At 37.6% G+C, this 144,179-nt stretch overlaps 3 protein-coding genes and 5 non-coding genes across 9 annotated transcripts; 6 read left to right on the top strand and 2 right to left on the bottom strand.

The window, feature by feature from the left end:
- The first annotated feature begins 20,403 nt into the window (after nucleotides 1–20,403).
- On the top strand, nucleotides 20,404–20,475 carry TRNAP-AGG (transfer RNA proline (anticodon AGG)). The gene has a single exon. It is a non-coding gene; the product is annotated as a tRNA-Pro (tRNA).
- Nucleotides 20,476–22,560: 2,085 nt separating this feature from the next.
- On the top strand, nucleotides 22,561–22,684 carry TRNAL-CAA (transfer RNA leucine (anticodon CAA)). Its single transcript has 2 exons — nucleotides 22,561–22,598; nucleotides 22,640–22,684. It is a non-coding gene; the product is annotated as a tRNA-Leu (tRNA).
- A 258-nt stretch (nucleotides 22,685–22,942) lies between these two features.
- TRNAL-CAA (transfer RNA leucine (anticodon CAA)) lies at nucleotides 22,943–23,069 on the top strand. Its single transcript has 2 exons — nucleotides 22,943–22,980; nucleotides 23,025–23,069. It is a non-coding gene; the product is annotated as a tRNA-Leu (tRNA).
- Nucleotides 23,070–23,353: 284 nt separating this feature from the next.
- Nucleotides 23,354–23,485, top strand: TRNAL-CAA (transfer RNA leucine (anticodon CAA)). The gene is made up of 2 exons: nucleotides 23,354–23,391; nucleotides 23,441–23,485. It is a non-coding gene; the product is annotated as a tRNA-Leu (tRNA).
- An 18,221-nt stretch (nucleotides 23,486–41,706) lies between these two features.
- On the top strand, nucleotides 41,707–113,929 carry caps (capricious). The gene is given in 6 exon segments (XM_089468059.1): nucleotides 41,707–42,303; nucleotides 52,695–52,902; nucleotides 59,303–59,350; nucleotides 71,086–71,162; nucleotides 84,519–84,592; nucleotides 107,988–113,929. A coding segment is annotated over 1 exon segment (2,505 nt). The 5' UTR covers nucleotides 41,707–42,303; nucleotides 52,695–52,902; nucleotides 59,303–59,350; nucleotides 71,086–71,162; nucleotides 84,519–84,592; nucleotides 107,988–108,326; the 3' UTR covers nucleotides 110,832–113,929.
- Nucleotides 69,331–69,402, top strand: TRNAD-GUC (transfer RNA aspartic acid (anticodon GUC)). The gene has a single exon. It is a non-coding gene; the product is annotated as a tRNA-Asp (tRNA).
- Nucleotides 113,930–114,559: 630 nt separating the features above from the next.
- LOC149269326 (uncharacterized) lies at nucleotides 114,560–115,341 on the bottom strand. The gene is made up of 2 exons (XM_089467065.1): nucleotides 115,264–115,341; nucleotides 114,560–115,008 (listed from the first exon to the last, which is right to left on the bottom strand). Exons 1-2 carry the CDS (start codon nucleotides 115,339–115,341, stop codon nucleotides 114,700–114,702), a joined length of 387 nt encoding a protein of 128 aa, XP_089323191.1. The 3' UTR covers nucleotides 114,560–114,699.
- A 3,383-nt stretch (nucleotides 115,342–118,724) lies between these two features.
- On the bottom strand, nucleotides 118,725–123,831 carry LOC108614139 (venom allergen 5-like). Of its 2 annotated transcripts, none has more exons than XM_089468060.1 (3): nucleotides 123,713–123,831; nucleotides 119,474–119,651; nucleotides 118,725–119,416 (listed from the first exon to the last, which is right to left on the bottom strand). In XM_089468060.1, exons 2-3 carry the CDS (start codon nucleotides 119,636–119,638, stop codon nucleotides 118,910–118,912), a joined length of 672 nt encoding a protein of 223 aa, XP_089324186.1. In that variant the 5' UTR covers nucleotides 119,639–119,651; nucleotides 123,713–123,831; the 3' UTR covers nucleotides 118,725–118,909. The 2 variants fall into 2 exon arrangements, with proteins under 2 accessions (XP_089324186.1, XP_089324187.1); XM_089468061.1 differs by having other exon boundaries at nucleotides 119,474–119,675; nucleotides 123,713–123,827.
- Between the last annotated feature and the right edge of the window lie 20,348 nt (nucleotides 123,832–144,179).

Below are 144,179 nucleotides of genomic sequence, written 5' to 3'. Positions count from 1 at the left end.
TTATTATATTTTAACATTATTATTATATTGTATAAAGAGGAATAATTGTTTGCTTGTTTATATTGAATATGATTTATTTTGTTTTTCTTTTTTTTTTCAATCTATTTATAATCATTTATCATCAAAACCTGTTCAAGTTCATTAAGCCACAAACTTACCTTTAATAGTTCAATCGACAAAAAAATTGGGCCTTTGTTATTTAACCACATTTAATTAATAGACTCATTTTCTTAATAGCTCAACTAGTCTAAAAATATCAACTCCTTTCAGCACCATCTATTTGAAGCTTCTACTTTCCTTCCGCGACTGACCAGAAAACTTTTTAAATTACAAAGTTTTGGCTACGTCTTTTTTTTTTCCACCCACCCCCCTCAGCCTTTGATCAGCCTTAACAATTGACCTCAGCGAGAATGTGTTTGCCACAAAGTTCAGCCAAGTCGCACTTAATTTTTGTTCTATACACCTACTTTTCGTCAGTTAGCTATTCATAAACATCATTACAAAGTTGCCTCCCCAGCGATTAAGGCGACTCCAAAGTTTGCCCAGCCCTGCCCTGCGCTGTTCACATAACTTGGCTCATATCACAAAAGAGCACACACACACACACACACACACAGCAGGCAGCTTTCGTCTCACACCAGGACCGGCCAATCAAATTAACTACTTATAAAGTAATTTGAAGGAACTTTGACTGCGACCCGAACAATGCCAATGCGTCGCCGAAGCTCATGAAAAATTCTATTAACGGCAACATGGTGCAGGCCAAGCCAAACCAAGCCAAGCCAAGCAAAGCTGAGCCACCTGCTTTTTGGGCCCTGCAGCTGTCATTTGCTACGAGTATATGCATTTTTGAGCCAATCAGGCGATGCCGTTGTTTACTTAAGCAGCTCTGCTACAGGCCTCCCCTTCAGCCCCTTCAGCCCCTTCAGCCCCTTTGCCAGCTTTGCAAGCAGGGCGCCCATTTGGTAGCTGGCAAGTTTACATTTGACACACCTGCTTTCATTTGAAACTTGCCACGGGGCAATAATTGCAACAACGAGCCGCTGCCGCCGCCGCTGCTGCCCCCGCACACCCGCACACAACACCAACAACATCAACAACAACAGCAACAATAAACAGCTAAATGAGTGCAGTCTGTGGGCTCCGGCATTGTGCAAAAGTTTGTGCCAAAGAAAGCCGTCGGAAATGCTGTTGTGGAGTTGAATCGCGCTGCTTTGGCCTGGGCCTGGGCTGGCGCTCCTCCTGCCACGCTCGTCATGCTGACGGCTTGATTGAGGCCGGGCTGCTGATGGTGCTGCCAACACGCCTGCGAGCTGTTTGTGCTGGATTGGACGGTTCGAGCGTGCGCCTTAAATAAACAATTCACATTTAATTACGTCTAAATTTGGTTTTGAGAACAAACAGCGCGACGACAGCCGCGAATGCAGCCAGAAACAGGAACAGGACAGCTACAGGAACTGGTACAGGAACAGTAGCAGAACGTTCACACACACACACATACACAGTCGCCCACGGACGTCGTCAATGAATGTCGAACAAATTGGCAACACACGCGATGAGAGCTAAATATTGCAGGAAGCGTGGCCATTGAATGGTGAATGGCGAATGGTGAATGGCGAAAGGCGAATGACGGCGGCTAGGCTAGGAATAATAAACGGACCTATTTCCCTGCATTCCTAGGGGATAGAATTATGGGTTCCTTAAATTACTTTATGTGCTCATTCCACATCCGCATACAGTCAGTCCTTTGGTGCTTTGGCACTTTGGAGGCGAGCCAGTGCTGATTGCATGCAATTCAATGAAAACTTTTTGCCAAGATTCCCCAGCCGCTGCCCCGACCATATGGCTGGTCCAGTAGGTAATGCACCCTCAAATCGATAGTAATGGCGGTTTGGGGATGTCAGGAGAGACTGAGACTGAGACTGAGAGAGAGTGAATAAGTGAATGAATGAATGTATGTGCGCATATACATATGTATGCGTGCGAAGCAAATTCCCAGTCTCAGTTGTGCCAAAGCACTAAATAATTGCCCATATGTGGCTCGGGGAGCGCAACCATCGAACCACTGACTGAAGGGCGAACCACCCTTTTCAGCACACTCTGGGGTTGCAGTTGCCCGATTTCGTCGTTGTTGTTTCGTCGATATTTCTTCTTTTTTCAATTTATGCTCATTTATTCTATCAATTTAACGAAACACACGCTCGCACACACACATACACACGCACACTTTGACATACACTGTGAAAAATCTATGGCTGACAGCAAAAAAAGACAAAATAGATAAGGCAAGTGAGTGAGAACGAGATAGCCAGCAGATAAAGAGAACTAGAACGAGAGAGAGAGAGAAAGAGAGAGAGTGAATGTTCGAATATTGAGGAACAGATTGCAACTCGTGCGTAAAGTCGGTCCCACTGTGCCCACAGAAAGCGAGCGAAGGGTCGAGCGACCCAGAGCGGGCCTTGTATTTTGAAAGCAAATATTTTCTGACAAGTGGAAGTCAGATGTCATATATGTATTTACTGCGAATACGCATACCCGAGCCAAATGCCGCTCGTCTCAATTGCTACTTGACATGCACACACAGTCACATGCACAAACATAACGGGCCAGGGGTTTTCCCACACCCAGCCGAGTGAAGTTGTCAAAAAAGTGGAAAAGAAACAAGAGAATATGATTATGCTTAGCAGATCGAAGGTTTGATGCTCTTTGGTACTTACTTCCGAGGGGACTACTTCTATTGTAGTGATTAGTAATGGTATTATGACCGAGAAGTAGATGTCTGAGTTGAGGTCCAGTAGAATCAGGATTAGGAATGGAGGTAGGACTAGCTAGGACTAGAAATAATTGCAGCTAACTAGGAAGAGGACTAAGGCTAGATGGGATGAAGATTACGACTACCTAGGACTAGCAAAGGCTTGGACTAGGACTAGGAACTGGCTTACTCTGGTCTTAGAGTAGCTGGCATAGGATTTAGATAGGATAAGGAGTTGAACTAGCTAGCACTAAGGCAAAAAGAATAACTAGCTTTAGGATTAGCTATAATAAGAACCTCGATTAGGACTAGAAATTGGTTTAGGACCAAGAACTCCGACTAGTTAGGATTTAACTAGAATTTGAAGAATTTCTTTAAGTGAAAGAAAAAATGTAAATATTTAAATGTAAAATATTTTAATATATTTAATATTTTATTTTATTAAAATACTTTATATAATAGCAAAAAGCTTCTATGCCTTATGATAGTCCCCTAAGTCCCTTAAGCGTTACCAAATGCATGACACAGCTAACACAACCCAGGGTAGTGTACGTAAGGAGCGCAGCCGAAATTCGAAAATAAATCGTGAAGCCCAAGCAAAATGCCAGAGGAAGTGTTTGGCAAAAAAGGAGGCAAAACTCAAGCATTAGAGCTATAACAAAGCTGACAATTATTGTTTGACGGCTGACAAGTTTATGGCGTTTACCATTTCATGATCTGGCAAATCGTGAATTGCCCTAAGAGCATCAAGAACGAATTCTTCAAGTCACACATACGCATAAACGGGGCTAAGAATTGATGCAATTGTTCCGCCAACTTGTCTAAATTAGCAGGCGTATTATATTTCATAGTCTCCTCGGATTTCTAGTAACTTCTGTCACATAAACCCGCCAGGAAGCAGCTTCATTAGCAACGGCTCTCCGCCCACCCAGAAGGACGTGCAGCGCAATATTTTGTATTATGAGACGTTTAATAATTTATGTATTTCCGATTTATGTCCGCGCATTTTTGCGTTTACTTTCCTTACTCTACCTTCCATAGAAACGAGAAGAAGAAGAGGAAAAAATAAATAAAAATGGGTCCTCACGCTCAACCCTACGAATTTGTTGTTCGGTTCGGCCTGCTCTTCGCTCATTTGTATGCGTTCAGTGTTGCGCAGCGCACTTATTGCGAGACGGGGACACTTGGGTATTAAAAAAAAAATGAAGAAAATGCCAAAGTACTGAGCACTGTCGAACCACCCAAACACCGTGGGGATAGCCAAGCGAACAGCCACCCCTCCCAGCCAGTCAACGAACCATTACTATTTTATTCTCAGTCTCAGTCTGAGTAAGAGTCTGAGTCGCTGTCTCAGTCTCTGTCAAAAATTGTATTATGCACAAGTTGTTGGAAGGTTTGGTTCCTCATTATGTGTAACTCCCCCCACCCAACCCCATCCCCACCCACGACAATTGTGAAGCGGCTTTTTATTAAGAAATCATCGTTGATTGTGTGGAAGGAAATGATGTTGATTTTACATTTTACAAGATGGCAAGCGAGACGACATATAGGAACTAACCGGGGGTTGCCTTTCACTGTGGTAAGTTTATTAACATAATAGATGGCACACGCTCTCTTGGGCCGGTACTTTGGGGAGTTGAGCTTTTATTTCGAGGGAGTGGGAGCTGCAATTACATTGACGCTATTTGAACAGGTTTAATGAATGAATGGGGGTGAGAGCCGGAACCAAGTACCTGTCTAGCATAACTATGATGATAATGGTTATGTTTTATCAAATATATATTTGAACACAAAGCAATATATGCAAATATTATGTAAAATATGTAGAGCTTGGCTGAACAAATATATAAATTTTTACAAATAATAAAAAAGAGCTTGTTAGCCAGTTTAGCTCATATATAAGGCCTATGTTTCAGCAAGTTTTTCACTTACGTCTTGCTATGCCTTCTTCTGTTTCTCCTTCTGCTTCTTCTTTCATGCAAAGAAAACTGACCTCAGCTCTACTTAAAGTCACTCAGTTTTGATGATTCCGCTTGAAACTATATTTCGTCATGGCTGCCTTTCGCCTTTCGCCAAACTTCTTGATGGCACTTCAAGCTTTGGGCTCTTAACTCCGCCTCTTACCCTTTTGAACCCGGCTCCATTCGACATGCCCTGGCCCAGAGACCAACAACTTGCGCCACAGACTAGCCACAGACAGAAGGTTCAGTCAACTGCCTCTGCCTCTCGTACAAGCACTACATGCGATATCTACGTATGAGTGATGACTCTTTGCAAAAATCTATAAATCTTGTCAAGCAGATTTCACCCCTCCCACTACCCACCCCATTCGCTAGCCCGGCTATTTCCACATATATTTCGTTTGGACATTTGCAACAAAATTAACACAAATTTTCACACTAATCGCACGTGGCAAAGCCCCGTTTCTGTGGCAAGCTGATGTTCGTTTGCCTTTTGGGTGTCGTGCATAATCGTTAATGAATTATGGAGCTGCATGCGAGTGAGCCGAGGACTGTTTCTAATATGCGTGCAGCACATGTTTTTCGGCTGGCCTACTTTGAGAGCGTGCCTCTGTTATGTTAGTCTCTAATGAAATTTAGCCCAGCGCCTTTTGTTTTAATGCATGCCACACACACATACACACACACACACACCCAAATGAGCCCTGGGTGATTGTTTTTAGTTGCCTGCACTCAAGCTAAGGGCACTTTGTACCAATTTCCACCCTCTGCCATTCACTGACATTAGTCACGGCCTTATCGAGGCGCTGCCATCTCTGCTCCATAGGCCTAATGTTTTGTTCTTGCCAAATGGCGCCACACCTCGCAGCCACATTAATTGCTGTTCATAACACAATATTTAATTTCTTCAATAAATTTACTTTGCCTTTGTCGACTTCTCGAAGCTAAGTGCATCGTTCACACTTTGTTTGCCCGGACAGCCTCAGCAGCTTTTGCTGCATGCATAAAATATTTGGCTTCTCTTTATTTTCAATTTCTTTTTTTTTTAACTCATTTGAATTGAAAAGCTTCTTGCAGCGATTTGTTATGCAAGTTTAGAAAACAAACAGCAAAAAAACAATTTTTTTATATATATAAACGAAAATGAAAAGGAAAAGCATTCATAACGAAAACTGACGCTCAAAATTTGCTGAATGCTCCGCTTGCATCTCATCTCAGCCAGCTTCCGTTTACTTTCCACTCTCTTTTTTATTTCATACGCATACATATGTATTTTTTGTGCACTTTTTGTTTGTTATCAACTTTGTTGCTGCTGTAAAATGTAATTGCATATGCAGCCACGCTTCAAAGCGCCCATAAAAGGAGCCGCAGCAGCTGGCTTCGAGACTCGCTAGCCGGTTGCCAGCTGGCAAGTCGCAAATGCCTCAACAGACACTTTTTTCAGTGCTGTCATGCAGATGCGCAGAGAGTGGAGCAAGTGCAAAGGGGTATCTCAAATTATACATGCTTGCTGCGTATTAAAAGCTCAGAAATAGGTTTTAATATTGAGTATATACAAATTCTACAGGAAAGTATTTATCCTCTTGGCAATATTAAATACATTTTTAGTATATTCAATATTGAACATATACAGTAGAATCCAGCTATAACGACACTCAAGGGACCGTCCTTATACCCGGAGGTCGCTATACCGTATAAGTTTTCTCATAAAAGTTTGACTGGGGACCAGAATTTTCGTCGCTATAGCCGTACAGACGCTATGAGTGGAGTCGCTATAACCGGATTCTACTGTACTTATATAGTAAATCTAAATATTTGTCTATCAATCTGTCAATCAACCTATCTATCTATTTATCTATCTATCGATCTATCTATCTATCTATCCATATATCTGTTTATCTATCTATCTATCTATCTATCTATCTATCTATCTATCTATCTATCTATCTATCTATCTATCTATCTAACTATCTATCTATCTAACTATCTATCTAACTATCTATCTATCTAACTATCTAACTATCTATCTATCAATCTATCATTTATTTATCTATCTATCTTTCCATCCATCCTTCTCTCTTTCTCTCTATCTAATTTACTTTCTTCTAATATAAATATTTTTATATTTTATATATTTACTTCAGCTTTAAGCATCTTCTAGCATATCATTGCAAATCCTATTAAATATTTTCATTTTCTATATGCATAGCTTAAAGTATCTTCTAGCTGAAGTAACCAAAACCTATTGATATGATTTTAATTAAAATTATATTTCTTTCTTATTTCCACTTCTATTATACAACCCATAGACATGTAATAACTTTTGAAAACTAACAACCAATTTCTAATATATTTTATTGTACCACCTATATCCATAATCTACGTCTCTTAATATATTATACTGTATGCAGCTGATACTATCTGCGTATCAACAGCCGCCCAACCCCACAGTCCAACCCACATCGAACCACTTGCAACTTCTAAGCCCCGCATTTTAATTTTTTTGTTGCCCCAATTTGTTGTTGTTTGCCATTCGAAGGGCGGATTTTCTCTACATGTGAATGTGAGTGGCTGTGTGTGTGTGTGAGTCAAAACTATTTTCGAAATGTTTTAAGCGATTTCACCAAAGTATTTAATCCTTTGAATGTTTTATTGCTTAGATAGTGTTTGCACCCCCAACGAACATCGCAGCGTAGCCATATAAATGTTTACAAATCTGTGTGCATTGGATACTCGTAATACCCGCGCGCATAGTTTCAACTGAAAATATTTGTTAGCAAAAAAAAAAAAAATATGTATAAAAGAAGAGAACTTAAAACAAACAACACAACTGAAATCTCTAAATAATAAATATATAACGAGAAAAACGAATTTCAACGTTGCATTTAAAAAGTTGTTCATTGTCATGTTGTTTGGCTTACAGACAGAACAAATTTTGCATGGGCTTTTGTAGATAGTCCCATTGAGTAAAAACTGGACGAATACTTTTTGTACCAATATGAGATATACATATACATTTATGTACATATACAAATATGTATATTTGCAGCAACTTTTCAGCGTCTACTCAAATATATTGAGCATTGATTTTTGATGATTTTTGACCATGGATTACGCATATTCAATTTTTTTACTGGTCTTATATGGGTACTCATATATTTTTAGCTATGTCGATGCAATTCAAAGCTTCCGGAATATAAAGTTAATTTTTGACAGCTGTATTACTTTTAAATTTTTTTTTGTTTTTTGCTTATCCTGGAGTTTTTGTCTACTTCTTGCTGCTGTAATTTTATTGCCAAAGGCAACATAATAATTATGCCGCATACACCTGCCCCCTTTCACTTTTCGTTGTTCCTGCAACTGAAGAGGGCCTTGTATGAACAAAGTTACGCTATAATTGAGCAGATAAATACGCCTACGAAGGAGGATGAGCTGAATGAGACTACAAAACAGGATATTTTAAAGCGCTTGGTAAAGTTACGATACAAGTGCGTCTCATAGTATATAATGAGCCTATACATATATATAATGAGAACTGCTAGGATATTACTTTGAAGTGGTGAAAGTAGAAAAATCATGCGTATTTTTGTTTTTTATCAATTTTCAACTGCTTTTCTCACTTTTTCTTCTCTAATTTTTCCTTTACTTATTACATAAATATAAAATTAAAATCATGCCAAATTATTATTATTATTTCAAATTGTTCTCACATGTTTACAATTACACTAGACTTCTATCTTAAACCTCTCTATCTCTTCTTTACTCTCTGCTCATAAAAACATACTATATGCTATCTATTATACTCTACTTTCTCAATATCACTAATTTCAATAGCCTTTAACAGTGCATTAATAGTAATCAACAAGTGTTCTACAGCATCTCTACCATCACTACCCACACAATTTAAGTACAATATTTATTTATATATATTTTTAAAATGCTCTCTACGAATAGCTTGTTAAACACAGCTGCAACAACGCACACTATTCGATATATATAAATAAATAGATCCGTATTTACGGCAACAACTGTTTCAGGCATAAATTCAGTGTCCGGAGGCAGAAGTCAGGCGTACCCAAGGCACCCCCTCTTCATAATTGAGCTTAAAATGTACTCGTACTTGTCTCTGGGATTATGTTTTAATATTGTGCGGTATTCAATATGTGCGCATAAAAATAAATGACTCGATTACTTTGTTTTGTTTCTCGCATTTTAAATAACTTCAGCAGGCATTCAGTTTTATGAGCACACAAATTGATGGCGCACTGTTGATTTATTGAAATGCTTTTTACCGCTGCACTCGACGTGTCAAAATATGAAAATTAAAATATCAACGGACAGCGCAACGTCGGAAAATCCAGCGCTTTTTCATGAGATCTCTTAATGCAGCGCATTTATTCAATGCCGCATTCCGTCAGCTTAATGCAACCAGATTTTTTGATCTATTTATTTCTCTTTACACCAGTTGATTTTTTCCCTTTCCTCTCCCTTCACTTAATCCTTTGATGCATTTACAAGTGATGGCAATAATTACAACAGAAGAGATTTTTTTTTTTTTTGTCAATGATTGTGACATCGATTTATGGATGTGGACTGTCGCCGTCCATCCAGCTGTCCTGAGCACATCGTAGGAAGCCTAACTCAAGAGAAGCCTACCCAACTCATGAGCACAAACTCGCGGACTAATTAAATTCCATGACAGCAAAAACTCGAACAGCGACTTTGAAGTTAAGGTCAGCCAGATTTCTGTATGTATATATGTATACAGATCTTTCGGGGAGCCACTTGAGAAGTTGAAAGTCGACGGTGTTGACATTGTTTGCCTGCCAGGCATTTCATCTAATTGTATCTGCTGAAAATATGTATATAAATATTTGAAATATTTCTTTTTAATTGCACAAAGTCGAAAAGTTTGCTTTAAGCCTTTTCGGCATAATTACCGTAGAGCAGCGCCCATTGATGCGACGCGTTGCTGTTGCCTCGGCTCCTGCTGCTGCTACTGCATCATCGAGTAGCTGTTGGACTTGGTTGGGGCAGGAGCACTGGAGTCTGTTGTCTGTCCTCTGTAGTCTGTCCTCTAGCCTCTCTTCTCTGTCCTCGCTTGGCTGTTGCATATTCAACAACCGAGCTCCGTCAGGCAAAAATATTACATAATTATACAAAGTAAGGCAAACACAAGGCACAAGGAGGCGAGCATCTGAAGGACTGACTGACTGGCGTTTTGGTGTTTGATGACCCTGTTTATGAATACGTTAGCATTAATTAACTTTGATTTAATTAAACGTACCACGGCCCAGAACCAGAACCAGAACCAGAGCCAAGACCAAGACCCAGCCACGGTCACTTGGCAGGCTCAACACCGAGTCTCACTCCAGCCAGCCTCAACTTATCAGCTCTACTTGGCTGCTGCTTCTACTCCTGCTAGCTGCTGGTTAATCTTTTAACCAGTTGCTGTGCGCGTTGCGCCTTTTGCGGTTTGGCACCAAACGCTGGCAGCCAACGCAGCCAACTGGAAGAGCAGCAGCAACACGAGTAGGCGAGAGTCAAAGAGACCAAGCGGATTCTACCTCCTTCCGTCTTCCTCTTTTTTTCACTTCTTTTTTTTTTTTGCTCTTGTCTTGGCACTCTTCAAGTGGAAAATCCTTTTGCCTATTTACGTGGCCTTAACAAGTCAACGCCAAAGGCGTCGCTGGCGCCGCATTTGGTTGTCTTTTGGCTAAGCCCTAATGTATTTTACATAGGGTTTTTGCTCTGACGGGTTATGTTTGAGTCAAATAATGATACGATTACAAGGAGCAACGCGAGAGTGAAAGGTGTTGTCTCTTAATGGCATGAAAATGAGGTTCATTTCGTGGAATGTGGAACATGTTCTATATTATGAAATCATAGCGAGCCTATCCGAATGGCCATCTCGCTCTCACTCACTCGCTCTCGGCAACAGCCAAGCCTATATTGAGCAGCGGCTTTTTGTGCATCTGTCTCTCTCTCTCTCTCTCCCTGTCAATTACGGCGTCGGACTTAAAGGGCATTACATATAAAATCGAAGCTCATAGTGAAGACATTAAATCACTCGGATAATATTTTACATACATTTTATACTCAACTCTATCTGATCTCGCACACTAATACAATTGCACCTGTAAGAGTCAATCATTAATTAGGAAACTAAGACAATATTCTTAGCTATTCTGTTGGGAATATCACATTGTATTATATTTATTTATTTATTGTTTAGCAAGAATTGATTCTAAATAACAATTTTTGTTAAGCCAGAGCGACAAAGGCCTTCAGGCATTATTTATGTATATAAAAATATTATTTAAAATCATTTAAAAATATTTATGGAATATTATTTGGTTTCATATATTATTTAAAAATTTAATTTGATGCACATTCTGAATATTATTAAATATATAATTAAAAAAAAAAAAATTAAATAATAATAATAAAAAATAAATAAATAAATTAATATATTTTTTTTAATTTAAGATATGATAAGAAATATGTAAAAAAAAGATTTTATATAGATATCTCTGAATATATGTGTATATTCTATATATACCAACAATAGCAACAAGCAAGTGAAATTTTAATATATAAGTAAGTAAAACAGATGTTAATAAATAATATATCAAATGAATTTAGGCGCTATATATAAGTAATACTAACTGAAACAAGTCCCTAAATTGGAAATCCTTTAAAAATTATTTTTTAAAATTTTATTTCTTTTAATTTTAGCTCTAGCTAACATCAACAACTCTGCTGCACCTGTTAGCCCGTGCTTTACATAAAACTAACTGCGTCTCACTTTCATTGACATGTTCTGCTGTGGGAAATGTCAATTTCTATCCCGGCTTTGTTTACACATCCAATACACTAGATCTAATTACATATGCGCTTTGATTGTGCGGCCCAGTCGCTGCCCTCTCACTCTGTTTCGTTTATAAACGTGTGTCTGTGTGTGTGTGTGAGTGTTTGTGTATATTTTGTTGGCTGCTTTCATAAATTAATTAATTGGCCTGCGGCTGGTCAACAACGGCAACAGGCAAATAAATAAGCAAAAATATTTGCTTTAATTTATGTGGCAAGTGAGAAACGAGAAGTGGAAAGAGAAGTGAGAAGGCAGGCAGACAGAGAGAGAGCAACTGAGACTGAGACCCTTTGGCCTAGTTACACACCACACACACACACACACACACACACACACACACACACACACACACACACACACACACACACACACACACACACTCTACTTATCCACCTCCCTCTCTTTTTCTCTTTGTCTGTCTCTGTGTGCTTAGATTAGATTAGATTAAAGCGCGATAAAACGCGGGACGCGTTCACTTGGCATGATTTCGACTTATTTGCACTTACAAAAAGGCCAACTAGCAAGGCGGCAGGAGGAGGAGGGGAGCCGGCCCAGCTCAGCCAGCGAGCGAGCTGTGGCGGCCCGGTAATATTTCCACGCCTTGCACATTTTATAAAAAGCCAGTGCTCTTCGAATGGGGCATGTAGAACATGGTTAATTAGCAATTAATGAAGCGATAATGAAGCCAAGATAAACGACAACACACTGACGACGACGATGATGATGATGATGATGATGATGTTAATTATGATAATGATGACGACGAGGCTGTTGATGTGGCATCAAGGGGCCCCGACGCTGAAGACTTTGGCAGGCCGAGACCCAACATGGTCTGTATGTGTGTGTGTGTGTGTGTTCAATGGATCCAACGGCCTTGACGAGGACTCCGCGCTTTGAGGATGCTGTTGCGGCTGCGGCTGCGGCTGTTGCGGATGCGGATAAGCGGTAGCTGCCTGTTGGCTTGGCTTATTTTGTTTTTATTTTTTAGCCAGCTGCTGGGCATAAGCTGCTTCGCTTCTTTATTTTTATTTTTTACTTTGCTTATTTTTTAGCCAGCCGTAAAATAAAATGTGCTTTTTAAGGGTCTTATTCGTTGTGTATATGTGTGTGTGTGTGTGGCTTGAGCGCACGAAATTGTATCATTTCCTTGGAAAAAAGCAAAATTTTTGTTTTCAGGTTAATTAGTTTCCCGGCACTGGGCCTGAATGTTTCCTGTCACTTGCAGTGGCAAAAGGCGTTGCCAATTAGATTCGCCACGAAGGTTAGAAACTTAACACTGGCCCCCAGATGGACCAATGGACCGATGGACAGAGAACTGGCCTTGGCCAACAATATTTTGTTTAGATTAAATAAATCTTTGAATTATATTCGAATTGAATGGGCATACTGTATATAGAAATTCATATAGTATATCATAATGCCCAATGCCAATGCCCAGTGAATAGAAGCAATATATATTTTACTTTGCCTAACTAGTTTTTCAGCTTTAATACGGTAAATTAAATACAAGACATTTGATACTTTTTGACCATAAATATTTAAATTGATATACTTTTCTAAGAAAATATTTATGCATGAAAATGATTTATAGTTTTTTTTTTTTTTGTTTAAGACAAACAAAACATTTAATTAAATTTCTCAGACCCCAAAAGTCTTTAAATATTTATACTAAATTTGGGAATTAGTTGAAAGAGATTAAATAAATTTTGGAATGGTTTTGTATTATGTTATTATTTTTTGCAAATATTTAAACAAAATTTGGGAATTAGTTGAACGAGATTAAATAAATTTTGGAATGGTTTCGTCTTATGTTATTATTTTTTCCAATTTTCAAAAATATTTTAATTAATATAAAATTTTTTAGAAAATAAATATATTGCATTGAGTTCATATTAATTATTTCTTCTTTATTGTTACAAAATGTATTACTAAAAAAAATTGGAGTAATATTCTAATTATTAATAAAATATATAAGAAAGAGTTGGAGCTAAGGTTGTGTATTTAAATACATTTTTATACCCTAAACCCAATTTCAATGGGAAATCAGGGTATAATGGTTTTGTTGAAATGTATGTATTTTAAATTTAATTTATTCGATAATCGGTAGGAAATTTATAAACAAAACTGACCAAATGTTCACTTAACATAATTATTACAAATTTTATATATTTGGATTATTATTTATTATTATATTTCTAAATTATTTGTCATCCGAATTTAAGACTAATTAATAAATTGTTTCCAAGGACTTTTATTTAATTTAAATAAAGCTTTTAATATAAGAAAAGAATATAAAATGTTTTATATATTATGTTTTATATAAAATGTTTCATCATTTTATCACTTAAAACTAATTAATAAATAGTTTCCATGCCGTTTTATTTTATTTAAATAAAGCTTTTAATATAAGAAAATATTTAATAAAATGTTTTATCATTTTGTGTCTTAAGAAAATGTTTTTTTATATATTTTATTTATTTATATTATTTATTTTATTTATATTATATTATTTATTTTTATTCATGTCATTTTGTATATTAATAAAAATTTTATTTATTTTTTATAAATTTCTTTATTTATATTTTATGGTTGTTTCTTACACATTATTTAGTTTTATTGTTGAGGAAAATATTCTCGAGAATTCCCAGTTCAAGAAGTCATTTAAATAAATATTATAAAGCACCTACAAGTTCTTTCTCTCTTCCTGCTCAATTCGCACTTATCAAAGCCGCTAGAGACATGCAGTTGGTATCCAATTTTTCAATGTATTTATTATCGTGCCATCACATTAGCTACCAATGCTTTCTGCACAATCTGGCTGCCACACTCAGAGCAGCGAAGACAGCGCTGGCCAAGCTGCTGGCTGCCTCCTGCTTATGACAGCAGCAGCAGCAGCAGCAGCAATTGCAATCCCAAAATGCGATCTAATTTTCATGTTATTTGATAGAAAAGTCTTGTAGAAATCCGTTTGTTGTTGCTCGGCGTTGTTCGGTGTGCCCAGTCAAGCCAAGAATTTATCACACAGCCCCCCAAAGTTTTTGAGTTGCATCAGTCGCTGCAGCTGGTAGAAAGAATAAAGGGGGGCCTGTGGTCCATGTAACATGGATTGGATGCAGTGTCTAGCGACTGCAACCACTTCAGCCACCTCCACCACCAGCACCACCAGCACCACCAGCACCACCAGCACCACCGTCACCTCTTTGTATATTATCAAAAATGGTGTATCTGTAGCTGAAGCTTCCTGAATCTCATATCGGGCATGGCAAACATGTTGCAAGTTGTTGCTGGATGCTTCACTGGCGATCGTAACAACAGCAACTGTTGCTGTTGCAGTTGTTGTTGCTGCTGCTGCTGCTGTTGCTGGCGCTGTACGAGATTAAACAATGATTGCATTTTCATTTGCATTTTAAGTCACGGTGCAAGCAAAACCAAAGCAGAAGAAGTCGAGGGTCGGGATCTCACTTGGCAAGTGTTGTTGCTGCTGCTGCTGCTGCTGCTGTTCACTAGAGATGCGCAATTCCGGTACACAATAATAATATAAAGTCATGGTTGGTCGTGTCACGGCACCAGCTCTAGCCGCAATTGCAGCTGCCTTTTTACAGCTCGACTTCCAGTTGGGGGCCGAGAAACAGGTTTGCCAAAACTAAACACATGCCGCCAGCATCGCTTGGCTAAGATTGAAATGCAAATCAGTTAATGGTGTTTCTCTGATGCTGTTGCTGTCCAGTTGCACTACAGCAAGGGCAAACACCATTCATTGGAGCTGATGTACGTGTTTGTCTGTCAGGCCAGGCCTGCCTGCTGCTGTTGTTTTTTCTATATACATATATATAATTGACTTGGCCCTGGCCAACTTGCACGGCAAGCATCCTGTCGCAATCCGTATGACCCATAACTCAAATGGCCAAATGTTTGGCTTTAATGCTGCCTTCATGCTCATAAAAATGAAAATTTGTGCGACAGCGACCAAAAGCTCCGAGCGGCGCTAATCTTTGTCATGTAGCAGCTGCTGCTGCTGCTCCTTTCATTCTTTTTTTTTTCGCTCGTCCTTTGAGTGGGCGGAACACTCATCTCGATTACGAGGTGTAAATTTACTGAGGCACATAAAGCCATTTGGCGCGACTGTCCGGTCTCTAAGCCCACCCGAGACCCTCGGACTCGGACCCCGACCCGGACCCAGGGCCCAGCTCAAAAGCCAATTCATATATTTACCGTTTTGCCGGGCGACTTTAGGGGCGCATTATGCACTAAGCTTTTTGGACATTCAATGCGAAGGGCCCCTACTTTCAACATCATCATGTTAATGATCATCATCAGTGGCAGCATGTGAGTGGGGTAGAGCTTTATAAATTCTGATGATATGCGGATTGTTGACTCATTTCAGCTGCTAGCAGCGCTTGATTGAACTACTCTGAACACTTGGCTTTGATTAAGTGAGCTCAATGCTTGACGAGCAAGAAATGCATTAATGCAGCTCAGGTGTATATTATATGAAGATGGAGTTCAAAGGTAATAAGCTACTCTTGCTTGGGGTCATCAAATAAGAGGAATGGGAGAAAAAATTGAACAGACTAGATATAGATTGGCCTTCAACTAGATGGCAAGCCTTACTAAATATTTAAAAAATAATATACTAGTAATAACTATAAGAGCTACTGAAATATGATTATTAAAAATAATATCAGTCGTATTTCGCAAAAAAAAATAAAAAATAAAATACAAAAATAAATAAAAATAAAAAAAAATTAAAAAAAATATAAACAGGAATTTACTTCCCACTTTATCAAAGAACCACTCTCCTATATATTATATAAAAAATTCAACAAATATTACATCTATTAAAACTCAATTCTCAAGCAAATGTGAGAAGAAAATTCCATATATGCCATCCAGTTCCGGCCATGATCTTGATAAGCTCATATTGTCTATAGCGAAAAATTTATTGCTATTACTCCTGAGCGAATATAATTTCACATTGCCTGACTTATTTATTGTATACACTTCACAGCACTTTCAATTTTTCATGCAATACGCTGCATCTGGATTGTGGTCCACACATTTCTCATAGTGCGCCACCAAAGTCGCTTCTTCTTCTGCTGCCTCCCTCTGCAAAAGGTAAACATGCTCGGCACGTTGCGCAGGAACAACAGCAACTGCGTCTAGTCTTTGTTAAACAATCTATAAAATACAATCACTTTCAACAGGAAAATCAACAAACTCTGGCACAGAGCTGGCCGTCTGCCCTTTAAATCATGCTCAGATCGTAGGGAGAAGCTGGAGAAGCAAAAACAAAAACGTGCCTAGATGCCAGACGTTGCTCAGAGTAATTTTATATATGTATGTACATATATATATTTATATATTTCACACAAAGATCGTAATTATGGGTTCGTAAGATCTTTGCCAGCATCGCTGGCATGATCGACATCGCGAGCTGCAAAATATATGACCGAAAACCTGATGAAAGGGCAGTTCAGCACGGCTTCAGCTAGAGCTGGAGCTGGCGTCGGAGTTGGTGTGGTTGGAGTGCTGCATATGGGAGCGCTTTATATGGTCGTGCATTAAACTTAGCACAGTGTTTCCCTTCATGTTGGCCACGCCCACTAAAGTGGCATGCGGCCATGGTTATGTAAACAGCAAGGAGTTGATGCAGTTGCAGCAGCAGCAGCAGGCGAGCTGTTAAAGGCCACCAAATCGCATGGGCTTTGAAGATGACGATGATGACGAAGATGATGATGATGCAGACAACCGACAGCCATTCTGCATTCTGTGCTATGTGTTGGCCAGAGGGCAAAGGTTACCACACAGTCCGCCCACCCGAAGACACAAAACACAGTGTGCATTAAGTGTTAATGTTGCATAAGTTGGCTGCACTTCAAACTGAGCCGCGCTGAGTGCAACATTGGCCAGCTGGGTGGCGCAGGAAGTGGCTAAGACATGAGCTGAACTAGATTAGCTGAATGCATGATTTATGTTAGGAAGGTATACAATATATTGGATATATATATATGTGAAAATGGTAGTAAAACATTGTTATACATTTAACTTGCCTATAAATAGCTTTTAGTCTAGCTTTACTTTTATCGCTCGGCAATAACCAAAATTATTAAATTAAATTAAAATTTGTAAATAATTATCATTATGAAATAATTTGTATTTTTATATATTTTTATTTTTATTTATATTCTTTTTATTTGTTTTACCATTCTTTAATGAAAAGAATATTTAAAAATTCACTTAAATTATGTTGTTTTATTATTATTTATTTCTCAATTAGAAAAAAACAAATATTAAAAAAATTAATTTATTGTTTTTTTTTTATTTTTATCTATTTTTTTTTAAGTTTTTTTAATAATATCTTCAAGTCTAGCGCATATTTTATCTTACAGCATGAACAAAAAATATATATATTTTATCATTATTATAAAATTACTTAATTTATTTATTTTATTTTATTTATTTTATTTTATTTATTTATTTTATTTTATGTTATTTTATTTTATTTATTTATTTTTATTTATTTTTAATATTAATTTGTTCACTACTCTGTTTAACCATTTAGCCATTCAACCAACATTCCTCTGCCCTTAACCTGCCTAAAAATATCATTAAATCAAGCTATGCTTTTATCTTTCGGCTTTAAGCCCCGTTCCTCTGCTTAACCATTTAACTATTTATATAATTATGCTAGACATTATTATGCTCCATCAAGCTCAGAAATCCAAATCCCCAGCGCCATTAGCCAAAGCAACAGAGCTGTCAACTACAGTGTGCTGTTGCACACGAAACTGAAGCTACCCCTAAAACAGAAAAAAGAAAACCCCCTCTATATACACTCGCTGCGCAATTAAAATGAGTAATACTAGAAAGAATTCCCGAAAACATGGAAAATTCATTGAAGAGCAAATTTACGCACTATGAGAGCTTGTGTGGGCTAATGAATTCAAATGAGACGCCAACTTAATGCTAACCTTCGCCTAGATTGAGTGGCTACATTTTAATTACACGAACGCTTACGAGCCGCCAAAAAACAACAAGCCTAAATGGAAATGTGAAAGGAAGTAAGCAAGCTGGAAAAAAAAATCATAACATCTGTGACGTAACAAATGAGCGCTACAGGGGGCGATTGCCCGCAGCTCGCTCAGCACTGGTGAAGCAACCACTTCAAATCGACATGCAACTTTTTGGCTGAATTAAGACATAAAAAACCGCTTGCAACCCCTAAAGCCCTAATGAAGCTATCAGGCAATGGCATGGCGCGTACCTTAGAGCCGAAACAGTTGCAAAGAAATTTTAAGTGTGTTTACCGAGCACATCAATTGAAAAACTGACCATATGAGAGAGTTCGGTAACTTCTAACTGGGCCAACTTTGATGTGCGCCCCCTAAGCATTTGCTCAAATATTTGCAAGAGGCCCACACAGTGGATAAAAAGAGAGACCCTTTAAACAAGAGGGTGAGGGTCTCTCTAAAGCAGATTGAAAACTACGCACAGTGGGCAAAATAAACATACATATTAACACAAATTATGTATAGCAAGTTTAATTAAAACAATTTATATATATTTCATTTGAGTTTTGAAAAAATGTTATTAAAAATATTTTATTTTATTTATTACCATATTCAATGATTCAAAAATAAACGTATTAAAATATTAAAAAAAAAAAGTATTCACTATCTATCTAACTTAATTTTTTAGAATTATTTTGGTTTAGTAAATTTTAGAATTTTAAAGAAATGTTAAAATATTATTTTTTTTACTTTTTTTCAATTATAGGAATAAAGATATAAAAATGTATTGTTTTAGTAATAATTATTAATTAATTTTTTGCTTTTATTATTAAAATGCAAATTTTTTAAATAATTTCAATTAATTGTCTTTTGTTATAAATTAACTATTGTTTTATAATATATGATTTCATTTATATTTTTCCATCAATACTATCAAGCATCTGAATGTGGTCATAAATATTATTTATTAAATAACGAGATTCTTACCCACTGTGCAACAGATCGCGTCGTCCGTCTGCCAAATGGCAGCAGCAGGGTAATCACAGCGAATCAAGTGAGTTTATGCGGGTCACCCTCCACTTGGCATATGATTTGTTACAATACGAAGAGCAACAGCTAGCCAAAAACAACAAAAAAACGCAGAGAATAAAAAATAAATAAAAAGAGCAATGCATTATCAAGGCGGCCGCACAATAATGTTAACGAGCAGCGCTTTCAGAGATTACAATCAGTGACAAAAGGCGCAGCAGAGAATCAAAAGGATGTGTGTGCCGCTGTGCTGCTGCTCCTGGCTACGGGCTGGACTCGACCCGTTCGCCACTTTGGCAAATGGACTCTCACTGCTGGCGCATAATTTTTTGGATTCTGTGCAACACACACAGCTGCTGCCGCTGCTGCTGCCATAGCCGAAACTCAGATTTATCGCGGCCAGCATATGGGACGGATTTCCAATCAATATTTGGCGGATGTAGCAGATGTTAGGTCAGAAAATTCAGCTTGATTAGCCATGGGAACGACCAGTTGAAAGTCTCAAAATAGCTATTTAGCAGCTAATAACCACTTAAGCAATGCGACAGTGTGACAAAGTGATCTTCAAAGTTCAGCAAGGTCTCCACCGCTGATAATACCAGTCTGCGCCGAGCTCCATAAAATAGCACAATTTGTTGCTTTATTATTGTAAACGGGTTTTTCGCTGAATAAACCATTTGCATACATAATTTATTTAACAGCAACAAAATCACAACAGAAACCACTTGAGCGCCAACGAGGTAGCATTGATTTAATGACTTAGCCACTCCACTCTCAACTGGCTCGTTGGTCTAGGGGTATGATTTCCGCTTAGGGTGCGGGAGGTCCCGGGTTCAAATCCCGGACGAGCCCAAGTCAAAGAAATTTTTTTTTATTTTTTTTTTTAATAAATAATATATATAATTTGAATTCTTAAGATAAGTAAATTCCCGTTTGTGTTTGGTCTGATAAACAAATAAAAGATTAAATTTAATTATTATTAACAGCTTTTTGACACACGCAGCTACTCTACAGAAATCTGATAGCTTCTTCAACTTGAACTTTACAGTTCAAACACTTATAATTAGTTAGACTTTATATGGCCTCCTAAATGATAAGAACAATTAAAGGCATACAATTACCTGAACCCCCATTTTCCATTGTGGAAAAATGCTATTTGGGCGACAAAGGCGAGGGCTTCGATTACCAGACGAAGTTGACAGGTTGAGCGACGGCTAAAAGCCAGCAATGGACACACTCTCTCTCTCTCTCTCTCTCTGCTGGAGTATTTAAAGTGCATGCGTCTGGCCCAGCGACCGACCTGACACTCACTGGCGGCCAGGCGCTGTGCTCCGCCGGTCTGGCTTTGTGGCTATTTGAAAACCGACGCCCCACAACGCGCACTCGAGACACGGAGACAGAGACACAGACGCAGACACAGACTGATCCCCTGTCTGGGAGCATCCCAATGAATTTATATGCATTGAAAATTAACACAACAAACTTTTTGGCTTGGCTGACCAGAGCAGAGTGTGAGCAAGTGTGAGAGAGAGCGGGAGGGGAGAGAGGAGGTGCCTCGGGAGCTTATGTCTGTCTTTACTGTTTAAAATGCAGAGACCAAAATCCATTTGCCCAGCCAGTGGCTGCTGGTGCACATGTATCCCATTTGGGCTGATGTATCCGATTGCATCCATAACAGCTGGAAGCACGTAAATCCCATTGTTTCATGCGTTTTGCATGAGGAGTTTCCAAGTCTGTCCGTAAGTGTGTGTGAGCTGGGCTGTCGATTTCAATGCCAAAGCCCCAGGCGATTCGGACGGCTGCCGGAGCTGCATTTGATAGGCCGTAATGTGCGAGTATTGAATATACTCTTTTCTTTTCTCTCCACTCCACTCCTCTTTTTTTTTATAGCTGACAAATGCAGCCAGAGAAGGGGCGCTCTTCCCGCAGCCAGCAGCCTGTGGTTAACTCTTCGCTCAGCTTGGGCTGAAGCACGCGTCTCTGTCGCCTGCGGACTCTGCAATTGACTTGAACCCGTGGCGCATCAATTGTTGGCTGCGGTTTGTGTGATTTTTATGATGAGGCCCGAGGGCATCAGCATCAGCATCAGCAACAGCAGCAGCAAATGCGAGAGCTCAATTTGATTGCCCTGCCGGAAGCGGCGCTCAGGTTACATTTTAGCAACGTTTAAGCCAAGCATAAAATGGCCACTGAAATAGGAGAAGTAGCATGTGCAGCTACAGTGGTAATTGGCAGCGAACAAATAGGCAACGGCAGACATATCATGAAATAAAAGATAATTCTAAAAACCGTGAATTTAAAAAGAAAAAGAATAGATTGATAATAATATTAATAAATTTAATTAAATTATTAATAAATTTACATTTAAAAAATTATAACTATAAAAATAAATAAATAAAAGATTTATAATAACAATATCACTAAAAATCATTTATATTAATTTTTAAATTTAATTTTACACACACATGTATTTATTTATTTATTTTTCATTTCTATATTATATTTCTCTTCTGTACTTCAAATTAGAGAAAAGAACTTATGAATTTTCATATCTATACTTAATAATTTTCTTCTTTTATATCTCATTGCAATGCATTTTATTTTATATTTAATTGCATACGCATTATGTGTCCCTCTCTACTTTGCTCATACTTGTATGAGCTACTGTACATGTGAATTAAATATGTTATCTTAAAAGAGGTGTTGCTAGGCCGCAAGCTTTTAACTCATGCGCACACATAAACACACGTTCCCTCACGCGGTGTCTCTCCCCTTCACACAATCAAACATAGCCTCGCACAGTTGTTGAATAAACTTTTCTATGTTGCGTGCTCAATTGTGTGTTATCTAATATTACTTGCTCTATAAATAGCTTGCGTTTGCTGTTTTGTAGAGGCAAAAGCAACAACTCAGCTGCTAGCTCGTCGCTCGCAACATGTCAGGATGGCCGAGCGGTCTAAGGCGCCAGACTCAAGAGCTAAACTCTTGCCTTCGTTACGAAGGTTGTGTATGAGCGTTCTGGTCCTCTCTGAGGGCGTGGGTTCGAATCCCACTTCTGACAAGAACTTTTTTATTTTTTTTTTTTTTTTTTTATTGTTATTATTATTATTTTTTTTTTAATAAAATGCTGATTAACATTTTTGAGTTTCTATAAACGACAAGAATTACTTTATACGCCAGAGCACGAATTTAAATTTAAGAGCTAACTCATTTATGAAAATGTTTCATAATAAATATTTCAACAATTAATGTTTAGATTTTAAAGGATGATCCTTACTACTGATTTCATATTTATACATTTGCCAACCCTCGCCAACGTGTCAGGATGGCCGAGCGGTCTAAGGCGCCAGACTCAAGAGCTGTAAACTCTTGCCTTTGATATAAAGGTGAAAATGTGAGCGTTCTGGTCCTCTCCGAGGGCGTGGGTTCGAATCCCACTTCTGACAAATTTCTTTTTACAAACTTAAATATTCTCTATATTATTTTTAATTTATTTAGAAAGTAATTTGTCAATAATTATTATTTTGTTTGCAACAGAAAGTTGATTAAAATGCAATACAAATAATATTATAAATATACTGCTTAGCAAAAATGTTCTTTGTGAACACATATTTAAAAGAATGCGGTTGCTTTTATTATATATTTATTTATTTATGTAGAGATATAAATAATAGATAACAAAGTTTATGCCACTGTTGTGACGTTAATTTTTAGCCAGCTAGTCATATATGTCAGGATGGCCGAGCGGTCTAAGGCGCCAGACTCAAGAGCTTTACGTCTCTTACCTTTCATAGAAAGGTGTGTGTATAGATGAGTTTTCTGGTCCTCTCTGAGGGCGTGGGTTCGAATCACACTTCTGACAAAGTCTTTTTTACGTTTTCAAGTACTATTATTATATATTTTAAGGATGTTTAATCCCTCTTTATGTCGCCTAAGCCGTAGCAAATTAGTTTTTCCCCAACTGAAGCATATTAAATATTTATAACATCTCATTGCAGTACTTCTACTCATACCTTATTTCTATATATATGTAGCAGTTGTTTTCCCTATGTCGAACTACCCAGACTTTAATCCCACTTCGCATAAACAAATTACCCGCTGTGCCTCCTTAAAACCCAGCACGCCTGCAACTAATTAGTTTGGTTTTATATTCATTTTTTCTCTCATTACTTTTTTGTCATGTTGCAAGACTAGCTCAACAACACGAGTGTGTGAGTGTGTGTGTGCCTCTGCTGCTTCCTTACCTTAGTCAATAGGGGAATTTTTCATTCTGTCGACTGCACTTGAGTGCACTTGTTAAGGTTCTGGGCTGCCACCTACGCTCGGTAAGCCACCGACAATAACAGCAACAACAACAACAGGAAGAACTACAACAAAGGTCGAAGACGCACGTGGCACAATGGGCACGCAATCAAACACCCTCCCGCTCCCCATTCCCCCTTGGCTTGTCTGTGCAATGGCCAACTCGAAACTCAATTTAAATCCAGTGCATATGCAAAGTGTCACGTAATTTCAATTACACAGAATGGAAAACGCAGCAGAGAAAACTGCACAAGAGGCGAGAGTAAAAAAAGAAAAAAAAAAACGAACTCTCGCCCAGTTTACAAACTAAGCCAAGAGCGACGGCGACGGCGACGCCGACGACGGCGATGCTGGTGCGTGGCATGCCCCAAAAGTGGGCGCCCCAGCGCGTGTTGCATGTCAATCATGACTGCACCGGCTGCCCTTCAGACGCCTCCGCATTGTGGCAGGAAAAGTGTGTGAGAGAAGTCTATTGACTTTGGACAACAATAGAGACGCGGCTTACTGACCCATAATGCGTTTGCCAACAAGTCGTTTCGCTCTTTCTCCACTCTCTCTCTCACTCTTTCTTCTCCCTCCCCACGACCTGTAATCCACAGCCCACGTACAGACCAGGCCAGCGTCAATATTGCATTGGACGCATTAGCTGGCTGCTTATAGAGAGTGTATATCAGAGTCGATTAGCAATGGAAATCATTGAGTAGGTTATCTCTATTCTGATTTTTTTGATAGAATTTTATATAGTATATTTCAGTTATATTAAATTATATGAAAGAGGATTTTACAGGTAAATGGGCTATGGAATTTATTTAAAAATCATTTGAACTGGGTTTCATCTTATTAACTTAAACTATTATTATTATTAGGCTAATTTTTATGAAGAAATATTATTATTTATTAAATTATTTTGTATTGCGAGTGTTTATAAATAACGTATGAATTTAATATTTTTATAAATATATACACATCTAGCATTCAAAAATAAAATAATTATAATAATATTAAAATATATATAATATGTATTTATACTTTATAAATTAATAATATTTTGAAATACAATTTGTTTTTTAATTTAATATTTTTTTGTTATATCTATAAAATATTTAGAACATATAAATATGAATGGGTATTTAATTAATTAATTTTATATGATTAACTTTATTATTTATTTTATTATTTCATTTTTATTTATTTAATTTTATATTATTAAATATTATTAAATCTTTGTATGTTAGACATTTTTAATTAGTTTTTTCTGATTTAATTCAATTTATTTATTTCAATTGTTGCTGAAATATAAGCTTTAATAAATGCCTTTCTGAAGCTCTTATTGGAATGTAAGAAACATTTGAAACGTATTCCCCACAATTCAGAAATAGAAATCAATTTTATACTCAAACCATTATAATACGTTTCTGTTAAATATAAGTTTAAATTATGTTATCTATGCCTTCTGCTAAGACTAAAAACTGTCATTTCACTTTTCAGTTTTCCATTTCTAGATACTATTATTATCACATTGCAGTAGGAAATGCATTTCTTGTAGTGCATTGCATATTCAGGTAGTGGAATATATATATAAATTTTGTTCAGCCATTAAATTGTTTCCATCTTTTGTCAGGCATTTCCGCTCTTTTATTGAGCCATCCCTAAGGTAGTTGTTGCAAGTGCACTTGTCCGGTTCGTTAAAAGTTACGGAAATAATGCTGATTCACATCGGGCCACGGCGTGGTTCGTGCGACTGCGCAGCTGCAGCTTTGGCGTAACTAATTTGTTGGCGTTGCAAATCCGTTTTAAATGCTGCTTGTTGTTGCTGCACACAGAAAATTGATTTTCCCTTCTTGTTGTAGCTGTTGTTATTGCTCTTGTTGTTGTTGCTGTTAACTCGCTTGACATATGGACTTTCTGTTGGCGGACAATAACAACAGGTAGCTCTGGCCTCGAATGGCTAACCACAAGCCTTTTGTTCCGCACAAAATGTTTCAGTGGCGGGCGTCAACGTTACACGTTACACGTTACACGTTATACGTAACACGTGTGCCACATGCAACGTGCCACATCTGCCGCTGCTCCCTTGCTCTATCTAGACAGCTATATCAGTGCTGGCCCTGTTGCATTTCGGGGGTATTTAGCGGCTTTCATTGCATCATTAATTTTGATGTGCTCGCTGTCCCGAAATCAACCTGACCAAGCCACGATAAGCTAGACAGTTTGTTGAACCTGATGAGCTCGGCTCGGGGCAGTCATAAAACATGAGTGGATGCATGGCACACAGGCATGAGCTGACCAAGCTGGAGTGATGCGATTTGCGTGAATTTTAGCTCAGCTGCTGTTTGAGGTATTAATATGATTTAAATTGTGGAATACTTATTAAGATTTTGCCTTTTATGTTAATTTTTTGTATATCTGTGTAATGTGTGAGTGTATTTTTTATACTACTCAAACTGTGGCATGACTGTATATTAATAACTTGTTATATTATAATATATTTAATTCCAACTTTACATATATTTAAAAAAAAAAAAAAATTAATATTATAATATATAATTTAAATTTAAGAAAATAAAATTATAAAATATATTATTATGAACAAAATATATATAATCATTATACGTGAATACGTGAAAGTATTCGAAAAGTATTCTTAAATCGTATATAAATTCAATAAAATTATAATTAACAAAAAAAAAAAAAAACAAAAAAAAAACTTTAATATTAAAATATTTAATTTAAATTTAAGATAATAAAATTATTAAATATATTATTATTAAAACATTTTATATTTAATCATTTTATTTATTTTTTATTTTTTATAATAATTGAATATGTGTAAGTATTCTAATTCAAATACATTTTTAATAAAAATTGTATTTTAATTTTCCTAGATGTGTCGAAATAATTGCAGGTAAATTGTGTAGTAAAGTAATATGTAAGAAAATTTATAATAAATTTTAATATTTAAAAATTTTATTTTCTTAAAATTACTGAAAATGTGCAAGTCTTCTAAAAGTAATTACCATATTGAGAAATATTTCTATACAATTATATCTGTATATTGAAAAGTATTTCTATATATAGTATATATAGATATATTGTTTACTGTTGGTAATCTACAGCTCTCTCAGCAAACAGTATACAAGAAAATTTGGATGCAACATTTGAGTTGCTTTTCACTGAATAAGTAACATTTGAATAAAATCTTAAAAATAGATTCCTATACTTATATGTTTTCCTTACTCTTACTCATACCTAATGGCATTGTTATATCTGCAATATAAATCAATAAACAACTCAATATCTCTCTGCGCGTGCAGCTTTCGTTGCATTTTCAATTGCTGCTGCTCTTATTTGGTCAGCCTACATACGGAAGGTATAAATGGACCCATTCTTATTCCACCTACTTCTCAGCTGACCTTTGTTCGACAGTGTGGAGCAAAATGTGCGGCACTTTTTCAATAGCCAAAAGAAATAGAATGTGCATAGAAAAATATTTGTGAAAAATTTTATGCCACTCGGTGCATGCCACACGCTCTCAAATAGACTGCGAATATATATATATGCTATATATGTGAATAAGTGTGTGTGTGAGTGTGTGTGCATGGCAAAAGAAATACTGGAAAAAATCTTAGGCCGGCTGACACTGACAAGTCGTGTGAAGCACACCTGCAAGAGTCAAGCGCCGACCGCAAAAGCAGAAACCAAACTGGAACGTGGCTTTTTGGGCGGGGGCCTGGGCCGTGGGGGGAGGGGGGGAGGTGAGCATGTTGCAAAATGTAGTCGTCGTTCAAGCCCGTCAGCTGCGTCGTTCTGGCCTTAAAATGAGTGCAACATTGGCTCTCTGGCTGTCCGTTCGTCCGTTCGTCCGTTCGTCCGTCTGTGTGTCTGCCACAGGCTGGCGCTGTGCCAAACTAGCAAACTTGAAGTAGCAACAACAACAACAGCAACAACAACAGCAACAAAAATGAATAGAAAAACAAATGCCAGCAGCTTGTTGCAAGCCTCAAGCCTAAGGCCTTTCGCTACTTGAGCACACGCACACACACACACACACACACACAGAGGGAGGCACGCATGGGCGTGAGTCTAGGTAGCGGGTGTTGCAAGGCATTGTCCTTTGGCACACCGCAGGCGCTGCGCGTGCACAACAACCACGAGCCGTGTGGCAGCATCACACGGCTAGCCGTAACAATGTTGCACACTCAAGACGCGACCGGCATTCAAGCTAAGGCGATAATGTGACAAGGATAACGAGACAGAGACAGAGACAGAGAGAGGGAGTGTGGGAGCGTGAGAAAGAGAGAGAGAGACAGAGAGACAGCTTGTTATTATCACTGGCTACGCGGCTGCTCTGCGTAATGCGCTCATTACGTGACGGCAGCGCAAGGCAAGTGGCAAGTGGCAAGTGGCAAGTGGTGCTAAGTGGCAAGTGGCTTAGTCTCTGCCGTTTGCCGTCTGCCGTTTGTCGTCTGGACTCTGTCGCTATTTTTAACCATTTTTTTCGGCTTCGATTGGAGATCCAAAAACTGAACACGACATTTTCATTCCAATGTGCATGCCTCACCTATCGATTTCCCAGCGCAGTTGCAGTTGCAGTTGCAGTTGCCACAGCTAATTAGACAATTGTCTGCGGCCGATAAGGCAAATGGATCTACGCATTGGATTTTCTTGTTTTTGCGCGGAATGTGAATTTATTGTAAATTGATGAAATTGTTTTGCATGGCTGGAGGCCATTTGAGGTGAGCAAAGGAGATTGGTCAGCCGAGGAATGCCGCAGGAATACCCTATAGCTATGGGGTATAGGGAATTCTAGTGGACATAGAGAATGCCAATTGGAATGCACTTAGCTTAAGTAGTTGTAACTGAAGAAGGTCTAAGCAACTATGTTTAAGGCAAAAATAATGCTATATTTATATGGCCTCTCTACGTGATTCTCACGCATAAATATTTAAAAAAGGCCAAAGGCATTTAAGTTGACTAAACTCATTTAAAATATGGTTTAAATTTTAGTTTTAGTATGTTCGATAAACAACAACAATTTGCTTTGCGTCGTTTCTCTTTATCCCTTTTACTTATTCAATCCCTCTCTCACTCTGCTTTCTTCTTCTTTTCTAATCAAGTTTACTGTCTGCTAACATCTCTTCTAATCTCTCACTATATCTCATTCTCTTGCAATCCCACGCACTCTCTGTCTCTCCCTCTCCCTCTCTCACCGTTTCCTCGCTCTTTGTATTGCTCTAAATCTCTTTCGCTAGTCTCTCTGCTTCGTTTTTCCTCTTCTCTTCCCTCTCTCTCTCACTTTCTTTCTCTACAGCTGTTTTTATCGTTCCCCTCAACTCGCCTCGCTTACTCACTGTCTCTTTCTCTCGCTCTCTCACTCTCTTGTCTGTCTCGCCCTTTGACTCGCCTCGCTAACTTTCTGCTTAGCGCTCTCTTGATCTCACTCCTCCTCTCCCTCTCTCTTTCTCTTCCTCTCTCTTCCTCTCTCTCTCTCTCTCTCTCTCTCTCTCTCTCTCTCACTCTGTCGCTATTCACACATGTTGATCAGTTCCGTTTGTTTGTCCTATGTCAGCCCATTACAAGTGCATTGACCATTATCCATTCACCTTAACTGTCTTTTCACACATCAAAGCTGAAGGTCTATGCCCCCATGGTCTTGGCCAAATTACCATACGGCCAGACTGTGGCAAGCAGAAGCCAATTAACTAAACTGCGCCTAATTAAAACTTAATCGAGCTTGAAAGGCAACTGCAACGGCGACGGCAGAGTTAAGCAAGTCGCAGTCGCAGTTGCAGTTGCATTTGCAGTTGAGGCAGCAGCTGCACTAATTAGCTTAGCTCTCACAAACAGATTCGAAGACAACCAGATTGAAGTGCGGACTGACGACTGCGGACTGTCACAAGCCATAAATTTTCATAATTTGACAAAAATTGCACATAATTTCAAATAGTCGTCGGTAGGCTTACGGCGATAAAAATCGCCTCGTTGCACAATCCTCGAGTGGGGCAAGGAGCTTCCTGACGGCCTGGATGGATGAGACTGATTGTGAGAGTTGCGGTCTATTAATTTGAAATGTCTTGAGATAAATTACTAAATGACTACCGCTTACGTGTGATCCATCCATCAATGCCATCATTAAGCCAAACATTTGACAGAAAACGAAACGAAACGAAACGAAGCGACGTCGAGTCGATGTCGAGGCAGACGATGATGGAGCTGCGGGACGACGGGATTGGGTTTTGGGGCAGCTAGCTGGGAATCAAAGTGTACCCAGCCCAAGCAGAGCTTGCTCAGAGAAAGAGAGAGAGAGCGACAGAGAGGGAAGAGAAGAGAATAAGAGTGAGAGAGGCAGAGTGAGTGAGCGAGACCCCACAGTGTGTGTGTGCGCGACGTCGTCTTCGTCTTCGTCTTGTTCGCGGATTCCTAGCGATTCGTAGGGTGCTGTCGATAGCTCTGTAGCGCTATGCCCCTGCCCCACTCCCTCGCAGCGCACCGTCCCTGTGCACAAAGAGCCGCCGCAGCCGACTGATGGCTCGTTGCAAAAGTATTTGTATGCCTTGTCCCTTGACGGCGCTGACTGCACTCAGGCGTGTCCAGGTATTTCAACTTGATTATGTTGATAAGTGCCCGCCACATATTTCTCGATTGCACTTGTAATAATTTGTTTGCCACTCATGTTTTGGCCTTTTTGCTGCTGCCGCCGGAGCAGCTCCTGGTCGGGCTGTAATCAATGCCGTTGTGAAGTGAGGCAAGTTGAGCTGCGGACACACATTCCACAACAAGCGCGAGCTGTGGGAGCTGAGAGCTGAGCGCTGAGACCCAAGTTCCAGGAACTCGAACCAGCTCCACTCAACGCTTCCGATTGCGTGCGGTCTTATCTTTGATTTTATTTATATATATAAATACATATACATACACATATATATAAGTAAACATCTTTTCTTCTTTTTTTGGTATTTTAATGAGTTTGGCTTGAAATTTAGCGATAAGAAATTCTGTTTCATTTTTGCTGGCTGGCAAAAGTTTTTTTTAATTTTTTATTTTTGGCTGTTTAGCTTTGATCTTAGCTGAAGATTTCTTAGAGATTTCTAGCTAATTTTTCTAGTCAACTCAATTAAGCTCAAGTAAATATCTTTAAAAAAAATAAATAAATACAAAACATCTTAAATAACCTATACTCTTATATTATTTTAAGCTTACTATGCACAATATACTTTTAAAAATATTATAAAATCCTAAATATATTCTAATCACATTTTTTGTTTGGCTTTGTGACGTTGGCTGCATTCAAGTTGAAAATTTTGCATTTCCTGTGGCGCCCACCAGCCGTTGCACTTACCTGTAAGCCTTAACTCAACTGACCACAGGGCGAGTGCCCGGCTAAAGTTGCAGCATCCTGCAGGCTGCAGGCTGCCTCCGTTCGGCTGCTGCCTAAGTAAATTTTATGTTTTATTATATTTGGGTCAAAAGTTTTTAATAGTTTTTGCTGCTTTACAACAACAAAATTTGCCAGAGTTGAGCTAGAAGAGAGAGAGAGAGAGAGAGAGAGAGAGAGAGAGAAAGCGAGAGCGAGAAGCGAGATGGATAGGTAGATATATGTATACCTATGCATGAAAGTGAAATGAGTATATTAGTTTTGTGCAATTACCTCTTGGCTTGAGTGGTATAGACTTGAAATCAGGAACATATATTCGTATACATTGTCGTTTAACGCCCAATAGAGGCGTGGCAAATCGGAAGGTGAGTCATCTAATATATATATCAGCGAATGTATATTCGGGTGGATAAAACAAGTTCAAGAAGATATACTAGATTCATATATATATTTATCTGCAGCTCAATCTTCTCTTCAGCGAGTATTCTACAGTTAGTAAAACCCGCCTACAATATTCTTGGTTATTTCGTTATAGATTTACTTATAGAGAATTTAAGCGTTTGCTATTCGAGACTCCTGCACTTGATTAAATGCTCTGTAAATTTCATTTATTCCATACTCTGTTAGCAAATCAATTACAAGAGCCTGGCCCACTTTCGGTTGCATTTGAACGTATTCGATTGCAGCTTGCAACGTTGCAACGTTGCTGCACGAAATGTCAACGGACTGGCCCGAAATATATACATACACATGCCTGTGCAGAGGCCTTCTTTTTGGCCAGGTCTGCAGGTGCCTTTACTTCACTTCACTTCAATTCACTTTACTTCACTTTACTCTGCTCTGCGGCTAACCTAGAGAAAAGGCTAAAAATCCGTCTTTTTTTTTTGAAGTTTTGATTCGGGTTTTTTCGTGTTGTTTTGTGCCCGCATTTAGTGAAAGGCACAAAAAGCACGTTGACGTCGTTGCTATCGTCGCTGCTGCGAGATTAGCTACACTTGTGCTCCATTTAAATGGCCTGGCAGCTAAATTATGCCAAGTTCTCTGCAAATATACCCTGTAATCAAATTGGAAGGGAGTAGAGGTGGTTTAGAGAAATTTATGCTGATGAGGGCAGATTGTTGTATGAGAGCTCTTAACGTCTTTTCATTTGAGACTTACTTAGGTCTCTATTCCTTGACATTTTCAGAGATGCTTAGCCTGGGTACAGCTGGAAATCCAATTTTAATTACTATTAAATAATTTAGGTCTACTTCATATTTATATTTATAGTCTGTAATTTAGTTAACTAGTTATAAATTATAAAAAAAAAAATAAAAAAATTATAAAAAAAAAAATATTTTGTAGCTTATCTAGGGTATCTGCTAGTTGAGCAATTTCAATGCTCATAACATATACCCAATATATATTTTATTAAAATCAATCAAATTAAGCATTTCCTATCATTCAATTTATAGGGTATCTTGTGAGCTGTCACACTTTTTTCTAAGACCATTCTAACAGTATTTTTTGGTTTCTGGTGCATGCAGCCGTTGCTGCAGTTAACTGAAAAGTTTTTCTGCAACGGCTCTAAAGAAAAATAGAAAGTGAAAGACGCCGACAAACCAAATCGCAAAAAAAAATTATAAAAAGAAAAGCAAAGAAAATGGCAATCAAAGTGTTTTTCCAGTTAATGTCGACAACGCCCTTTCCCTGAGCGAATGTCGCTCGATCTAGAAACCTATCTGGGAAACTTTCGCCAGGAATTTTTGCGCCAGGCGGGTCAATTGAATTACTATTTGAACAGAGCAGAGAGTAGAGCGAGAGTTCTCAGAACTAAAGCTGTTTACATTGCTGAAAGTCTAAAATACTTAAATATTGAAACTCTAAAAGAAATATTTCAATACTTTTCATAAAATAATAAAAGGTACAAAAATGATATAAGAAAAGAAAATAATCAAAAAAAAAAAAAAAATTAAAAAAAAAATAAATAAATAAGTAAAATAAAAAAATATATAAATACAAATAAATAAAAAAAAATTAAATTAAAGTAAATAAAAATGTCGCTTAAAATAATTAAAAATTTTAGAGACAAAAACTTACAGAATATTGTTCTGTTAGAAGGACTATGGAATAAATCCTTTTATTGAAACTCTACAAAAAATATATAGATAATTTAAATAAATTTATGAAAGATACAAAAATGATATATCAAAGAAAATAATCAAAAAATAAAATAAAATAAAAAAATTAATAAATAAATAAGTAAAAAAAATAAATAAAAAATTTAGAGACAAGAACTTACAGAATATTGTTCTTTTAGAAGGACTATGGAATAAATCCTATTTACTCTGCTAAAAGTTTCAATTAATTAAGTATGAGTTTTATAAGAAAAAAGAAAAAAGTATCCTTTAATTTTAGTGTTATTTCTAACACTATTTTTTATTAAATACATTTCATGTATTGAAGCTTTATAAAATATATCTTAAAAGTTATTTTATTCTTTCAAAAATATTTACAAAAGACCAATTATGCCATATGCAAATTTTAGTATTATTTCCAGCACTAATTTTGAATCAAAAATATTTTGCACAACCTAAGAAAAAATTGACTTAGGCTAAAACTTGGTGTAATTCCTAACCTAATGCGTTGCATTAGAAAATATTTTGCTTGCCATTTCTGGCATTGTTCAACACTTAACGGTTAACACTAGCTACAAGCCGGCTACAAACTAACTGCAAACTAAGCAGCCAGAGCAGAATGTCTGCAACGAGTATAACCTAAAAAACTGGAGCAAAAATAAAAGTTATGATACAGAAATTAAAGTTTTCGAAGCTGTAAAGTTCAGTATAAGCGTGTGTGTGTGCGTGAGTGTGTGTGTGTGTGGCTATGCATATATGGCTAAAAGTTGCAGTGCAAAGGAAAGAGTTGGCAGCTGAATACCATAAAAAATAGCTAATGACAAAAGTGTAAGAAGTCGACGTTGTCGTAACTGATCCATATGGAAAAATATGGAAAGTTAAGAGCAAAGTTTTGGAGTCAGGCAGCAGGAGCAGAAAGAGCAGCAGCAGCAGCAGCAGGAGGAGCAGCAGTTGATGATGTTCTGGAAAGTAAGACAAGTGGGTCAATTACAATGTACGAAATGAGGTGCAACTGAAGTTGTGCAGTGTTGTTAAACGTCACACAAACACATGATTTACAGCACTGTGTGGGCCAAGGCTTTTTAAGATATTCCAATAATGGATTGTAAGTGTATTGGTTCGACATGTATATTGTGTGTGGCAGGACAGGCATTTAGTGCAGTTGCCCAGTGTTGGTAAATGCCACAAAGCAACCGCATGGCTTACATAAAACAATTGCACCTGCATTTAACTTCAACTCAATGCCAAAATTAATATGCTACCATAAACTAGCCCCAACAACCGAGTTCACTCTATATACATACATATACATATATATGTATATAGATATACATACATGCATGTGTACATACTATATAGAGCAGAGCACTGCACACAACATACCTCTGTCCATTCTGGCCATGTTCATAGCCAGGTGGCGGCGGAGCAGCCAGAGCAACCACAACTATGCACATGGCCAGGAATATTCCCTAGGTGAAAGTATGTGAAAGCATGCCATAAATCGTTTGCCTGCTGCTCCGATGCTGTGGGTGGCTCTATACAACACAGATAAACCTCGCTCGTACTCTCTGTCTGTGTGCGTGTGTGTGTGTGTGTGTGGTGTTGGTGTTGGCTAAAGCTACAGGCGATTAGAATTGATGTGGGTTACTAAGCAAACATGAAAGGCTATTACGTTAAGCGTTACGTTATGTTACGTTGCGTTGCGGCATTTTATGAGCTGCCCTGAAACTCAGCATTGAAAGCGAAATAGTTTCGACTCTCGTTTAACGTCCGTGCGATCCACCGAGTTTGGCCATAAATTTCACAGATTGAATTATTGGCAGTTCTCGCTGTCTTCTCTTTCAATTATTATTCACTCGTAGTTTATGCGCTGAGCTTTTGCTAATTGGCTTAGAAGTTGTTGGCTCCAATTGGAATGACGCTTATTGGAGTATGTGTAGAGCAGATAAGAGATCTTTGATGAGCAGTTGGTATTAGGATTCTAGGTGATTTATGTAGATGGTAGATGGATAAGTTTAATATATTTAAGTCTGAATGATTTTAGGTTGCAAAGATTAAAATTATTTTTTATTTATTTTTACTTATTTTACTATTTATTATATTACAATAAAATGAGAATAGTAACTGAAAAATAGATGACAAGTGGAATGAGCTAAATCAATTCTCCCATTAGTTCAGATCAAGAACAACTATGTATATGGGCTTGCCTATACCATAAACACATTTATCCTAAATTCCCCTTCTCAATATATTCATTGCATACCTATCTAAAAATCCAATTCCAATATCTCACTCGACTCCATTTCTCAAGCCTTGCAGGCACGTCTTAATCAATTCAATTCTTTCAAGTCAACTTCAAATGCAAACCGATCAGAAGTGTCATGACCCATTAAAGAGACTGCATAATTGAGCAGTGTTGTGCAACGCCTTGGAACACCTGTTGGCAACGAACAAAATACCTTAAAAATAGTACACAAAAAATAAACATAAATATATATACACATATATGGATATACATATGTATATACACCCATAAAAACACGCCAATTTGTCGTACATGTCGGTCTACAAGAATTTGGTAAACTGTCAAACGGCAAGCAACAAAAAATAAACCTCAAACATATTTTCATATTTCTATGCACATATAAAAAAAACTGCTACAACAACTACGACTTCACTTCACTTACAAGTGTTATACACTGTTGTTGTTGTTGCTGCGTTTTTTTTCCTCTCTTCTTTGACGCTTTTTGTCCCCTTCGCGCCTATGACAGTTCTTTGACATCCAACTGTGATTTTTGGACAGCAGCAGCAACAACAACAGCAACAGGAAAGCTCACGCTGTTGCTGTTGTTATAGCTTTGGCATATGTAAGTGTGTATGTTAATTTGATTTCGGTGTCAAATGCTTTGTTATTGCGTTTGTATTTTTCGCCTCTCCCTCTCCCGCTCACTCGCACTCACACTCAACTTTTATGGGCTGCACTTTGCTTTGCGCTTTTATAGCGAGCGCAGTTAGTACGTCGAGTGCGGACGCTCTCTCTCTCTCTCCCTCCTTCCTGACACTCACTGTTCTTGTTTGTCTGTCTCTGTCGCTCTTTCGGCTCTGTGCCTATGTCAATCTGTCTGATTTGCTTTTGATTGTGCGCACTTATGTCTTTATTGACAACGGCGTATGGCTATGTTACATAAATAATTTATTTCATACCAGCATTGAGCAATTTGTAATTGAACACACACGCATACACACATACATACATATATGAGCTTTTGAATAATTTTGATTTGGCATCGAGTGCAATTGAAGAAATTGGCATAAACAAAAGCAAATCACAAAAATGTTCATCGACTGTTTGTTGTCTGTAATTGATGCACTTGTCACACATGAATATTTCAAATTGAACAACAACAGCAACAACAAAAACATGAAGCGGAGGCACAACAAACTCGCAAATTGCATTTTAATTTGGCAAACAACAAAAGTGACCCAGAGACAAAGCATTTTCAATTAAGAACAGGTACACACACACACACATACACAGCTGCAAGGTGAGTGCTTAATGCATATTGATTATTATGCAAATATCACAGCCAAAAGTGTTAAGTCATAAAAAATTATCGTACATATGTATATGTATGTATTTATGTATGTTAAATCCTTCAGCATTTAAATGAAATCAAGTATTTAATACTTAAATATTTATTTAGTTTTTAATCCGTATTTTTGGTACACAATAATTGATTGATTTATTGATTATATTATTTATTTATTTAGTATGTATGTCGCTACTTATTTTTTTTTTTTAAAATTAATTTTGATTATATATACTATATAATTTTGAATTCATTTTTTATTTATTTTGAATTTTTTTTTATAGTTTTATTTATTTATTTTTTATTTTATTTTATTTATTTATTTATTTTTTTTTATCGATTTTTATATAAACATTTTATATAATATAATTTCTTTATTTGATGGAGTGTATAAATATTTATAATTAATTATAAATAACTTATCTTTTTTAATATGTATTTATATTATATTAATATACATATATTTTATAATATTTTTATTTGCAAATATTGTCCCATTTATATTCACATTAAATTTTATAGAAATTAAATTTAGATATGCCTTTGCTTCAAATAGAATCTAATTTTTCGCTTCCATAATTTAGATAAACGATCTTTGACTTTGCGAATTTTCATCAGTTTTTCTTTGTTTATGCTTTTCGCCTGCTCTTTAGACACTGATTTTCGCAAACGGCGAATAATAAATTATGTTGCGAACAGCGAACAAAACAAACTCATTTATAATGCCGCAAATTATTTGTCACTATTTCTGTGCACTTGCTATGAGAGCAGGGGAATTCGATTGATGGGGTATATTGATTGTGTGGGTGTTTAGGTAACAGGCAGTGGAAAAGCTCATTCGAGTCTTACACAGATTTGTTATTCTCTTGATCGGGCGACTGAATGTGATCTAGCTAGCTATTTATACATCTTAAGTCGAATCGAGGCTACCCCAGTAGAACCTGAACTTAAGATATATTTATGTAAATTTATCGATCTTATCTTTGCCTTACTTTAATTTCCAATCAATACCATTTTCGCAGCTTTGTTCTCTAGAATTATTTTGTATACAAATATTATTCAGTTTGTAAAATAAAATCCATAAAATCCTTAAAAAACTTTCTCAACTTTCTTTTAAGTTTATTTATAATCCAAAAAGTGAATTTATGGGAATCGTGGTATAAAGTGAAGAGTAGAATTATCACACTCAAGCTTATAAAAGTTTACTACGCGGTATCTGCTAGTCGATCACAGTCGATTATATTACTTTCACTTGTTGTTTTTTCGTTTGGCACAACTTTTTTTGTTGTTTATTGGGCTGAAACGCGTGCCACACACACACACGACACACACACACACACACACACACACTCGCACACATTCGAGCTGTGGTAGCCATAATTAATTTGGCCACAAAGACATCCACAGCCAGCACAACTACCGTGTGGCCCGCCCCCAAACAATGGCAAACAAATTGATTAATGACAGCGTATTAAACAATAATCGAGATAGGCCGCCGACGCCGACGCCGACGTTGACGTCGCTCCCGCATCGCACCTTGGAGGGGCAAAAGCGAGGAGGGCAAAAAAAAAAAATTAATATGATTCGCCCACGCGCAAATTTTTTGTGTTTGCGCTTCGTGAAAAGGTTTTTATCAGCTGGCCAAAAATTTGTTGTTGTTATAGTTGTTGTTGTTGTTATTCGCTCAAAACAATTCATTTAAATAATAGCTGGGCCACTTGGCCCGCCCCGTTAAAGGGAAACGAATAATTTTTCATATGAAACGCAAATTAATAGCGTGTAATTAATATTTCGGTTTAACGGTATTATCTATATCAATACAAATATATGTATGTATGCAGAATTGTCAATCAGATGTGGGAATATAGAATTAGAGTTGGAAATGTTCGTTTAAGCTGCACTAGTTCCAGAGTGAACTGCTTATATTGTTCAGTTAAGGAACTAGTTCGGTTAGCTAAGTAATTTGTACAGGTACTGGGCAAACTTTTATGTGAGTTGATTCAAAGAGACGGCTTAATAACTTGTTTAGGATTATTTTAATAGAGAGTACAATAATTACTTATATAAGCGCAAAATAGCTTAAAATAATATATATATGTATAAAAAAAAATATAATAATAATAATAATAAATTGAACTAAAAAATAATGAAAAGTATAACATTAATTTCATAATAATTTAACAAATATTTAAAAAAAATATAAAAATTTTAATATATTTTAATATAATATACAAAGTATATACATATGTAAATATTAATTTATAAAAAGCAATTATGTATATTTACCTGTGTTTATTCGCTAAAGTAAATTTTATAACAAATTTATTAATGAAACAATATTTATCATACATATTTTTGTTTGTTTTAATATTTAATTATATAATAATTTAAGTACTTTAACGCATTGAAATATTTTTATTTCTATGGATTTTAATTAAACATTTTATTTATTTTAATTTTTTATGTACAAAAAAAAAAAAAATATTTTGTAGCATTTTATATATTAAATTTATTCATATATTAATTTAAATACTTTAATTAATGCAATAATTAGTATTATTAATTAATATTATTATTATTATTATCTCATCTGTTTAAAAAAAAACCATTCAGTTTGCTTTTATAAATTTTACAATCTAATTTCTTAACTTAAGCTGAAATGAATTTTTTGTTTTGTTTTATTTTATTTTATTTTTAAATTTTTTCTCAAATATTACAGTTAATTAAGAACTTGAGAATATTTGCAAATATTAGCAAATCCTTTATTATGCCACCGCTCACTTTAATCACACATTTTCAGCGCCTCTCAAACTGTAATTAGTGCCACTTGAGGTTTAAGAAGCACTCGAGCTGAAAGAGTTGCAATTGCAGCAAAAGCATCTTTAATTTCAGCCATATTTCAGACATAATTCATATGTATATGGGTATGTGTGTGTGTGTGTGTGTGTGTGTCAGTGTGTGTGTACTCCCTGAAGGCAAACTTTATTTATGCAGGCGCACACACACACACAATGCAACCACCCCCAAAAGGCTGCTGCAAGCAACCCCAAGGCATTTTCCCTCACACCTCTCCCACCTATACCTCTCCCTCTCCGTCTCCCACTCCCTCTGCCACTCCACACACATGCACTTCACGGCTTGCACTCTCTCAATTATGACTTAATTCATATCTAATGGATATTTTCTGTGAAAATTTCGTGATTAATCGCTGCCTGGAGGCCAAGTCAGGAGGACATCTCATTTGGGGGTTGCTCGCAGCAGCAGAAGGAGTCTGCGACGGCAACGGCAACGGCGACGCAGACTGCGACGGCGACTGCAGTTGTTCACACATGTTCACAAAAAAAATATGAGAAAAATGAAAACTGTGTTTGAGGCAACTGTCGAACAATGGCGCACCACTCGAACCACTCGAACCACCCGCACTACCTTCTGCCGTAACTCTGAAACTTTTCAAGTTCTTTTAACATTTTCAAAAATTTTTTGCCAGCATAACGTTGCTCCCACAGCGCCCTCAATTGTGAAGGCGTGGCAGGCAACATATGCAACGGGAAGTTCCGTGTCGCTAAAACTGATGACGTCGCATATGACTTTAATGCCTTAAAAAACAACAACAACAACAACAAACTGCATTTGCACGCTGCTTTTCTTATCTATGGCACAGTAGCGCCATCTGTGTGCGTTTAGCGGAACTAGCGTGCTGAGGAAAAACTGGCTATGAATGCATTTTTATCTAAGCGAGCAGCGAGAGAGCCAACTTACGAGAGAGCGAACGTTATTTGAGTGACTCTGAATGCCGGCAAAACAGAGCACAAATAAGTTGTTTTACGCTCTCTCGCTCTCTCACCCTTTCTCTCACTGCCACTCGCTCTCCCACTCAACACGCGGCTCTCTGTTTATCTTTGGCAATGCATTCTATTTGCCTTGCTTCCCGTTGTTGCTTTTGTTGTTGTTGACCGCTCCCAAAAAATCTGATTTGCATATTTCGTGTGCACTTCAAGCCGCATTCAATTTCTATTGATATTTGCTGATAAGCTGATAAGAATTTAGAGTTATTAACCTATTGGAATTTAAAGTGGAATTCTTTGTGCTAAGCGGGTGCCAATTGGAAATTGGGCTATTGAGTGAAACAGAGGCGGAAATTAATAGAATTTGGAAATTTACGAGAAATAATAAATATAAAAATTAAGAATATATTTTGAATATGATTTATCTTGACTAATCAAAAAGATGTACTAATTCACTAAATAAAATTAATCTACCAATTATTCTACCCTTTTCCAATTAGACCAATTTGCGTGCCTGACAACTTCATTGAATCAGCAAATTATTTGTCTCACCTGGCGGCTTAGCACACCTGTATGTAGTCCAATTGGACAGGCCCACACACAAACACTCACACACCACATTGACACCCACAAATGTTGTCCAAAAAAATAAAATAAAATCAAGTCACAGCAGTTCAGCGTTTAGCCAAGTTTCAAACCCTGCACACCATGCGTTTATCTGACTCAATGGGAATCCAATTTGAGTCCAACTCACGCGCTCTCTCACTCATTGCTTATCAGCTGCTCTCAGATAATTTGTGCACTATCCAATTCGCTGGCTGTGCTTCGTGTGCCTCGTATTTCGTGGCTTCGTGCGCTCATCGCCCGACGAAGAGCGAGAGCGAGCGTGTGAGCGTGGTGGGCTGCTGGCAGATAATTTTAGTTCATAAACAAGTTTCGTTGCGTGCGATACCCGTCGCGCTCTCAGATACTTTTTGCCAGTTGAGCCGAGTACGTGAACGTGTCTGGACGTTGTTTTTATGGGCAAGCGTTGTGGAGAGCTAGCGAAATTGAAACCAAAACCAAAACCGAAACCGAAACACAAAACCGTTACCGAAATCACAACCAAAAACAAAAAAAAACTCAAAACTGCAACCGTTAGCCGTTAACTAATACAGTTTGCATTTAATAGCTGTGCGTTTAGCGAGTGCAACGCGCGCGTGCAAAAATTCTGCTCCAGTTTCCCCTCCCCCTCGCACACACACACTCACACACATACGCTCAGGCCTCTCTGCCCGCTGCAGCTGCTGCTGTGCCTAGTGATGAGCGTTAACCCGTTTGCTCTGCGGCGTGCGTGCGTCTTGTTATTGTTGTTCTTTTTTTAGGCAATTGCCGAAAATAACCGTTTTGCCATTCATCAGCACAAAACAAAAACAAAAACAAAACCAAAAACAAAATCGAGCAAATTTTCGCGTGTTACTTTTGTGCGACGTTTCTTATTTTATTGCAAAGTGCTTTGCCGCAATTTTCCAAGCGTAAGTTTTAATTAAGTTAGCTTTAAGCTTTATTGATGTTCAGCTAAAATTCTAGCTTATTGTATTTTTTTTTTATTTAGTCAGTGAGCTGCTTGCATGTAATTTATATCTTTAACTTTCTTGTCCAGCCATCGATAAGGTTTCATTCTTCTTCCTGCTCCTCTGTCTTTTTGTTTTGGTGAAAATTCCACAATCATTAATTATGTCATTCGTCCCTAAAGACAAAAAACGGGTTTGAGTTTCGTTAGAAGATCTTAAAGCTCGTGCAATTCCAGGAACTTTTCAGTTAGGTGTTTGTTCGCTCTGCGTGTTTGTTCTTCGCACTCAGATGTGAATCTCTATGAATGAAGCTCGATCGGGGGCTCGGACCTGGGCTTGGGCTGCTGTTAGGCGTGGACACAGATTACATGTGTTTGCGTCTGTGTGTTGGCTTCGTCTTTATGTGGAAATGCTTGACACTTCTGCAGAACAGTTACCATTTCGACTTGACTTGTTCTGTTGACTGCTGCTGCTGCTGCTGATGTGTGTGTGTGTGTGTGTGTGTGTGTGTGTGCTGGGCGTGTTTCTCTTTCAGTTTGTGCCCAGAACCGTTGCTTAATGGCCCAAACGTGAGCTGGCATAAAGTTGGCCTAGGCCAGAAGTTGTGTAACAATCGCAATGGGGAAGCCGAAAATTCCGGCACTTTTGTCTAAAGTAAAGAAGTCGACGATGGGCTTTAACAGATCTTTAATTGGTATTACAAATTTTAAATTTAATTTATAGATGTGTAAAAAACAAAAACAATTAAATTTGTATATACAATATAAATATACAAAATATTTCATATAAATATATATTTATAAATATTTAATTATAAATAAACTTTACAATTATGTGTTTGCATTTTTAATATTAATATATAATTTTTTTTTTCGTTAATTCACTGCGAATTTATTAAATATGTAAATAGATTTAGTTGACAGATAAAATTTAGATATTTTGAAATTAATTTATATATTAAACATATAATATAACATTTACATCGACTTTAACTTATATAATATATATATTTATATCATTTTTGTATAATTTTCTAAAATTTTAATAAATATTTTTGATTTTAATAAAATGTAGAGTTAAGCAAAACAAAGTTCTTTTATTTAAATTTTAATTTAATTAGCATTCAAATTTCCTTTCATTTTCATACACATTCTATTCAAACGGCTTCATATTCAGCTATCGATAACTCCGATAACTACTCAAACATAGTTATCGCAATGCATTTTTACTCCTTTTTGGCATTTGCTCTGATTCGATTCCAATTGGATTTAAGCTCCTGCGCTTCGCTAGCCTCGCCGCTGTTTGCTCATTGATTAGCCCAAATTGAGCGCACATTTGAGCATTACACAACACTGGGCAGCGCTTGCAACACTTGCCACACGCGGTGAACTTTTGTAATCGCATTAGCAAATCCAGCCAGTTCGCACTTTTCCCCGCCGTATGAAAAATCGTATTGGAAAATGGAAATTGATGTTTCGAGCGAGACGCGGGCCAAACAAACGCGAGCTAATTATGCGCTGCAGCTGTGGATCTCAAATGCGGTGCTCATGAAAATAGTAGCATTATTTGTTTATTTGTTGTTGCCCTCCCCCCCCCTCTTTCTCTCTCTTTCTGTGTGGGTGTGTGTGTATTTTCATGCCACTTGAGCTTGTATTGCATAAGCGAGACACAAACAAATTTTCCGGCATGCCGCATGCTTTTTTTCTCTTCTTTAACCTTGATTAAGTTGACGCTCTAATGATGCTGCTAATGCTGCTGATAATGCTCTCGCTGATTACAATGATGATGATGATGTTGATGACGATGATGATGCTGCTGCTGTTGATGCTGCTGTTGAGTGAGGGGCGGGGGGACAGCTATAGCATCATTAGCCGCCGCTCGCCCACATTTCTAAGGCCGGTGCGCGGCGCTCTCTCAGCGTCTCGTATTTTTAATTGCCGCCCAGCACTTAGCTAATGTAATTTATATGACTTCTTATGCTCTAAAAGCTTTAAAGGTAGCCAAAAAAGAAGTGAAATAAAAAACAACAACAAAATAGAAATAAAAAACAACAACAAGCAGCAGCAGGAGCAGCAAAGTGCAGCAGCAGCGGCAGCCGGCGAGAGGTGGAAAAAAAAACTTTTGTTTATATTTACCTAACATTGTACTTGAAAGATATTTTCGTTACTTTTTTTTCTTGCGCCTCGGCGCCCCGCCCCCCGTTTAGCCTGTTTACGGCTCTTTGTGTTTGTTTATCTAATGGCTAAAAAATATTTAAGCTGTAAAATTGTTACCGGGCTAAAAGCAGGAAAAAAGTTGAGTTTTTTTTCTCCGTTGGTATTTACAGAAGTCATAAATACCTTTCCAGACTGTAGGGCAAGAAGAAGAAGAAGCAGAGGCAGCAAGCAGCAGCAGAACAACAACAAAAAAATTGTAAAGGTTTAGATTTTGGCCAGAAATCGAGACTCGGACTCGACCTGGCCGCAGCGTCAGCCTCGTCTCGTCTCGTCTCGTCTCTTGATAAACTCGCACATAAAACTTTGTATAAAACACAATTTTCCTCTCGCTATATTTGAAATTTATGTAAATGTTTTAGCTGCCTCAGCCTCAGCCTCAGCCTCTGCCTCTGCCTCTGTCTCTGCCTCTGCCTCTGTCTCAGCCTCTGCATCTCTCGCTTATCTTGACTGCTTTTCCTGTTGGTAATTAAAAAGTTTTTGCTGCTCGTCTGCTCAGATTAGCTAATGCAGGTTGATGTATATATACATAAATATGTATATATATATGTGTGTGTGTGTGTTTGGCCTTGAAATTGTTATATAAATCTTGTTAGTATTTAGTTTTTTTTTTGGGCCGTTTGAATGGCACGGAGGCCAGTGATAAGCCAGAGTATGGCAAACATTTTGTAGAGCTGGGAGCTGGGAGCTGGAAGTGGGCCTTGAGTAGCGGTACCTTTGTCTTGATATTAGGTAATGTTTTAATTAGATAATTTAGTTGGAAGTGTGGGCGACAGAGAGCGAGAGGGAGAGAAAGAAGAAACAGAGAAAAGTAAGTATGAGAAGAGTAGAAAAAGGTTGAAGAGAAAAGAAGGAAGGTAAAGAGAATGGAGATACAACACAAGAGAAGAGAAATGACAGTAAAGTGTAGAAAGAAGAGACAAGATTGGATATAGAACGTATATATAGTGGGAGAGAATGAAAAAAGAAGAGAAGAGAAGAATGAGAAGAAATGAAAAAACAAATGGAATGAGAAGAAGAGAGAAGAAAGAGGTGAAATTATTAAAGCAAAGGGTAGAGAAGAGAGTAACAAAGGGAAAACCGATTGAGATGAACCATAGCGAGAATAGGATTGGAGAATAAGGAAGATAATTGAAACTGGAATGAAGTAAGCGGTAGGAGGAATAAAAAAGAGAAATGAAAAGTAATGAAAATAGTAGAGAAGAGAGTAACATGAGAAGAAATGAGGAAGAAAAAAAGAAATACGGGAGAATTCAGTACTGATAAAAAAAGAGAACAAAGAGGCAATTTTAGGGAGTAGACTGAAGAGTTGAGAGCAGTAAAACAGGAGATATGAAAAAATAAAGAAAAGTGTAGAGAAAAGAGTTAAAAGAGAAGAGGAGTGTAGAAAGCAGAAAAGTATTAGAAGAGCAAAGATGATAGAAAGAGTTGCAAATATTTAACCCGGCAGAATGAGAAGGAAATTGAATCACAGCCAAAGCCCAGCAGCAATTGCTCTGTAGCCAGAGAGCCAAATTCTTTCTCTAGCTCTTTCTCTAAAAAGAGGTGATTTTTGCTTACATTTGTATATGTAGATATATATTTATATATATATTTTGTAGATACATATATATGTCTTGTCATAGCAACGTTCTGTTTACTTTTTGGGCAACATTTTAAATGATTTTCTATTTATTGTTAAATTTCTAATATTCAACTTTTATTGAAGCTTAAAAATAAGAGTTAAGCAAACTAGATAAAAGACAAAGTAAATACTATAAATTATAAACATCTATCATTATATTGTATTATATACACTGACATATATCACTGCTCACATCCGCCTCATTCCACACATCTATTCCATTCATCAATCCCATGGCAAATCATGTAACTAATAGCATAGACAGCGCGCTGCTTAGCGAATGGTAACAAGTTGCTCGATGGCATCTATTTTGTGTTATTTTCTGCCTTTTTGTGTTCTGCCAGCTCGACTTGACGTAATTAGAACCGAGCTCAGCCTGCGCTCAGCGACGGCGACGGCGACGGCGGCAGCTTGTGTTTAGCATAGAATTTGTCTATGCCCTCAATCCATATTTCGCGGCACTTCCAGTTCTCGAGCTAACACATTCCAGAACCATATCATTTGCTCAATCAATTAGGCATTCCGATCTTGGACTTGGACTTGGACTTGGCTAATCAGATGTTTTCTCTGTGTGTGTGTGTGTGTGTGTCTGTGTGTGTGTGGCTGCTGCAATTAATAAAGGCCAGAAGCGAAGCTATTGAATTTCAGTCTTAAAACAAAGACTTGACCTTGCCGCAGAACGCAGCTGAAACTGTGTTGGGAACAAAAGATCATTAGTTGGAGCGTCTAATAAAAACGTTTGATTGCCCATAATTATGGCCAAGTTAAAATGACAGAGGAGACGCCGCCGGGTCTCAAGTTTGTTTGGCCCTTGTGCCAAAATGAGTTTAAACGTCTTCAGACGACGCCGCCGCAGCGACAGAGGCGGGGAGAGAGGCGGGGAGTGAGGCGCGGAAAACTAGCTGGCAAACTTTCATGTGGCATGCATTTTATGGCTTAATTAGAAAGGGAGGGTGGGAGCAAGAGAAAGACAGAGAAAGAGAGAGGGAGAGCTAGAGGAGAGCTACGTCTGTCTACAAAATAATCTAGATAAAGTGATGTAAGCAGCTGAATACACACACAGAGCACTCACACACATACACACACACACACAAACAGAGACACTCTCACACACACACACTTGGCTAATTGTGCCTTTGCTTGGCACAACGCGTCGTATACATAATATAATTAATAACCATAAATGTTAATTGCGCATACGCCACGTAAGACAACTATTTGCAAGTTTTACGCTCTGCTCGATGGCCGTAGTTGTGCTTCCTCCTTTGCTCTGCCTCTTCCTCTTCTTGCTCTTTTTTCTGTTGTTGTTGTTGTTTGTGTTTCGTGCCAGCTGTCAATAGCTTTTCGTCCGACTATTTATAGACACGTGTCCTGCGCCCTGCGCCCAAATATGTTTGCCTAGGTGAAAAGTGTGCGTTATGAAAACATTTTCACGGCCCCATTTTCGTACCCTTTTGGGGCGGCTCTCTGCGCTTTGTGCCCAAAGTTTTTGTCAGTTAATTAAGCAAATATTTTTTTGTTTACCGAGTTAATTTGCTTTGTGGACCCAACCTGAGCGGGACCCGAGCACAGAACACAACACAACAGAACGGAACGGAACGGAACGGAACGGAACGGGACATAACCCATTCCATTCCACAAATATTGTTGACATGTGCGGGTGGCTTAGAGAGGTTGTTGCTGCTGTTGTTTTGGAAATTAACTTGGCTTAATTTGCGAGTGGCTTTTTGGGGCCAGCTAAGCAAAGTTTTGTACCTAAGATAGTTTTGGGCCATTTAATCGCTTGGTTGGGCTTAGTGGCTAAGCCCGAAAGCATTTAATTTTAACTTGAATATAAAGACATGCTACGTTTCTCTCCATCTCTCTCTCACTCTCTGTTGCTTTTTCTCTCTCTTTTTGTGACATTTGGAAATTGCTTTGTATTTATTTTGTGAAACTTGACTGCTGATAAAGCAGAAATTTAACTTTTGCCACAAGTATCAATAAACCCATAAATTTAAAAAGCACAACTGAAACACTCCACAAAATAAATAGCAAAGAAATTGCTGTTGTTGTTGTTGTTGTTGTCAGCCCACAGATTTATTATATATATACATATATTATATACATTCGTATTTGTATAATGTTTTATTTGGTCTGCGCTTGTTTTCCGGGGGCGTCAACTATGTGGCCACAGCAAAACTTCGCCCTCTCCCTCTACCTCTATCTGCCCCTCTCTCCCTCTCGCTCTGTCTCTTTCAACTTATCTATTTTGTCAAGTTCGAGTGTAACAAATTTTTGCATATTTTGTCATAAATTTTCTGGTCCCATTTTATGATCATGTTTTTGCCCATGTCTTGCTCTTACTCATCTCTAAAGTTTCTATTTTTTTTTCTATTTTCTGCTTTCTGTTTTATGTATTCTGTGGGCCATGTTTCAAACAATGTTCAACTATTAAATGCCTCGACAAATTTTAAAAATGTATTTTCATTGTTTTTATGGACAGCTGAAATATATTTAGAAATGTTTATAGTTTTTTCTTTTTTTTTGGCTTTGTGCAAACAGATGGTTTGAGCGGCAGCAGCTGACAACGCATGGCCATGACATGGGCGTAGGGGGCGTGGCAAACGATAATTCATTTGCTCTAAGCTAGAAGATTAAAGACTAAATGGAGTATGCAATGGTTAATGAGGCGACTAGCAATTGTTGGCAAAAATGCGCAGCAGCTAAATAATGTATATGTATAGGAAATAAATATATAATATATATGCAATATATGTGTATAAATACACTATGACTCACTCCATCTAAAATGTATCAAAACAGTGATATATATAAATAATAAATAAATAAATAAATATGTAATTGAAATAATCCTCTCAAGCGGTGTCTGAACCTGATTGAGCTATAAATAAACTAATAATGGATTTGGTTCAAAATATATAAAAAAAATTAAATGCAATTTCTCTATACCTTTTTTCACTTATAGTATTTTTATGAGCAATTAAGTTTTATTTGATTATTTTTTTTCCATACTCTGAATTTAAAAAGCACTAAAAAATAATAATCAATTAAGGTTTACTTATCTTGAACAAGTGAGGCAAATTTGCTGTAATTTTCAGAGAGCTTACGCAATTCTATTTAATATAATATATGAGAGCTGTAGAGTTCTAAAGACTTCATGATGATTATAGCTTCTTTTCGAATCTTTTTCTGTTCGGTCAATTATTCGCTCATAAGCTAAAGCTAATACATACTAAATATCATATATATGTATGCCTCACATCCAGAACTCTATTACTCTTCAATTTCTCTTATTTCCATAAACAGTTTACAGTGACAATTATTGTCAATAAATTCTTCTCATATCTGCATATATTTAATTATTTCATTAAATTTATTTTAATTTTTAATTTAAATTATTTTTATTATATTTTTATTTTCTGTTATTTCATTTTAATATTAATATTAAATATTATTTTTATTTAAATTATTTAATTTTTTTTATTTTAATTATTTTATTTTATTAAAATTTATACTATTTTATTTCATTTTATTTAATTTTTTTCATTCATTATTTTTATTTATTTGCTTTGATTTTATTTACTTACTTAATTTATTTTTTCCTGTTCTATTTATTTGATAGTATTTCACGAACCACCTCTATACTAACTGCTCTCAATTAGACTTAATTTTTGTAATTTTAGTAATCCGAGCATTGACCTTTCCAACACATTCATTTGCCTTCATCGGGAATTCTCTTTATTTGCCCATTTGCTGTTCAATCAATTATCTACTTTCCTTCTGCTAGCCAACATTATATCTGATTTCTATATTTATTCTAAGCTAATACCAGACTAAGCCCTACGATACATATATTTTCTATGGCAGCTCTGTTTCTTTGACCTTTCTTTGCTGTCGCCTGTCAATCGCCGCCATCAAAGTCTATCTTATCTAGAAATTATTTCTACATTATATTCTGGTTTGCAGCTAGCTGCCTGGGCTCTGGCAAATATTGACCAACAATAAGCGGCTATAAATAAGTAAATAGGATTTCGTTCCTTACGCCGTCGATATTTCCTCAAATGCGCTTGCACAACAATTGCAGTCGCCGTTCATAGAAATCACAACTAAATGAGAGCAAAGACAGAGAGAGAGAGAGAAAGGGAGAGGGAGGGTGAGGGTGAGGCGGCGTATAAGGTAGGGCTGCCTAGTTATCACACCTTCGGGGGCTAGTCACCTACTCAGCTACGCTTGGGCTGTGCTTTTTATCTTATCGAAACTCTTATCAGCAAAAATGGTAAAGGTAAACAAAAGATAAGGCCGAGCTGACTTTTGCTGACGACTCATTTGCCTGCCTGCACTATACTATAAATGAATATATATTGTATATATTGTGCTATAAATATATATATATTTTCGTGTATGACGCATCACATTTTGATTTGATGTTCGCTAGCCAAAAGTCAAATCATTTAGAAAACTTTTAAATGCGCATCAAATCAATTTAATAGCTCACAACATTCATCAAAACGCCATCAAATTTCAGCACAATTTAATTATGAACCTATATATTTGTCTCTATATGTATGTATATATGATATATATCGTTTCAGTTTCCAATAACTTTGAATGTTTCTCGCTCACTTTGCCTTTCTTTTTCACTCTTTCTTTCCTGCCTACAATGCCTCGATCGGTGTGAATGGCACGTTCCCAGCATTTTGGCTGCCAAGAATTTTGCTTATTAATGCAATGGACAGAGCCTAGAGGGCAAATACATATATATCCATATATCTATATAGATATATTTATTTATATATATTTATGTGTATTTGCTTCCATATTCATGTCGCTTTCTGCTTTCGCTTTTATGCTCATTTCTTGGGGGCATATTGGTTTTATTTATCAGCTTGAAAGTTCTGATTTAAATATTCATTTAAATGTATAAATACAGTCGAGTCTCGATAATTTGTACCCCGCTAAATCGATAAAATTGCGATCCCTTTGAAAGAAATTCGTTCTCAATAATTTTCGATAGTTTGAATTTCTGTGAAAAAAAAAAAAAAAAAACATATCCCTTTGCCGTTTCAAATTATCGAGATTCTACTGTATAAAAATATAAATAAATATATAAATATAAATAAAATGCAAATATGTTATTAACTGCTTAATTAATCGCAATTATTTTATTATTAAATTATTTTTATTTTTTATTTTATTTTTTTTTGTTTATTTATTTTTTTTTTGTAAAAACATTTATTTATTTTAGCTTAAGGCCTTAAATAGTGAATTTATATAATAACTGCTTAATTAATCGCAATTATTTTATTATTAAATTATTTTTTTTTTATTTTTTATTTATTTATTTATTTTAGCTTAAGGCCTTAGATAGTGAATTTAAGCCCAACGTTTCATAAGCAGAATCACAAAGTTGACCTCCTCTATAGATAGATTCCATCTTATCTCAAAAAATAATAATATCTAAAACCCACACAGCACTATAAGACTTCATTCTATATATAAATTTTAATAAATTTAGCTGTTCTCCTTCACAATTACAAGCGAGCATTATGCAGTCAGTGCCACCCCATTGCAGCTTGTTAAATTACCTATACATATTTAAAATATTACGTGAGTGCAATTTCGAGCGAGCAGCTGGGCCAGTGAATTGTTTTAATTACATTCTGTGATTATTTGAACTGCTAACCGAAAAATAATAGAGCCATAGATTGGGTAATTAATATGGCTCAGGTAGAGCTTGTTGTCGATTTCAGTGTGTGTTGTAAAAATTAATTACAAAATATGTACTTTTAATAGAGCCGGCGACTGAGACGCCGTTAGCCTGGTTATTAGTGATTAGTGGAGCGAGCAGACAGAAAACTAGAAAATTGTTTTGACTTTGATGTGAGCCAAGTGGAAGTTGCTACTGTTGTTGTTGTTGTTGTTGTTGAGAGCTAACAGCTGATAATTGCATAAGAAAATGATGTGATTAAAAGTCAAGGCTAGGATAAAGAGCTGCTTGCCTATAAAACTAATTGAACTGAGGCAGATTTAGTCAGATCTGAATCGCAGTCAAGTCTTGCGAGTCGTTTGCTGCGATTACGTCATAGCAATTTGAATAGCAACAAATATATATGACATTTTCTCATGCATGTATATAATTTATAGATGTATATACTATATATATATTTGCATTTACAGCTTTCAGCTTTTGCCTTTGCTTTGGCTCTGCTGTGCATTAATATTCGTATTTATTTCCCATGCATGCGAAACGTGTTTTGCAATGCCAAAAGTGACATTCACACAGCCATTTGACACAGCACCCGAAAAAGTGTTTTAACCTGGTCTAAAGTCGACAAATGACTTCATTTGTTGTTGTTGCTGTTGTTGTTGTTGGCTCGTTAGCTGTGGCCGAACCATCAAGGTGATTCAAGTCATTTGTATTTAAATTGTTTTTTTTTTTTTAGAGTCGCTTTCAGCAGCTGCGAGAACTTTGCATAGTTAATTAATAATTTGTTATTTCATTGTTCGAACAGGTGGCCGACCACGCCCCTTGCCCCTCCGCTGCACCTACTCAACTGAAATGTGCGCGCTCATCTTTCAATATTGAAATGAACTAGATTTTCATACGCTCTCTCCCTCGCTCTGTCTGCGGCGCCCTCTATCGGCCGGCTAAAATTGACTTTGTGCATTTGATAAACAGCGCTACGACCCAATAATTAGTTCCACTTAGGCACACATTAGGTAAGTCTGTGAGGCGCAAATGTGTGTGGACATTTCCTCAACTAGAAATTGATTAAAAGTCAATATTTTCCATAAGACTTTTAAAGCTTTGTCTGCCTCTGTCTCCCGCTATCTCTCTCTCACACTCTCTCTTTCTCCGTATATTTCAGCCTTTTTGTTGTTCATCCACTAATTATATACTAACCTATTCAAATTGTGCGCTTACATTATTGTTTAGGGGAGTTACCAAAAACTAAAAAAAAATAGTAAAACTTATTGATTTTTCTATGCGATTTGTTGTTTGTCCGCCGCGTTGCCTGTTTGCTTGTTTGTTTGTTTATTTAATGTTTGCTTGACTCGAAAATTATTTGGGCTAAGTCAACAGAAATGTAATCAATGAATAGACGAAAGCGCCGAACAACGCTGGACACAAATCCACAGAAAGAGCGAGAGAGCGAGCGAGGGACAAAAAGAAAGGGAGAGGGCGAGTGACGAAAGCCAAAGAGTGAAATTGAAATCGAAATTCGAAAATCAAAATAAAAATATTTTAGTTGGCTGCGTAATTGCTTCCTGGTTTCATATTGTAGTTGTTGTAGTTGTTGTTGTTGTTATTATTGTTGTTGTTGCTCAATTTGTTTATCAATTTTTGGTTTCTAAATTATGGTCTTTATGCGTTTGTGCTTGCGTTCCTATGTAGGTCGGCATTTGATCAAAGTTTGTTTTGGTTTCATTTTGGTTAGGATATGTTTAGTAGAAATTGGCCTAGGTAAGGGAGAGATGGAAAATAGAAATGGAGTGAGATAGAGCTAAGATAGGCATAAGTGACAGTGAGAGAGAAAGGCAGAGGGCGGAGAGGGAGAGAGAGCGAGCGAGAGAGAGTAGGAGAGAGAGAGCTGAAATGAGCAAGAAAGAGATAGGGAAAGAAACGGAGTTAGATATAGCGAGAGATCAGGGGGAGAGAGAGAGAATGGAGTTATGGCGTCTTAAGATGGTATTTTAAATTGTTAGATCAATGAAACATAAGAACTTCAGATAGCAAAAATATGTTGTTGTCATTAATATAAAATGATATTAAATCTAAAGATTAAGCTACTTAACTAGTCTTCTTATAGCTGTTAGTGCAGCAACGACTCATTGTCCAGTAAATTTCTTGAGACTTTCTATGCTTTCTTTGAAGAATGCGACATTCTTTGGTTTCTTTGCAGACAAAGTTTTTGGCACATGCCTAATTTGAAATTCTCTTTGAATTTCCTACTCATTATTTGAAGGCCAAGCTCTCTTTTATGATATTATTATGGCTCTGTGTAGAATGTCATTTTTTTTACCTACTTAACTTTTTTTTTTTTTTATTATTTGCTACCTTTCAAGACTTTTACTTCTTTATAAATTAGTTCTGGGCTAGCTCCTAAACTTAGAAAAGAGTTTTTTTCTTTACTTGGACATGCTCTTGAACACCTCCTAGCCCTTATTTTGCTTATTAGAAAACTTTATTCGAGCTCTGCTCTTTCCTTTGTATTCTTAAATCGAATATTTAAATCTTCTTGACTTTTCTTGAAGATCTCTACCAATTCTCTTTAGGCTTTCTTCTTCTTTGAAAACTCTCCTTCTGTTAAACTCTATGACGAATAAGCTTTTATTTTCCTGTAAATCTCAATCAGGTCTTGCTTCTCTTATCTTAAAGAATTTCTTTAAATTCTCTCATTACTTTCTTCTCTCTTTTTAATCAGCAAATTGTGAATAATGCTAGTCTTCGATTAACTCTTGCAGCAATTAAACCTTGTTACTTGCCTAGATTTTATGCTCACTCTATAGAAGTTTTGGCTTCGCCTTTAAAGGCAATCTCTCCCTCTCTCTCTTTCGCTCACTCTTTCTGAACATGTCTCAACCCCATCTTGCTCTAAATGCGTACAATATTCCTGCATTTTCTATTCAAATGCGAACACAACTTAAATTTGTGAAGCTGTGCAGCTGGGAGGCTCGTGTCTTATCATTCATTGGCCTCAAGCTGGAGCGCTCACAGTTCGGTTGTCACAGCCTGAGCGGAAGTTCTGTGCTGCCGAGGCGGGCCTTCGGGCGCTCCTAGCGAGCTGTGAGCCAATTAAAGGCAAGAGTGAAGCGAGGGTTGCCAAAGATGTAGTTAAAGAGCCGCCAACTCGAACTAATAAGGAGCTTAGGGAAACAGGCAAATGTGCTAAAAGGTCTACACACCGTCGCGACGTCGAGCTCTATGTTGACAAAACAGCCATAAAATGTCAGGCTCTGAAACCAGAAAAGGCTATGGGTGAGGGAGAGAGAGAGGGGGGCCACAAGAGTTGGCCCACAGTCGTAGACACGTAGACAAGGGACGCACATTGTGCTGGCAGAAATAAAATGCTAAAATTATTCATTTTGCAAATAAGCAGCGTAAATATTTAATTAACAACTCAGCAAGCAACTTGAGTGAGTGAGTGAGAGGGGGGCAGAGAGAGCGGGGGGGCTTGCTTGGGTGACGAGCATAAATGTGTCTCATATGTGCGTCGTCTTCTAAGGTTTCCTCTCTGTGTGAGCAATGCATGTGTGTGTGTGTTGGTGGTAATATAATATTTATTTATGTGTCGCTGGCAGTCGAACTCAAGCAACGCCAGCTCGTGACGTCACAACTTGGCATTGCTTGCCATTGCTTTGAGGAATATCTATAGATATTGCTTTAAGAGCGCAGCGGGTCGCTGACACGATAACTCTTATCAGTTTGGGCAATCAGTGAGCAGCTGGCTGAGCTACTAGTAAAAAGCTGATTTAGCTACGGATACTTCAGAGAGAAAATGCTTCAGGGAATGAGTTAGATATAAGGTAAAGCGTTAGGTTTATTTTCATAACTCAGCGCAAAATTAGCTAATATTGCTGCTCAAGATTCCATAGGAGTTTGATCTATGATGTAACTCTAATCGATAACTCAGCTGTGATTTTGGAATTTGGAATGCAGGTGGGCTAAGATATGTAACACCTAGTTTCAGGTACAACTCGAAATTTACTAGGAAAAAATCAGCTTGAAAATCATATACGGTATAGCATATCATTCCTATTAACAGTTCTGTTAGCTTAAGGCAAAGTCTCTACTTCGAATACTTTCAAAAATAGCTAAAATAATAATGCGCAATATCCTCTATATGTCATAATTTGAGTCATAATCTTAGTCACGTTTGTAATTCAAAGTAAACGAACAATTTCTGGTGTGCTGTCTATATATATTTAATTGGCGTAGATTTCATTTTAGGTAAATTATTTCTAGCTAAAATTAAAATAATATTATTAATATATATTCGTCTATAAATAAATTGTGTTATTAACATTTAAATCAAATAATTTTGGTGTATTGCTTTTGATATAAGTCTTAAACAATTTATTAATAAATTTTTGATAAAGCTTTAAGTAGCAAAATATTACAATTAATATGTATTCAATAATTAACAATTTTATTTATTTATTTATTTATTTTATTTATTTTTTTTTTTCGTGTTTTATATATACTTATATAGACATATATATAAACATTTTTCAAAAAGATTTTTTTGTTTGTTTTTTTTTTTTTTTTTTTAAGAATATATTTTAATAAGTATTTTTATTCAATTAATATTTTAAAATAATATTTTTTTATTATTTTTCGTTAAATAATATTTTTTTATAGATGTTTCTAAATATTGGCTTTATGGATATTCTTCTCCTGTTTTTTGCTGGTACTTCTTAAAGTTGTTAGCTCAATTTATACACCTTTAAGCGCCCATTTGATTTCTTGCAGCTGCTGGTCTCTGTTACCCTTCTCTGATTACATTTAGAGCAATTGGCGAGCCAGATCGACGCACAGAGTCTTTAGCCTGGAAACAAACGCCTGACTGACCCCAAACGGCCCTAAGTAACTTGCCCCAATCCCTTCAACCCACAATTCCGAGCGCAACTCTGCTCTGACTAATTAAATTAGTGCAGAAATTTGCCGTTATTATTGTAGTAGCAGTTGTTGTTGTTGTTGTGGTTGCTGATGTTGCTGTTGCTTGGCTTTAATTGCTTCTGTGTTATTTTAGTTGGACTGCAGAAATGACTTAATAGATTGAATGGCAGAGAGCTCCGGGCCAAGCTCTTTGCGAAAATTTCATTATTTTTGGGCTGGCAAGGCGAGGGCGAACTTAAAGCAGCGTTTGCGAAAAATCGATGGGGCTACTACTGCTGCCAACTAACAAATTCGTAGCAAAACAAAGCAATTAATAACAAATATGTTTATACATTTTATAAGCCATCAAAAAAGGCATCGAGCTCAGCACGTGCCTGACCCGGGGATATAATGTGCAGGTGCTTAGATATTCCATTAAATGCGCGTTAGACTAGAGCCCTGCCGACCGAAAGAGCTCAGCTCTAAAAAGGAATCAAAAACAAAAATGTGATGGAAGAAAATGAGTGAAGAGTAAAGTGTTTGGTTTATTTCATTGTTTCAACTCGTAAAAGTCAGCAAATATTATTGCCTGGGCTTTTATTTTTTTTGTTTGGGGTCGGGCTATTAAAATGTCATCATGTGGAAGGGGGCGTGGCAAGGGGTTGCTGGTCGTCGTGGCATAGCCGCTGAACTGTGAATGATAAGTCAAGACACGCAACTTGAAATCGAGCGCCCGCTTTTATTGGCAGTCCAATTCCCAGTACGCCCGCTTGACGTATTTATTATTTAACACCTTCCAGAGTCAAGACTCTCCAAGTCTAAGCCGAAAAAAAACTAAGCGCCGCCAAATAGCATTCCCATAAAATGTTGACCTTTTTGCACACACGCACGCGCACCCACACAACCCAAGAGGAGGCCCACACACTCTATGCCTGCCACCTGGGTGGTCTTGCTTGCCTTTTATGAGGTACTCTAGTTTTTACGAGTCGGCCTCAACATAGGTTAGAATATTTAAAAGTGTGCTTAATTATGCTGTGAAAATAAAAGAAAGAAGCAAAAAAAAAAAAAAAACAAAAAAAAAAAAACGAAGCAAAACAAAAGAGAGAGAAGCGAATAAAGAAATTCTCATGACTCGACGACAGCAGCAGCTCATAAAGTGTTTTTGTTTGCTATCAAAACTCATTTCTCTGGCGTGACGAAAGCTCTTTTCGCAGAAGCGAGTAGCACAATTAATTTGCAGCTTAATTACATAACGGCATAATGGTCGCATTCAATGCGCTTAAGTTCAAAGGGTTTTGCGAATTCACCTGTGCAACATCTCTCAATTTTATAAGAAAACCAAATTGCACTCAAAAAATTTTTATGCATGAGTATTGCTGGGCTTTTTGCTGGAAAAAGCTTTTGAATTCCCTTATAAAAGTAATATATTCAAGACAATTAAGATTATACTAAAGATTCGGACGGAATTTGCATATGAAATGAAATAAATGTGAAAATTGAGTTTGTTTTTAATTTAAAGAAGAATTGTACTATACGATACTTAGAGTTGTGTAATACAGCCGAGTCTCGCTAATTCATAGTCCGCTAAATCAAAAATCTCGATAAATAAATAAATAAAAAAAAAATTATAAATTAATTCGTTCCCAATTCTCGATAATTTTAATTTCTGGGTAATTCAAAAAAAAAAAAAAAAAAAAAAAAAAAAAAAAAACCTATCCCTTTGCCATTTCGAATAATCGGGATTCCACTGAATAATATGTATATTAGTATTTATAGTAGTATTCAAATACTAAACTTAAAATGATCAGAAATTTATAATTGAAGCTAATGTTCTTTAACTTGTTGACCATTTATTTATTTTATTTATATAAATATATCTTATTTAATATAAAAACAATTATTTATTGTACATTTCTCAAATTCTTCAGATTTATTGCTAATTTCACATATTTTATATAGAAACATATTTTGTCTTAAAGCACTTTAGAGAATCTAGCTTAGTTATAGCTTAGTTAAATATGCTTGAATTTGACTCGAGCCGTTTATAGCTCTATATACACAAAAATACATTTATCATACATAATTTGAGTATGTATAAAAATAAATAAATTTATAAATAAATACATTTTTTTTTAATTTAAAGAATTTGAGTATGTATAAAAATAAAAAAATTTATAAATAAATACATTTTTAAAAAATTTAAAGAATTTGAGTATGTATAAAAATAAACAAATTTATAAATAAATAAATTTTTAAACAATTTAATAGATTTATAGAATCTCATCAGAGAGCTTCAAGCTCAACTATGTTTATAATTGTATTAAAGAGAAAATGGGTTCATCTTATATAGAAAATATTTTCGAAGCTCTTTAGCTATTCATAATAATTAATTAATACTATTTATTATTATATAATATTTATATTAGTCTTTAAATACCTTTAACTGTTATTTAATTCTTCCACACTCTGTCTCAAAATCCACTTTTCTAACTGTTGTTTACAATTTTCCTCTACTTGCAGAGCGCACGAATTTGATTAGCCAAAGCCACAGCTGCTAACTTTTTAGGGGTAAGTTTTCTCAGCCACTTGCATATATCGATCTGAGTGCTCAACTGGCCAAAAAGACTGAATGTGTGTGTGTGTGTGTGTGTGCTCCGTGTCCGAAATGTCCAGCAATGTGTCCAGTTCGCTCTGTTCACGTGTTGTTTAACACGCTCTGGCGGCTGCCTGTTACCAAAGTCAACCCCCGCCGCCTCCCCCTCGGCTCTGCTATCGCCTCGACTCGGCGCAATCAAACTGTAACCCAAACCTAGACCCCCAAGCAGCAAGTCGCTTGCTATTCATGTACGCTATCATAGAGAGAGACTCAAATTGAATTACAACAACAAACTGGGAACTGACAGCCGAATGGATTTGCTATGAGATGCTCGACCGTCTGTCCGTCCGTCCGTCCGTTCGCTCGCATAAAATATGCAATTGCAAGTGCGGACATTTGGCAGGAAACTATGCAGACGACGCGACGGTGCTCAGGTGATATATCGCCAAACTAGTTTACGCAACATGTGGCATGTGCAGTTTGCATGCCACAAAACAGAAAAGCAAGAAAGAAAGAAAAAAGAAAGACAAACAAGACAAAAAAATGGACATTTTGACATGTGGCGTTGCCTCAAGATTTGCCACAGATAAACTACAAATGGTCAAAGCGACTGGTTTGCAAAGTGTCTTTTAAATACAAATGTTATCTGCCCGACAAATATCACATGTGTGTGAGTGTGCGAGTGTGCGAGTATGTGTGTGTGTTTGTACGTGCCACATTTTGTGGCTGCTACAATTTTTAATGGATTGACGGCAGACAGCGAATGCGCATTAGAAACCGGGCGGTGGCCCAAAACACAGAACGCATAACGTCGAATGTCTAACGTATATCGTATGCCGTATATCGTTTGCCGTATATCGTATATCGTTTGTGCCGAGTCATGCCTAGACATGAGCATCAGTTGAACCTTGTCGACATGCAGCAGATGCTGCTGCTGCTCTTGCTGCTCCTCCTCCTCCTCCTGCTGCTGCTCCTGCTGCTCCTCCTCTTGCTGCTGGTGTTGTTGCTACTCCTGCTGCTGCTGCTGCTGTTGCTGCCGCTTCTGCTACTCTTGCTCCTCCTCCTCCTGCTGCTGCTGCCCCTCCTCCTTCTTCTCCTGCTACTGCTGCTGCTGCTGCTGCTACTCCTGCTCCTCCTCCTGCTGCTACAGCCCCTCCTCCTTCTTCTCCTGCTGCTGCTGCTGCTGCAGTTGCAATCGCTGGCGTCAACTGCCTTTGCATGCCAAATTTCGCATGGCTACTGCAATTTTCTTTCAATAACTGGCTCTGGCACGTACTGGCTTAGAGTATCTCTTGGCTACTTGAGCTACCGCTAGCCAACAGCTCTACTCCTCTACCTCTCCCACCTCTCTCTCACACTATCTCCATCTCTATTGATACTGCATACATTTATTTTAATTGCATTTGTTGTTCGCAGCGCATCGAGTGTCTTCACTGAGGTGTTGTGCGTCCGATAAACAATTTCGGATTGCTTTCGGGCCATGGGTTCGGACTTGTTTTCTGTTACTTGTTTGCAGTTTTTGGCTAATTGGCCAATTGAATGTTAGTTTTGAGTGTTCGATTTTCAGATTTTTGTTGTAGTTGTTGGTATTTTAAAAAAGAGTGAAGACTTTGGCAATTTATGGCCTGCTGAGCTTTAAATAATATCATTAAGCTTTACAGGTGTGCAGAATGCTGCATTCCAATTGGAATGCTTCACGTATTGTTATTTCATTGTTAAGTGTTCACTTGCAGTTGGCCTAGATAATGCTAAAAATAAACGTAGATTTTAGGAATGTGGCTTGTATATGAGTTACTTAGCTGAGTATTTAGATTGCTGAGCTTAACTGATTCGTTTTGAGTGTAGCTCAATTAGGCTGTATCTAAAGTGACTTTTAACATCATAGATTTTTTAAGCTAAACAAAAACAGTTAAATTAGTTTTGCCTTCTTCTATTTAAAGCTCTTATAAAAAATTTAAAAAAAAAATTGAAATAAATAATTAAATAAAATAAAAAGCTTTTCACAATGTCGCTTAAAATATTTATATTATTTTCTAAATTTCATCAACAATTTGCTAATGCTGCTTGCATGTTTTATGCAAAGCAAATAAACACAAATTTATTTATATATATGTATATTTATTTGGCTAAAAGCATTCATTCGTTTAGACCGTTTAGCCCGGCCCTGCGACTTGCTGCCTGCCCAGCTCCATTCTTGATGGCTTCGATAAAGATAAAACAATATGCGAGTGAGTCAATAGAAAGAGAGAGAGAGACAGGGAGTGACTGGGAGAGCGAGAGGTCTCATAATTGATATTCATATGTGGATTTTGTGTGTTGTCGTTCGACTGCATCTCATTAGCATCGCACATCCTTATAAGAGCTGGGGAATGTGTCGCGTTACCTGCGCTTATAAATAAGCACATAATCAGGCGACAAAAGCGTCGAAAGCGTCGACAGCAGCAGCAACAGCAGAAGCAGCAGCAGCAACAGCATGCATAAATAAATAAATAATTTGCAACAATTACCATAAGTTGGGCTTGACATCTTCTTCTTCTGCTGCTTCAGCTTCAGCTTCAGCTTCCTCCACTTTGGCATTCAAGTTATGACTAACTTAGCGTGAAGGCAGCTCTCTCAGCGCTCGGCCAGATGATGATGCCAGCTACCAGTCGATAAACATAAATAGCTGACACGAGCAGCTATCATAGAGAGATAGAGCGCGAGAGAGAGGTGGATAGGGGGAGTGCGAGGCAGAGTGAGAGTGAGATAGCTGCCCCAAAATAACAGACGTAAAGTGTTTGACTTTATGGCCAAATGGGCGACAGACGCGGCTTTTGCATGGAGTCGGCTTTAATTAGCGCTCGCCTCACAATTAAATAATATTTTTCTTTCTTATTTTTCGCCCATCTCTATCTGCCGTAATCTCTCGACCGCTCTCCCTCCCTCTCTCACTCTCTCTTGGCTTTTGTGTGATGCTGCCGACTTGTTAACTCGCTGCCTGACAGTCTGCCAACAAGTTTTAATTACCAGTCACAAAAAAAAAAAGAAAAAAAAAAACAGAAGTAAAATAAAAAGTAAAAATTGTCTCCCGGGCAGTTAGTTTTTGATAGTCGTTGGCTTTTTAATGACACTCGACTGCTGCCTGTATTTATCCAGCTTTTTCTTGATTTTTTTTTTTTTTTTTTTTTTTACAATTTTATTTGTTGTTTTATGACGGTTTTTTATATGAATGTTTGCAAATACTTGCATTTTGAGTGTATTTAACGATCCATGATTCTTATCCACACGTCGTTTATTTAGCTGTCACTTTTGTGGAAGATTGCAGCGATATGGATAAAGGTTACTTTATATACTTGATATACTCTCTATTTAGTTATTTAGTGGAAGCTTAGTTTTTTGTTTTTGTTTTTATTTTGATTTATTTATTTTTTATATGACAGACATTTGTTAAAGATATGGAGATATAGAGAGAGTCATATATGTTCTATATACTGTATGCATTCTATTGTAATTTTTGTAATGTAATTTTTGATTTAGAATTTTTATTTACTTTTTTATGTTTTATTGGTTTTATTTATTGAGTTTTTTTTTTTTTTTAAATTTCAGTATTATTTTATATTTTAATTACGTTATGTTTTATTTTTATTTTAATTATTTTTTATTTAATTAATTTTTTTTATAAATCTTTTGATTGTTATAAATTTTTTATTTATTTATTTAATTTTTTTATTTACCTAATTTATTTATTCTTTCTTTTCTGTCTGGTCAGACTTCTTCATTTTGATTATGACAGGCTACTGCGGCTAGGCCTTGCTGTTGATTGTCTCTATTGACACATTGACATGCATTTTGTCAATGAAACCAACAGCAGCAGCCGTAGTTTGTCATTCAATTTTGATGAAGGTCGTTTCGGTTAGCGTTGTAAGTGTGACGACAACTTGGCTGCCAGCCAAGTCTAATAAAAAATGCAATAAATTATATAAAATATATTGAAATGGCATCAATTCATGCTCCAGATTTCTTACTCGATTGCTTGTAAGATATTTAATTGAGTTAAATTTCATTTAGTTCAAGTCTAAAAGCAGGAAAAAATAAATAAATGAAATATTAAATAAATTAATATCACTGATGGATATATTACTTAATTATATTTAGCATATTAAACTGAGCTTAATTAAATTGAAGTTCGACCACAACTTAAAGAGCTTTCTCCACTTTCCCACTGTCACTTGTAGGCAGCGGCTTCAACTACTCGCTGCCACGGCCAGTTGGACCACGCCCTCTGCAGTGTTGGCCACGCCCACCGCCATGCGAATAGCTGCTTCGTCTTATTTACAACTTGACATTTCACTTGCCAGAATCGCGGCACTTCAATGCGCTCCAATTGCATTTTATGACAGACCGCACTGACCTACTTAACGGCACTTTTCCACCCACCCACACACACACACACACACACACACATACATTTACATTGGTTGTCTCGTCCTTTTCAATCGCATTATAAATTTAATGTGTTGACCTTTTTTTCCTGCTTTTATTCGGAGCCCCCGTTCGACCGCAATTTCAATAGATTGGCTGCAGAAATCAGCGCTAAAGCGTAGCGAAAAGGACTCTTACGACCCTCGTAAAATTTAACTAAAATGTCCATAAGTAGCTGACGGGGTCGAGCTACAAGTGAGCCGCAGTTCCAGCTCCATTGCCAGTTCCAGTTTCAGTTCCAGTTCCAGCCAGGGTTGTCGCATTTCACGCTGACTGCACGCCGCCTCGCCCCCATTTTTGGCCAATATCCTGAGCCATTTCCTGCTTTGTTTTTGCTTTTTTTTTTGCCATTCTGTTTCGCTTTCGCTTCTGTTGCGTCTTTTGTTATATGGAAGGTCGCACACACACACACACACACACACACACACACACACATTTTATTCTTGGCACATGCTCAACTCAGGGCTAACAATTTTCGTCACAAAAGCTGCGTACCGGGCTTAAAAAAAATAGCTAAAAAAAAAAGCTAAAGCAAAGGCAAAAAATAAATAAACTTTGTAAAGAGTTCGTCGTTTGTTCTTGTCGCTTGGCATTGAATAAAACGTCTTCAACTAGAAAGCAAAACATTGTAAATTGTTTTTCTTTGGCACACACACACAGACACACAGTTGATAGGGACTACCCCTAACATCCCATGTTATTTTTTTGTTACTGTCATCTTTTGTTTCTTACTTCAAAAGCAGCCTGGCTAAGAAAACTTTTCTTGTTCCAATGTTGTTTCCATTGCAAGGACCACACACACACATACACACACACACACACACACACACAGTCACACACGTTTTTAAGCACTGTCTTTCGGCCATCTATCGTTTCGGTTCTTTTTTTCACATTTACAAGGCCCAAGTCCTGCGTCCTGCTGCGCTTGAGCGCATATATTTTATTGACTATTATTTTAGCCATTGTCCCACGTCGCTTTGGGGCTCGGGCTTTTATTTAAAGCTTGTATTTATTGTTTATCTGTTTCCTGCACCAATTTGGTTTAGGATAAAATAAATACATGTATGTATATGTCCAAATATTTATTTACAAATCTATTTTTAAGTTACGCTCTAATGGATAAAATAAAAAGAATCGCAAGAGCTTTAAATTTACAGTTGGGAATTCTTTTACTTAGCTTTAAAATTTTCAAATTTAATTTAATGAACTAAAAAAAGGCTTTATGGCTAAAAGTATAGCAGAAAAGTAGAAAAATTGAAAAAATTTAGTTTATATACTTTAGAATATAAAATGAAATATCTGTTTTGAAATATATGATTAAATATAAATATATAATATATAAAAAAAAATTAAATTAAAGCAAGCTTCATGAATATTTATTATTATATTTAAATTGAATATTTATATAAACTATGCTATATTTATGTATATGAAATTACACTTCAAAAAAAAAAAAAAAAAAAAAAAAAAAAAAAAAAGGATTTAATTTCTACTATATATGCTCATATACCCCTATCTGTATTACTAATTATAATATTTATACAAATTGACTATATATACAAATATCTATAACTTTAGGGTATATACTAATGAACTGCTAATTCATTTCATTTAAAATATTCAACTCTAATATTTCACGATTTTCTTTATGATCGTTTAACATTTATAGCTAATTGCTCAATTCGTTAAACATTTTGTTTCTTAATCTATCAAATTGTCTAAATTATTGTTAATTTTGAGCGTATCAAATTTTCGCACATTCGCATTGGATCGTGAATTGTGGCAATTAAAAATATTTGCTACGCACTCTCATTCACACACACACACACACACACAGCAAATTGGCATCACGACTGCGAATAAAATGAATATACAAATTTTGTTTTCTTTTTTTTTTCAATATTTTCCATGGGTTTTAGTTGAGCCAAAGCAATTAATTGACCGGTTGGCGCTCTGAAAAGGCCTCGAGTCTTATGAAGGCGTGAATTTTGTAAAAAAAAAAAATATCATAGGCAGTGAAAGAGAGAGGGAGCGAATCGGAGAGACAGAGAGGGAGTGAGAGCAATTCGAATAATTACGAAACGTTAGGAAAACATTGCGTTTTAAAGCTATTTGCCACTAATTTTATTAGATTTTCCTTTTGCTCTCGTTTGTCTGAAATGATTATGGTAAGCAATAAAAATAAAAAAAAAACAGCAAGAAAATAGAAAAGCGGAAAGGCAGCAACACACAGCTGGCCAGCATGGCGTAAGTAGAAGCAAAGGGAAACCATCCTTGAAATCTATTGTCTGTCCTTGAGGGTTCAGAGTCGAGACAAATGCAATGAAGCGGCCAAATGGCAGAAAAAAAAGCGGAGAAAAACAAATGAAAATCAAGGGAAAATCAAGGGAAAATGGCAACAACTGATGCCTGCTGCCCTTACATAATTGAAAAACATCAAAACAAACGCACACACAGAGACATCCAAATGAAAATCAAAATATCTATTTAGATACAAGATAAAAGCTGCAATTTCTAGATGAAATCTAAATTCAGTTAGATATATAAATATATATGTATTTTAGATATACATATATGTATATGTATATTATAAAACTGGTTTCATGGTTATATTCGAAGCAAACATTTGGCTGCATTACTATTTTATTATATTATATTTACATGTATATACTCATGTAATTATATATTTATTTCCCTTGTTATTTGTGCAGCAAATGAAAAGAAAACATGCAACAAAAGCGAGGCTTACAACACAGATGTTCCAGCATCAATAATAACAATAAAATAATAAAAACAAAGTATCTTGTATAGACAAATATTTAGATAAATGTAAACAAGCATTTGAAACAAATTTGCAAAAAGCAGATAAATGAAAATAAATGAAAATTAAATGCATTTTGCACATTGTCAATTCGAGTTCACAAGTTAAATGCTTGGGCCAGAGTTCAGCTCTAAGTGAACAAAAGAAAAGCTTTCTCTGTGCATCAATAATAAATACTTGAGGCGAAATAACTGCAGATTGAATCGAAATAAAATATTCATTGTTAAATTCTACAGGGTATGCACAGAGAGAGAGAGAGAGAGAGAGAGAGAGAGAGAATCAAATGCTATTTTACAATTATTCAATTGCTGCAAACAAACTCGCTTTGTTATGTCGCACGCACGCACACAAACACAGATGTAGTCATTACCGTTACATTATAATAATGAAAAGCTTTCACTTAAAAGCAAAATTCGCAGCCTGTCAAAGCCCGCAAGCAGCTGAATGCGTGTGTGTGTGTGTGTGTGTGTGAGCAGTGACTGCCGCAGCTGTGTGCCCACATGAAGACTACGCACACACACACAAACGCGCATATTTACATAGGAGCAGCACCTACCGTTGCTCCAGTTACTGTTGCTGTTCCACGTAGATTTTGCAGTGGCCATAAACAAGGACACGCACGCAATTAATTGCAGAATTATTACAAATTTCATTACATGCTAAAATATGCAAATTGTTTGCCGTTGCCCCTCCCCCCTTTGCCAACTTGCCCAAAAGTGGCTACTATGCTGTCCATGCAATTAAATGCATTTGCATATATAATAAATAAATAATGTAGCAGCAGCAGCAGCAGAAAGAAAAATACAGAAATGCCTTTTAATTATCATTTTAATGTGTTTATGAAAATTAGAAATGTGCGCTAAATGCGGGCGAAATACAAAGAGCGGGAGAGTGCGAGAGAGAGAGAGAGGAAGAGACAATGTAGACTTTTAAGCTTTACAGTGTTGCAGTGCTGCTGCTGTTAAATTGTGGATTGAGCAGGAGTGAGTGGGACAGAGTGTGAGTGAGTGTTTGAGGGACAGCTGCATTAAGGGACATTAACAGCCAGCAAAATAAATGCAATGCACAAATCTACAGCTGCCCGACTCACTAGAGTCGGCTGTGTGTGGCGGGGGTTGGTTGGTTTGTCAGTTGCAGTTTTTGTCCCAAAACAAAAATTGAAACCCATTTGCAAAGTAGCAAATGTCCATTACATCAAAAAACATTGCTGTTGTTGTTATTGTTGTTGCTGTCTGCTGACTGTTATTGTTATTGCTGTAATTGCGAATGTTTGCACTGTGGCTGCTGATGTTGCTGTTGCTGTTGTTGTTGTTGCTGTTGCTGTTGCAGCATAAATATTGCATGTCTACAAAATATTTGGGTTAAAATTTTGCACGCACACAGACAAGCACGCCACACACTCACACGCTTACTCAGTAAGGCATGCATATAAAAAATGTTTTATTTGCATGATTGCACTCAAAAAGGGAGTGCGAGCGCAAGAGAGAGAGAGAGAGAGAGAGGGAGAGCTGCTGCTGCTGCCAGCGCTGCCAGCTGAGTGTCAGTTGAGTGGCGTATTTGCTGCCTGCGGCGACAGCAGCGTCGGCTGCGATCGAATTGTTTGTGTAATTGTTTCTTTTATTTACAGTTTTTTTTTCTTGTTTTGTTATTTTGCACGATTTTTTCCTCCCTTCATCCTTTGGCTGTGGACTGTGTTTTGCAACAATAATAATATGTATAATAATAATAGCAAACAGCACAAACGCACCTTGCGGTTTCTGTGGTCGCCGCGTGCCGCTACTGCTGATGCTATCTTGCTCGCACTCGCAAGTGCGATATGCTGAGTGAATTGGACTGTGAGATACCCAAATGCAGTCGACATTCACATGTGAAGCGCAGACAAGCAAAGCTTTTTGCCTTTTTTGTTGTTACTGTTTCCATTTTTTTTTTCCTTTATGCTTTATGCATTATGTCTGAATGGTTCAGAAATCGTTTTGGGACTGCGGCACTTTGTTGCCAGTTGTTTGATAGTTTTTGTAATAGGTCTCCAAAGAGCTGTTATCAACAAAGTTTGACGTGCTGACAGCTTTTGAGTGCTGTTTAAGTGGAACACAGAACCAAGGTGCATCCAATTTGTGCATTTAAATCTTGTGTATGAAATTCACAATAGGGTTTGTGTATGTGTGCACATTTATTGGCAAAGCTATTCAAATTCCATAAAATTGTTGGTGCCATCAGCAATCGGAAGTAAAAACTATTCATTTATAAATTTATTGATATACCCATTTAAATAAAGACAATAGCTGACATCACACACACAAACATAGCAAGAAAATGTCTTTACTTTGAGCTTTGCCGCTGTGCAAGCGAGACAAAACAAGAGAATCGCTCATAAAGATAAACTCAGCAAAGACATCGCATAATGAATAGAATAAACAAAAAAGAAGAACAACAACAAAGCAAACGCCAAACAGTTATGCAAAAGCTTGTCGCTATAAATAGTCGCATAAATACATACGCCCAACTTGTTAATATTTGTGTGTGATTAATAAACGGCAAACTACTCACACTTGTAAGCTTTCATACCAAAAAGTTACTCAAGCATGACGTTGTTCTTGCTATGCTCCGCTCATTTGCTTGGGTGATAGCAGCAACGTTTCATATAGACTATTGGACAAGAGTTGCTCAACGTCCTCGATAGTATAGTGGTTAGTATCCCCGCCTGTCACGCGGGAGACCGGGGTTCAATTCCCCGTCGGGGAGAGACTGTAAAAGTTGTTTTTTTATTTTTTTTTATTTTTAAAAATTACAAACAATTAATTAAAATGCTGCCATGCAATGGATCTGCAACATTTCATTGATATTTTAATCTTTTCAACCATTTAAAAATAGAAAGCTCCAGCAGTTGCCAATGTCAGTCAGCTTGGCCCCCACAGCTCATAACTCGCTGAAAAGCTAAGCACACAAGGCCGTATAATGGCCACACCCACCCACACATACCGACCCCCCGAAAAAATGCGAGTGAAAAGTGCGTTCCGATTCATTTAAGCCCGAAAAAAGTTACGAAAAAAATGAAAATGTAAAAAATATAGACACACACACACACACACACAAAGCAAAGCCCAAACAAAATCTGCGCAAAACCGCAAAACAATAGTCGGAATAGTTTTGAAAAAATCTATGCCACTGGCATTCAGCCCCGCCCACTGGTTAGAGAGGCGCCGGACCTGTGACCAGCGGACCACAAAAATCACGTTATTTCAATTTAAATGCCCCACAATCGCCGCTCCATCAATGGGACTTGACTCCCGGTGCGGTTCGGTCCGGTCCGGTTAGCTCTTGCTTTGCGTGTGCGTGTACGTTTTGTGGCATTCTTGAAATGCTGGAGCTTTCAGGGCGTAACTTTCGATCGACGCCCACGTGCAAAAATGTGAAAATAATCCCAAAGCCAGAGTGCGTAATATCGCCAATTTATCACCAGGCGTTAGGCTTTTCACACACACAGTGTAGATGAAAGAGAGTGTGGGCAGAGGGAAGCTGCGGATGCAGCGGCTGCTGCTGCTGATGCTGCTGCTGCTGCTCTTCTTTCACTCTCGTTTGACTGCGTTTGTTGGGACGCCTCTTCAGTCTCCATTATCGGTTGTTGCGACCTAATGAAGAATTATGTTCATATTTTCCAAATTTATCGCTGCGACCCTCTGACAACTTGTACAGCGATCATAGAGATGATGATGATGATGACGATGATGATGATGCTGGCTGTCGGAGCGCTGTCTAACACTTAAGTGTGTCAAAATGTTGTCGCTCTGGCGATGCTGCCACACACACAAATTGCTGTGGCATGCTGGCAGCTGGCCTCCTGCCCCTGCCCCATCAGCAGCCCCAGCTCCACACGCGTGTTAGTTACAGGGCGACACACTTCGAAATATGTGTATTATTTATATTTATGATGCCATTTCACTCCACTCCAGCTCCAGCTCTAGCTCCAGCTCCAGCTTCTCAGCAGTTCATCCTATTTCAGCTTCAATCATCAACTTGGCTCGACTCTCTGTTTTCGGTTCACAGTTCAAAAAGTCATTTCAAGTTTCGTGTTTCAACAAATTTCAAGTGAAAGTTTTACGCATTTCTTCAACAACAACAAATACAGCATCATCATCATGTTCTTCTTCTACCTCTGGTTGAGTGTGTGTGTGTGCTATTAATTTTCACTTAGTCCAAGTTCTCGTTGCGTATTCAATTTCATTGTCAATCCTTTAAATCGTAACAGCTGACAAAACATTTTCCATGTTCCTATTTTTTTCGGTATTTAATTAGAATTATTTTTGGCTATTTTTATTTAGTCTCTCTCAATGCCTCTCTCCTTCTTTTTCTTGCTCTGTTTTTAAGTGCAGCGCTGATATTTATGGGACAGCATATTAAATTTATATGTTTTGCTCTTCATTACAGATTATAGACAGACCGAATTGTGTGTGGATTAGTCGACGAGTGGATACACATGTTGCTGAGCATCACGAATTTTATGGGTGAGTGTTCAGAAGTTGACTTTGTTTTGGCTAAGGCTTTATTTCAAGTATAATTTAATGGAAATTTAATGCTGAATGTCTGAGAGGGAATTTGCAGGAGTATATGGTATATAAAGTATGGAAATAAATACAGTCAATGAATATGTAAAATAAATGAAAGACAAATGTAAAAATTATAGATGTTGAAATAAAGGAATATAATAAAATGAATTTTGGATATATATTTAAAGAAATTTAATATAAAATATTATTTGTGATTCATTAAGAGCCCGAACTTAAAAACTGCCGTTAGACAACAATTGCTGGAAAATGAAAAGAAAAAATGTTACACAAAACTAATATACTCAATTGACTTTCCTGAATGAGTATACAAACTTTGTCTGCAATTAAAGTTGCTTCAAATTCTTTAGCCAGTCAAAACTTTATCAAGCATTAAAGTCGTTTACAATTTTGCAAATTGAATAAATTCTCTAAGCTGTCAAGGCAAAGGCAAAGGCAGGGCAATTAACTTATAACTCATTTCAATCATAATTCCACCTGAAGCCAGCATGACTAATCTCTAATTATGGTCGCACATTAGCAACATTAGCAACATTTCAAGGTCATACAACAAAAACAGGCTTCAGCAAAATGCAAAATTAGCGCAAAGTACAACAATTTTAATATATACGACTTGCTTTTGTTTCTATATACATATGTATGTATGTAAATATAAATATCTGTATCTTTCTCTGTCTTTGTATTTGTATCTTTTTTTTTTTTTTTGTTAAGCTTAGCTCAGACATTGAAATTTGGATGCAAAAACAATTTGCATAATGCGCAAATGTTGCGCTCGATTGGGCATAATTTCGTGGCACAGCTGAAAGATATTACGAAATTAATTTGAAATAACAGTTTCCTTGGTTTCTTCTTTTTTTTTTTTTTTTTTGTTTGGCCAGCGGAAATGCATGCAACATGTTTGCGAGCGCAGATACTTTGGCTGCAGTCCGTGAGATACTTTTTCATTTATTTAATTTTTTTGTTTTTTGCCAGTCAAGGATCCAGATCCAGCGCTCAAACATCCTGTGCAAAATTTGACGCCTGCCTTTTATTTCCTCATGTTTTTTGTTTCTTTTTTGCACTCCCTCTTTTTCTCTTCCTTCCATTTTGTGGCATGCCTTGTGGGCGGCTGCCACGCCTCCCGCCGTTGTGCGTCTGTCGCCGCCTGTTTGTTATTTACCGACAACTTTATGGCCACATGTCGACGTCCTCGTCGTCGAAAGCGACAAAAAATTGTCATCATAAACAACAGAGCACGAGAAAAAAACAAAAAACAACAACAAAATTTTGTTGCTTAAATTTCTGCCTCGTTTTGCTGTTGGCATTTTCTTTATTTTCGTTGGCCTTTTTTTTCTGCAGTTGTTTTTCCCCGACGAGCATGTGTGAAAAATAAGCAGCCGCTTGAGTGGTACCCCCGCTTCGCCGCCACCATGCGGGTAATGCTGGGGGCGTGGCTGGGCTCGAAAAGCGCCGCGGCGTCTATTTAATGAAGTGCCATCCCAGCCAATTCCCAAAGCCCAGCCCTGGCCTGGTCTGGCCTAAGGCCTTAACTCAACTTGTTGTTGTTGCTGTTGTTGCGGTTGTTGTTGTTGTTGTGACGACAGTGTGAATTTTCACATGCGACTTTTAGCTGCAGTCGCCGCAACTGCACAAAGAGCTGCCATTGAGTTGTTTATCTTGGTATTTGGCCGAAGGTGCCACAGCTCTGTGTTTGTATGTGTGTGTGTGTGTGTGTTTGTGTGTGGGCGGGCAGCCGAAATGAGGTTGGCAATTGAATAAATTACACGTGAGGAAACTACAAACTACGAACTGGGCAAGTTGATTGGATGCAGCTCATAAATGGGTTTAATAATTGTAACTAAATAATGTTGGAAATTTATTTGCATGAATATACAATTTCAGTTCAACTTCAGTAGCTTTGCAATGGATTAAGTTGATGAAATTAAATACTCAATACTATATAATAAATATAAATATTAAACTGAACTTAATATTATGATTTTTCTATATTTTTTCATTTACAATATTATATATATATATTTTTTTTTAATATGTATATTTTGTGTCTTTTTATGTCTTTTATATATATTTGCAGTTTGCAATGAATAACAAAATTTTTTTTTAAGGTTTGCTGTGGGTTATTGTTGTTTGAAGCATTTATGTATTTAATTTTCATTTTATTTTTTTCTTAATACTTAACAAAAAATTTTTTAATGATTTTTATTTCAATGCCCTTTTTTTTCAATTATTTTTTTTTAAGTAAATATTTGGATTTTTAAAAATTCATTTCATTTATTCTATTTTATTTTTATTTAATTTTAATAAATTTTTTATTAATATTTTACAAATTAAAATTAATTATTCAAAAGGAAATAGCTTAAAATTTGATATATTCAGTAGAGATGATTTTCATCTCATTTATCAGGGTCTTAAAATATTTATAAACACAATTATGTTAGGAAAGAAATGATAATAATTTAAGTTTTTGCTTTTATTATAATTTATCAATTTATTTAAATGATATTCAAAGACCTGTTGTTACTGTATATATTTCAATTTAATTCTTGCGTATTTGCCAAAAGTTCTGGGAATTGAAATTCCCCAACTTTCAGCTGCAAAGTTAACCTTTAGTATTTTTCCAATTGAAATCAATTCGCATCTAGCCACATTTGTCAGCTGTATCAATAACAGAAATTTTATATTTCGTATTTTGTTGTTTGTAATTCACCCACAGACATAGAAACACATTTATCTTAAGTCTCGACAGGCAATTTGTTTAGCACACAAATATTTATTTTAATAATATTTTTCTGTATTTTTTTGTTTTTTTTTGCTTTTCTTATGTATTTTTGTTGAAATTCCTCACATGTAATTGTCATTTTGTCAGACAAACAATAGGCTCAACTCTGGCGAGTTGTGGGGCCGCCCAGCAGCAGCCGCGGCAAGTGCTAAGCTCTCCATTGTTTGCCCACGACTTGGAGCTGGGATGGGGGTAGGGGGCCTCGCTTGGGGCTGTACAGCACAGCAAATGCGCAACGGCCGCATAAATAACAAGAAATTAGCAGGCAAATATGTCAAGTCGCAGTCTTAGGCAAAAAAAACTTGAGACTTGAGAATAAATCTGGAAAACTTGTTTCTCTTTGTGTCTTATTTATTTATTTATTTATTTTTTGTTGAGTTTGCAGTGAAACACCTGCGTTTGCTGTTATATTTTGGTTGAAGTACTAAATCACCTGCTTGGTAAAAGTTTATTTTTATCTAATTTGAATTTATGCGCCTAGATCTTTTGCTCTAGATCAGAGCAACAGAAACAGATACAGAAACAGAGACAGTAACAGAAACTGGTTTCGGTTGGCCCCGCTCGTGATTTATGCCACACGATCAGAACTCGCTGCCAGATTGTCACAGTAGATATGGCAGCAATGCGCTGCGGCTTATTGAAAATGATAAATATCAGCCATGTAGATGGGCCCAGCCACATGATGTGGATGTGAGTTCTATGTAAATTGCGTCCATTGTGCCCCACGACCCCCAAAAGTGCGGCTCATTAGCTCGAAAGGTTAGTCGCGCTTGCATTGTGTGTGGACTATATATGCAACAAATATGAATATTGTTTGCTCGAAAGATTTTACGACTAATTTGAGTGGATTTTCAGGGGCTTACACAGGTGCTGAGTGCGGAAGGTGATTGAGCAAAGGCTAAAGCTGAAAGTTGGGGTTTCAAGTGTGTGGCTTACGAAGGGTTTGAGTTGGCTTCGAATTTCCATAAGAAAGGCTTGAGAAATTTTCAAAGAGAGAGAGAGAGAGAGAGAGAGAGACAGAGAGAGAGAGAGAGAGAGAGAGAGAGAGAGCGATAGAGTGAGAGAGTTAGTATGGTAATGTTTAGGCAACTAGCTGAGGACTTTGGAAGGGTTTACAATGAAGGCACAATTAAAGTTTTAAATGTTGGAATTATACTCTCAAGAATATGCTTATGGAATATTGATTTTATTTCATTTGAAATATTATGTCTAAATAAATAAAATAAAATAAATAAATAATAGTAAATAAATAAATAATTAAATAAAAAAGTAAAATAAAACAAAAATTTAACAAAATTAAAAATTAAAAAAAAAAATTAATAAATAATAATTAAAATAAATAATTTTCAAAAATAAAATAAATAAATAAAAAAAATTTAAAAATTTAATAAAAAAATAAAAACAAAAAAGTAATAAAAAAAAAACAAAATAAAAAAACTTAATAAACAAATTTTTTTAAATGTAAAATATTAAATTCAAATTCTACTTGTGTTCGGGTTTCAGTTCTTTAGTTTTCTTAGTCGAAATGCTTACATTTCTGTAATAATAATAAGGGCTAAACTATAGTGCTCGATAAAATCAGGTATAACTCAATCGCCTATATACTATCTACGTACTGACTGAGCTCATATTATATTAAGCAAACATCCACTACGCTCCCCAAGCTTGACTTCATTCTCCTTTCCATCATCTCCCCCCAAGCATTAGCAATATTACAATTCTCGATATTTCAGAGAAGTTTTCTTGCTCCAAATAGAGCTTCAATACACTCTGATGCCATATAGAAACATAATAAAGAAGCGATTGCAGTTGCTTTTTGTTTCCAATGAACAAAGGTTTGCTTTGGCTGCCCTTTTTAACAATGTTTCATACATACTTCAGACACGCACACGCTGTTAAGCGAGACTCGCATTCAGTCAAGCAATTCATTGATTTTGCGGAATCTCTGCTACAACAACAACAGCGACAGCAACAGCAATAGCAACAGCAACAGCAACTCATAAAACTACAACATACAACATAATAATCAACAGTGAGTGAAGTAATTGGAGCTCCAGCCGCGCTCAGCTCACACAGTTCATTGGGAGAGGAGGGAGCAGTGCGGGGCAGGTCATGCGGGGCACATATAAATCTCGAATAAAAAAGAAATTCATCTTCATAAAAAACAAAAACCGGCAGCGGCTGTCGATGCAGCCCAAAGCCCAGCCGTAGCCAGCTGTGAGAGATAGTTTACTTGCGATAATCACACCAATTCAAAGTGCCCTCCACCCCACCTCGGGCTGGCCCCCTCTCAGCCGCGCGCCCATGTCTCGCCATGAAACGTCATAAACACTTGAAAAACTGTTCAAATTTTTGATGTACCACTTACAAGTGGAGCGTCGGCTGACTGGTTGCGATTTGTGTGAGACGGGGAACATTCTCAGATACCCTGTAAGAGCTGTGTGTGTGTAAGATAGAGTATCGTGCAGTCGGGAGCAGCCAAAGACGTTTGATCGATAGTAGTTCGATCGACAATAGTTCGATTTGCGTGTTTAGTGGCTCGTAAATCTTAACAGAGGCACAAATAGTTTAGTTTAGTTTAGTTTAGTTTAGATAAGTTTATGGCTTAGGGTATTTAATGTGTGTCTACCTTTATTATTGCTGCTCCGCCTCTTCTACTCTGATTTTATTGGCTGGGAGCTGGGAGCTGGGATTTCTTGGCGGCTTCTTTTGGCCAGGCGATCTTGCCTCCACATTCGAAAATTACATTTAATGTGTTGTTGCAGTGATTTTGGTCTCGTTTTTATTTCATTTATTCTTGTATTTTATTTTTTCCTTTTCTGTTTTTGTTTTCGTTGCTCTGTCTGGGGAGGCGTGAACCTGTTGAAATACGCAGCCAGCATCCGTTCTAGCCGCGGCCTCGTCTGTTTGGGCCGTGGGCTATTTTGCTCTGTGCACGTTGGCCAACGCATTTTGCCTTGTTTTTCTAGTCTTTTGGGCCAACTTCAATGGTGGCAACAACAACAACATAATTATTTGTGCTATTGCGCTTAGAACCTGTCGATTTAGTTGTCTTTGATTACATATTCCATCTTATTTGCTGTCAAGCTTGTCCGACCTTAATCACATTTGAAAGTTATGCGCAATAGAGTTTTTGGTTGATTTCAGATTTCGGATTTCTGAGATTTCTGGGCTTTCTTTATTTTCACTTGGCCGCGCGCACTTGGTGCTCTTGGCTAATTGCCATATTAACCTATGGCCCCCATGCTGATGACGATGTCGATGAAAATGATAATGATAATGTTAATGTTAATGATTATGAAGCTGGCCTGCGTGCTCTTGTGCTTATTTGCAAGATTGAATGAACTCTGCTCGACATTCTGGCCAAGTGAAAGTAATTAGTTGGCATTGCCTTCGGGTGAAAGCTGAACCTTTAATTGTTTTCTGTATGCCCCATGTCTGGCTGCCCCATAATCAATCAACGCTCCGTCCAGCATTCGCATGCATGCGATGCCCCTGCGGTTTTACTCTACTCTCTTTTCATTATTGTTTTTTTTTTTTTTGGGTTGGGTGTGTCTGGGGTGGTGTCATGGACTGTGGTTGGGCTTCAGCTCGAGTTCGAGTTCGAGTTGTGTTTTGAGGCAGCGAAAGTGATGTTTGATCGCATAACTGATTAGCTCACACAGAAGCCATGTGAAATAGTTGGACCTGAGCTTGTGAGAAATATAATTTTTTATTTTTATATAATATTTTTTATAAAATAAATTTATCTACTCAGTCCCAAATTTAGAAATTTATTTCCAGCCAAATTCTAATAAATTCTTTTTCATTTCCAACTTAGCCTCTCATAAATATTGAAGCTCTTGATGCTGTCACAGGAATTTTTAAACTTGTTTTACTACGAAATCAAAATCAATTTAACGATCCAAACTTCAGATAAACTTGTGATTAATTTCAACGATCGATTCTTGATTAAAACGCAATTTATTTGCTTAATGGCCTTGTCGAGTTGTTCTTTATGGCTGCCTTTGAATTGAGAATTGAATTTATAAATCAATTGGTATATAGTTAAGTTAGTTAGTTAAGCTGTATATTAAGTCTGGCCAATTGTTTCGCACACACAAAAATATGTTAATCTGTTTAAGCTTTCAGCCTAATTGACTCTAATTGCTTAAGTTGCTCTTGTTTTTTTTGGGTCTGACCACCCAGTTGGCTTTCTTTCCCTCTCACGCTTTCATGCTGTTGCATCAGATAACGATCCCTGGCCGATTGCAACCCCCAGCACAGCATTCCGAAGCGTTTCAGTTTAAACTGTGCCAGTTCAATCAGGTACAGGATGGCCTCAACATGATCAACGATCAGGCCAAAGAGATATAGAAAGAGAGAGAGAGAGATGGGCCTCGTATGAGCATAAACATTGCAACCGATCTGGATCAGCAGCTCGATCGTAGCAGGAGTGAGCGAGTTGGGGGCAAGCTGCATTCAAGCAGCGCTGATTGTCATAATTAAGGATGTTGTATGTTGTTGCTGGCATGCCAGACGCGCTCCACTCGAGGCACTTGTAAAACCAACAGAGATAACCGTAAGAACAAGTTTTCTCAAGCTGCCAAAGAGCCGAAGACAAAGCTTCCGGTTGCCGGCTGGCGGCTATGACTGTGGCTGCGGCTGTGGTTTTATGCCTCGGCTCTTTCCAAGATCAGCCGCAACATCTCATAATTGCAGTTGAGCAAAAATTATATACCACTGAGCTGGCAGCGCAGATCTTCACAGATCTCTCATACAGCGCACATAACGCATGTGTCATCCTCTCGACAGGGCGCAGAGAGCGACACCGACTCGGATTATGTGTCTGTGTTGGTGTCTGTGTAAATATGCCAGCGGTGCAGATCTTCACTCAGCTGCGATCCACCGCAATTACTGCAACTGAGTGAGTGCATGTGTGTGTGTACGGCTTAGGCAATCTGTGGCCAGCCGCTTGCCGGCCTGCACTCGAGACAAATGTATATCATTCATCAAATTAAAAGTTCAACAGCGTTGCAGTTGCCAGTTGCCAGTTGCCTGCCTGTTGCCGTGAGGCAACAGTAAAGCGCGAGGGCAGCTCTAGAGATTAAGCAAGGAAATATCAGCAACTGTAAATTTGTAAATCACTTAAAATAAGTTAAATTTTTTACAATTGTTTAGAGTTTAAAGTTTGGGCACAAATAATTTATAATAATATATCAAAGTTGTTATATTAAATACATATATAATAAATTATTTTTTAAATATTAATATTTAAATATTAATATATTTTTTAAACATTAATATTTTTTTACACTTTATTATTATTATTTATTAAAGAACTTTTATATTTATAGTATTTATTACAACAATAAAATTATTATTATTATTATATTATTAAAAATCTAAATTTCTTAATTTTTTTTTTAATTTTTTCAAACATTTTTTTTTTTTAAATATAGAATAATATACTAATTTCTTAAATGTAAATACTTTTCAACAATTTTTATATACATTTTTAAAAAATAATTAATTTATATATGTCAAATATTATTATTCTTTAAATATAAATGCCTTAAACATAATAATAAACATAATTTTTATATAACTTAATATATTTATTTTTTTTTATATATGAATATAAATTTCATCTTTTAAAATCAAATATTTTGTTAATATATATTTTTTAATGCAGCCCTAATTTATTATTATATAATATTATTATATCATTATCATTATTGTTATTATTATTGTTATTATATTATTATTACATTAGCTAAAGCTTGGACAGCTAATATGCAACTTAACCCCTTAAAACTCTTCTAGCAGCTCTCGCTTATGTCAACTCAACAAAACGACCGCAAGTCCAAGTAACTGACAGAGCAACTGTTGCTGTTGTTGTTGCTGTTGCATCTGACGTCGTCGTTGCTCTGGCATTGCTCTATTTTACAGCCGGTCTTTGTTTGGCAAGAGCAGAGGGAGGGATAGTGGGAGCTGAGTACTCTTTGGCTGCCAATCATTGCCCTCGCTGGCCCGACGACGCGTCTGTTGCTCATCTTTCGACTCCATTCACTCAAACATCAGACGAAGAGGCAGGTCGCACTAATTCTGCATCGGCCCGCTTGCCAACCCCAGCTCCCATTATGCCCTACTGTGGGCCACTTGTTGGCATTCCCAGCTAAGGAGCCCAGCTGCAGACCCCAGGCCAACGCTTATTAAGAGGGCTTTTCAACTTGAATGGCTTCCTGAGCCACTTTAATACAATCTATATGGACACAAGCATATATGATATATGTATAAATGTGTGTGTGCATGTGAAAGGCTGCAGGTCGAGCTGTTTGCCCTTTGGCTCCGCTCTCTTAGATTTGTCTTGGCTGTATTTTAAAATAGCATTTATGAGCTTAGACGGCTTAAGACATTTTATTGGTTATTAGTTTGTTGCCAGAATTTATGTGGCACCAAAAGTTTGCCGTTTTACCCACCCCGCTCAAGACTTGAGAAATCAAAGCATCTAATGAGCTTAGCACGTGTTGGTCATCCATTTCAGTTGCTGTTGCTTCTGTTGCTGCAGCTTGTTGGGTCCTGGTTAGTTATCCACTCGATGTTCGTTCGTTCGTTTCTTGTTGTTGTTTTTATTGTGCTGAGACTTTAATCTTTAATTGCTTTTCAAGTTGTGTGTGTGTGTGTGTGTGTGTGGAAGCATTTTAGTGTTGGTTTTAGTATTTATAATGGCAATTTGAAAATATGGCCAAGACAGCCAGTCCAAAATGCCTTTAGAGAAAAATACTTCAATTAAATCTGTGTCAGATTAAATTTTAACTAATAATTTTAATATAATTCGAACATATTCTATGGTAAAAATATGTAACCTATATCCAATTAAATTAAAAGGCATTTTCAAAATATGTATTTAACTTACTAATACGTTATTTGTTTTAGCAATTTTTTTAAAATATACATATTTTGTAAAATATATATTTTTTAGCTTAAACACAAAATATTAAATATACGTGTTACAAATAAATATTTTTATATTTTATAATGTGTAATAAAAATAATAATATAATAATAAAAAGTGTAATAAAAAGAGTATATATACGTATATATTAATTTTTTTACATATCAATATTTTTAAAATTATTTAAATTTATTAATTCTTTATTTTAGAATTAATTATTCGTTTAATGTTTTAAATTATTTTGCTTTTCTTACTTTCCTTTAAAATTAAATTAATTTTTAAATCTTTTTATTTAATGATTTTTTTTTATATACAAAATTATTCTAAAAAGTGTTTTTTTTTTTTTGTTATAAATTTTTTTTTTTTTAATATGTTGTTTCTTTTTCAAAAATTTCTACCTCAAGTAAATTTTCGGCACTGCCCAATTAACAAAAACAACTTTTGCTTAACATTCCTTGCTTCAGATTTCCACAACATTTCCCAACAAAAATAAAAAAAAGTCCAGAACAACTTTTGCGTACCTCAAAACAATTTCCATTAGCAAATGCAACCGCAATGTGCCACAAAAAGCAACTGAAAAGTTCTCTCTGCTTTTTATTGGGTACGTTTTGCTGGTTATATGCAGCCTTGCTCGCTCGCTCTACTAATTTCTCGTCTAATAATTTGCACTTAACTGTTGGCCGAACTTTGTGCTCAGGTTACTCAGTTACTTTCATAGAAAATTCCCTTTCATAAACAAATTTTGTCGATTCGAGCTGCGCAAAGCGGACGACGAAATCCACTCAAATGGGGGGAAATTGAGATATAGTTGGCTGCAAGGGGCGTGTCGGGCTTAAATTACGTGCAGTGCACAATAGTTCAATAACGGATACGCCAACAAAAGAAAAACGAGAAAAAAAAGTGGAAAAATAAAAAGCCACAGACAGGCATCCAGTAGATACGCGCCGGCATGTTGAAATATTGCAGAAATACTGAGATACATTCAGAGCTCCAGCTTGTGGAGAAAACCAAGTTAAGGCCAGCAAAAAAGACAGCAACAGCAGCAAGAACAGCAGCAACAACAGCAACAATAACAATAGCTAGACTTTTTATTTACATTGTATATAGCACACACGTCGACGGCTAACTACAACAAATACTGGAGCACAGGAAAAGCACACACTGAAAATATTTCCCGTAGCGCTTACGGCTTTTTTGGCCTGACACTCGACATAAGTTATTATTTGCCCTGGCAATAAGCAGTTGTTGCCGAGGGGGGGCGGGCCAGTTCCTGCCACACAGTGTCCAGGATGTACAGCTCCAGTTTGCTAGTCAATTGTGCTGTGGCCCCTCGCTAACTTGTTGTTGTTGTTGTTGCTGTTGTTGTTGTCTTTTGGCTGTCTTGACTCTGGCGTATCTGTCGCTGAGTCTCTCTGTTTGTCGCCCGCCTTTCAATACAACTTTCATGGGCCACCGCTTGCTGAATTGGGGAGGGCAGTTTGAGGAATTATGCAGGTGTATTAATGAAAAAATATTGCATGGTCTGAAAAGTAGATTTGTTGTTTCACAATTTATTCTAGTTTAGTTAAGTACAAAAACAACTGGTAAAATATTAGCTTGGTATTATTTATTGTTTTAATTCAATATATAAAATTTAAAAAAAAAAAAAAACCTTTCATAGACTAAAACATAAAAAAAAATTATTTCTAATAAAAATAACTATAATAAAATTATAAATAATAACAAAAGAAAAATAATATTAATGAAAATAAAAAATAATAATAAACATAATTATAAATAAATAAATAATGATAATAAAAAATTAAATAAAAATTATAATGAATTTTCAAAAATATTATATGAATATAATAAATAATAAATAATAAGAAAACAAATAAACAATAAAGCAAATAAAAGTAAATATTGATTTATTTTTATTAAAATTAATTTAATTGTCTATAGTTTAATTAAGACTTTTAACTAGATTTCTGTTCTATATATTCCGTCAATATTATTTTATATTTCTTTCTCTTATCTCTCAATTTTCTTGCTCTACCTCACGCAATCTTTCAGGCAGCTCTCGCTGGCATTGTTTTTAGCTATTTGCTGCTGGCTTTTGTTTGGCACTCCTCGGCTGGTAAATAATGGTTAGTTTTTGATTTCAAACAATAATTCAATGGCATAGCAGCGGAGCAAAGCAGAGCCAAGCACTGCGCCAACTGGGGTAGAAAAGTATCTCTGCGCGTTGCTCGCATCCAATCCAATGGCGGGGCTGGCAGTCAATTTGGTGGCGCTTTGCTGACCATTTTTGGGTGGCCCCGCAGTTCGAAGCGTTGCGACGCCTCCTCGAGATGCTCGAGCGAAGCCGCACGCGTTCCTCTTCTCACTGTTGTTGTTGTTGTTGCTGGCGAGTTGGCCATAAAAAGTAAGACAAGTTCCAGAGCGACGCGTTGCCAGGCTGTCGCCTCAGTTGCCTCAGTTGTCGCGACTCTCTTGGCCTGGGCCTGTCAGCTGAAGCTGTTAGATACAATTACAGTTAGCTGCTACAGACGAGACATACTGTAGATACAGCTACAGCTACAGCTACGTAGTGTCGACTGAGCTTGGCGGCACTTCTCTCTGTGGCTTTTGATGTATCAAACTGTGCCCCTCGGCTTTCTAGCAAAACTCATGTGCGGTCCTCCATCTGCAGTGTCTCTATGCTGTTGCCCTCTCCCTCTCTCTCTCTCTCTCTCTCTCTCTCTTTCTGTGTTTATTTCATCTGATATGAGCTGTGTCTGTAAGACGAAACAGAGACAGAAGCAGAGCCAGAGTCAGAGTCAGAGTCAGTCGCAGCCAGATTTTATTGTTTCAAATGTAAGATTTGTGCTTTGATTCGCTTATCGTGCTTAGCCTGCATCTGTATCTCTCCATCTGCATGTGCAGATACGTTGAGTCAATTTCTGCCTGCCGGCCTGCCTGCTGGCATCGCACAATTTGCTACATATAGAAAATACCTGAGCTGTGTGAATCATCAGATACGTTTCGCTTTGGCTAACTGCGACAAGTGTTTTTGGTCTGTGGAAAATTGCATAATTGGCATGTGCGCCGTGGTCAGCCCATATATAATCGCCCCAATGATTCATCATCATTGCTTGCAGCTCTCAACTCTCTGATCTGACCCCAGAGATAGGCAAAGTGTGTGGCCAAAGTTGAAAGCAGCTTAAAGCATTGGCTGAGCTATCGATTGCATTGCAAACTAAATGTTTTGCAGAGCTCTTTTTACTGCTGGAAAGCTTAGCTTGCTTTGGGATTAGGAATATCTAATTGATTTCAGCAGGGGCAGGGTATTTCATAGTCGAGCAGTTTCGACACTCACTTGTTGGCTTTTTTAAATGTGGCCAAAATTAGTAATAAATATAATGGAATCCCAATTGAAAGCCTTTCAAATCAGATTAGAGCTGTTTAGTGCGCCTTTCTATGCGATTCTCAGAAATTTAGCTTTCAGCTCGACTTATAATATTTTACGAATTTGTTAAGTAATTTTATTTAAATATAAGTCAATGAATTTTCTCTTATATATTATATTATATTAATTTATAATTCTTTCTTCTTCTTACAGCCATGCCTGCCTATACGAGACAGCTTCCTCCCACAAATTAATGCCAATTAATTCATTTCATTGCGCATTTTTTGGTAAGTCTTCATTGAAGAGTTTTCAGTTTCGCGTTTGGCTTATGGAATCATTGGAATTTTCTCACGCCACAAATTGCAATTGCCCATCATGCAAATACTTAAAAACCAGACAGAAACGCAAACATGAGCGTAAATTAAAAGATCTGAGCCAAAGCCAACTGGCTGGCGGCGAAATTAACTTTATTCAATCAACGTTTCCAGTGAAACTGAAATAATATTTATGTCATTTTGCTTGTTGACACAAGCCGAAAACGAATGTGCTTCGATTTCATTTAAAGCCTGGATATTTACATGAGAGCTGAAATGGAATCGCTGTTAATCGCCTTAAGGACTGGCAAATATTGTCAAAGGCAACAGTTCTTAACTTGCGCCTGAACCAAATCAATTGATTTCTTATTTATAAAGTGAATGTGAGTGCCACACGTTTCTCATATATGTATATAGGTTAGTGAGAGAAAGAGAGAATGGGTCTGATATTTCTAGCTGTACGAGTTTTCGGGTAGCCAAAGGCAGCACCTTCTAAGCTCTAGGCAAACAAGACCAAGCAAGCTAAGGCAGGAAAATGCCACGATGGGAGAAGTAAACAAACAAGACCATAAATAAATTATTTACATTGGCCCGAACGTCTTTGCGGGACGCGGCTGGTGGGGGTGGCTTGTGCTAGGTAGTTTGAGGAGGTGGTGGTAAATATTCTTTATTTTTTTGCAAAATCAACAAAACTGAAATGACAAAAAGGCAGTCGGCCGGCAAAAGCTGACAATGCCATAAGACGCCGGCGACTTGGGACGTGGCGCATTATCAAGGCAAACAGAGGCATAATGGACGCGCATAATGGAGCAGGCCAACAACAGCAGCAGCAACAACAAAAAACTCAGACTTAAATTGAACAACTAATAGTGGCAGGAAAAAAAGGCAGCAAAGGGCGATGTGTGTGGTCCGCTAGCGAAATTAAATGAGCCAAGGAAATGGACTTGAGCCTTGCCTTTGCCCACGGAGAGAACCAAGGGAGTAGTTAGTGCGCTTGCATAGGGCTGGCCCATTGTGTTAATAAATAAATAAATAACCGCAACGATTTGACTTACGGGCTTATGGGACTAAAAAAAAAAAAAATACTAAATACTAGCGGAAAAACTACGTACAACCGCTATAAATACATCACAGTGGGCGTGGCGGAGCTTAAATGCTTAATGTGCTGGGCTTTAAGCCAACCCCAAGCTGAATATTAAAGCTAATGCAACTGCGATGATTTGCATTTGTGCGGCTTACAGTAGAATAAATTGATAAAGGAAATGCACAATTTGTGCAGCCATCCGTAATGAGGGGCTATCTAAACGATATAAATATTGTATTTTTTCTAATGGATAACAAATTGATATTAAATTAAAGTAAAGTATTAACAATAATGCGAATATTAGTGATATATTAGCTAAAAATGCAAATGCTAAAAAGGGGGAAATTTCTTCCGTTTCTGGTTAAAAAAAAAAAATTTAATTAAAATTTTTAATCCGCTATAAATGTGTCTGCAGTGAGAAAAATCTCTTTCCACTATTTATTGATTTGAGCAATATAATTCTGATTCATATACTTCTCTAATAATTTATTTTGCTCTCAACGGCGTGAATATTGATATGTAATATCAACAAGAGAAATATAAATATAAAATAATAAATAAATAAGTAAATATTTAACTATTCTTTTTGAAACGCAAACTCTTCTGCATGGACTTGCCACTCAGAAGTGAAGACCTCAACAAAGAATTATTTGAGAACCTCACCAACTTAGCCCATGAGCTCACATTTTATTTTAATGCTCGAAATGGAAATGAAATGAAATGAAACTGAAATGAAATGAAAATTGGCTGTCAGATCAGAGCAAGTCGGCTGACCCATTCGATCTTTTGAGAGCTAAAGAACTCTCTTTTGTGTGATCCGATGCGTGAGAAGAAGAGGATGATTTCTAGGGCAGCGTTTGCTTAATTTTCTCTTTGGAGCTTTTATATATAAAATAGGCACATCAGAGTCCTCAAGATTCGCCAATTATTTGCTAAAATTTAGTGACTCTAGCTGAGTAACTGAAAAATACACAGTTATTGTTCAGCTGTCAAATTTCAAATTAGCGATATTAAAATTTTATTCAGTAATAAAATTTTGTTCACTAGCTAAATAGAATACCAAGACTCCTCAATAGCTTTCAAAGCACCATCAATTATTTTATTTATACTGCAGATTTCATAAATACTATATATACTATATCTATACACACAGACAGTCGACCATTTATAAAAATAAAAAAACAATATATTCCTTTCACTTGAAAATCAATTATAAAATTTTAATAAGCAACTGCAAATTATAAGCTGATGTGAGAAATTGTTAGCAAATTAAATTAAAAATAGCAACAATAAACGATGTTTGCTGTCTGGAAAAAAAAATATGATTAGTTTGAAATTTATAAAATTTATTTCAAGCGCTTCATTATCTCGATTTCAGTCGCTGAGTTCTTGCCCCGAAGGCAGCTCAATGCGCATCAGCACCCAATTAACCTTAAAAATAAAAAATACAACAAAAATGAAAACAAAAAGCATTTTTGTTATCAATGACAGCTGATATTTTTTCTTTTTTTTTTTTATAAATATAATATATGTATATATTTGCATAAGATAATTACGCTAAACGTTATGCGCATTTATTTCCCATTGATTTTGCATTTTTTATGTGAAACGATTTAACAACAAAGAAATTAATAGAAAAATGCATTTTAAGGTTTTCTTTGAATGCTGCTGGCGGTTTATTAAATATGCAAATCGTTACGAGCTGAAAACTTAAATATGCAGCTTACAAAAGACCGAACTAGTTAGCCAGCAACATTTTATAAAAGCGAACAAAATTTTTGCATAATGCGTCAACAAGATATATACATAGACATATACATATATACATATATGTATATATATGTATATAAAATATTTATATATATAAATGTTTTGTTGTTTTTATATCTTTCACCCTGTCAGCTAGATTATAGGGCCATAATAAATGAGTTCGATCCGCTGCTGTGACCCTAATGAGCTGCACTCGCTTAGGACAACTTAAACACGTCTCTGCCCCTTCGAGCGCATCAAATCAAATTTGAATACGACGAGCTGCAGCTGCAGCGCTGCCAACTCGCAGACGTTAACAAATTTCGATTTCCGATTATGTCATTAGCCACCCCGCCCCCATGAATTCGTATGAAATTGACCCAGTTTATATTGAAATTACATTTTCCACATATATATCAATAACAAAACATGTTTTGCCTGAAATCGCATACATTTTGCCTCAATTATTATTTAATTGCACTTTCAATTTTGCAATCTGTGTACCTCAAACACACACACACACACACACACAGAGCTCAATTTATCAATGTATTTTCTTGTTTGGGGAATTGCACAGAGCGTCGCAGCTTAAGCATATGTATTTGATTTCATATTCAATTTAGCTACGCAAAAGGCAAAACTCTGACGGATTAAGGTTACCCCTGCCACGTAGAAAGTGAATTGAAATCTCAAGGCCAAATGGACTTGGCTTGTGCATACTCGAGTACATTTGTTATATGGCTTAAATCATGCATTGAAATTGTGGATTCCTTTTAAAGGAGCTTTATGGCTTTTACTACTAAAATTGAAATATGATTTTTTGTGAGGAGCTTTTTCTGGCTTTTACTAAATGTATACTTAATGAATTAGGATTTTTGGTAAGAAATTTTATGGTTTTTATTAAAAAAATACTCAATGAATTGAGAGTTGGTTCAATGAATTAGTATTTTTTCTAGTACGTTCTTAACAATAAGAATATATTTTTATATTATATATATATTTTTTATATATATTTAAATGATTATTGCTTTAATATTAAACAACATAGATAATTTAATATTAAATTACTTAGCGAGGAGAGTGAAGGTGGAGGTGAAGTGTAGGATATGTTGATAAAATGGGAGGAGAGAAAAGCAAATAGTAGATGAAGTCAAGAACCATTAGAAATTGTCGAGCGTAATTTATGCCAGAAGACTAAAGAATATGCCATAAATAATAATAAAAACAAAAAGATAATAAAATAATAATAATGATTATTTGCATACGCCATTTCACAAATATTAAAATAATATAGTATATTAGGTTAGCTTTTAAGAAGCAAAATTGCACAAAATATAGAACACATCTAAATAATTTTCTATTATATTACTCGTTGCAATATTTCTACTTTAGCATATCGATTAAAGTTTTAACAAGCTATAAAACTCCTTCACATTAATTTTTCCCATTTTCCTTAAAACTCCCATCTAGACAGTATTTAAAAAATACCAAACTTTATGCATACTTAAAGCAATTTACTTTATGCATTATTTAGATAAGTTTTTCGACCTAGCTGCCACCCAGACAGACAGTGCGACGCTTCACATGGGCTTTTAGTTGAAAACAAATCAGTATAAATTACATAAGACTTGAACAATTTATGCACGCACTTTTGTGAACTTCAAAACGTTTTGTGTGCTCTTTTTCGATGCGTTGTTGTTGCGTTGCCCGCTGCCGCTCCACTTTGGGGCCGCTGGGTGTGCGTATTCCCCAAGTTTGTTTACATTTTCGATGGTTGCTCGTAATTGCCGAGCGTAATTTATGCCAGTGTCGGCCGGGCCCAAAGTCAATGTCGCGCGAGCCCAGCGAACAGGGGCCGAGCCAAAAGCGAAACCAAGTGCAAACAGAGACGAGACAGCCAGCCGACACAGCAGCAGCGGACACGGAAAACCGTTTATCTGAGCAAATGTATCTCAAGGCAGTAATTACAATTTATTGTTGGTAATTATGTAATTTCAGATGCGACAGATATAGTTGACAAACCAAGTGCGTGTATGCAGGCAATTGCTCTATGAGTCGAAGTGCGTGTCTAGGTCATTGGCTGTTCACATTGTTGTTGTTGTATGCATCTAAACTACTGTCATTTTCATGCGTGCGCATTTGAATGAGTGAGAAGAGTGAAGGAAAAAGACGTAGCAGAATGCATTGTCAGGCACTTTGCAAAGCTGGCAACAGCAGCGGTTGAGCTGAGCAGCTGCCACGTTTATTGACAGCTTGTTAGTAAGAGCAGGAGTGGGAGCAGGAGTCGGAGCAGCAGCAGCAGGGGCAAAAGCTGAAGCTAGCACATTGCATGCTGCATGCAAGCAGCTAACTATGATTGGTATTTGAGGTACCTCAATTCTCTTCACTTCACTGCAGTTCACATTTGCTGCCTTTAGTCGCTTGATCTTCCACTACGTTTTGTTTTCAAGCTTTGCTAATTGCCTGCACTTGGCTCGTTTGTTGGCCAACGGCGGGAATGTTGTCATTTCCGCTGCACGCGCTCATCCATTGTGACTTAGTTTTGTGTCAACTTTAGCGCGTAATACACGCATTTCCGCTTGGCTAGCCACCGAGATTGAGAGATTTTCATAACACTCTGAGAGCTCTCTGGAGTTTCGGCTAGCTCTTGCCACCTGCTCATTAATTGTGGCCTACTAAAAAAAAAACGACGTTTATTTTCAATTTAATTCTGGCCAAAATACATTAGTTATAGCCGTTGCCAGCAGCGCTCAAATTAAGTATTTCCGTTTGGAAAAAATTTAAAATTGTAATTTAATTTGCGCGCAAACAAAAAGCGAGTTGAAAACGCAGCTTCATCATCAACGGCATTAGTTTGCACATATTCAAATGAAGTTCAATTTTTTTTTTCTACTTGTTCGCTGATTGAAAAAATATCATTAAAATAAAAACAAGCCAAGTGTTGGCGCAGCAAACAAAAAGGCAGGAAATACGTTTGGCTAACTGTGCAGACAGCAAATAGAAAAAAAAGGAAAAAAAAAAAAAAAACACAGAAATAAGAGAAGAAAACTGAAGCTGGAAATCATTGTTGGGTTACGTTGGGAGCCCGCTGGATCATTAACATACATTTGAAAACGCAAATTCCTATGCTGCGATGACTGTGTGCCTTCTGTGTGCCTCGATGTCGCTCCATCCTCCTTTTTGGGTGATAATGTGGTCTTGGCTGTTGGCTCTGCGGCTGCCACATGAAAATTTGTAAGTATGTTAGACTTGTCACTTGCACACTTTATGCCCATATTTGTCACATTTGCGCCATGTTCGCCTCGGACTCGCAATCGAGGTGGGGTTGGGTTGGGGCTGGGGCAGGACTGGGCTCGGGTACGGGAATGGGTCTGGGTCTGGCTCTGGGTCCGGGCACAGACATAGAATGGCCCACGGCACTGCGTCCGGCGCTGCTTCAACATGGTGCCTAGTCCTTGCCCGTTGTCAGCAACGTTGTCGTGGTTGTTGCTCGTTAGTTGCGCATCTGATTTGCCCAACTACGACGGCAGCGACATGGAAATTCATTCGCTTCTCTTGCGAGTCGCCGGGTATATGCTGTTTCAGGTTTCAAGTGTGCTATCGAGTTTCACATGACACAAATTTGAGAGATGAAGAATATATACTTGAAAGTTACAAGAAATTGCCTAAATAATCAAAAGTCGATAATAAAGAAGTTTAGATATTGTTTAAACAAAGAAGCTCTTCTGAATAAAAATATTTAATTTCCGAATTTTCAAATTAGATTTTTTTTTTTTTTTTTTTCTTTAATTTGTTACTAAGGAAAAAATGGATAATAAAAATATATTACATATAAATAACCTTCATGAAAAATCATAAATTTGTATGCAATTCTGAATAAAAAAAAAATAAATAAATAAAAATAAAAAATGCAGATCATATTACGCATAATTTAATAAAGCTTATTTATCATAAATAGTTCACATAAATTGATAATAATGAAGCTTTTACTGTGTGACTCTCTCTCACTCTGTTCGCTCTCCTCTCTCTATGACTCGTACTCTTCTTTCTCCCTCTAGCTCTATCTCTCACTCTGCTCTCTATCTCTCATTGTCATTCTGTTCTATATTTCTATTTTTTTCCCTCTCTCTCTTTTTCTGTGTCTGTCTCTCTTTCCGTCTCTCTCTCTCTCTCTCTCTCTCTCTGTGGTATCATTTTTACAGGGCATTTCATAGTCATATACAGCTGAGCCATTAGCAAGCCAACTTGTTTTATTGTTTTGCCTGCTGCTGTTGCGGTTGTTACTGCCGCTGCTGCTGCTGCTGCTGCTGCTGCTGCTCCTGCTGCTGTTGCCGTTGGCCATATTTGTATGAATAAATGCGTATTTAAGCACATACTTACAACACTTGCCATGTACATATGAAACAGACCCAGTCCCAGCGCCAGTCCCCAGCCCAGTTGGAGTTGCACAGGCCTCGCTCTGCTCTGCTCTCCTCTGCTGCGACCCATGGCCGAGGCGAGGTGTTCCAGCTGTGGCTGTGGCAGTCAGAGTCGCAGTCGCAGTCTCTTGTCGCAGCCTCTCCAGGCGCGCGTTTTGCATTTCCCTTTGCGCTTTTCCCCATTTCCCCACTTCTTTAGCTCTTGCGGTTTTTCGCGTTGTCACACATTTGCTTTATGCTACTTTTTAGCCAGCGAAATGCTCATTTTTAAATTTGCGGCGTAATTGTTCTTTTTTTTTTTTTTCTTTTTTATTTCAGTACGTTAAAAATAGTTTATTAATTATGCTCACACAATTTGCATTGCAATTTTTTGTAGACTTTCCTTGGCGCTTAATTCAATTGCGAAATTGCGACTGGCATTGTTAATTGCACAAAAGATAATTATTCATGTTTGTCTAAGTGGAAATCAGGGCATAAATATGTTTTAATTGAAATTAATAAATTTCACCTGACACACTAAGAAATATGTTAGCAATGGCATACTCGAATATATTTTATTTGTATAGTTATGTGAATATTAATATCAGCTCGCGTACTTATGCAGACTGTTAAGGTTTATCTTTGCTCTATCTTTCACATGTGTTGCGCTTTCTCTTTTGGGAATAAATATATCTCTCTAAAGAAAATATATGTTTACTAATATTAAAAAACAGAGAAAATCATGTTTTATATTTTTTTTGAGAAATATGTTAATAATAAAATATTTTATATACTTTATTTATATTATTATTTGTTTGTTATTTATATTATATATATTTGTTTATTTATTTATATTATTATTTTTTTTTTACGTATATATTATTATTTATATTTTAAAATTTAGGTTTATCTTATGTTTTTTTTTTTATTGGTTTTTAATTTTTTTTTTATATTTTTTTATTAGGTTTTAATTTTATTTATTTATTTAACATTAGTTTTTATTAATCTTTATTTTCAAAAGTATATATATTTTTTTTTATTTTGTTACTTATATTTGCTATAATATGTACATAAAAAAAAAAAAACACAAAAACAACATTTTTTAAAACAATCATTATGCTTTTCCTCATAGTAAATCAATCTTACAAACCCTGTCACAAAATCAAATTACTCTGCATTCATTGCAAAGGAAGAATGTTTTAATGAATTTTATTGCGTATTTCAAAGAGCCATTAAAAAATTAACATAAATAATTTAAATATATATTGAGTGCAAATTAAAAATATTTACATACATGCACATCCACATACAAATACCTTTATTCTTGTGTTTGCACTTCACATATGTATGTAAATATATTTTAATGCAGTTTTTAAGCTTTTGTCATAAATTGTTGGCATCAAATTGTGACATTATTAACAATTTAGCAGTGCTGCAGCGGCAATTCGATGTTGTTGTTCTTGTTGTTGTTGTTGTTGTTGTTGCATAATTTATAGTTGCTTTTTGCAACATATTCATGTCAATGCAGTCAACAACAACAAGAAAATTAATATAATGCAATATGTTTGACAACAAGTTCCGGCGATGAAATTGAAATTGAAAAAATAAATGGTTCTATATGAAAATGTAGAGAGTGTGAGAGAGAGAGAACTAGAGAGAGATAGACAGAGCTAGAAGAGTGTTCCACATTTTGAATTTTTAATGAGCCACAAAAAGTGTTAAATGTTCGTGACGTCGCTGTCGCTGTCGCAGTCGCTGTCGACGTCGCTGCCAGCCTCGTGTATAGTCAATAGTGCTGAAAAGTCAATTAAAGGTAATCAAATCGAAACTGATTGCATTACAACACCAGCCACAATCACAAACAATTTTAATGCCCATTTATAAAATTTTCATTTTTGGTTTTGCAAATGTGCGCAGCGCGTTAAAAAACGCCTTGAATTTGCACCGCGCGTTTATAATCGCTCTAAGCTCTCGTTTGTCAATTTGTTTATGCAAAACGCTGGCAACTCAAGTTTTGCATTTGTTGAAGCAACACGATATTTTTGTTTACGCGTTCAAATGAATACATATATATATATATATATATATCAGAGCGTAACTCATCAGTTTTCAATGATTTCTGAGAATTGAAGTGCATTATTTATGGCTTTTTAGCAGTTCAGCTGAATTTGATACGCTTCAGGCTCGGCTGGTAGCTGATGGCTTATACAAATGGCAATTAAAGGTGTGAAATTGCACGAGGTATGCAAGAATTTCAAAGTGTCATTCAATGCGCTGCATACCCTGTATTTGTGGCGCTATCAGCTCTGCGTCGCTCTGCCGTGAAGCACGTCTTGTCTTGGCATCAAAGCGAGTTCCAATGCAATTTCGTGCATTCAATTGAGCTTCCGCATCAGTGCTGCCAGAATTTTGAAGGCAAGAATTGCTAGAATTTCAAAAAAAAGTTGCTAAAATTGCTAAAAAATTTATTAAAATTGCTAAAAGAAATGGCCAAATTTTGTTAAAATTTTATATGTTAAATTTATTACTTTTATTTATGATTAAGTTTTTAAATGATAGTTAAAATTTCGTCCAATTGTTCCAATATACTTTCTTCATCATTAATAGCATATTTGGAGCTGCATCTGCTATGCATATCGCGTCGCCCACTTCAATAAGTTCAAGGCTTAGAAATGTTGAGACAATTGTGCCTTTACTATTGCTGAAATAGTTAATAGCAACTCCTAAAAATTTAAGAAAATTTAAACAATTCATCTAGCAAAAGACTGAATCACCAATATCAGCCCGCAAATTTTCCGCAAAGTGCTCGGCAAGAACATTTTTTATTATATGACTTCTCTTTGTTCTGCCCAATTTTAAGTTTGCTGCCGATTGGCAAGCTGCAAATTGGTGCGCACATAATTGCGACAAATGATCGCTTGTCACTATTGCTGCGTGTTTTGCAATGTATGTATAGGCACAGTGCAGCCTCATGCTCCTCCGTCTTGTCACTTTTTACAACAAAAGGCAACTTGTTTTTTTTTTTGTGTGCACGCACTCATCGCTCTTATATATTTTTTTGTGGCAGCGTGGTGGCGCACATCATAAAGCTTCGCGCCAATAGTGCACTTGCAATAGGCGCAATAGGCCCTTGTTGAGTCTGTGTCATCCTTGCGAATCCACTCTTTTATCTCGCCACTCAACCACACATCGCGAAATTTTTGGGTATACGTTTTTGGCGTATTTTATAAAACTTTTAATGAATCTAACAAAAAGGCATACAATTTAAAGCTCAGCGCACTAATGACACTCGATCACTTTCGATGAATTTGTAAACTACTTATTGTTCACAACTATTGAGCTATTGTTCACAAGTTTGTGCATTCATCGATATTGTTATGATTTTGAACAAGTTGAGTTCTTTTTAAGATGATGTTATTGTGAGATCACAAAAATCACAAAATTGCTAAAAGTTGCATAATTTTTTTTAAAAATAGCTATATTTGTGGCTAATAGCAATTAAAAAAAAAAAATTGCAAACTCAAATTCAAAATTGCTAGATCTAGCAACTTAATGGCTAAAATGGCAGCACTGTTCCGCATTGATCCAGGGCCGTTGGCCCCAGTTGGTCTGTCTGTGGCAATTGCGTGACAATTACAACAGCTGCCACTGCCGCCTCTCTAGGCGCTTCTCATCATCATAATTGCCGTTGACTTTCACATGCCGCCGTGTCTGCTCTGCTCCAGTTGAGCTGGCCAGTGCGTAACTGAATTAATACCAGAGCATAGACTCAGTAAACTATGAGCACAATAACAACATTGACAGATCTTACAGTTTGTCAACTTTCTTCATTAATTTAATTACAGTTTTCAATTGACGGCAGCATATAACAGTGCATAAATCAATTGATTTGGGTCGTTTCGATTACCGCTCGCTCCGCGTCCATTGCACCCTTTGCAAATAATGTCGAAACATCAAAGCAGCACATTTAACATTTCAAATGCATAGACCCCTAGCCCTCTTCCCCTCTCTCTCTCCCACTCTCTCACTCCTCCTCTCTCTCCCTCTTTCTTTCTCTCCTTCACATCATTCATTCATTTAAACACTTGTACATCTGTTCGTCTATCAATTATTGTTTGGTATGCGCCACTTGAGAGTTTCTCGGGGGTCGCAAAACTCTCGGCGACGTTTTCCACTGCACAGTTGACCGACTTTGAGTTGTGTTGCGTTGTTTGTGTGTTTGATTTTCATTAAGTCGCTCCCTTGTGCCATTCCGCTGCTGCTGCTGCTGCTGCTGTTGTTGTTGTTGTTTCTATGCTGCCCACAATTCCCCAACTGCCGGCTTGCAGCTTGCAACTTGCAACGGGCTGCGCAGTTGCAATTACTTGCGTCATTAAGCAAGCAAGCGACCAACAATGCGCCGGCATTGGGTTACTTACTGAACCTTTTGTGTGTGATTTATATTACTTACAGTTTTCAAGTCACTAAAGATTTTCAATTGAGTCGCCGCTCACAACTGGCAACTGGCTACTGGCAACTGGCAACTTGCAGCTTGCAACTTGCTGCAGCTGCAACATTAACAACTCGCAATTAGTGTACTACCATATCAGAGCTGACCCCAACAAAAAGAGGAGAGGAGAAGAAAGAAGCAAAACAAAACAAACAAGCTAACGGCACGTATGTGGCCAAAAGCTCGCAACAAACTCGAGCTGAGAGAAACCAACCTAAAGGATGCTCTAGTTGAACTGAAACAAATGTTAGTTTGGTGAACTTTGCAAAATGTATTGAACTTTAATTAGTTTGCTCCAGATAAGTTTTAGGCAAATGGCTAAACATAACAATAATAAAATGTAAATGTTATTGGAGATAATCTAATTTGATTTTAGTTGGGTACGGAGGGTTTCGAAGCATGAAAATCGCATAGAAAGGTGCTGATAAGAGCTAAACTAAGTTGAGATGAGCATGAGAGAAGAATTGGGTAATAAAGTGCGCAAGTTGAGTGTTTTGGGTAAAAGTTTTTGAGGTAATATTAGACATATAATATATAGCTTATTTCAGATATATTTCATAATATAAGGGATTAAGAGAAATAATTTGCAGAGTCTTGTAAAGCTACTCATAGTCTTTCAAAGTGCTTTAAGTTTTCCACTCGTATATCTAGCTCACGATATAAGCTTGGATTTATATCCTATAATTTATGAATTCAAAGAATTTCCAATCTCTGTTTTTGAAATTACATTTCCAGCATAGTTTACTCTAATTGAAACATTTCCACCAGGCCACCGCCTCAATGCCGGAGCTGTAAACATGCCGGGCAGCGATACGTCATTTTATTATTGTATTGCTCACTTTCTTTCTGGTCTTTGGCACGCATTATTGAATTAATTAAATTCTTGCGCTTCAATTAAAATCTTATTAAGTTCTCGCCAGCCTATCCACTGAGACGGTGCTCGCTGGCTATGAATAATGCCTTGAGGAGTGGACAACGGGCGCAATGCAAGAAAGAATAAAGACAGAACAACAAGACATTTGCCAAAAGCTTTCTGGTTCACACTTGGGTATCCGTTGCACACAGATGGGATGAGAGAGAGAGAGAGAGAGAGAGAGAGAGAGAGAGAGAGAGAGAGAGAGAGAGAGAGAGAGAGAGAGAGAGAGAGAGAGAGGGAGAGAGTGAAAGGGAGTGAGTGAGAGGGAGAGTTGGAGTGGGTGCGGTAGAGGCAAAGAGACCAAAGCACTGAGTCTCGCTGTCTGAGTGCCTGCAACGGCAGACGCAGTCTTCCTGGGCATAAACATTTTTTCCAAATAATACATACATACATATATATATATATATATATATATATATATATATATATATATATATATATATATATATATATATATATATATATATATATATATATATATATATATATATATATATTTATATATGTATATATAGAGTCCTGCTTCGTTTGGTCCTTTTTGTGTGTGCCATGTGGTTCGCTTGCGCCGCTTTGGTGCTGCTGCAGTTTGTCCGAGTTGTTGTTGCTGTTGCTGTTGTTGCAGTTGCTGTTGCTGTTGCACATATTGCTGCTGCATTCTTCGCATAAATTTTTCCAAACGCACTTAACACACGTTGAGGTCTGCACGGCGCTGAGTCTTTAAATGAGTCTGGCTGCTCGCGCTCTCATTCACCCACAGTTTCGCTCTCTCTCACTCTCTCTCTGTCTCTGTCTTGCCTGTGCATAAACAATGGCTCTGTTTAAAGCAAAAACCACGACTATCCCCAATCTCTGGTTCTCCGAATTCCCGAACAAGCCCATGGCACATGTGACGTTCCTGCTGCGACTGCTGCCGTTGCTGCTGACTCTGCTCCTGCTGCTGTCTCTGCTGCTGCTGCCGCTGCCTCTGCTGCTGGTTTCCTTCATGTTAAATTCAGATGCTGCAGCAGGCGGCATAAGATGAGAAAAGGGAGCGTGGCTGCTGGGGTCTGTGCTGCTCATGGCATTGAAGGCCGGCGGTAGGCAAAACTTTTTTACACTGTTGAGTACGGGAAAATTTAAATGCACAGTGGTGTGAGCTAAGATATTTTGCTAATGAATATAAAAAGGTAGCTCGGAAAAAATTAGAAATATTATTTAAACAGGTATCACCTGGAAATTATATAAATATTTTAATAATATGACAAATATATTAAGATGTAAATAAAAAAAATCAACAAAAATAATATAAAATATTTTAGAGTTATTTACTTAAGCAGTCTAAAAATATATAAAATATATATTATAACAAAGAAAGCTGAAAATTCAGAAATATTTTGAGAACTCATTCAGAAATACGAAAATATATTAAAACATGAATTAAAATTGACTTCAGAGTGCTTGACCTTGATCAATTTATAAATCCCATAAACTGTCAGTTCATAGGCGCCGCTTTTGAGATATCCTGGCCAAGTGTCAAGTGCATTTTTAAAGCAGCTTTTAAGCATTTTGCTCTGCTGTGGCGCAAATCGTAGTTTATTGTTTACGCCGCTTTGACCTCCATTGCCGCCCACAATTCAGCTGGGCCACGGCCTGGGCCAACTAGCGAGTGCAATGGCCAACTAAATCACCGCAACTGTGCAACTAAATTTCAAGCGCACTAAATTTCGCACACGCCAACTGCAACTAAACCGACTCCGACAACGACAACGACAACGACACCGACAGCGACTCGGAGCATGTGCCGGGGCTTTCCTGGCCAGGCTGCCTGTTTAGAATCGTCTCTACTTGCCACTTCCTGGTCTCTTCTGGCCGTCTCTCGACCTCTCTCTGTCTTTCTTCCTCTCCCTCTCTCTCTCTGTCTGCTACCCTTTTGTTATTTCCTCTGCCGTCCAATTTTCGCCATTTTGTGGCGCACTTTGCGCCCGCGTCGCGATTCCCAAAGATTTATGGCGCTCGCCGTTTGGCGGCCGCTACTTAGTCCAGGTAGTCCTGCCCCTCGCCTGCCTCCCCTTTCGCCTTTGTCTGCCAGCTTGTTGCAGCTCTCGCGTGCCGAGTCAGCAACAAATGCAGCTCGTTTTGTCTCTACTTCTAATGCTTGTCAGCATTGTCGCAAGGATGTGCTAAACCCTTTGGCCAACTGGTAAATCCTTTATGCGTTCTTTAGCTGGCCTAATTCGCGTTTCGTTTTCATTTTGCTGTGGCGTATTTTTTTTCCTCTTTCTCTTTTTTTTTTTTTTTGCTGTTCCATATATTTGCCTACTTAGTGCTTAATTTAACACACAAATCCGATCTGCTCGCTGACTTTTGTCGATAAGCGGCCTAAGTAATGGCGAAAGTTGGCAAACTTCCCAAGTGAAGCGCGGCTCAAAAGGTATGAGTGTATGTGTGTGTGTGTGTGTGTGTGTGTAATGTTAACTGGCAATGGAAATGTTACTTGGCGCTAAAATGCTAAGAGCCTTAACTGATTTTTGCCGTCTAAATTATGCTTATTAAGGCTTTTTAGCTTTTGCTGATTTTTAGCGGGAGTTTTGTGTTTATATGTAACAACTTGTATGTATATATGTATTTACAGTTATTTACATGTGTACATCTACATACATACATTTATATCGAATGGATTTGAGTTAGTTTTACTTGAATGCTTCCCATTCATACTAAGAATTTTAGCTTATTTTCCTTTTAAAATAAATTTCAACTAAAAATATAATACTTATATATATGTACATAAATCTCTGACCTCAGTCTCTATTACTTCCTTTAGATATTTGATATGCCAATATTTATTTTTATATATTTTATATTAAAATTTTCTTGTAATTAAAGTTGTCTTTAGGTATGTAAACTTTAACTCTGTTACTCTGACTTGAAATCAAGACTTAGATATTTAATTGTAGCTATTCTGAGTCTGAGAGTCTCTTGACTCGTGGTTTTAACAATTAACATAATAGAAATGACTTACAAAATAAAAGTTTCATGCTTTTGCAACTCCAATTTCCCTCTAGAAATCACTTAAACTTAGTTTTTATATCTAGTTGGCTAACTGTCGCTCTGCCAGCTGATCTTGGCATTAGCTCGTCATCTAGCACCTCCCTCTCTCCACCCTCTTGCACTCTGTGAATTTATCGTGCTACTAGTTTAAGTTCGCTCTTAGGATAAACATTGTAATAAAATGTTCGTAGACGTTTGCCTTAATTTTCAACTTGGCTGCACTAAACGCTGCTCCAAATCCATGGCAAATCTCCAGCCGTGCAAGGTTTATGTTCGACATGCTCTTGCGATGCCATATGCCCGTTTATCAAAAGTGGTATAAGAGAGAGAGAGAGAGAGTGGGGCAAGAGCTAGTGGGGTAGCCTGGCTGCCAAAATGTGGCAGTATATTGCCAGCTAGTGGAGCCAGCTAGTTTTCCGTTTGCCATATAAATTTGTTTAAGACATATAGCAAGGATCAATGGCTGGGATTTATTGTCTGCCACACATAACTTTGCCTTGGCTTTAAAATTCCAGAGGACGACGACTCCGACTCCGACTCCGACTCTGACTCTGACTCTGACGACGATTGCGCAGCTCGAGGAATGCGTGTGGCAAGGTCGCCGGCTAAAGTTTCTTACCTACTTTTTGGCCTGTCGCCGTTTTATGGGCACGAGTCCAAAAAGAGAAAAGCGCAAAAAAAGTACACACACACACACACACATACACACTCACAAAAATTATGGCTAAAATGGCGACGACGTCTGCGCTGCCTTGGAAAGTGCCTCGACGCTGACGTCTGCTTGCGGTCGTTTATATGTAAAATATTTGGTTTACTTTATGACTGCTTTGGGTATTACTCTTTACTTTCTAGCCATGCCAATTCGCCGACTCCAGCTTCCTCTCCTTGCTCTCTGAGCTTTTGGCCATAAAAACAAAAAAGACGCAGCTACGAATTATGCCATAAAAGCGTCGTCATAGTGCCAACTTTACCCAATTCTGCTTGGCCAGAGCTGCAACTGGTACGCCTTCAAGTCTCTAAGTCGCGGCGTCGCTTAGTTCGTGTCAATGTTCAAGGGACACATAAAATACTTTTTGCAGCTAAAGCGTTGTACTTCCCTGTGATGATAGCCTGTGCGTGAAAGAGACGGAGGGAGCTCAAAAAACTTCCGACGAAACATGCCAACAAATGAGCCAAAAGGCGCGATTAAAGCATATTTTTGGGGTTAGCTAAAAAGCTAATTTGAGAGAGAAAGAAGGAAAGGGAGAGAGAAAGAGACAGAGGTGTATAAATGAGATAGGGAGATATAAAGTGAATAGAATAGGTCTTAATCGGAACTTTGTAAATTGAAGTTTGGTATGAATAGAAAATGCAGTTTGAATATGATATATAATATAGCAGTAGATTAATGAGGAAGTACTTAGTTTTTATTTAAGACTATGCAGCTGAAATGGCGAATTGAATTTCGCTGAATTTAAAGTTATCTTTAATTGCATATTAATAATGAATAATAAAATAATAAAATATCGGTAGATTTTTAATAAATATTTAAGAAGTTTTAAGAAGTCATAGAAGACGTAAATGAATTAAATGATGAAACTTGAAATATTTTTTAATTTTTCTTGAGATAGCTAATATGTATTTTCATTATTAAATTTAATATAAATTAGACTGGGCTAAAAACTTGGTTGTCTAATATAAAAAAAAAAAAAAAAAAATATTTCATTTATTTTATTTTATTGTATTTTAATTTAATATTCTTAATTATTTATATAAAATTTTTCTATGCCATTTATGGCTAATATGTATTTATATTATTAAATTTAATATACATTAGATTGGGCTAAAAACTTGGTTGTCTAATATAAAAAAAAAAAAATATTTCATTTATTTTATTTTATTTTAATTTAATTTTTTAAATTATTAATATAACATTTTTCAATGCCATTTATGGCTAATATGTATTTTCATTATTAAATTTAATATAAATTAGATTGGACTAAAAACTTGGTTGTCTAATATGAAAAAAAAAAAATAAAAATTATTTCATTTATTTTATTTTAACTTATTTATTTATTTATTTATTTTTTTTATTATTAATCAATATAAAATTTTTCTATACCATTTATATGGCAGTGTCTTGTTATATTGTCTATAGTCTTTAGTCTGCTCAATGTTTTCCAGAAAGCAGTTTTGCAATCGTTTTTGCTTTGTTCTATGAAGCATTTGAAAATATTTCCAGAATTCTTAACACATTTACATTAGCAGAAGCTAGGATGATACTTCAAGGCAAGCTTTAGTTTTGCTTCTTCATTACAGCTCGGTCCCTTAAAGAGCTGAATTATGTCCACTGTAATTAGACAGATCTATCTCTCTCTCTTATTCTCTCTCTCTCTCTCTCTCTCTCTCTCGCACAGAAATGTAAATGGAAACCAACTCCTTTTATAACTCAGATACTTTATGCCAATAATCATTATGGCTATTCTCTTTTTCTTCTTCTACTGTTTCCAACATTTCTCGCGGCTCAGTTTGCTTTCTCCTTTGCCTATTCTTTGTTCGTAAAGTAGCGAAAATTGAATTTCGATCTGGGCTTTGTGGCTACTTCAGCAAGCTCAAGTATTTCCCAATAGAAACCGTTTGCGATCTGCAACGCGAGCTCCACATTTAAATCAATTGCTAGGCAAACTGGCAAAAGCAATTCGAAACTTGCAATTGCCAAGTTGCACATTGCAATTCTGCGATTACTATTACCAAAAACGAAAAAGAGAAAAAAGAAATGAAAGAAAAATTGAAGTAACATGTGTGACGGAGCGCCCTCTGGCGTTGGGCGGCTGCAGCAGCGGCTGACTTCTCGCGTTACGCCTCTGCCCCTCCGCCGTGCGGAATGGAGCCATTGTTTCGTTTTCTATTTCACAGACGACTGGCTGCTGGCTGCCGGCTGCCTTCATCCATCGACTGACTTTCACTGGCACAGCCTTCAGCCCGGGTGGAGTCGCAGTGGGTCTCTTGCGTTCTGCTCTTTCCGAGGAAGTGCCCCAAATACCGCGCTCAACTTTGCAGCGTGCGTGCGCTTGAAGTGCTCGTTGTTTTATTTTTGTTTTGTTTCTTTTTTTGTTGACTATTGTTGTTGCTATTTCAAGAGCATTGCAAATATTTGACTGTGCTTGTTTAGCAGCAGAAAGTATCTTATAGATGCGCACGCGACGCTCCTCCAGTCGCAACTGTAAACTGTGCAAATACTAGTGAGCCAGGCAGCGTGGCCTCCGTGGAGGGGGGGAGGACGAAAACTGTGCCAAAAGACGTATGGCACAAAGCAGGATAAATTTGCCAAGTTTATCATAGCAAAGAGTGTGTGTGTGTGTGTGTGAGGGGTTGGGCGTGGAGGAGTGGGCGAGGGGCGTGATACGTTGGCAAAACATGAGGCAAAGCATGAGCATAAAATATTGTCAGCGATATTTTAACGCGCGCTCAAGCGAAATTGTCATATAAATAACATCAGAATATGGGGCGAGGGGCAGCAAGAGCGGAGCACGAGAGGAGCACGAGAGGAGTTCCGCTCCCCTTTTCAAACTTCATTCATCCGCCCGCCGCTGCGGATATGGAAAGTGGGTCTGGTCTATTGGCTGGCGTTACTTTGAAATATTAAACATTTGGCAAAGAACAACAAACCGGTTGAAGTTTATTGCCGGGCGGCGGATGGACGTGGCCAGGGGCCCGACTGACAGTTAGTGGAAATTGGAGCCGCTTAAAGATGGGCAAAGGAATTAATAAAACGGGCCAGAGCCAGAGTTGGGCATTTGATTTCCCTAAAAACTTTGGCAGACTCAAAGCAAATAGAAAAACTAGAGGGAAAACTTATTGAGCATGAGCTGGAGCCGCTGAGCTACTGCAAGCGCTCTCTCCACCTCGCTGCCCCTTCACCTCTATTAAATCAGAAACATGCATTTATTTAGCAATTTCCTGGCAATGGCGAAACAAAAGCAAAACTGTTGCAAAAGTCGCGTGGGTTTTTTCTTTTCGTTGCTTTTGCTTTTGCTGGCAAATTTTCAAAAACTCAACCGACTAAACAATAAGCAGCAGCAACAATAGAGAGTGGGGCTGGGGGGCTAGGCAGGGGATTGGCAAACAAAAAACGGAAGTCATAGCGCAGGCGAGAGCAAAGCCTGGCGGAGCAGCCAGCTCCAACGGGGGACTGCAACTGTGGCGGCACCAGCCAGACAGACAGACAGCTACACAGACACATACAGATACAATAAAGAAGTGTTTTTTTTTTTGTGCTACCTTAGGTTTTTCCTTTTTCTATTTCCCACTTTCTATGTGTGTGTGCAGCATGGCCGCAAGGCTACACGGCCACAGTTGAACTGACAGCCAAACATTTATAACAATGGTCAGCGTGGTGGGCGTGGGCGTGGGCGTGGGCGTAGGGAGTGGGCTCACACCCGGACACGAATCCAGTCAGAACTAATAAATGAGTTCAGCCAAAAAAGGGGGACAGCAGTCGAAAAAGGTTTGTCCGTCGTTGTCCGTAAACCAAATAAAAATGTCCGGAGCGAAATAAAAAAAAAGAAAGGAGAGAAAATCTCAGCGGCTATAAAATATTTAGAGCATACTTTTGAGCGGCAGACACGTCAGCTGGACAGAGGCCAGCGACCGAGCCGAGCCGAGCCGAGGGTGACAATTTAAATGGTGTTGGTGGGAGAGAGACAGAGGAAGAGGGGGCTAAAATTTAAAGCTAGTGTTGGTAAGGAGTGACTATTACTATTAGTTTTATTTTTGTATTTTAGTTCATTGAGATTTAAAGTGGTGCAGTTATGATATCTTAACAAAAGTACTTTAATGTATAACCTAGCAAAGTTCTCTCAATAGAGGATCAGTATAATATTTTGTATGTTATGAAATTATTGCGTTGATCTCAGAATGGGAGTTAAGAAGTAGCAGCTCTTTTAAGAGGACCTTATAGTAGTGGAATCAAAATTTATTTTAATAATCGATAATTATTCTTCATTTTTATGTTATCGTTTAAAAATCTTTACAACTTTTAAGATTTTAGTTCACACTAGTTTGTAATTTTTTATTAAATTTTGATTAAGTTCATATATTGTTTTTTTTTTTTTTTTTTTTTTTTTTTTTTTTTTTTTTTTTTTTAATTTTTAGATTTTAGTTCGTAATTTCTTATTAGTTTGTAATTTCTTATTATATTTTATGATTAAGTTTATATTTTGTTTTTTTTTGTTTTTTTTTTTTTTCTATTTTTGAGGTTATTCAGGTTGTCTGCAGGTTAAATGCCATGGTTCTAAGCCTGATCTCGCCGAGGTTAGAGTTTTTTTTTTTTTTTTTTTTTTTTTTTTTTTCTATGTGACTGTTGGAACTTGGTTTTGAAGGAGTGAGCTCTACAATACTATACCTATCTATGAAGCACATATCAGATGAAGTATTCAGCAGTTGTATAGTTTTCTTACTTGTCTTATTTAATTTTCCACAATCTCATTTCAATTTGGTATCTTAACAACATATTTAATAAAGTTTAGTCAGAAATTTAGACTCCTGGCTATACTCAATTACATTGTCACCATATTTAAAGTGCCGGCATGGCACTTTGACCTTTACGCAGTGACAATGTTTGGCTACACATGTTGGGCATTAGCCTGGAGCTGTGCGTTCTAGTTGAGCTGTTGGTTTAGGCCGGGCTGTTGCCATATTTGGTTTGTGAGCCGGCGTAAGTGTCTTCCTGTTAACGTATTGTCTCGCCCGGCTAACAGCCGTCATTTGTTGGGGGACTAAGCCAATAGCCGGCAGCGAGTCGGGTCATGTCCTGGCCGATGCCTGCTCTGGGCCATTTAACAACCTGGCCCTGGTCCTGTTATTGTTGTTGTTGTTGTTGTTGGCCGTTTAGCAGCATTTCACATTTCAGCAATTTAAATTTGATTTTCCAAATATCTCCGCAGCTTGCAAGTGCGTGTTGACTGACTGCTTAAGCAGCTGCTGCCCGCACACAGACAGACAGACAGACAGACAGACAGCGGCTGGCAGTGTGCTTCCGTGTAGCTGCTGTCAGTTGTTTTTATATTCTCAACGGTTTGGCTTCGAGTCAAGTTGCCAAAAGAAAAACAAAAAACAAAAAAGCCGAAAAAGGAATGTAGAAAAGCGAGCAACCTCTCAGTCGCAGTCTCAACAAGTCGCTTTATGGCATATGCATGATAATGATGAGATACTGCACAGAGAGCCAAGGACCTGGGACTCGGGATGCTCCATTTTTGTGGCGTTGTTTCATATGATTGCGCCCGCGTCGCTCCCGGGTGTTTATGTGATATTTACATAATAAAAACGAGAGTCAAGTTGGAGCTGCAGCCGAGACGCGCCCGTCTCGAGTGTTGCTGCCAGCAGTTATCCTTTTTGGCGCAGCGCAAACAATACACAAAGCCATCAGTTGTCTGCACCGCCCACCCAACCACCCAGCCACCAGTAGTCCGCTGCTTGCCGTGAAGTATGACCCACATCTATGATTATTTTCATGACGCCTTCGGGGCCGAACCATTTCCATGCCGAACAATGCGTAAAGTTGAAAAATATGAAAAAGGCAGCGCCAAAGCCAAATATGCTTCAGCTGGGGCGTGGCCAACTGCTGTGTTTTTGTTTATACGCACTGTGTGTTGACCGAGGGAGTGAGAGAGGGAGAGAGAGAGAGAGAGACATAGAGAAAAAAAGCAATAATAAGAAACAACAAAAATTGCTTTCTCTCTACCTCACTCCGCTTCCTCTCAGTCTCAGTCTCTCTTCGACTCCTGACTCCTTTTGTTTTATTTATTTGATAGACCATTTGGGGTTGCGCCTTTTGCCCATATCCTTTCTGGCATCCTTGAACTTCTCGGAGCTGTGCGCTAAATTAAGTTTCCTTTTTGCCATTCTCTGATAAATGTCCCCGAAGCATACAAAGTGCAAGTTGTTTTTCAAGTTTCGACCAAAACTAAACTATGTGGCATATCTTTGGCCTCGTCGCCTTTGGGGAGCTGCCCTCGTCCGCCCATTGAATAGGCTTCGACTTTGGGGACTCTGGGCCAGCCGGCCGGGCGCAAAGGGTTGGGTCACTGCCTAAAAATCGGATAACACAAAAACGGGGCAAATGGGCCAACGATTTCATTGTGCCCAAAAACTTTAACTTTGCGTGCTTTTTCTGCTCAGCATTCAAGTGGATTAATTAACACTGAGGCTTTAAGTCGAGAAACGGCTTGGGTTTATACTATATTATTCGACTTTTGCGGGCCTTCAGGCATTCAGCTCAAGGATTCTTTGGCCATGTCAGACCTGATGTTGTACCAGTCGCGCTGTCCATTAAAGCTACATTTGTTTTGCGGGGCCCCGGAGTTAAGCTCTGCCATTGCCAGCTTCCATTTGGCTTTGCCACTAATGCGAGAGCCGTTGCTAATGTTGTTGCCGTGGCCATTTAAATTGTCTTCATTTGTTTACTGCCAGACGGAGAATACAAAATAGAGAGATACAGCTGGTTGGCTGGGGACGTGGGGCCGTGGGGAGTCGGGGAGTTGGGCGGGCAGAGGCAGTGGCAAAATAATCCACAAAACTAGCGATTAACTTGCCAGGGTAGCCAGCGAATGCAGCTGCCAAATCCAATGAAAATCCAAAAGCCAAGCAATTTTGAACTCTAATGGAAAATCAATTTAAAGCGCACATACTAAAGCCCCACACCCCTCTTAATTTTCTTCCCTTTACAGGCTAAACGACGGCAGACAGAGCGCCACGAATGTCGGACGCCAAATACGAAAGCCATTGGCAAACTTGGCTAAAACGTATTTAACCCAAAATAAAAGTGAGTGCAAGGGAGACCAAGAGAGCGAGAGAGAGAGAGAGAAGGAGAGAGGGAGAGAGGCAATTGCATCCATTGGACAGACAGTCAACGTCTGGTCAGAGCAAAGGCAACTAACCAACAAACCAAACCACACCACAGACTAGGCGCACACCGAGGGAGTAAAGCTCCAAAGGGGGCGCAGACAGAGAGACAGCTAGAGAGAGAGAGAGAGAGAGGAGCAGGCAGAAGGAAGAACAGGCACATAATGAGCAGACGAGGGTCGTCGGCAACGGCAATGGCAATTACCATGTCGCCGTCAACAACGTGGCTGCTGCTGCTTGGGCCGCTGCTGCTGGTGCTGCTCGTGCCGACAAATGGCCTGGCAAATTGTCCAAATGGCTGTGAATGCGATGACGAAACTCTGAAAGTCAACTGCGGTGTGGGCACGCTCGATGTGCTGCCCATCGCACTGAACCCGTCCATACAGCGGCTGGTCATTAAGAACAACAAGCTGAAGACCATCGACTCATCGATGCAGTTCTATTCGCAGCTGACATTCCTTGATTTGTCCTACAATGACATGGTCACGATACCAGAGCGCTCATTCGCCTACCATGCCAAGCTCCAGGAGCTGCATCTCAATCACAATAAGATCGGGCAAGTGACTAACAAAACCTTCACTGGCCTATCCACCATCACAGTGCTCAATCTGCGGGGCAATTTGATTGCCGAGCTGGAGTATCGCACCTTTTCGCCCATGGTCAAGCTGGTGGAGCTGAATCTGGGCCAGAATCGCATCAGTCACATCGATCCGCATGCCTTCGACGGGCTGATCAATTTGAGCATGTTGTATCTGGATGATAATACACTCACCACGGTGCCATCGCAGCTCACATTCCAAGCCCTGCCCGGCCTGGCGGAGCTCTACTTGGGCACCAACTCGTTTATGACCATTCCGGCCGGCGCGTTTCAAGATCTGTCGGCGCTGACGCGTTTGGACTTGCGCGGTGCCGGACTGCATAATATATCGGCCGATGCCCTGAAGGGTCTGGAGGGCATACGTTATCTGGATCTCTCCGACAATCGGCTGCAGGCAGTGCCCTCGGCTGCGCTGCAGCATCTGGGCCGGCTCGAGCAGCTGTCGCTGGGTCAGAACGACTTCGAGGTAATCGCAACGGGCGCCTTTGTCGGTCTGCGTGAGCTGCGCCATCTGGAGATCACGGGCGCTCATCGTTTGCGCCGTGTGGAGAGCGGCGCCTTTGCGGACAACACGAACCTGGAGCACTTGAATCTGTCGGCCAATAAGCAGCTCAACGAGCTCTTGGCCAACACCGTGGGCGGCTTTCCACACCTGAGCACCGTCATCCTGAAGGAGAATCAGCTGAGCACGTTGTCAGAGAGTCTGTTTCCATGGTCGGACTTGCAGACCCTGGATCTCTCGGAGAATCCCTTCGTGTGTGACTGCCAGCTGATGTGGCTGCGTAATCTGCTAATCAGCCGTAATGGAAGCAGTCAATACGCTCCCGTCATCTGCTCCTATCCGGCCAATCTACGGGAGCTGCCGTTGACGCAGCTGGCCGAGCCGCTCTTGGGCTGCACCCACGGTGGCGGCAATAAGCAGGCCATCATTGGCATCATGGTCGTCGGCTGTGCAGCGCTGATCACCACCTTGGCGCTGGTGATCTACACGTGTCGTCGTCGCATACGCGAAATGCTCAAGGGTCACTCGGCGCTGGGGCGCAAGGAGCGCGAGTATCAGAAGACCTTTTCGGATGAGGAGTATATGACACGGCCGCCGCCCGGCTGTGGCGGTGTGCATCCAGCGTCGGGCTACCCCTGTCCCAGCAGCTACAATTCGTCTCAGTATTTGGGCAGCCGGCCGATACCAGTCACCGAGCTATAGCTAGAAGCTCCGCCCCCACCTCAGCTGCGGGGTCGGGGCGGTGCCCCCGCCAGTCACAACGGTCCCTCGCCCTTGACAAACTCAGGAACTGCGCTACAGCAGCTGCAAGTGCCCAGCGCCGTCGATGCATCCCATGCGCCCTTTGCCCAACTCAGCCACATTCACTACATGACCAACAATCCACAGACAGGAACAGGAACAGGACCAGGAACAGGAACAGGACCAGCAGCGGCCACAGCTGCAACCACTACACCGCGCTCACATCATTCGCAGCAGGACATGCGATTGCTGGCGAATTGCGGCGGCGGCGGCGGCGGGGGCGGCGGGGGCAAGGCACTCGGCCTAAATGCCTCGCTGCCACGTCACATGGCTGCGCGCCAGTGCGGCGTACAGGAGAGCACTCTGTCGCACTATAGCCAACCGCTTGCCAATGGCCATGCCGGTATTCGGCTCACCCAGGATCATTTCAATCACAATGGCGCTGTGTATGCCAAGCCCTGCGATGCCATGGCCGATGCTGGCTATATACACAACAATTCGCATTATTCGCTGCCGCTGGACCATGATATGCCGCCGAGTCCGACGCCCACACCGCCGCCGCCGGCGCTGCCGTTGCGCAACGGCATGGGCATGGCTTTGGTGCATGGCAATACGACCGGCAGGCGTTCCTTCAATGCCAATAACAACAATGTGGCGACGCTGTCAAACAATAACCCAGTGTTGGTCAACGGCAACAGCAGCAACAACAACAACGGGAGCCTCCGGCGATATCACTGATACACGCTCAAGTCGTGCGGCACCTTGGGCCGCACCAAGCCGCAGCAGCGCAACGGCGACATTGAGCTCTATCACTTCTACAAGGGCTGATAACGCATCGGAATTGGCACTGGCACTGGCACTGGAATTGGAATTGGAATTGGGACACATTCTGTTACTTTTGAATACGCATTAATTAATATTTATGTATTGTATATTTAGTTACTTCTATTCAGGCGAACTTATTTTGTATAAATTAGCGCTTAGTTAAACTAAAAAACAAATGACAAAAAAGACAGTGTGGATTCTGCTGACGTTACTCAACACTGCTGTCATCATCTTTAGCTGTCGTTTTTCGCATCCAGTGATTTATTTAATAAGTTTTACTTAGGCATTTAAATTCCTGTAAATAATTAAATGCTATGCACAAAAGATAACAACAAATTATTAAAATACTAAAAACGAAAAAAAAAAAAAAACTAAAAACTTAATTTGTATACAAAATATTTACGCTTCTAAGCACAAGTCATTCTAAAAAAATTATATATATATACTTAGAAATATATATATAATATATAAATATATATACATAAAAGAAAATATAACTATAATTGAAAAATAAACAAATTAATTTAAAACAATTAAAAACCAAAACAATATCTAAACCGAAAACAAATAAAAATTGAAACAAAAAATAAACACTTTCATAGTTAATAAATTCAATATAAATAGAGCAGAGATAGTAAACTTAAATTACTTATTGAATTAATTAAATATCGTAAATAAAGGGGTTTGAAAAATGCAGCAAGATAGTAACAATTATGCAAAACTATACAATATTTATGAAGAAGGTACTACAAATTGACACACTATGAATACAAAAGCAATTTATACAACATAATAAATTCAAAGTATACAAAAATAAAATCTAAATATATATATATATAGTTATATATGTGTAAATAAAAATGTATTTCGAACAAATGTAATTTTTTGTTGTTTTTCTCTATGGCCATTTTCCTGATTGGTTTGTCGCTATTATTATTATTTATATTTATATTTATATTCCTTTGTTTGTTTTTATTTTATTTATTTTTTATTTTATATCCTTTGGGTTGCTGACTTCGTATTATGATGAGCTGCTAGTGCTGTTTTTATAATTGTAAATATTTAACAATTTAATGGAACAAAATGCAAAACACATACAAGGGAGTTAAACATAACCTAAACTAAAATTTAAAGAAAAACATCTACAAATAAATAAGAACAGAATATCAAATTCTAATTGAAAAATCTATTCAAACGTAAATTTATATTCATGTTCCATAATACTACAAATCTCTCATCCACAAACATTCATATTATATATACATATATATATTGAAAACAAATAAGTAAATTTTTATAAACTTTAAGCAAATTACAAGGGACATTAATAATTAAAACAACTAAAACCGTAATTAAAACGAAACAAGGCATTAAAAAAAAAGTCATAAAATACCGTAAGGAATGAAAAAATGAAGAAACAAAATCTATGAGCATATTCTACTATTGTAAATGTATTACAATGGAAATAAAAATGTATTAAAAACATCAGCGCAACCTCTTCAGTATGTAAGAGATTATGTGAAAGGCAATTGGAAACATTAAATAATTGCAAAACTGTTCAAGAACTAGAATATAAAATTAAATAAACGAAAAACTTAACATACTCAATATCTTTATTAAAAATCATCTTGAGATGATATTTACTGTTGTTTCTTTGCTTAAAAGTAATATTTTTTTAGATTCACTGAACAAGTGTGGAAATTGGGGATTGTAACCAGTTATGCAGCCGTGGATCGATCGACTTATTTTGTAAAACAGATCTGGGGGTGAGGCTGTGGTATAGACGCAGGTCATTAGGAATTTATTATCTCGATCTGCAGAATATCTGGCAGCAGCACAGCGTACGGCAACGCTCTTCTACTTCAACATAGCAGTTAAATCTCGACTGCAAAGGAGACGATGTTTATATTACGATTACTTTATTTTATAGCAACTGGCGGAACATACTGCTTATCAGCATTAGATTGCCGTCCGTAAATCTGGAATTCATTGCACCAATTCTAAACTGTTCCATTCACCAGCTGAGCATCCGATTGTTGCACATATGCGTCCGAGTAGGTTGTAATTGTCACATTTTGTCCAGTTATCCTATAGCTATTTGTGTTACAGCTGTTATGGCTTATCATACACTGCATAACATTAATTTCAGCTATGTTGGCCAGTTCCGGACTCCATTTCATTGTAGCCATCCCTATCCTTTTCGTATAGAATTAGGGCGTTGCTACTTTGTCACGTAAGTAGTTGTGGATGTTAACTATCTGATTTCTATGTGGCTGTATATTTATTAGATAAGGTCTAGTAAATCCATTGCATCGTTGGGCCCATGTCTTATAAAGAATAGAAGTGGTTTAGATTGTATTAAAAATATCCATACGATTTCTTACTTTTTCAGGACAGTTTCGAGTCAATATCAAATTCGGAGCTCTATTTCCTTCAGTAATGCCACTTCATGGCAAACTATAAAAACTAGCTCTATTAGATCTTTCTCTACATAAACTACTTGAGATTTCTTCAGATGAAGTATCGAAATTTCCACCAGATACAGTACAAGTTATACCACTAGTAATACTACGGGATATATCATCAGAAGTACCACTAGCAGTATTATATATATCTATATATAAATTATATCTAAAGATGACGCATTCAATCCAATAACGCCTCCATCACTATCTGTGGTTCCTCTATCAATTTCTACTGGAGTTGGAGTACCACTAGTAAAACCACTAGATGAATCTTTTATATCACCACTAACATCGCTAGTAATATTACTTGACCTACCTGGTAAAAAACCTCCAATACCTACTCCACCTGCAATATGTATAATACCACTAATACTACCTCCAATACCTACTTCACTACCACCTCCAATAATTCCAGAACCCTGAACCACATCCATTACATCCAAAACCACCTCCTACACATCCAGAACCACCTCCGGAACAACCCCCTATACTTCCAGCACCACCTCCGGAACCACGTCCTATACATCCAGAGCCAGCTCCTATACATCCAGAACCACAGCCGAAACCACCTCCGGAAACACCTCCTATACATCCAGAGCCAACTCCATTACATCCACTAACACCTCCAGAAACACGTCCTATACATCCATAACCTCCTGAACCACCTCCTATATATCCAGAACCACCTCCAGAAACATATACTTCTATACATCCAGAGCCTCCTCCATTACCTCCTGAACCACCTCCATTACATCCAGAACCACCTAATGGACATCAAGAACCACCTCCATTAGATCCATTACCTCCGGAACCACCTCCATTAGATCCATTACCTCCGGAACCACCTCCATTAGATCCATTACCTCCGGAACCACCTCCTATACATCCAGAACCAACTCCATTACATCCATTACCTCCGGAACCACCTCCATTACATCCATTACCTCCTGAACCACCTCCTATACATCCAGAACCACCTCCTATACATCCATTACCACATCCGAGACCACCTCCTATACATCCATTACCACATCCGAGACCACCTCCTATACATCCATTACCACATCCGAGACCACCTCCTATACATCCATTACCACATCCGAGACCACCTCCTATACATCCATTACCACATACGAGACCACCTCCTATACATCCATTACCACATCCGAGACCACCTCCTATACATCCATTACCACATACGAGACCACCTCCATTACATCCAGAACCACCTCCATTACATCCATTACCTCCTGAACCACCTCCTATACATCCAGAACCACCTCCATTACATCCATTACCTCCTGAACCACCTCCATTACATCCATTGCCTCCTGAACCACCTCCATTACATCCATTACCCCCTGAACCACCTCCTATACATCCAGAACTACCTCCGAGACCACCTCCTATACATCCATTACCACCTCCGAGACCACCTCCATTACATCCAGAACCACCTCCGGAAGCACCTCCATTACATCCATTACCACCTCCGAGACCACCACCGAGACCACCTCCATTACATCCATTACCCCCGGAACCACCTCCATTACATCCATTACCCCCAGAACCACCTCCATTACATCCAGAACCACCTCCGGAAGTACCTCCATTACATCCATTACCACCTCCGAGACCACCTCCGAGACCACCTCCATTACATCCATTACCTCCGGAACCACCTCCGTTACATCCATTACCTCCTGAACCACCTCCTATACATCCATTACCACATCCGAGACCACCTCCTATACATCCATTACCACATCCGAGACCACCTCCTATACATCCATTACCACATCCGAGACCACCTCCTATACATCCATTACCACATCCGAGACCACCTCCTATACATCCATTACCACATCCGAGACCACCTCCTATACATCCATTACCACATACGAGACCACCTCCATTACATCCAGAACCAACTCCATTACATCCATTACCTCCTGAACCACCTCCTATACATCCAGAACCACCTCCATTACATCCATTACCTCCTGAGCCACCTCCATTACATCCATTACCTCCTGAACCACCTCCATTACATCCAGAACCACCTCCGGAACCACCTCCTATACATCCAGAACCACCTCCAGAGCCACCTCCATTACATCCTGAACCACCTCCAGAATCAACTCCAGAACCACCTGCACTAATTCCTCCAGAGCCGCCTCCAGAACCAGCTACAGGGCCACACCACATATGACTTCCATGACATACACAAATTACCTTTTTACCTTCACTATTTACAGATGTAACTGCAGTGCTACCACCACCTGTAATACTACCAATAGTAATATTTCCAATACTACCACCAGAACCACCTCCTGAATTACCCCCATTACATCCAGAGCTACACCCAGAACCACCTCCATTACATCCAGAGCCACATACAGAACCACCTCCTGAATTACCCCCATTACATCCAGACCCACATACAGAACCACCTCCATTACATCCATTACCTCCTGAACCACCACTATTACATCCAGAACCACCTCCGACACCACCTCCTATACATCCATTACCACATCCGAGACCACCTCCATTACATCCATTACCTCCGGAACCACCTCCGTTACATCCATTACCTCCTGAACCACCTCCTATACATCCATTACCACATCCGAGACCACCTCCTATACATCCATTACCACATCCGAGACCACCTCCTATACATCCATTACCACATCCGAGACCACCTCCTATACATCCATTACCACATCCGAGACCACCTCCTATACATCCATTACCACATCCGAGACCACCTCCTATACATCCATTACCACATCCGAGACCACCTCCTATACATCCATTACCACATCCGAGACCACCTCCATTACATCCATTGCCTCCTGTACCACCTCCATTACATCCATTGCCTCCTGTACCACCTCCATTACATCCATTACCTCCTGTACCACCTCCATTACATCCATTACCTCCTGAACCACCCCCTATACATCCAGAGCCACCCCCGAGACCACCTCCTATACATCCATTACCACCTCCATTACCTCCTGAACCACCTCCATTACATCCAGAACCTCCTCCGGAACCACCTCCTATACATCCAGAGCCACATCCAGATCCACATCCTCCATTACATCCACAGCCAGAAAAAGGACCTCCACAATTATTCGAATTAGCTACAAGGCTTCTCTCATCACCTTCATTACGTTCAGAACCACTTTCAAGCCGATCATTGCCATGCTGATCATTGACTACTATAACGAAAATGTTTCCATTTCCACGACTTGAGAGGTGATCATTTTCGCTTAGTCCACCAGTTGAGGTCTGCCCATTGTCATTGTGTATACCATTCAGAATAGCTCTAATAATAGTACTTATTCTATTGTAACCATTCTCATTATATCCATAATTTGAGGATCGCAGGGCTGTGGTGGTCTTATGTTCAGATACTCCTGCAGTTATGACCGCACCGTTGCCGTTAGATCCGCCATTAGAGGTCTGACCGTTGCCATTATTTCCAAAATTGTTTGACCAATTAGTTCCATCAATGTTAATACTACCATCACCACGATCGCTCCGTAAATTTTGCCCACTATTTGATGCCTGGCTGGCGCCATCCCCTTCGCCTTTTGAGGGCTGGGCTTTGGATCCACTATTTTCGGTGTCATTTTTTTTATCTGCTTCGCTATTTGAGGGCTTAACAGTGGTACCGGGTGAATTATTAACGCCTCCAATTAAGACCATCCCATTGCCGTTAGATCCACCATTTGAGGTCTGGCCGTTGCCATTATTTCCAAAATTGCCGGTCCAATTACCTGCACCAAGATTAATACTACCAGTGCCAACATCGGTCCGTAAATTGAGATTGCGTATGTGTCGATCTTTTCGATTCTGTATTATAGTAGTTCCAGTATTTATGATGAGATCGTTGCCATTAACTCCACCCACTGAAGGTTGCCCGTCGCCATTATCATTAAAACTAGAACTGTTCCTTTGTCTACCGGAAATTCTAGCTCTGGAGGTTCGCTTGGCTGTGGTTACTCCTGCACTTATGACCGCACCGTTGCCGTTAGATCCGCCATTAGAGGTCTGACCGTTGCCATTATTTCCAAAATTGTTTGACCAATTAGTTCCATCAATGTTAATACTACCATCACCACGATCGCTCCGTAAATTTTGCCCACTATTTGATGCCTGGCTGGCGCCATCCCCTTCGCCTTTTGAGGGCTGGGCTTTGGATCCACTATTTTCGGTGTCATTTTTTTTATCTGCTTCGCTATTTGAGGGCTTGACAGTGGTACCGTGTAACTTATTAACGCCTCCAGTTATGACCATCCCATTGCCGTTAGTTCCACCATTTGAGGTCTGGCCGTTGCCATTATTTCCAAAATTGTTACTCCAATTACCTGCACCAAGATTAATACTACCAGTACCAACATCGGTCCGTAAATTGAGATTGCCTATGTGTTGATCTTTTCGATTCTGTATTATAGTAGTTCCAGTATTTATGATTAAGCCGTTGCCATTAACTCCACCCACTGAAAGTTGCTCTTCGCCATTGTGATTAAAGTTTTTCGTCCAATTAGTTCCAACAATGACAACATTACTCTTGCCAGCAGCAACCTGACTACCGTCTGAGGTGTCGACTCTGGTAAGCTGTTGTTTAGATCCATCATTTGTATTGTATCCATTGCCATCAGGTCTACCAATGAAAATCAAAGGTCTAGAAAAAATGGAAACACCACCACTCCTTCCAGAAACTCCAGCGTGTACTACTAGCCCATTGCCGTTAGATCCACCATTTGAGGTCTGGCCGTTGCCATTATTTCCAAAATTGCTACTCCAATTACCTGCATTAAGATTAACACTACCAGCGCCAGTATCGGGATCTTTTCGCTCAGCAGCAGTCCCATTGTTTTTTGGAATCACATCTCCCAGCGTAAGAAGAAATGCGTTTAGTAGTATCAAACTTAGCGATATACTAAAGAGGTACATTTCTGCAATGTAATTGTACAAATTATTGCTGAAAAGTTATAAATAAATATGCCAATGATATAATATTTGAGGAAATACCAAAAAAAAAAAAAAAAAGAAGGAAATAAGAAAGCTCTAGTCGAGTTTGCTAGACCACGGAATCCCCTAAACCGTTCGAGGAGCTGATATTTCAATAATAATTCGCGTTTTTCTAGGAATAGGAGTAATTAAGTAATTTATTTTTCTGAAGGGGCTTTAATCGATAACAAATTAACAGGATCAATGATCAATTTTTGAAGATAAACTCGATATCCGTGCTATATATACGCGTACATTTAAATAAAAGTCTCTAGCTCTTATATCTTCTGAGGGCTAAATGGACCCAGCTCGTCGCCCTGCTCAAGAATATATATGCTTTATGGGGTCTGATTAAACATTTGTAATGGGTTCAGGGTATAATAATAAAAAGAAACAATCATTAATGGAAAGCCCACAAGAAGTCGGACGATTATAGCAACATTGTTCAATGTATGCTTTGCTTTATTTATGAAACTTGTGAAAATATCAAGTATATATGGTTAGACTTAACGTAACCGGTTTCTTTTTTTATTTGTTTGTTTGTTTGTTTTTTTTTTTTTTTTTTTTTCAAGAATAACGCGTTTTCTAAAATGGGTAGCCCAGCCCAACGGGGCTACCTTGACGAAGCTCAAATTGACCCAGGCTGTTAATTGTTGCGTAATTGCAGGCAATCAGGAAATTATGCGAGCCTTTTGAATAGAATCTGGATGCGGCACAACCTAGGACTATGTTCCTTTTAAAACCAATTTTCTCCTTCTGACTAGCCTTGTATTCGTTCCACCAAGATTTAATGGATTGCAATACCAATGCACTATCGCTTCGAGCATTGAATGTTCCCGTATAGACATTTAGCGCGAGGTTTTGTCCGGTTACCTTGTAGGTACTGGACACACAATCATCGTGAGCGACCTTACATTGCTTAACATTAGATTCGGCTAACTTTTCCAATTCGTTGCTCCAGCGAAAGGGGATCGCTTTATTCGGAGACCCACTGTTGCTACGCAAATAGTTGTGTAGGCTAACAATGTATTCAACTAATTCAGGACTCATGGGTACCATATACGCATTAGACGGGCATTCAGGGGACCATAACTAAAAATGAATCTTGATGAGCCTCTATGCAAAGATTTCTTATATGTAGCTACCTACGTTCGATAGACAGTTATTCGGTGCTCCGTACGCTGACAGATCCTGACCTCCGTTAAAACCCTGATTAAATTCGTGAAATAGAAGTTGATTGGCCTTTCCATTTCCTTGTCCAGCAATAATACCCAGCACCAAGATAACCGTTAATAGCGATAAACTAAAACTCATCTTGTTGAAGTAACTAAATGAAAAATAAATTTAGAAACTAAATAAAGTTTAAATATATTCTAAATGAGCATACTTATAGCAGACAACTTGGTCCACAACTAGCTCAAAATATATTGCAAATATAAGAAATTACAATTAAATATTGACCCTAAAATCAAGGAAAATTTTATGTATGCGCACCATATCGCCAATGCAAATGAAATAATATAGAAACTACAAATATATAATGAATTTATATAAATGTTGACAATACGTCTATAGTTCCACTTTACAGAACATTTACATATTCAACAAATTCTGTTTAGGCAAAGGAGGCTTCGAACTGCAGCGCTGTCTATTTGATTTCTATTCGGATTTATTGTCACTAATCTGTCTAATCTGTCTACCTCATTAGGTATAAATATTCTATCTGTTTCATTTATGCGTATACGTGTCTATCTCAGTTTATTAGTTTGAATTTGATCAGATCAAAAAGTAAATAGGTAAACAAAATTTTAAAAAATGTAATAACAGTTAATATTATTGTACTTATTCAAATTTAGAAATCCCCGTCAATTGGAGCTCAACTTAAATCGGGCTTAATTAGTTTCAATATTTAATAAACTTGTGCAATTAAATGTTAGCTACTTAGGACATTTATCAAAAGGCGGCCAGCTGTTTGCTCCGCACGAATATGTAAAGTAGCTAAACGCATTCCTAAGCAGCAAGCAACAGCAGCACCGACATGTTGGCACTCATCTGCATAATTTAATTACATTTAACAATAACAAAGCATGCATGCACACAGACACACACGCACACACACACACACGCAGTGCGTGCAGCGTTTTGCACTAATAAGTGCGAGAACACTGACTAATTCGCTACTCTTCATCATTCGTACTCTCTCACTCTCACTCTCACTCTCGCTCTAACTCCCCCTCTCACTCTTGCTGTCTCGCTCGCTTACATATTTTTCTCTGCCTTTCGCTTTGCAGTTGCCATGTTACTTGTCAAGCGGCACACGACGACCAGCAAAAATCTCAAGTGTAGAAGGCGAGCGACGCTCGCATAAACAGTTACACATTTGCATGACACGCCTTCTGCGCCCGACGTCTCCCATAGGTGTTGTTGTAGCTCCTGCTGCTGCTGCTGTTGCTGCTGTTGTTGTTGTTTGTGCATATGCGACATTAGCGCATGCAAACAACGTGCACACAATTAGAAGAATTAACAGTAGTTAGGGCAGCAACAACAACAGCAGCAGCAAACGTGTAGAAAGAGAGGAGCAGAGATGGGGGAGCGAGATTGAGAGAGCGAGAGAGGGTGTGTGTATGCGAGAGGGGCATAACTAGATGCGCCAGCGAGTGCTGCAGGCTGTTGTTTCTGTTGTTGTTTCCTCAATGCATGTAATTTAGTTTTGGGGGGGGTGAAGAGAGGCGCAGGAGAAGCAGGAGAGGGAGCAGACGACGCGTTGCACTTTTCGTACTTTGCATAGTTTCGCACTGCTGCGACGGCTTGTCGTCTGCCAGGATGCGGCCGTGTCGCGTAGCGGCAGGAGCGACGCTCCAGCGGCGGCAACTTATTGGCCACAACATGCCAACTTATTAGGCAAAAGCGCAAAAGTTATAAATTGTTTTACGAGGCGCACATTGTTGCGGGTATAAATATGAGCATAGCATAAGGCTGAGCGGGCCCAAAAACTTTGCCTGCAAGGACACGCAGGAAAGGCAATCGAGATGGGGCGTCTGGCTCATAAATGTTAGTTGGGCCTTAAAGTCGACGTGAAATTAGTGAAGGAAAAGTCTTTCTTATCCATCAGCTCTGAGCAGCCAATTCGAGGTTTTAATTGAAAAGTTTTTTCCTTAAACTCGCTGCAAATGTTTGAGACTTGCTGGGGCTTTTAGTAACGGTCTTTGGCCATCCAGTTGACCACAACTGACTGACCGGAAATCCGCCCAACACGCACCCCAAGCCCACAACACAAAGTGGACGACGTCCCACAGGTCCACAGGATCTATTGTGTAATATCCGTTCGGCTATTATTCTAATTTGGGCCCGGTCAAAAATTAAAAAGTTGCCATGACGTTAGTCATGCTCTCTTCTTCTTTTTTCCTTGCTGTATGCTTGTGCCTCAGCACAAATTTCATGCAGAATAGAAAAACCGCCCAAAATGAAATAAAACGCCCTTTCAATGGGCTGGGATCCTTTCCTGTTTTTCTATTCAAATATAAAGCGAGCGCATCAACAAAAAAACGAAAAAAAAAACAACACAAAATACTCATAATATGCACACTATGCGAAATAAATAGAAATATATGTGTGTATGTATTATATATATATATGTATATGTTTTTGGGAAAGAGCATCAAAAAAGAAAAAATTAACATATAAATTAGCACAGCAGACAAAACAACTGAATCTCTGGGCTAGCCACAGTGGTTGGGGGCGTGGCCGCTTTTGTTTTGCAAGCAAACGAAAAACAACAATTTCTCTGGCATAAATTTTTGGCAATTAAAAATATATATATTTCATACTCTATTATATTTCTATTCTATTCTCTATTATATTCAACAACTGTTAATTTCCCCATAGTTGACCGCATTTCGTTGACTTTTCCTGGGGTCCTAAATATTTTTGCTTTGCTCTGGCATTGTTTCCCTTTCAAGCGTAGATGGAACTTGTTCTTGAAGCAAACGTGGCGTTCAAAAGTTTCCCAACAGATATATACATATACATATATAGACAAAATATATGTGTGTCTATATAAACTGCTGACACCTTTGAAAAATTTTCACGCTAATAAAACACAAAACATGCCAGTCACAGCTGAGCGAGATAGCATGAGAGACGTGGCCCAACCACACGCAGATGGAGGACGAGATCTGGGCAGTCAGCAAAAGCCACAAAAGGCTGTTGGAGCTGGGGTAGGGGTGTGGAGGGGGTGTTGGCGTGGCAGCTCGAGCTGCCAACTTGTTTTGTATTTTTCGCCCCATTTTTGTCAAACACAGCGAAACAGAAAAAAAGAAAGAAAACCTGATGCAAAGAGAACGTTACAGAAATTTGTTTTAATGCCGCGCACTTTTATGCGCTTTCTTTACAGCTTCTTTTTAGCTCTTCCTCTTCTTTTGTCCACTTATTGTGTTACATTTGTGCAGCGACAGCAGTAAAAGCGTTTCGCCCCCGCCCCGCCCCGCGCCTACACTGACACTGGCACTGGCGCCCCTCTCAAGCGAACCGCAACTTGCGCAACATCATAAACCCATTTGCGTTTTTAATTAGTAACAGCGCGCTGCCACAATGCCAGGACATTGGTCAGGGATATGCGTGTGCTGCGATGCTGCGAGCGTTTGGGGCGCTCGCAATCTTGATGGCAGAGCATTACCACCAAGCACTGTCGCAGTCGCAGTCGCAGTCACAGTCACATTTACCCGTTGCCAGTTGTGCTTGCAAAAAATAAGAACTAAATGACCATGCAAAATTCGTCCTGAGGCGAGACAAAGCTGACGCGAAGCGAATGGTAACTGATAGGGACGGAGCACCATGGAGAGGACAACACTCGAAAACTGGAGCAAATAAGGTAAAAATTTTTAATTGCCGCAGCAAACGAAGAAGCGAATGCAGAAAAATTGTTGCAGCAAAAATTATTATCAAGTTGAGGGAATTTTTTGCCTTTTTTGTTTCTTTTTTTTTTTTTAGTGGTCAGTCCTTTACACTGTCAGTCCGTCAGTTTGTCAGTTTGTCAAAAACTAGCCAGCGGGTGAGCTGTTGCAAACTCAAAGCTGCAACGGCAACAAAGTTGCATAGTTAAAAGCGCAACTTTTTTCATTCGAGTGGAGCAGTTTGCTGAATTGATGGCCCACAATTTGGGGCAATAACCGCTGCCAGCATCAGCAGCAGAAGCAGGCAGCATCAGCTAGAAGTAACTGACGATGTTATCTGACTAAGTGCAGGCTTCCATTGAAATGTCTGTTTGTTTTTATTTTTTCTCCTGATCAATTTGAATGCCACGTATTATGATTCCATCTTGATTTCACAGCAAATTTTTCTAATATATATCTTTTTTCTTTGTTTTGGTCTTTAGGGTTTGTGACTTACCAATTTTGATTGCTTTTAGTTTATTGAACTCCGGCACTCTCACGTTATTGTACAAAACTCATGCGGCTCCACGTCAGCTTTTACTTTTATACGAAATTTCTGGTCCATAGCTAATCGAATATTTAATTCCTTTAATCGACTATGCTTAATCGGCTTAGATATAACAAATCGGTATTACTAGCCTTATATAATTGTAGATTTTACAGTTAGTAATATGCGTTTCTTATTGATCTAAAGTAGAGCCAATTTAATTCGTTGTATCTAGAAAAATGGAACTAGGTAACTATGTAATATATTTTTATATAAATGCAATTATATATGTGTGTTAATCAGGTTAGGTTCATATGCTTATGCGACGAACGGTTTGACCAAAATTTGGTCTGTTTCTTCTATCCGTCCATCCGTTAGCCAGAAGCTCCATTTCTTCGCCTATCCGATTCTTCGTCTCTCCTTCCTTTTGTTCTTCTATATGCCCATGCAAGCACAAAATCTTTCGATATTCGATTCAATACTTACTTCCCTTACAACGATAAAACTCGATTATTTGAATTACCTTTTGAAGCATGACATTAATACCCTAGCAGAAGTCATTAGACTAAAATTAAAAGATTTTGTATATTTTAGATTCTGATTACCTTCTCCAAATATTCAAAAATTTAATTTAAAATGCTATAGACTTTGCTTTCGCAAATATATGTATATATATGGGTGTCAAAAATTATACACAAAAAAATTCATGAAGAATAAACAATTCAACCAAAATGTATTCAACCATTGAAACCTAAGCGAATTTTTGATCGAGGATGAATGTGCTATTTACGATATATAAAAGCAGCTCTTAATGGCTAGAATATCAGCCCATCGTAGTTTTCTGGGATCTTCTATTCCCTATCTCTTCCTTGATTATTATTTTTTTAATAAACTGCAAATCAATATTCCATTTCAAATATTTGGCACCTATAAAGAATTTCAGACATGATTTATGTGATTTTTCTTGTCAATCTATCAATTGCACATAAGCAATTGCATTTAATTTGTCAAAAAATAGTTTGGAAAAAAGGGCACACGATATAATGTGTTATATAAGAACGCAAGCGGAAATAATATAAATAATATGCCAGTGGTAAGCTAATCGATTAGCCATGGTCGATTTCATAATTTTATAAACAAATTTATTCGCTTAGCCTTCGCCTGGTTCTTTGTAGTTTGTTGCTTTGGCCTTTTGGCAATGTATTGAAAAGTAAATAATGCAATTTGCTACGCAAAAGACGAGCCCAGGGCATGGGCATTGCTATTGTTGTCTGTTTGCCTGAGCTGCTGCTGCTGCTGCTGCGCTGCAGTTAAGCAATTATGTAATTTTTAATAGTCGTCGACGTTACGCAATTTATGAGACTGAACCTGCCTGGAGTTGGGACAGGGGTTGGGGTTGGGGTTGGAGTTGGAGTTAAGGTTGGGGTTGGGCTAGCTGCTTGTAAAAGTCAAAGCATAATTTATTATTGTCAGTCGGCGAGGGCTGAAGAACGCTGTGACGTACAAGGCGAAGCTACCCTCCGAGCAAAATGATGAAAAACGATTAAAATGCGTCAAAATGTAATAAAAGCAGCAGGAGCAGCAGCAGGAGCAGCAGCAGGAGCAAAAACTGAAGGCATGTGGCATGTGTGAAGGTGGAGCAAGGAGCACAGGACACAGAGCAGCGACCCACGAACCGCATCACAGCTGCGAAATGCAAGCGAGTGACTTACTCCACGCTGTCTCTGATGTGACACGTGCAACGCTTCACGGATTTTGCAGCGCACTCACGTCCCGGACTCAACTCGACTCGAGTCTCAATTCGCCTCGACTCGCCCCGACTCGACTCGTCTCTGGACTCCATCCCCGGTTGAGCAGCGATTCTGGGTATTCCGGCATGTGTTAATTGTGATGCTGTTCTGCAGGCTGCTGTCAATTGGCCCTTTGGCGAGCGAGAGGAGAAAGGAACCCCGCTCTCCCCCTCTCCCGCTCAACCGCTCTCTAGCTGCCACACTTGTACGTGCAACGCCCCCTGCGCTCCACTCGAATAATATATGGCTTGTATTTTGTGCCAACACATGGGACTGGGCACGGCATTCAGTGTGTACTGTGGGGCTCGCGCCTGGCACGGACAACATAAACTAGCGGAACTCGGGAACGGCGCTCGGAACTGGCCAAAGTATTTGCGATTGCCGGGCAAAGCGTTTAGTGCACACATTGGTCATGTCCATAAAGTTCTGTAATGGTCGTAGCAGAGTTATTGTACCTAAATAATTGCAGTGCATATCATTCGCGACAAATGTGTCGCCTGCACTGCAATGACCGCTGAGCGGCCCAAAAGCGAGCCTCGAGAGCGAGCTTTTGAGAGAAACTCTCAAAGCTTTGGGACTCAGCGGGCGAATTGCACCTATCTTCGCGTCTCACTTTCCAAGAAGAGGAAGAGAGGAGACTGGAATGGGGGACTATAAAAAGAGCCACATGGGTCAAATAGTTCTTTTCCGGCATCACGAGATCATCAAGTCAGTTTGGTTGTGCTTAAAATTTAAAGTAAAAAAAATAATTAATTTAACTAAACCAAATAATAAAAAGAATTTTTGGCAAAATAAAAACTCCCGAAGTCAATAATTAAAAAAGTGAAAGCGATCGCGTTTGATTTTTTTTGGCATTGAATTGCATTGAATTTGCAGCGCGCAGCTGCCCGTCTCAAAATATATGTAAAACATATATACATTTATTTATATATATACATATATATAGAGATCAGGTACGTGGAAAAAAAAAGTGTTCAGGAAAACAAAAAATCATGTAATTAAAAAAAGATTTTCCATTTTTTCAGTGGACTTTTGTCCATTTTTTTTCCTTTATTAGATACCCTAACTTCGCGCCAGCAAGGGTCACCTTGAAGCGGAAGTTAGGGTACAAAAAGCCGGCAGAGCAGCATAACGCCGAAGCGACGGGGGAGAGGAAGGGCTGCATCAGGAAAAAAAAAACGAAAAAAAACCAACAAAATAAAGAAACTTTAGTGCGTGAACAAAAAAACCATATGCATTTCTGAACACGTGAAAAAAAATAACTAATGAAATAGAAATTTGGAAATAAAGTCGTATTTGCATGTGAAAGAAAAAAAAAAAACTGCGAAAGAAAAGAATTTGTGCAAGACATTTAAATTGCCGACGGCAAGTGCTAAGTAAAATTTTTTTTGTCGAGAGAGATGTAAAGAAATCAGAAAAACTAGTGGTTTACAAGCTCAATCATAAAATCTATAATTACTATATATACAATTAGCACACAAAACGAAAGCAATAAATAAATATATATATCAATAAATAAATATATACCAATAAATATATGTATTTGAATAAATAAGTGAAAATGAATAACTAAGAAACATAAAGCAAAGTACAGCATCAAAAGAAATGAATCCACACACAGTTAATACCCTATAATAAAAACTTGAAGTAAGAAAAAAAAATTAAAAAAAAAAAAAATAACTAACAAAAATAAAGCTAGAAAAAAAAAATCAATTATGTGTTAAACCAAAAAAAAAAAAAAAAAAAAAAAGATAAAAAAAGTTAAAGATCATGTTGTTCCTCCCTTCCCGCCAATATACCCCATTTCTACACTTAACAGCTGACCACGCAGAAAGGCCTTTCGTCGCGGGAGTAATAAAAAAAAACTGTAAGTGATTAACCCCAATGTGCCCTTGTCCCCAATAATTTGCAAAAAAAAAAAAAATGAATAAAGAAAAAGTTTAAATTTATTTAAATAAAAAGAAAAATATGGAAAAATTTGAATAAAAAAAAAAAAAAAAAAAAAAAAAAAAAAAAAAAAAATTAATACAACAATGAATAAAGATTTGGATTTCTTGCGTTTTTTTCTAATTTTTATATATTATTATATTATTTCTGTGAATTGATTTGTTTTTTTGATGCAGCAAATATAACCATGAATGAAAAGAAAAAAAATTTTAATTACACTGAAAAAAAAAATTTAAATAAAATTAAATTAAATAAATAAATAATAAGTAGTACTATAATCAATAAAATTAATAATGCTAGAAAGAAAAATTTATAATAATAAAATATAAAAATAAAAAATTATATATATATAAATAAATAAACTATTAAAAAAAAAATTTTTTTTAATGAAATTTAACCACAACAAAGTTTTATAAACAAATGTATATATAGAAATTTTTTTAAATCAAGAATAAAAATAGATCAATAGGTATTAGACAAAGAGAAAAGAAGATAAAAGAAATAATGTTTTAGAAAAATAAAACCAGCAGAAAATTAGTAATCGTATAGTTGTAAGAAAAGTAAAAATTTTTATTGAAATGGAAAAATAACTGTAGCAATGAAAATTTTATATATAAGTTTTGATTATTAGTTATAAGAACTTTGTTTTTTTTGAGTCTGCGTACTCAACAATAAATTTGGAAAAAAAATGATATCTACAAGTTACGTTAGTTATTGAGAAGGAATCATGCGATTCTAAAAGTCCAGTAAGTTTGGTTATATAATGGGGTAGGAAGTCGTCTGATTTTTTTTAATGGGGGTTTTTACAAATTTTTAAATTAAAAACCATGGTAGGGTTGGGTGGAGAAGCGGGTGCCAATCGTCACCTAAGGCCTCGCCTCTTCATATTTTTTTTCTGGTATAGGTACAACCTCTGTGTTCGTCTTCCCCCCTTCCCCTTCACTTCGGTCATGTGGACCATCTTTAGGGATCTTAACAATTTAAAATTTGTGTTTGGGAGATTTGAGAGGTAACAAAGAACCCCCCCACACTCCCGAATGAGCTAAGGGACCAGGAGATCCCGCCCGTTATCTCTGAATCTATGGCAAGCAGTGTAGTAGCAGAATATATAGCACGCGTCGGCCTCTATACATATATGGACACCCGAAATTCCATTACAAATTTTATGGCGCCCAACGTGGGGCACTGAGGAGCGTTGATCTTTAGCGATATTATGCGATCTTATGAGGTAGTGAGCGTAGTAGTCTTTAAAGATTATATGCTTTCAGTGTACCGACTCCAAAATGAGGCATACTAGACTCGAGTTTACTTTTAAATGAAGTTAGTAGCCGCATTTTATATTTGTGAATATCCGATACGCTAACGATAGTTAGTTAGATAGTTCGTTTATAGAGTGGTAAATTAAATGTAGTTGTATTGGAACTCTAGCATTTGTCTGAGAGCGGATGCATTGCCGACAACGCATTTTCTTTACAAGCCCACTCCTTTAAACACAAACAAAACAATCGGAATTAAGATCAGTTTTCACAATAGCTCGTTTGTTTTCGATAACCTTTTATATCTTTATTGAAGTACATGTGACTTCAAGAATATAGGTCCGCTTCTGGAATCTTGTGTATTTAGCTAAGATTGGATACCCTGCCGATGATGGATACCCTATAATTTTGAAGATAATATGACAATAAATTTATAATCGGGTTTTCATTCCCGATAATAAAAGTTGGTAGATGTAGTACATTAATGTTGTAATTAGTACATTACTTTATTGATGAATATTGCTTCGCCAATTTGACATCGGATGTTAGATGCAATAGCCCAGTCTGTATTCCCTATGTGCTCATACCAGAACTTAAAAAAATATGGAATTGACTTCCTCCCCATTTATATTAACCAAAACAATTCATTATTAGCTTTGAATTATCAAACTTTCTTTTGTTACAAAAAATTTAGGATTTCTGTTTGTAGAACCGTTTTAAGATAATAATTGAAGCCACTATGCCTCTTGCTCGTAGTCCGCAACGTAATTCCGCATCTTCGGATGATGCTACGAAGAATTGCGACATCTGTGGTCAGATTTTGACAAATACACAGTCTTGCTATATCACGAATTGTAAACATATTTATCATAAGCGTTGCCTGGAAGAGTGGTTGAATGATCGCAACACTTGTCCTAATTGTGCAGCGGTGATAAATATACAAGATTTGAAGGTAGTTATCGGAAATTGTTCGCCTCAATCGAAGCAAGCAGATCCGTCAGTCCCAGGTCCAAGTTCTCGGGCAGTGACTCGAAACTTGGCCAAAGCATTAAAAGAAGTAGATAACCAGAGAGTCACAGCAGATCAGCGTGCGTTGGAGGTGAGTGAAGAGCCGTTAGTTGAGTTAGACAATAGTATTGGCACCAACCAGAATGAACATCCTCCTTCACGTGGAATGAACACTAGAAGACGAGGTCGTCCTTATCGTACAGGTACCAATCGGCGCGAAGATCACGCCCCAGTTGATTATTCTACAATTCAAAATATGATCGAGCAAACCGTAACTCGATTAATGTCTTCTTTGAATTTAAGCAATCGGTCTCCGCCTAATGCTTTACCGCGTCCGTCTGTCCAAATGTCATCGTCAAGTCAGACATCAGTCCATCCGAGTAAAGTCGCCCAAATTATACAAAAATGGAACATTCAGTTTGATGGTACTGAGGAGGGCTTAGGTGTAGACGAATTTATGTACAGGGTAAAAGTATTAGCTGAGGACACGTTAGATGGGGATCTGGAGGCTTTGTGCAAGCATATGCATATACTTTTCGCCGGAAGGGCAAGAAACTGGTACTGGAGATACCATAAGAAGGTGGAACGTATCATTTGGGCAGATTTTTGTTTTGCGCTACGTCAGCAGTACACGGATTATCGATCCGAATTTGCAAGTAAAGAGCTAATACGCTCTCGAAAACAAAAAGTAGGTGAATCTTTCACAAATTTTTATGAGGGGATTGTGTCGCTTATCGACAAATCTTCAGTTCGAATCGACGAAGAAGAACTGATTGAAATCCTTAAAAACAATCTTCTTCCCGAAGCGCGTCACCAGCTGTTATATCAGCCGGTGCATTCCGTAGGTCAGCTTCGAAAATTGGTCCAGATGCACGAAAATTTAGTTGCTGAAACTAGTAGCCAAAGGGAAAGTAGTTCTCGTCTCAAGCAGCCCTTTCAGAGGCGACCAATTTATTCAGTTGCTGAGCTCGATGACGACAACGGGCAGATTGAGGGCATAGAAACTGAAATCGCTGCTGTCCAACAGTCAAATATACGCTGCTGGAACTGCGATACACCAGGACATGTGTGGGAAAATTGTTTAGCGGAGCGTCGCGTGTTTTGTTACGGGTGTGGTGCACTTAATGTGTATAAGCCACAATGTAAAACTTGTATCCAACGCTCGTCGGAAAACCGACAGAAGGGTGCGTCCAACAACAACAGGATGCCCCCTGTAAAGACCAATTGAGATCAGAAGAGGAGATCAACGCTGTCATCCCTGAAGCTCCTTCGCCCGAATCCAATTTAAAGTCTGTTCAAAATAAAAATATCAAGCCCCTGCACATGTTACCTTATCATGAACGCCTCAAAAACTATCTAGAAGTAAAACATAGGATATTTAATGAAAAAAGTCCTTTAAAAACTAGGAGTGCTTTGCGTTGCAAAGCTTACTATAAAAAGCTAAGAAAATATAGAAAGTTTCTAATTTCAGCAATAATTAATGATAAAAATGATTCGCGTTGTTATGCCAGCGTTAATTTTTTTCAGTTTACTGAGCTGGGTCTATTAGACACAGGCGCTAATGTTAGCTGTATTGGAGCCTCGCTAGCTTTAGAAAACTTCTCTAACTATTCGGAGTTTAAGTCACTTACATCCCAAGTGCAGACGGCAGATGGGAAAGCTCATAGCGTGGTTGGTGTACTGAACGCCCCAATTAATTACAAAGGAACTACGAAGACTCTTCGATTATATATTATTCCATCAATTAAGCAAAGATTAATTTTGGGTATAGATTTTTGGAAAGAATTCTCTCTAGCTCCTCACGTAATTAGCGCTATGCAGTCAACTTCGGAGGAGTTTGATAAAAATTCCACAGCTAGCACAGATTTAGTAGATAATTCATTCCCATTAACTGATTTAGAATTGCGACAATTAGAAGTCGTAAAATCTCTTTTCCCTAATTGTCAAGAAAAACTAGGCCGTACGCATTTGATTCAACATCATATTGATATTGGTGATGCACGACCAGTTAAACAGCGTTTTTATCCAGTCAGTCCGGCAGTTGAAACGCTATTGTATAAAGAAATCGACCGAATGTTAGCCCTTGATGTTATAGAACCATCGATTAGCGCCTGGAGTTCTCCCATGCGATTGGTAGTGAAACCGAATAAAATTCGGCTATGCTTAGATGCGCGTAAGCTAAATGAAGCAACCAAAAAGGATGCTTATCCTTTACCAGCGATAGAAGGTATATTTTCGCGTATGCCAAAAGCAAATTATATTACCAAGCTTGATCTAAAAGATGCTTTCTGGCAGATTGAATTGACCAAAGAGGCAAGGCCATTAACTGCATTTACCATACCTGGCCGACCTCTCTACCAATTCAAGGTAATGCCTTTTGGCTTGTGTAACGCTCCAGCAACCATGTGTCGTCTTATGGATGAATTAATACCCCCAGATCTACGCTATTGTGTATTCGGTTATTTAGATGATGTATGTGTAGTTTCAGAGAGTTTTTCAGCCCATTTAGCAGTGCTAGTACGCCTTGCCGAACAATTTCGCAAAGCAAATTTAACATTGAATATTGAGAAAAGTCAGTTTTGCGTTAAAAGCGTAAATTATTTAGGACATATCATAGGCAGTGGTGGTATCTGCACAGATCCTTCGAAGATTGATTGTATTAAAAATTGGCCATCACCAAAGAACCTTAAACAGGTTCGAGGATTCCTAGGTATTTGTGGGTGGTATCGAAGATTTATAAAAAATTACGCCGAACTCACATGCCCTATAACTGACACACTCTCAAAGAAAAAGAAGTTTTTATGGCCCGTAGAAGCACAAGAGGCTATGGACAGATTAAAGCTGATTCTTACTACAGCGCCAGTTTTACAGAATCCCGATTTTGAGAAAAAGTTCTATCTGCACTGCGATGCCAGTAATTATGGAATTGGAGCCGTGCTAGTTCAGTTATCCGCAGAAAATGACGAAATGCCGATTGCGTTTATGTCAAAGAAACTGAGCCGAGCACAGCGAAACTATAGTGTAACGGAACGAGAATGTTTAGCCGTAGTTTTAGCTATAGAGAAATTCAGGTGTTATTTAGAAATGCAGGAATTTGAGGTAGTTACAGACCACTCAAGTTTGATGTGGCTGATGCGTCAACAAAATGCATCCGGTAGACTTGCCCGATGGATTTTCCGCTTACAGCCATATAAATTTACTATTTCTCATAGAAAAGGCAAAGATCACATAGTTCCGGATGTCCTTTCAAGGATGTGTGAAGAAGAAGTTGCAGCGTTAGAAATTGGCCCGATTGTCGACTTGGACTCAGATGCTTTCTTTGACTCTGAGTATCAAGAGCTCAAGAAGAAATTTACTCTTGAGAAATCCAAATTCCCAGACATTAAGATATCTAGCCAGTTTATTTACATTCGAACAGAACATTCTAAATGTGTAGAAGACCAGAATGAGAGTTTGTGGAAGTTATGGGTTCCCGAACGACTTAGAACAGATGTGCTTAAACAAGCTCATGACAGTGCGATTTCATCACACTGTGGGATGCAGAAAACAATAGAAAAACTACGGAGAAATTTGTTTTGGCCAGGATTAGCTAACGATGTGCGTGCTTACATACGTAGTTGCGACACCTGCAAGGAAACTAAATCTCCAAATCAAATTCTAAGACCACCAATGGGTTTACAGTCTCCCACATGCAGACCATTTCAAAGACTTTATGTTGATATTCTAGGACCATATCCCAGAACTAAAAGTGGTAATATAGGCTTGTTGATTGTTCTAGACCATTTTAGCAAATTTCATTGGCTGTGTCCTTTGAAGAAGTTTACTTCATCTGTCATTCAGGAATTTTTGCTGAAGAATATATTTCACTGTTATGGAGTTCCAGAAGTCTTAGTGAGTGATAATGGTAAACAATTTCGTGCTAATGATTTCAATGCATTTCTGACAGAATTGGGAGTGAGACATGTGTATACCGCTCTATACTCACCACAGAGTAATGCGGCTGAACGTGTCAACCGCTCAATTCTATCTGCAGTTAGAGCATATCTAAAAGAAGATCAGACAGAATGGGATAAAAACATAACAGCTATTTCATGCGCATTAAGGTCGTCACTTCATCAATCATTAGGTTGTTCGCCTTACAAAGCTCTCTTCGGATTAGAAATGATTACTCATGGAGCCGATTATCGTCTCTTGAAAAATTTGTCGCTTTTAGAAGAACCGCATCTGTCTGTTCAAAGAACTGACAAACTCGCTTTGTTGCGAAAAGATCTGCAAAAGAACATTCGTACTGCATATGAGCGCAATGCCGCACAGTACAATCTAAGGTCCAAACCAGTGTCCTTTAAGGAGGGTCAGGAGGTTTTCAGAAGAAACTTTAGTCTCAGTAAATTTTCACAAAATTTTAATGCGAAGTTAGCACCGCAATTTGTTAAATGCCGAATTAAAAAGAGGCTTGGCAATAGCTTCTATATTTTGGAAAATTTACAAGGCATAGAAGTGGGAACGTATCATGCGAAAGATATTCGTATCTGATTCCCGCTAATCTTCCAACTATCGTGTCAGATTATCGTGTATGTAATGGTCGTAGCAGAGTTATTGTACCTAAATAATTGCAGTGCATATCATTCGCGACAAATGTGTCGCCTGCACTGCAATGACCGCTGAGCGGCCCAAAAGCGAGCCTCGAGAGCGAGCTTTTGAGAGAAACTCTCAAAGCTTTGGGACTCAGCGGGCGAATTGCACCTATCTTCGCGTCTCACTTTCCAAGAAGAGGAAGAGAGGAGACTGGAATGGGGGACTATAAAAAGAGCCACATGGGTCAAATAGTTCTTTTCCGGCATCACGAGATCATCAAGTCAGTTTGGTTGTGCTTAAAATTTAAAGTAAAAAAAATAATTAATTTAACTAAACCAAATAATAAAAAGAATTTTTGGCAAAATAAAAACTCCCGAAGTCAATAATTAAAAAAGTGAAAGCGATCGCGTTTGATTTTTTTTGGCATTGAATTGCATTGAATTTGCAGCGCGCAGCTGCCCGTCTCAAAATATATGTAAAACATATATACATTTATTTATATATATACATATATATAGAGATCAGGTACGTGGAAAAAAAAAGTGTTCAGGAAAACAAAAAATCATGTAATTAAAAAAAGATTTTCCATTTTTTCAGTGGACTTTTGTCCATTTTTTTTCCTTTATTAGATACCCTAACTTCGCGCCAGCAAGGGTCACCTTGAAGCGGAAGTTAGGGTACAAAAAGCCGGCAGAGCAGCATAACGCCGAAGCGACGGGGGAGAGGAAGGGCTGCATCAGGAAAAAAAAAACGAAAAAAAACCAACAAAATAAAGAAACTTTAGTGCGTGAACAAAAAAACCATATGCATTTCTGAACACGTGAAAAAAAATAACTAATGAAATAGAAATTTGGAAATAAAGTCGTATTTGCATGTGAAAGAAAAAAAAAAACTGCGAAAGAAAAGAATTTGTGCAAGACATTTAAATTGCCGACGGCAAGTGCTAAGTAAAATTTTTTTTGTCGAGAGAGATGTAAAGAAATCAGAAAAACTAGTGGTTTACAAGCTCAATCATAAAATCTATAATTACTATATATACAATTAGCACACAAAACGAAAGCAATAAATAAATATATATATCAATAAATAAATATATACCAATAAATATATGTATTTGAATAAATAAGTGAAAATGAATAACTAAGAAACATAAAGCAAAGTACAGCATCAAAAGAAATGAATCCACACACAGTTAATACCCTATAATAAAAACTTGAAGTAAGAAAAAAAAATTAAAAAAAAAAAAAATAACTAACAAAAATAAAGCTAGAAAAAAAAAATCAATTATGTGTTAAACCAAAAAAAAAAAAAAAAAAAAAAGATAAAAAAAGTTAAAGATCATGTTGTTCCTCCCTTCCCGCCAATATACCCCATTTCTACACTTAACAGCTGACCACGCAGAAAGGCCTTTCGTCGCGGGAGTAATAAAAAAAAACTGTAAGTGATTAACCCCAATGTGCCCTTGTCCCCAATAATTTGCAAAAAAAAAAAAATGAATAAAGAAAAAGTTTAAATTTATTTAAATAAAAAGAAAAATATGGAAAAATTTGAATAAAAAAAAAAAAAAAAAAAAAAAAAAAAAAAAAAAAAAAAAAAATTAATACAACAATGAATAAAGATTTGGATTTCTTGCGTTTTTTTCTAATTTTTATATATTATTATATTATTTCTGTGAATTGATTTGTTTTTTTGATGCAGCAAATATAACCATGAATGAAAAGAAAAAAAATTTTAATTACACTGAAAAAAAAAATTTAAATAAAATTAAATTAAATAAATAAATAATAAGTAGTACTATAATCAATAAAATTAATAATGCTAGAAAGAAAAATTTATAATAATAAAATATAAAAATAAAAAATTATATATATATAAATAAATAAACTATTAAAAAAAAAATTTTTTTTAATGAAATTTAACCACAACAAAGTTTTATAAACAAATGTATATATAGAAATTTTTTTAAATCAAGAATAAAAATAGATCAATAGGTATTAGACAAAGAGAAAAGAAGATAAAAGAAATAATGTTTTAGAAAAATAAAACCAGCAGAAAATTAGTAATCGTATAGTTGTAAGAAAAGTAAAAATTTTTATTGAAATGGAAAAATAACTGTAGCAATGAAAATTTTATATATAAGTTTTGATTATTAGTTATAAGAACTTTGTTTTTTTTGAGTCTGCGTACTCAACAATAAATTTGGAAAAAAAATGATATCTACAAGTTACGTTAGTTATTGAGAAGGAATCATGCGATTCTAAAAGTCCAGTAAGTTTGGTTATATAATGGGGTAGGAAGTCGTCTGATTTTTTTTAATGGGGGTTTTTACAAATTTTTAAATTAAAAACCATGGTAGGGTTGGGTGGAGAAGCGGGTGCCAATCGTCACCTAAGGCCTCGCCTCTTCATATTTTTTTTCTGGTATAGGTACAACCTCTGTGTTCGTCTTCCCCCCTTCCCCTTCACTTCGGTCATGTGGACCATCTTTAGGGATCTTAACAATTTAAAATTTGTGTTTGGGAGATTTGAGAGGTAACAAAGAACCCCCCCACACTCCCGAATGAGCTAAGGGACCAGGAGATCCCGCCCGTTATCTCTGAATCTATGGCAAGCAGTGTAGTAGCAGAATATATAGCACGCGTCGGCCTCTATACATATATGGACACCCGAAATTCCATTACAGTTCTGAGTTTAATAGCTGCCAAATAAAAAGCGTCGAAGCGTTTGCCAAGAAATCTTATATATATGTATATATACTTTCATACATATGTATATAGGGCGAGTTTTTACGACTGCAGCTTTAATGATTTCCATTTCGATTTTGAAATTGCATCCAGCTCGAAGAAATCCAATTCTGACAAAAAGGGAACTCTTATGACATTCATTTTGGACTTTCCTTGAATTTCAGAAACTCCAGACTTCGAAAAATATTGCATGTCGCAAGTATGGTATAGTTCTTGATAGGCGCTGATCAGAATATTGGTTGTGATATTATTATTATTAATTACTGCTGTTATAAGCTATACTACTATTAATACTAAGACTACGATCACAATGATTACAATTATTACAACTTCTACTACAACTGCTAGCATTACTGTCAATTAAACCTACTACTACTACTACTATTTTAAACATTACTTCTATTACTACTACTACTATTTTAAACATTTCTACTACTACTACTACTATGTTAAACATTACTACTATTACTACTACTACTATTTTAAATATTTCTACTACTACTACTACTATTTTAAACATTTCTACTACTACTACTACTACTATCTTAAAAATTACTACTACTACTACTACTACTACTGCTACTACTACTACTACTACTACTACTACTACTACTACTACTACTATTTTAAACATTACTACTATTACTACTACTACTATTTTAAACATTTCTACTACTACTACTACTATTTTAAACATTACTACTATTACTACTACTACTATTTTAAACATTTCTACTACTAGTACTACTATTTTAAACATTAATACTACTACTACTACTATTTTAAACATTACTACTACTACTACTACTACTTTTCTTTCTAAATCTTCTACTTCCCATTACTACTACTATAAATGCTAATAGTACTGCGATTATACATTATTTTTAGAGCAAGTATAATTGAATTATTTAAAAAATCCCTTTGGTTGTGCATTTACTACTTCTGCTAGGCCTTTTATCTCTGTTTATCAGATTCAAGAATTCCAATAAATTTATTGTTTATAGTTCGCCAGCGCTAACAGCAATCATGTTTCGTCTTATTTAAACAATTTGAAGCAATTTTATTCAAGTTCTCAATTCGTTTACCCTTTTCTTGATAAATAATCAATTGCGCCTCTGTTATGACAGCTTCAATGCTATTCACACTGCCCTTGACTTTTCCAGGCAATGCCACAAAAGCCCATTTAAAGTCTCATCTGTGTTTATTTCGACATAACTTGAATCGCCCACAAAAAGAAATACTGAAGGAAGTAATAATGAAGTAGAAAAGAGAAAGGGGAAGCCCATATAACATTATCGAGAACTATAAGCAGAACAGCGAAAAGTTTTTGTAAACAGTCGCACTCCCTTGAGAAACGGACCCTGGGAACTGGAATCACACAAAGTAATTGATTGTTTATAGCAATACAATTTATGTGGCACAATTTGATGTGTGCTCCAGGCAGCTCCAGCTGCGGGGGAGTTGGGGCAGCACGAGCAGTTTAGCTGTTACAAAATATTGACCATTTGCTAAACGATAATTCAAAATGTTAAATCGACAATTTCAATTTGAGGCGACTCCCTAAGGGGCAGAGTTTGAGTACATACACAATATGTATGTATGTCTCTCTCTCTCCCTCTCTTGACAATAAACTGCACACTTAACAAAGGTCTCGATGGGTGCCCCGCTCACCCTGTTCAGGCTTGTTGCCAAAAATCAATCGAACGTGTAATAAAATGCATTTTTGCAGTGCTTCCTTTGCTAGCCACCGCTCGCCACGTCTCTGCATTTCATTAAAAATATACATATATATTGTACATACATATTGTTAATACATATATACAAAAAAAATGAAACTCTATATATAGACTTAGCCGGCACCCAATCAGCTGCCCATTCGCCTATGGCAGGGGGGAAGGGTGTTTCGCATTTACCCTTTTGCTCTTTGGGGTTCAATTGCTGCATAAATGTTGGCCATAGTCGTTGGAGTCGACGGGGAGGGTAAAGCAAAAAGAAAACCAATTCGAGTTGCGAGCATTAAAAAACAACAGAAATAAACTCCATGTAGCGGTCATTGCAATTGTTGTTTTTGTTATTTTTACAAGCAATTTAAACAATCTGTTTGCTGTGGGTTTTTAGCTTAACATGCATGTAAACAAGGCACAGCGCATTTAAGGCTCAAACGCGCGAGTATTAAATTTCAACAAAAGTAATGCAAAACATATTTAAAGTTTTTGTTGACAAATTTGTATAGATAGGCTAGTGGAATCCGAAAAAAATAACAATTTTTATCAAAATAATTATGTAACAAAATAATTATTTTGATAATTATTTTGATATTTGTATATAAAATGTTTAACAAATGAGTATTATACAATCAATACAATTTTTTTTTTTTTTTTTGGGTTCTGTACTTCAGCAAAAAATTTAAAGCTTATATAGATGCGACAGTAAAATTAAAATAAATCAAATCAAACAATTTAAATTATAAACTAAAAAATAAAAAATAATTAGCATAAGTCAAATGCAAATTCATTGATACGTTAAAATTTTTATAGATAAGAAAATAATTTAAACAAGTTAAACTTATACCAAAAAAATAAAAAACCAAAAAAAAAAAAATAGGTCAGAATTAAAATGTTAAATATAAATATTGAATTTGAATAAGAATAAAAAACTAATTTATATTGCTTCATGATTTATATATGAATATCCTTATTTGTCCCTCTTTACATATTGATAAAATATTGTGTTAAATAAATTATGCCTGTAATTAGTAAAACAATTCATTAAACATTATTATTTGTACCTTATTTTTTGTAAACTTAATTAATGTAAACATAAATCAAATGCGATGCAGTTGATAAAATCATGCAATTGAATATTCTAATTAGAATTTCATTGCAGTTGCTTGTACAATATATGTATTTACATACATGTATACAGAATTTTTAATGTATGCCAGTTAAATATAGTTCATGCACTCTTTAGCCTTAACTTTTTCAAGCCACTATAGAATGCTGATTATCAGCTGGAGAACATCTTAATTGTTGTCTGGACTTTTTGCCTGAGTCCAATCAGCAGCTAATGCTATTCACACGCTGCCTGTTAACCGATATGCCAAGTTGGTAATTTGTTTTTATGTTTTTCTATTTCTCTCTCTCACAACTCATTTCTACGCATAATTATGGATTATTAAAACTCAATTAAATGTTAAAGCTTTAAAAAAATTGGTTTTGTTTAGCTTCTTTTTTTTGGCAAAGTCTGATCTGCGCATGTTGGGGGGAGGTTGGGGGCGGGGCACCCACAAAGCTGGCTAAGCACCTGCCGCTCAGCAGCTGCTGATTGACCTAACTTGACCAACTGGGCAATGGCCAGTCACACATTGAGCTGCCCTTTTTTGTTGCTTTTCTTTTCTCATTTTTTTTTTGTAGGTGTGTTTTTGGGTCTTTGATTTCGCTATGCTTCATAATTATTATTTAATTTTGATTAATGATTTGTGTAATGCGGCGATTAAAACGTGACTTTGTATGAAAATCGCAAGGCGGCCGCCAACTGCTGAAAAAGTTATTGGACTGTGAAACCAGCAGACGGTCGATTCATAGAATCGAGCCAAGTCGATTCGGTAGTAAAAGGGGGAGAAGAGGAGCTGCTTGAATCAATATATATTGCTTCTTGCTTGGTCTTGTGTTTTGCTATTGTTAATATTGGTGTACTTTTTTCAGCTGCTGCTCGCTTTCGTCAGTCGTCGTCCATAAAGTCTATAAAACGCTTTCTGATTGTAAACAATACAGACGATTTAATATTGCGCGTCGGTTTATTCGACTCGACTTGACGATTGCGACTCCCCAGCTCCATGCGACTCCCAGCGGAAACTTCAAATAAGCAAACAACACGCTGAGCACGCTACGTACCAGGAACAAGCGCAAAAGCAATTAAGCTGGAATGGTAAACGACTAAGAGATACCCTCTCAAAGAAACTCTCCCAGTTTCTACAGAATAAATGGAAATGTATAAATAATAAATGTATAGTTATAATATCGTTTGACATAACTTCAGTCTATCTCTTGAGTCCTCTTTTCTATTGTGTCCAGCATACCCTATGCCTCACCTCACACAGGGCATTTCGAAATGAGCAAAAAAGTGGAATGGAAACGCATGTGCGCAACAGATTCACACAAAGCTGGGGTAGCGAGACTTTTTTCTATGTATGTGAATGGAAATGAAAAAAGTTTAAGTTTAATTTGAAATGGCAAAAAACTCGACAGTAAACGAGCATACGATGGAGAGCAGCAAAAAAGGAAAAAATAAAGAAAACAACACAACGATAGGTTAAAAGTGATGAAAACCCTGCACTAGGAAAGGCCAACGGCAGCGCTAGAGCAATAGGTATGCGTTGACAGAAGGTTTATTGGCAGCTGGCTGTTAGAAATATTTAACAATATCAATCTTAAGAGTCAGCCATGATTGAAGCTGAAATGAGAGAGAGAGTGTGTGTGAGAAAGAGAAAGAGAGAGGAGAGAATTTCAACAGTGCAAGAGTTCAAACTGAAACTGGATTTCTTTTTAAATTTGAGTGATTGAGCAGGGCTCGAATGAAGGTTAAAGATTAAAGTTATATATCTCAAAAATATATTTATTTATAATAAAGTAAATACAAATATGAAATTATGCTCAATTTTCGCTCTTTTGTGCATGAATTAAAGCAAACATTTTAGACACTGCGCTGTAATTTCAAATATATTGTTTTTATTTTAAATTATTTTACCAGCTTAGCTTTCAATTTTCATAACAAAATATAATTATTATTATTATTGTTTTTATTATTATTATTATTATAAAATTATTATTTTATATTTTTACATTTTTTATATGTATATAATATTTATATTTTTATAAATTTTATATTATATTTCATATTTATATATATATTTAAGAGAAAAAAAATATATATATATATGTATATATAATTTGTATAAATATTTATAGAAGACTTCTGACTTCGTCATCCAACTTAACATTCAGTAAAGTTCATTTGGGATACTTCCTGGCTTCGATGCGATGATGAAAATTCATATTTCTAACTGTTCGTTGGCATGCGACGAGGCAAGTTGCAATCGAGCCGTCTCAAGCGAACCAAGACAAAAATCATTAAAGTGCACTTCCAGCTCGACTGCGAGAGGTTTGTTTCGTTCTAATGGCTGTTTTGGGCTTAGAGAGGGTTTTCGGCTCTTGGTGGGCCATAAATAATAATCATGACAATATTTAGCCCAGGGCAATGTGAACAGTTCGCGCTCGATTTGTGGGGCTCTGCCGCTCGTCTGGACAGCGGGACAACTGTTGAGGCGTCTTTTGTTTTTCGCCGCCGTTGACAACGGCCAAGTCGCCTGCGAGTCGCCGCCTTGAGGGCTAGAGACTAGAATTTTGGAGGCAGCTACTGCCAGCTTATCAAAATCGCATTGCTGGCGCACCAGAGCGTGGAATGCTAGCTAAAAATTGCTGGCAAATAAAAGCAATGCGAGAACTGAAATGAAACTTACACTTTTTAGCAGCAAAGCCAAGACAACAGCCGAAGCGGAAGAAGAAGAAAGACCAGGCAACAGCAACAGCAGAAAAAAACTGCATCTCAGTCGTCGGCATAGCCACAATTCTTGACATTCGTTGGCGAGATTAATGCGCCTTTGGTTGCAGCCGCCAGTTGCCGGTAAGGGCCCAGCACTCTTCCAAGCCAGGGCCAGAGATGCTGGCCAAAGTCTGCTTGTTGTTTTTGTTTTGTTTTTTCTTTTTGGCCAATGCGACGCTGGCATTGTTCGACCTGCGGCCTCGTCCTCGGTCATGGGCTCTCGCTGTGGTTGCGCAACCCGCAAAAAGCGCACCGAGCTGGCCGAGATGCTGCTCAAATTGCTGAAGGGTGCGCGGCGAGCCTTCTGCAAATTGTTAAAAATAATTTATATTAAAACGCAGCATAAAGACAGTGCAATGAAATTGTGCAAACAATTCAAAGTCGCGCCGTGAAGATGCGCCCAGCGAGACAGAGATAGAGAGATGTGCGGCCAGAGATGCTGAGCTCGGATAGATTTCGCAGCGGCTGCGGCCAGATAGGGCCAGTCTGAATCGCAGCGGCCCTGCTCCAGGAGTAGCTGCAAACAAATGTCCGAAATGATATTTTGTCATAATAAATGGCACAACTATGATTATTTATGACTCTGCGCTGCAATTCCGAAATGCGATCGCTGCTCGCTGCAGTCAATTTAAGTCTCATAATCAGCAAAAAAGAAATATATATATACAGTAAAAACAACAAAAAGCGGAAAAAAAACTTTGGTCATGATTTCGATTTCTTGCTTGGCTCAGCTCAATGGCATAATTTATAGCGGCCAAGCATATTGAATAGCGCCTGGATGAGCCAAGAGGGCTGCCATCGCTGCCTCTGCTGTAATCAAACTGCAGTCGGAATTAGAAGACAGCTGGATGAGGCCAGCGCTGCAGCTGCAGCTGTGACTTAAGCCACGAACTTGCTCAAGTTTTCGTTGTTCGTTTCCTTTGCTGGCGCAGCTGATTGTTGCGAGGCATCATTAGAGTCACGTAAATCAAACAGCTCGGGCACCTGAGCAATATGACTCTCATTGTGCTAATGGTGCTGATATTTAGCTATAGCAATTAGAATATAGCAATGCACAAGTAAGAGAAGACTGGAGTAGAAGCAGTTTATAATGATTTGAATAAGAGATTTGCCACAGGTTACTGACTCGATGAGAGTGCAACTAGAGCTAGAGGATATAGAGTAGCAGCTATGATATCTTCATATGTAAATATTATAGACGTTTGAATTGATTCTACTCAAAGATTATAGGCATAGATCTCACACTCCATTCTGCATTTTCTATGTCTCTCATGTTAGACAAAATTACTGATTCAACTTTTCCGCTCTTAGAATTCCAACTACTACTAATAATACTACTGCTATTAGAGAATGAGACGGTGTCTCAATAATTCGTACCCCGTTAAATTGAAAAACGCGACAAATCGAAAAAAAAAAAAATGCTATCCCCTTGAAAGAAATTCGTTCTCAATAATTCTCGATAATTTGAATTTCTGTGTATATCGGGAAATAAAACTGGCAAGGGGCATTTGGTATTG

This window comes from Drosophila arizonae, chromosome 4 (assembly GCF_054131065.1).
Source record: "Drosophila arizonae isolate 15081-1271.41 chromosome 4, UAZ_ARI_1.0, whole genome shotgun sequence".
Classification (NCBI taxonomy): domain Eukaryota; kingdom Metazoa; phylum Arthropoda; class Insecta; order Diptera; family Drosophilidae; genus Drosophila; species Drosophila arizonae.
Note: the sequence above shows the minus strand (reverse complement) of the source record. Positions and strands in the feature narration are given on the sequence as shown.

Bases quoted from the DNA above. Each gene is read 5' to 3' on its own strand.
- LOC149269326 (XM_089467065.1), bottom strand. From the start codon at position 115,341: ATGGAGGTGGTTCAGGAGGTAATGGATGTAATGGAGGTGGCTCAGGAG. The intron at 115,009-115,263 runs GTATAGGAGGTG...ATGGATGTATAG, and splicing joins TAATGGAGGTGGTTCTGGAT to GAGGTGGTTCAGGAGGTAAT.
- LOC108614139 (XM_089468060.1), bottom strand. From the start codon at position 119,638: ATGAGTTTTAGTTTATCGCTATTAACGGTTATCTTGGTGCTGGGTATT. The intron at 119,417-119,473 runs GTAGGTAGCTAC...ATTCATTTTTAG, and splicing joins CGAATAACTGTCTATCGAAC to TTATGGTCCCCTGAATGCCC.